Source organism: Odontesthes bonariensis, chromosome 4, assembly GCF_027942865.1.
Source record: "Odontesthes bonariensis isolate fOdoBon6 chromosome 4, fOdoBon6.hap1, whole genome shotgun sequence".
In the NCBI taxonomy this organism is placed as follows: domain Eukaryota; kingdom Metazoa; phylum Chordata; class Actinopteri; order Atheriniformes; family Atherinopsidae; genus Odontesthes; species Odontesthes bonariensis.
The window spans coordinates 41,745,368-41,883,263 of record NC_134509.1 but is presented as its reverse complement, the minus strand read 5'-3'; the positions used below and the strand labels follow the sequence as shown (position 1 = coordinate 41,883,263).

Here is a 137,896-nt window from a genome sequence, read left to right as displayed (position 1 = left end):
GTATTATAGAATCTGTGGTTGGGCTCTTCTCTTCTTCTTTGTTTTTTTACGACGATATGCAAAGTAAAAGTTAAACTAGTTGCCCCTTCTGGAGTTTCTGCAGTCTGCAGTCAATCAAGTCTGGGTATTGTCGATGAAATCATAAATCATTCGTAAATCCAAAATCTGTTCTTTTATTTTTTTTAAAAAAGAAATTTGATTCAGTAATACTGACAGCAAAATCTGTTTTTCCGTTTTTGGTTTAAAACTCCTGCAGCCTTAGAGCCGGGCTGTGACACAGCCTAGTCCTGGTATAAACTGAACAAATGTAATATTCTCTGGGGATGATAGACTTTAACATGCTACAATGTTAACAAACACCTGAAGAGATATACGTGGGCTACACTGAACTACAGACTTATGCAAAGTCAATAGGCAGTTCACCCATGTTCTGAAGACGAAGTGCTACCACTAGATAGGACAGATTTTTATGACTGGCACAGCACTGTGATTTCTTTGTCAGGTAGAAAACAGGAACACAAAACTATCCTGATACTTGATAACTTCCATCGCCCTCAAACATACTTCCACTAATCAGAGTATTATCTTCACTGCCTGTGTGTATGTGTGTTTTCATTGAGTAACAAATATACTAAGTTTAAAATTTGATGAGTGGCTTTCAGCCCTCAGCTCCAAAACTGGACCATGTCCATGTCATCGCTGCTCTCTTCCCCAGATCTTCCAGCTCCTGCCGTCTCTCTTCATTCAGCCGAACCAGTCCCAGCACCCCAGATGGCCATACTTCTTGCCCGGGAACCCCTTATCACCACACCCACCAGGTTTGAGGGAAATTTAGGGGCATAGAATAGAATAGAATAGAATAGAATTACTACTAATAGAAATAATAGAACTACTTTATTCATCCCAGCTGGGAAATTGTTTTGCAGTAGCAGCGTACAGACAGTAAAAATAAAATAATAAGAAGAATAGAAATAAAATAAATAAAACAAAATAAAAATATATGTACATCAAAGTGCAACAATGCAGTTGTGCGGTTATGCAGTTATGGTATTGAGATACCATAATGACACTTAACTATTATTGTACAGGGTGATGGCATGTGGCAGGAAAGATTTCCTGTATCTGTCCCTTCGACAGCGGAACTGAAGCAGTCTGTGTGAGAAGGTGCTCCGCTGTCTGTCCACTGTGTGGTGGAGAGGGTGCTGTTTGTTATCCATGATAGCTAACAGCTTCTTCCGTGTCCTCCTCTCCACCACGGTTTCCAGTGACTCTAATTTTTGTCCCAGTACAGAGCCAGCTTTCCTGATGATTTTGTCCAGCCTGTTAGAGTCGCTGGCTCTGATGCTGCTTCCCCAACACACAGCAGCAAAGAAAATGGCACCGGCAACAACACTGTGATAGAAGGTCTCCAACATCTTGCTGCACACATTGAAGGATCTCAGCTTCCTTAGGAAATAAAGTCTGCTCATCCCCTTCTTGCACACAGCGTCAGTGTTGGATGCCCAGTCCAGTCTGTTGCCGATCACCACTCCCAGGTATTTGTAGTCCTCCACCTCCTCCACCACCTCCCCCTTGATCTTCAGTGGCTGTGAAGGCGTCTTCTTCTTCCTCCTTTAGACTATCACCATCTCTCTGGTCTTGCTGACGTTCAGCCTCAGGTGATTCTGTTCAGACCACTCCACAAAGTTGTCCACCAGTGTCCTGTACTCCCCTCCTCTCCATCTCTTATACACCCGGCATGCGCTCAGTTCCTTCATCAGTGTTCCCTAGCATTCAACCAGCAGACAGCTACGTTTAATTCAGACCGAGTTAAAGTAGCCTATGTTATGAGTTTATTGTCAGGGCAGGCTGACGCTTGGGCCACGGCGATAGCAAGCCAACGATCAGTGATAAATACTTATTATGGTCTTTTTACTCATGAAATACGACAGGTTTTTGACCATCTGGTAAAAGCCAGGGAAGCAGAGGGACAACTTCTCCGTCAGGGTAACGAGTCAGTGGCGCAGTACGCCATCACCTTATGCATACTAGCCGCAGAATGTGTTAAAAGATGAGCTTGCCACGAGAGATGACCCTCAGACGCTAGAGGAGCTCATTAAAGTAGCTAATAGGATAGACAACAGGCTTAGGGAAAGACGAAGGGAGAGAGCTGAGGGGTCACGGCCACAACGTTCACTTCCTCCAGCCACCCATGGGGAAGAGGAAGCTGGTTGCCTAATTTCTCCTCCAGTTCGGCGTGTCTTTCAAGCACCATTAGTCTCCCACCAGCCGGAAGACTCGGACTAGGACACCAACTCGGACACACTAGCCTGACGGCAGCAGAAACGGAGAAGACAATGGGAACTCGGACTGTGCATATACTGCGGCCAAGATGGACACATCCGAATTCGTTGCCCACTTCTGCGGCACCGCCAACCCCACTCACCACCTTTTAAGGATGCTGGTTGGCCGCACAACTACGAGTTCAGATGGCTCTTCTCGGGTTCTTTTCCAAGGTACTCTCTTTTGGCCTCACAACAATATTGACAATATCAACAATATCGACAATATCCAAGTGTCAGTTTTGGTGGACAGTGGGGCAGATGATCATTTTATTGATGCTACTTTAGTGAAAAGAAATAACTTACAGCTGCAGAAACTAAAATAACCAAGGGAAGTGTTGGCCATAGATGGAAGAAGGATAGACTTGATTACACACTAAACAGAACCTATTAAGCTAATCGTTTCAGGCAACCACCAAGAGTCCATTGAACTATATGTAATCCTTTCTCCTGTGACCCAGGTGGTGGTGGGCCTGCCCTGGCTGAGGATCCATAATCCACATATGGACTGGGTAATGTTGTGGAGAAATTAGAGTCGAATCCCGCGTTGGTCAGCCGTCCATTGGGGAGTTTATTGAACAAACCGTCACAGCAAATATGCATACAGAATGTACAAAATGTCCACCGTCTTCATACTGTGAACCAACTTTATACTGGTTTAATCATAACATGCATGCGTCATCCGGACTCAATCTCTTTCTGCGACGCCGAGCGTCTGCCCTAAATGTAAACAGCCCATACTACCTTTTACCCATATTCGTATGAGCCGAACAACAAAGCACAGGATGTAACTAGGCCAGATGTCATGAGCATGTCATGACATCCTTCTCCCACATACTATGTATGTGGGAGAAGGATTATTACCTAAAGAAAACTTTACCTAAAGAAAACTAATTATTAGTTTTCTTTAGGTAATGTGCTAATTGCAGAGTTGTTATCAGTCGAGTAAATGTTGGTTTCGCAATTCCTAAGGGAGAGTTTCTGTCCTTAGGCCATTGATTCATCACGTCGTTCGACGTGAATGTGACATTCCTGATAAAGAAAGTTTTTCGCTTATGCATTGTTTCTGTATCTTTTGATTTGTAGTTTCCCTGTCCACAGCGTGTTAAATGATACATTGGAGGCAGGCTTAGAGGTGTGTTTATATTTTATTGGTTAGAAGTTACGTGTCTCAGACGTGTTTCATTGGAGATAGATTTAGAGGTGTGTTCAGATTTCATTGGTCAAAAAAAAAAAAAAAAAAAAAAAAAAAATTTTATTTCATTGGTCAGAATTGACGTAGCTGTGACGTACATTGGATCATCTGGATTGGTGGAGGACATTGTGTGTGGATTGGATCGGCAACATCCGGATGTGAGCAAAAGTTGGGGCAACGCCTTTAGCCTGAGTCACTTCAAACAGAGTAAGCATTAACTGAGCTTTCGATTAGCAATAAATTAACATTGGGTAGCATTAGTAATACAGATTAGCAATAATTAGTATTGATTAGCAATAACTAGCATTGATTAGCAATCACTAGCGTTGAATAGCATGATTAGCATTCAATTAGCATTGGTCAACAAGGAAGCTAGTATTGATCAGAAATACAATTAGCATTGATTAGCAATAGTTAGCATTGGTTAGCATTAGTAGCATTTGTTAGCATTTCGTTAGCCATAATTAGCATTGATCAGAAAGACAATTAGCATTGATTAGCAATAGCAATAAGGCAAATATTGGTTTAAATCTTAATTAGCAATAGGTTAGCATTTATTAGCAACAGCTAGGAAGCTAACAGCAATTGGCATTGGTTAGAAGTCAAAAAGCTAAATTAGCCTAACATTAAATTAACATTGGTTCAATTTAAAAAAAAAAAAAAAAAAAAAAACAAACAACCTAGAGCATAAGCTTTCAAAGCTAACATAGGCTAACCTTAACATTAGCATTGACAATATCCAATCCAATAATTAGCTGCATCTAAGCTAAATTTAGCCGAGCATTAAATTAGCATTGATTAGAGTTAAATAATTAGTTAATTTAAATTGACTTTCAAAAAAAAAAAAAGGGGGGAATACGACTAATAAATAAGGAAAATTTAGAAAATAGATAAGTAAATAAAAAGGAAAAGTCAAAAGTCAATAGAAGGGAACTAACTAGGTGAAACAATGGATGTAACACTAACAATAACCATTAGCGCCAAACATCCTGAACATTCCAAAGATATTAAAAAGATATCTCTAAAATGGGAAAAACAAACAAAAAATAACGTCTCACCCTGGCCAAAAGGTGGCACTTTCAATGTAACTACCTGTAAGATTATGGAACAAAGGATTAAAGCTTACAAACCAAAGGACAAAAGCAAAAAGAGACAGGAAAAGAGAGAGCTTGAATTAAAAGTTTTACATTTCTTTGAAAATGCAGAGCTATATCCAACACTGCCAGGAGCAGTAAACATACAAGGAGATTCTGAAATAAAAGATCACAAAATATCTCATGAACGTCCAGAACCACAAATAGCTACATCAAGCAGTCATGGAGCTCCTGAGCCAGACGCCGTATGTAATTCAGATCAGGCAAGGGGACAGCTCCCACAATACCAAAAATCACCAGAACTGGCATCTCCAGTTCAAAAGGCATCTTCTGAAGAACATAAGAGTCCAACAGCGTCAGCACTGAGTTTGATAGAAATGACGCAGGGACAGTATGTGCCGTGGCAGACGCTCGTCCTAGGGGGGCTGGTTGCTCGACTGCCGGACATTCACACAGGTGCAAGCAAATGGATAAGAGCTTTTGAACAAGAGACTGTGCATAAACTGTTGTCTGTGGGACACATTAAGGCAGTGTGGGCACTGTGTTTTGGAACTTCTACCATGGAGGGCATTTTGAGACACAGTGAGAATGACTGGATGTTGAGCCACCGAGCTGATGGAACTGACTTTAATACATATCGAGCTGCACTCTGGAGAGCGTTACGAGCTGAGTTTCCTGTGGGAGTGGACCTCGAAGCATTAAAGGGGGAGCCACTGTCAGGAACAGAGAGTCCAGCTGTGTACATTGCACAACAATTGAAGAAATGGAGACAAGAGTCTGAGGGAGAAATCGAGAAGAGCCCAGCTTGGGTGACATTGTTCAGAGTTTCCATCAAAGAGGCTCTGCCTGCCCCAGTTCAGGGGAGGCTGGAGGATGTGGTGGGGTTGAATTCAATGTCACATGGACAATTCCGAGACCACGTGGTGCATGCAGTAAACAAATACAGAAAAGAACTGAAACGGAAGGAGCAGGAGAAGGATATGCAAAGGGAACTTGCACGGTTGCAGTTAGAAGAACTGCAAGCGAAGCAAGAAGTACGAAATGAGGCCATGACAGCAGGGGCCGCTGAACAGCCATTACAGGGGCAAGTCCATCGTCGACCCTGTCAAAGGTCAAGAAGAGGTGCACCTGGAGGACGAAGGTCCTCGGGGGCATGTTGGGCCTGTGGCGAGAGGGGACACTTTGTTTACAGCTGTCCGAGGGCACCGAGAAACCCGAGTGTTCGGCAGGACCGTGGCCAGTCCCTGCGGGGCGGAGCAAGTGGCCCGGCAGGTCCAAAGCGTTCCTCTGGCAGAGGAATCCCAGTATTGGTTTACATTGACATATAGAGGTAAGAAGTACACTTACATCGGACGTACTCAAAAGGGTTTAAAAACCGCCCTCAGGTGTGTCATCATTACAAAACAAAACAAAGTTTTTAAGTTAAATGTGTCACGACTACTAAGTTTCTAAAACTTGAATTTAAATAGGTCACTGTTACTAGGACACAACAAAACAAAGTTTCTGAATTTAAAATTTAAATGTGCCACTATTACGAAGTTCTAAAATTTGAACGGAACAAAGTTTCTAATTTAAATTTTAGCATTGATAGTCTGAATTAGAGTATCTATTTAGCCCATAGGGAATTACTGATATCTCTCCATCCCACTTGGAGGGAGTAAGAAAAGCGCCATGTCCAAAATAAATAAATAAATATCTAATGAATAAATAAGTAAAATTAAAATACAACAAGTATGATCTTCTTTTGGGAGGATTATGCAATAAAATGCGCTTCCTCTGGAAGGAATCATGAAGAATCCAAAGATCAAAGGTTGAAAGCACAACTGGAGAGGACAACCGAGGCTAAGTTAGCCTTTGAAAATTTGAAACGAAATTAGCAAAAGTCATCCAAAACGGCCAACACTAGTCTATGAGAAGCCATTTTTCTTATATGTCTCCAATAAAAACCATAAGATTTCAGAACTAATAAATCAGAGTAGGTATGTTGTGACTCAGGCAGGATGTTTGCAGGTTGTGCATCTTTTGACACATCCAGATGTGAATACAGAAGTGTGCTACATCGGATCCTGCAGATGTCATTCCACGTGAGTTTGAAGGAGAACCACATGAGTGTGTGGCAGAAGCTGTGAGATACATTAAACTGAGACCTGACTTAGGAGCAACTCCACTTGTTCAGGCTGACGTCACTTATGTTGTGTATGGATCATGTTGTGAGATCATTTGGGTGATCATGAGGTTTTGCAGTTATGAAACAGGAAGGTGGAGAACTTTGTGACGGTGAAAGCTGAGAAGTGTGAACGGCCATGTTTGGCAGAGTTGGCTGAACTGAAGGCACTAACGGAAGCATGTTGACTGGTGAAAGGTAAGGTTACGAATGTGTACACAGATTCTGCATATGCTCATGATATTTGCTATTTGTTTGAAGCAGTTTTGAAGCAGAGAGGGTTCAGGAGGTCAGACGGAAGTCCAGTGCGACATGAGGTCCAAATGAAGGAGCGGATTGCAGTCATGAAAATTGAAAATTGGCAGTGATACAGTGTCAAATAATCGTAAAGGTAACAAAATGGTCAGTAAAGGTAATATCGCGGCTGATGAAGCAGCGAAAGTAGCATCAAAGTGCCAGCTTGCTGTTTTGGCACCAATGGTGTTACTGGAGCCAGAGGTCGCGCCATCACAAGGATATTGGTCATACATATTGGATAAATAGTCGTAAATTTTTTTGGTAAGAGAATTGATTCATCTGTTTGTCATTCCATCAGAGATTAGCTCAAATAATGGTTAAGTGTTTGTTTATAAAAGTGCAAGAGGCATTCTGCAGCAGCTGCGAATCAAGCAGCGCTGTGGGGCCGTTTATCATCCACAGAGTCAAGGGATGGTTGAGAGGATCAATGGAACCTGGAAAGTGAAATTGAATTGAATCTGTGCTTCAACTAAACTAACTAGATGCTTTGCCGCTTGCACTAATGAGATGTCCTATGCAGACTCATAGAGTCACGCACTAACACCGCATAAAATGCTAACGGGTCGACCCATGCCGGCACCTCAGTTCCCACTTGAGCAGGTGCAAACAGAGTGGACAGCTTACATGAAGCAACTAACTGCAATCCACAGAACAATCTATCTACAGGAGGAGTCCAGAGACTTGAGTCTCAAACAGCTGGTTGAGAGACCAGTGGTGCCAGGCGACCAGGTGCACATCAAAGTGTTCCGGAGGAAGTGGCACGAGCCAAGACGGAAAAGACCGCACACAATGGTGCGAGCAACGCCGACGGCAGTTCAAGTGGAAGGTAGCAACACATGGTACCATTTGAATCACTGCACCAAGGTTCGAACTAAAGACACAGTCGGAGTCGAGTCCGAGGGAAAGGATTAACAAAAGGAAGAGGTTAAGATTTCTGACACTGTGAGCATCCAGGTGGGGGTGTTGGCCGACAGCATGGGCTCAGGAGAACGAAGCCTGGAGATGTTGGACGGGATCCCGCAGACAGGAGAGGCTGGAAGGTTCCCGTGATGAAGCCACCCCGCAGGGAAGTAGCCAGCCTGGGTCAGATGAGTATGATGCAACAATACACACCCACTCAGACCATGCCACGCCACGAACTTTGCCAGCAATACACACTAGAGCTAGTCGTGAAGAGGTATCTGCTAAGCTTGAATTTAAGTTCATGGAATAAACGATTTGAGGAAGTGTGGATCATGGGTCCGGAGGAGGAGACGACCAAATCACCGCCTCTGGACGCCACGACAAAGGGGCAATCTGGTAAGATCATGTCAGATTGGGTCAGAAGGAGTTGTTCACAATGGTTGTAAGAATAGAAAGATTTTTCGGGAAAGGCTAGGGGGATTTGCTACCATTAGCACTACAGGACAGAATAATCATGTTAATCCAAGAACAGACGGAGTGTACATGCACAGGTGGAGTCGGGAAAACAGTGTAACTGTGGAAAATGGTTTAAGGCAGCACAGGATATGTGGTATAGTTGGGCATGGTACATTACGAGAGGACTGACAGCGACAGAGTGTCTCATATGCGCAGACGCTCCAGGAGCATTGCCTGTTATTGTTCCAGAGCCACACACCTTCAGGGACTGTGCAGTGGTCCAGCAACGGGAATGCAGAGAAGGTAGGTTCACATCGGCAGAGGATAAATGGTTATTGTTTCCTATGTGTGGTATTAAATGCAGATTGATGTTTGGGCCAAATAAATTACGGAATTGTTTTCAAAATAAGGGAGGGCCACAAATTGGAGTCTTCTTGTGCTGAATTTAATCTGAGTACATCACAGGATGGGCCTCCAACTGATGATAGAGTAGATTACGATGGTGAGTTTGAATGCTTTTGGAACTCGCGTAGGTAATACTACTGTTAAATGGAACCAATATTTATTGGGATTTATTTATTTGGATCAAATTGTGAAAATATAGAAATGATCATTTCAACTCTATATCTTTTTGGGGATCAGACACACCCGATAGCTGAGAGTTACTGGATGTGTGGAGATGATGTTTTGTTAAATGTGCTACCCAACAGGGAGACAGGTCTTTGGGCACTGGTGAGGAGGAACACATCGGTTGTGTTAGTGTATGACAAGGTAAACGAGATGCGAGGTTTGGATGTGGAAAAAGGGAGAGTTAAAAGATCTAGTGATGGCTACATCAGGGATAAGCACGTTTACTTGGATGCAATATGACAGCCGAGAGGGGTTCCTTTGAGCTCAAAGCACGCAGGGAGGTTGCAGCTGGATTTGAGTCTATTTTGCCGTGGATCATATTTAACAAAATGGGGAATGGACTAATTACATATAATACAACCAACAGGGAATTCTTAGCTACACGAGTGAAGGGTTTGCAGGCTTTGGAGAACAACTACATGAGACGAGTATGATGGCTTGGTAGAACAGACAAGTTTTAGAATGGATATTAGAAGGGAAAATTGGTGTGTGCCAGATGGTTGGGGAAAATGTTGTACATTTATACCCGGGAACACTGCAGCTGATAGAACGTTTACAACGGCCATGAAGGAGTTCAGAGAACGGAGAGAGGAGCTGACGTGTGATGCTGGTGGAGGTGAACGGTGGTGGACTGGTCTGTTTGGGATTTTGGGAGAAGGGGGAGCGATGACAGTTAAGGCGGGAATAGCAATATTGTTGATAGTGAGGATGGTTTCCCTATTGGGGTGTTGCATTATACCCATTCTGAGAAGGTGTTTGCTGCAAGGGATGTTCAAACGAACAGTGGAAGGAATCAGGGGGCAGATGACCATGCGAGACCAGGTCTGAGGACCAACGCATGGGAAGAGCGGGTCAACGAATGAAGGTTATCAACGAACGGTTCACAAGTTTCTTTCCTCGAGTGTGGAACCAAGTATAGTCTAATAGGGAGAAGAGATGCTGAAGATCTCTTTGATTGGGAGTGACGTACTGGCGACCTCTCCTCCCAGAGTTAGCTTAGCAGTTCCAGACCCAGCCGGACGGATGGTCGGCCAGGAGCAGACGACACCAGAGTACAGGAGATGGGACGGGACTGGAGGAGCTGCATTACATTGCATTTTATTACTATTGTTGTGTGATAATCCATAATTTTATGTATTGTACTTGATACAAAACGGTGATTAACTGATTTGAAGGTGATGTATTCAGTCTATGTGTATTATCAATCAAAACTGATCACTGATATGTCCATTGCCAATTGTGTCGGTCAACTGTTCGGAGTGCGACCTTTGGTAAAGTGGTCGGTCGCCAAGTGGGGGGGGCCGTAGGTGAATTTTCCCAAGATAAGAACATGAGTTACGAAAGTAGCAGCCGGTGGGTTTTTCGCACCTATGCACTGCGAACAGTGGACAAGTGTGATGGCAATGTAAAACTTGTAGTGTTGTTGAATTCAATATCGTTTAATTTAATTTAATCATTTAATGTGATTCGAGTACACGCATATATATATTCCTTTTCATTTATTCAAAATGGTCCCGTTGATTGATATCGTAGAATTATTAGAATAATTTAGTGTTGATTATGTTAATTAATTCTTAATTAACCATGTGGGATGATTTTCTTTCATTTTAGATTATTTCTTTATTAAATCACTGATAAGTGATTTCAGGGGGGACTATGTGGGAGAAGGATGTCATGACATGCTCATGACATCTGGCCTAGTTACATCCTGTGCTTTGTTGTTCGGCTCATACGAATATGGGTAAAAGGTAGTATGGGCTGTTTACATTTAGGGCAGACGCTCGGCGTCGCAGAAAGAGATTGAGTCCGGATGACGCATGCATGTTATGATTAAACCAGTATAAAGTTGGTTCACAGTATGAAGACGGTGGACATTTTGTACATTCTGTATGCATATTTGCTGTGACGGTTTGTTCAATAAACTCCCCAATGGACGGCTGACCAACGCGGGATTCGACTCTAATTTCTCCACAACAGTAACCACTACCTTTAGAGGCTGGAGTCCTTATTGCCATGCTCACTGCCTTCAGTCTGCTGATCCCGGCCTGCTTGCCAGATGTCCCACTTCCAGGGAGGAAATGGACTTAAACAATGTTCCACAGGACTACCACGATCTCCGAGAGGTCTTCAGCAAGGGCCGGGCACTCTTCCACCTCATTGCCCATACGACTGTGCCATCGACCTACTTCCAGTTTTTTCCAGTTGCGTTTTTTTTTTCGTGGAATAGGAAGGACAAGTCTCTCCGTCCCTGTATAGACTACACAGGACTCAATGACATAACGGTAAAAAATAAATACCCTCTTCCACTCATGGACTCTGCCTTTAGCTCACTTCACGAGGTAGTAATTTTTTCCAAACTGGACCTTCGTAATGCTTACTATCTGGTTAGAGTACGGGAAGGCGACGAATGGAAGACCGCCTTTAACTCCCCATTGGGACATTTTGAGTATTTGGTCATGTTAGATTCGGTTCTTTTAATTGGAAGCTCAAGAACGGACCGGAGTAATTCAAGTGAAAATGAAGTCTTTATTGATGGCAACAAGTGAAGTATCTCAGCGCTGGTCTCGGTATGACAGAACTCTCGCAGGAATCCGTCAGACAGAGCCCCGATTTCCGGTTGTAATTTGCATTTATAGCCTCATAGGTTGGACTCACACTCGACCGAGTATGATTGGACATGAGTAGGTTCAACATGCTTCGTCATATTCGCTGGATCAGCCCAAAACAATGTGTGTGTGTGAATCTGCACCTGCTTTCCCAGGCTTTCCTAATTGTTTTGTCTCCCTACTCCTGGATCACTTTAGGTCATCATGGAAAAGTACTGAGACTTATTTCATTCATAATGTCTAAGAACAAAGCCAATTTTTACAGTCATGACATTTGGACTTACAAATGCTCCAGCTTTCTTTCAAGCATCAATCAATGTGTTATGTGACGTCATGTATTTCTAGGAATGTTTGTTTGATTTTTGTTTGTTTGATTTGTTGAACAGGTGCTGTAGGCCTCTGGCGGTGGTCCCGTCCTGGTGGTGGTTTTCTCACCGTGTGAGGCCCCATCCACACGTAGCCGGGTATCTGCTAAAACGAATATATTTTTCTACGTTTGGACCTGTCATCCACATGAAAACGCATAAAAACGTATCGTAAACGAATGTTTTTAAAAACTCCGGGCAAAGTGAAGATTTTTGAAAACTCCGTTTATGCAGCTGCGTGTAGACAGAGATAACCGGAGTTTTGCGTTTTCGAACGTCACAATATGCGCCAAAACAACAACAAATCTGCTTTAAAGTCTAAAGTGCGACCTTTGCTAACTGAAGAAGCATGGATGCCTTGAGAACTGTGGTGGTTATTATTGTGCAGGCGCTGTTTACTGCCTTGATTTTACTCCCAGTCGTACTCCCAGAGGAATGGCGTGACAATTTCCGCATGTCCCGGTCCTCACTCCTGTCGCTGTCGGAATTATTACGTCCTCATATCGAGGGGCATCCACTGTCATGCGATCACCTGTCAGTGTGCTCAAAAAAGTTGCGTGCACACTTTATTATTTAGCTGACAAGGGCAGATTGCGCAAAACAGCAAATGCATTTGGGTTGTCAAGACAGGTGAAAACGCAGATGTTCGGTTATGTGTGGAAGGTGTTTTTTTTCGAAAACGAGGTAATGTGGATACAAATTATTTCATAAACGGAGGGGGGGAAATATTCGGTTTTAAAAATACCCGGCTACGTGTGTACATAGCCTGAGTGTGGAAGTGTGAGTGCAGTGGCATAGGTGTTTTCTTTGTGGACTTTTTCGTTTGGTTTTCCCCTGCCGCAGCTCCAGCTCTGTTTGCATTTATTTTGTTTTGCTGCCTAGTACTACTTTTAACTGAGTATTTTATAGGTTTTGGTACATCATTAGGTTATTTTCCCTTTTCTTTGTTTTCCTTTAATAAATTGTAATTTTTATATACCTACTGTCTCTTGCCCTGCGGGATTTATTTGGAACCTGTGTGTCTGTTATTGTGTTACTTTCCACATTAATTTCCTGGAGGGTGAAACTCCCCCAGGTGGCGTTGTCGGTTGATCTCCCTCCTCGTAACCGCATGGTGATTCCGCCACACTAGCAGAGCTCTTAGATCCAAGGACTCAGGTCAGCTGGTCCAGTCCAGAGTCCACACTAAACATGGAGAAGCAGCATTTAGCTGTTATGCTGCTAACAAGTGGAACAAACTGCCAGTGGAGATTAAACTTTCACCAAATGGAGACATTTTTAAATCCAGGTTAAAAACATTTCTGTTCTCATGTGTCTATGCATGAAATCTGCACGCTATCTTTGAACTTATCTGGACTGTTGCTTGTTTTTAATCATTTTAATTCATTTTAATTATTTTATTTGTTTCTCTTTATATTCTTTTATATGTTTTTAATGCTTCTTAAACTCCCTGCTGCAATGCTTTTATTTTATGTAAAGCACTTTGAATTGTTTTGTACATGAAATGTGCTATACAAATAAATTTGACTTGACTTGACTTACATTTAGATTTATAAATTGGAATCTCCGCATCAGATAAACATTTCTGTGTGACTTTTACTAGAGGAGATTGAAGACATTGATTGATAAGAATGATTTAGTTTTATTGATGATAAAACCTTGAAAGAACCCTGACCTTGTCTTTTAATGGTAAAACTTAAAACTTGCAGTGGATGGATATGTTTAGCATTTGGCTATGAAGAATAGATGTGACATGATTTTAGAGTCTGATGCTACATGTTGAGTGAACACTATCCTTAAGTTAGAATTCATCAGTGTTGGTCAAGTTACTTTTAAAAAGTAATTAGTTACAGTTACTAGTTACTGCTCCCAAAAATTAATTGAGTTAGTAACTCAGTTACCACATTGTAAAAGTAATTAGTTACTCAGCAAAGTAACTCTGGCGTTATTTTTTATGTTCTATAACGCTGTTACGTTCTATAACATCTTTAACATCAAATATGTTTATATTAAAGGGATAGTTCGCCTCTTTTGACATGAAGCTGTATGACATCCCATATCAGCAACATCATTTATGAACATCTTCTTACCCCCTGCTGCGTCCTGTGAGCAGAGTTCCAGCTGAGTTTTGGCGTCCACGAAGGTAGTCCGGCTAGTTGGCTGGGGCTAGAAAAATAAAGCGTTTTGCTTCTCAAAACAATATGCGTTCAAAAGAGTAATACATTTGCATCACAAAATCGTTCTCGATAAAAAAGTCAGACCTCACATCGCTTGGCGGTATTTTTGCCTCCCTTGATATCAATGCGTCCAATGTAAACTGTGCAGACCGAAGTGCAGACCCAGCAGTCCCCTGCTTCCGAGCAGTAAACACCGTAACAGGCGCGGCTATCGGCAGGTGGCTGAACGTTTTGATATCAAGGGAGGCAAAAATAGCGCCAAGCGATGTGAGGTCTGACTTTTTCCTGGAGAACGATTTTGTGATGCAAATGTATTACTCTTTTGAACGCATATTGTTTTGAGAAGCAATACGCTTTATTTTTCTAGCCCCAGCCAACTAGCCGGACTACCTTCGTGGACGCCAAAACTCGGCTCACAGGACGCAGCGGGGGGGTGCGTGCAGCGCGTGCAGTGAGACAGCGTGAGCAGGGCATCCGCCCACACAGCCAATCATCATCGCATTTGCAACGGTGTCATCATCCCCACCCCTGCTCTCTCCAGGCAGCATGCAGCTGATGTGTAGCTGAAAGCCTACAACCAAATTGTAGTAACGCGCCACTTTATATTCTCAGTAACGATAACGGCGTTGTAACGATGGGAAAAGTAATTAATTAGATTACTCCGTTACTGGAAAAATAACGCCGTTAGCAGAGGTGTCAAGTAACGAAGTACAAATACTTTGTTACTGTACTTAAGTACACTTTTTAGGTATCTGTACTTTACTCAATTACTTATTTTTCTGCCTACTTCTGACTTCTACTCATTACATTTCCACACAAGTATCTGTACTTTCTATTCCTTACATTTTCAAAACAAACAGCCTCATTACTCTTGGCTTCAGTTTTTTTTTTTAAATTGATGCATATCAATAACACACACACCCTCTCAAAGGTGTTGCTAAAAGGTGAGGGTAAAGGATGTGTAATTAATTTATAAATCCCGAGGGCTCAATAGCAGACTCTAGGATGCAATTAAGAGGAATACGTTAAATCCAACTCACTAGCTGGGGACTTTGGCTTCCATTGGCCCTCATTTATCAAGCCGTCGTAGAAAGCATCGTAGATATGAGCGGAGAACTCGTCGTACGCAGAAGCTCAAGTGAGATTTACAAAACATGCGTACCACACCAATCCCATCGTAAAACAGAGCGGCTGTTGATAAATCTGGCGGGTGAAATCCATCGTAATGATCCTAACCACGCCTTCTATAAAAGGGCCGCACCTCTAGATTTGCGACATGGATAGACAAAAGACGGCAAAGAAACGCTGTCAACGCTGTTGACAGCTGGGACGGCTGTCAACAGCGTTGGCGATGTAAATCGCAGACCGGACGAGTTATGTATTTTCCCCTACTGTGATGGTCAATAAAATGTGATAAACTCCAGATTAAATGAAATCTAAAATTGAACGATGTTTTACTTTTTCTCCAATAAGATCAGGAAGAAGTGGTCCGATATGAAATTGGCCACAAAAAAGGTCGCAGCTCTCCGACGCAGCATGTCACAAACAGGGGGGGGGGGGGGGGGGCTCTGATCCAGGTTTGGATTTGAGTGCCTTGGAGGAGAGGGTGGCTGGCCTGATCGGAGCTACGTCTTTTTTCCTTGAATAACAGAATGTGCAGGCTGGTGGGATCTCTGGGTACGGGGTCCTCTGGATGTACATCTGGAAATGGCACTCCATTTTTTTTGGGCAATGTATGGAGAACCCCGCATGCAATAATAATATTGCATACCTTTTCGGGCGTATATAGAAGGGTTCCCCCGCAGCCGAGAGACAGATCCACCTGCCCTTTAGGTGCCCTAACCTCTCCACAGTGCGCAGTGTTAAAGCGCCTCTCCTGTTCGGTGTGAGGGTGCGCGGTTGAATAATGAGCCATCACTCTTCCAATTACGGAGTTGTACTTGTTTAATTTATTTAATTTGCGTTTATGTTTATATTTATGTTGAAGTCAAATAAAACATGGGCCTTCTTTGAAGTGATAAGTCTGTAATTTTAACCTAGGGATTTGTTGCGACTCATAAGGCACGCACTAGTGACGCTGCTGTTTATGTATGCTATTGCAGTCACCGCAAGTCAAAATGGAAAAGTGCGTACACGGCCTCAGACCTGTCGTGGCGATTTCATCTTTCCTGCGCTCACGATGGATTTGATAAATGCCAACCTTTGCGCAGAAAAGAACGTACACACGACCTACGCACGTTTTTCGTCTTACGCAAGTTTGATAAATGAGGGCCATTGTGTTTTTTTTTTCTCAGAAGTTACCAGACACTGACCTGACATACCCTGGGAACAAAAGTCTTATGAAGCAGTCAAGAACAATTCATTACGGAGGGTACATGTGATGCCATTTAGGATTTTGTATGTAGTCTTTTTAAAGGAGAACTGCGGTATTTTCAACATTAAGCCTCTTTTCTGAGTCGTCTGCAATGTTTTAGAACCCCCCTCACCGCTTTTTTGATGTTTACTGCTGTCTCCGGTATTTGCCTAATTTTGATTCTTCTCAACCTGCTTCAGAATGGCAAGCATGGTGCATGTCCAAAAAGGTCCGTAAAAGCACCATAAACGTCCGTTTTCAAAATAATAAACTCACCGGAGTGGTTACTGGTGTGCCCTGGTAATCCATATCAAATTTCGTTGCGAAAAGTTGCTTCTGTCGTGTTTTATTTGACATTTTGTACTGGATGTTCGTTGATATTACTCCGCCACCGCGAAGAAAATAGTGCGAGCATGAACGAGCTGCCAAATTTTTTTTGATGGGACGAACATGAATACCTCACGACCTACCTCTTGAATATTACCTCGCGTGTAATTGAATTCCAATAAAGTTTGAGAAAGAACATGCTCCTTGAGTGACTTTGTCTTTGACAGTAATGGTTTTATGATTGTTGTCTTGGGCCACATGTAGAACGAATCAGTTTTCAAATTAAGCTTGCAATTCATATAGTGGCATCTACCTTTTTGTGTGTGGGTTTTTTTTAATTTTATTTTTTTATTTTTTTATTTAAAGGTTACTTTATACTTTTATACTTTAAGTAGGTTTTGGAGCGCATACTTTTTCACTTTTACTTGAGTAAAGAGGTCAAGTTGATACTTCAACTTTTACCAGAGTGTTTTTAAACTGCAGTATCTATACTTCTACTTAAGTAACAAATGTGTGTACTTTTGACACCACTGGCCGTTAGTAACGCCGTTATACTTAAACGCCGTCATGGCCTGTACCTATGAAAGATTAAAGACACCTTCTTGGCCAGCAGTATGGTATCTAATTAAACTGACGTGTGACATCAACTTCAAATTCTCTATATTCAGTCCAGCGAGTATTTGATCAGCAGGTTAGTAATGAGAGCACAGGTGTTCTAATGCTCAGCGAAGACAGCAGCTGATCCAGTAGTTTGCTATGTTGTGTCATTTTCTTACCACCAGTCTCCCAGTAACCAGCACCAACTTCATATTGGTCACATCAGTTGTTGGCAGGTTGTTGGTCTGAATTTTGTCCCTTTTGCCATGCTATTAAAATTTGAATAAAGGCAAAAAGACTATGATTGTTTTACCACGCCTTGCTATGTAGACAACTTAAGGTTTATATGGTTTATATTAAACCAGTTTTATAGGTCTTAATAATTCTCCCACCTTATTCTCATGCTCTCTTTAGTCAGAGTTTGATTTGTTGTTACTTTAATTTTTCAAACATTGCTTTGCAAGTGTACTGCTAAATTGATTATTTTCTAACCTACCTAATGAGAGTACCAGTGGTCAGAATAGATGCTGTGCATCAGAGCCTTCTTAGATGAGTTCATTGGAGCATGTGAACTTTAATTGAAAATGTTTTTGATGACAGCGATGTTTCATCTGAGTGCTGTACCACAAAGCATATGGTTACCGAGGAGGACTGGAGGCTCACCATACAAGTAAGCATACCTCTTTTCTTTCAAATACCTCATTTTGTTGATATACATATATTATATTTAATATATTTAAATACATTTGAAGAGACATTGCACAGACAGGATTTTACTCATTTATTTATAGATTGCTGTTCCACCTATTATTTTCTGACATAGTACTCTTCAAACTTTTCATTCATTTGCTTTGTCAGTTATATTGTGTCTATTAGCACGTCATTCATTATTTAAACAAACATATTAGTGTAAGCCTCAGTCAGCAGTACTGTTCTTATTGACACTGGTGGAAAACTGGACTGTAAGTTGATATATTGTATTCCCTTTCTGGTAGTGAGAATGTTAAATGGGACGACGTACACTGAACGTCAGTGGCCTGAGGCAGAACGGTGGCTTCTGGTGGTTGTGTTGGGTGTGGAGATGGTTGCAGGAGTTGTGGGAAACATCTTTGTTCTGACTGTCAAAGTCATGGTGAGGTGGCTAGATTGTTTCTTTTACTGATGTAAAGTATTATTAATTCCATTTATGTTAGGTACAGAAGGCCATATTATGCCAATGTTCATATTAATTTAGCGCTTTGCTTTTTTAAGACCACACGTACTGTTGTGATAAATAAGAACATACCATGGACCATTGTTAATACAATAAATGTCATATACTCAAAGAAGTTGATATTTAGTTTTAATTTTCATAATCAAGACAAGAAAAGGTTTTTTTCCGTCTGGACTCAGAGGCACAGGTGTCAGCAAAGCCAAAACCTACAATGCCAGCATTCTCATCATAGTTTGCAGCACTATTTTGAATGTATATATATATATATATATATATATATATATATATATATATATATATATATATATGTGTGTGTTATAGAGCTGTCAAAATGAACGCGTTAACGCAAGATGATTAATATCAGGAATTAACAGCAATACTTTTTTTAACGCATTAACTCATTCCGCCCTATTTTACCCACAATTCAACGACACGGGCATCGCAGAAGTTTTGAAAATGGTAACTTTCGACACATTCTACAAGCCACCGTCGACAGGCACAGTGATTACTAAAATCAACAAACTCTGATGCTAAAATGAAGGATGGATTCAGCAGAATATGTTGCTTTGACAGGAGACCACTGGACCTCCGTGAGTAACAACAATTATCTGGGTGTGACGGCGCACCACATCAACTGGGAACTTAAGTCATTTGCTTCAACCGTAATGAAAACAGAAGAGCGTCATTTTGCAGAGTAGTGTGCTCAAAAAAGTTCCATTCACCTATCCTGTATTTACAAAGAAAAAGAGCAATTAATAAGTTGCCAAAATTATTCAGAATTAAATTTATCTTTTGGATTTCTCATTCATACATTTTTTTTTGAATGACAAATCCATTTGTGATAAAAAAAAAAAATATATTATATCCACTTCTTGTCATTTATCTGTCTGTTCTAACAACAATACACAGAAAATGTGAATTTCTCAGTAATATTTAGGAATGGGATTAATCAAAATTAATTCACAGCAACCCTGTGATTAATTAGATAAAAAATTTTAATCATTTGACAGCCCTATTATAAAAATCAAAGAAGAGGGGGAGTGGAAAGAAGAAAGCTTGAAAAGATAAACACCAATAGCCAAAATCCAGGTAACCAGCTGCTGCATCTGTGGAGAAAAAAGAAAGTAAACTGTGGCCATACACAGGATCGTCAGGAGCAGCTGCAGAAACATAAATGGGAAGAAACACACAAACAAACAAACAGCAACAACATCACCAGCAGCAAGTATATGAGAAGTATGTAGTTAATGATTATTATTAAAGCCAAAAGTCGCATTGTAATAGTGAGGTGAGAATGTGAGTGAATGAATGTTTATGCATATGTGTGTGTGTCAATTATATGCCAAAGGCTCCACTTGAATTGTGTATAGTGATGGGGGGAGGGGCCCGCAACCACACCCACTGCAGAGATCAGGAGCAGACAGGAAAGGCCCCCAAGCCCTAGCCCCGCCAGGTAGACAGCGAGCCCAAGGTCCACACCTCCACCTGGCAGAGGTCCCCCCTGCACCAGCCAGTGCCTGTCCCCCAGGGAACTCCACCTACCCGAGGACTACACCTCCACCTGGCAGAGGTCCCCCCTGCACCAGCCAGTGCCTGTCCCCCAGGGAACTCCACCTACCCGAGGACTACACCTCCACCTGGCAGAGGTCCCCCCTGCACCAGCCAGTGCCTGTCCCCCAGGGAACTCCACCTACCCGAGGACTACACCTCCACCTGGCAGAGGTCCCCCCTGCACCAGCCAGTGCCTGTCCCCCAGGGAACTCCACCTACCCGAGGCAGAGCGGACCATCTTAAAGGAAGTAACAAATTTGACTAAATTCAGTGCAGCAAACCGAATCTTGCTTCACAAAGCTGAACAACTCAACAAGTCTTCCTCAGATATATTGCTGGATGTTTCAGCTGAATTCAGTCAGAATTACTTCATGATGACTGGAGTTACAATCAGTTTTCTTTTAAGCCAGGGTGTCTCACTTGCCTTGCTTAAGCTTTATGTTGGAAAAGTGTGTTGGTGTGTTCTTATTTTGCCAAAACAATATATTTACTTCTTCTCTTGTCTTTCATTTTTAGTGCAGGGGTCAGTTCTGCTGTCATTACTGGCTTCCTTTCTTCAGTCTCACCTTATCAGATTTAGGTACAACTTTCACAAACAATGAATTGCAGAAATATGTATTTCGGTTTACATTCTCGTTGTCTTTCAATTTGTATCATTATTTGATTGTAGCATTGTAACATAATACCCAGATGTTTGACATGTAATCTGAAAGAATGAAATAATTCACTGTATTATGCAGGGTGTTCTCTCCTCATCACTTCCGGCTCCATGCTTGCCACACTCACGGAGGGACAGAGGTCACCGTGGTGTGAGGTCGTCAGCCTGCTGAAGTTTGCCTTCATCACGTCATCTATTGGGAGCATAGGTACTGTACACCTCCTTATTCAGAGACAACTTGTTCTCTATACAAACCATGGACACCCTGGTGACAGCATACCTTAGTCCCCCCAACCTCAGAGTTTGTTCAACAGTTTTCCAGTTAAAAACAAAAACTAAGGTGGCAGTTTTTCCTCTTTGAAAAATTCTGGATGTGCATGAGGCCTGCCCAGCTGCTTGGGCTAAGCTGACTGGTCAAAGAGTCATTCAGAGTCCACACACGTTCATGGAAATTCTCAGAAATTTGGCCTGACATGTTGTGGCCCCAGTTAGACCAAAATTCAGATCTGGAATCTGTTGTGCACCAAAACTACAAAATAGCAGACATAATACGACAATAAGAATATTATTAATATAGTTTATGTATCCTTGGTTTTGTGTCAGCGTTAACAGAATTTTAAGCTTGTTGGGTTACAAGCTGCAGTGGCTGACGCTGTATAAATGGTTTCCTTTAAAAAACTTTCGATGTTCAAAAGAAAATTTTTGCTTTTTGTTGTCATTCTCTTTTTTCCTGAATTAAATAGTGATTTGGCCTTCAAATTTGTGATGTAACACTTCCAGCAGGCCTGCAACTGTTACAGACTTACGTGTCACATCTTCCTGCCTTTCCTTGGACACAAGCTGAAAGTCAGTCAGGGAGAACAGTAGCAATGAGCATTAGAAAGTAATTACAGGCTAACTGCTAATTGTTAATACGGCAAGACTTGTGTTGTTGTCGCATATCTCTAAATAGTAAATTAATTTTGCTCCACTGTTATATGCTAATTTTCTGTAATAAGCTCTGTAATGTGCTATTAACTATAAAACTGAACTGTGCAATAACTAAAACTAAATCCAGTCTAATCCTCCCCACCCTTCTATATACAGCCATGGAAGAAAAGTAGCCAAAAGCATGAACAAATACTTTCCCTGATACAATCTACTATCCCATGGTGCACTTGCATGAAATTGTACACAGGGAGAGCAGCAGCAAATTCCTCACTACCTGAGCTCCAAGGGGAGCAAATGAGTTGTCATACAGTTTGAGTATAAGTAGACCAGAGTAATGAGTAGTGGTAAACACTTCAAATTAAATCAGAGAGCATACAGAAGGCAAATCAGAGAAAGATCAGGTAAGATACCATGTGTGACATTTCTCTTTGGCCCATGTATTCACATGATAGTTTGGCCAGGGAGAGCAGCAGAAAGCCGTGAAAATAACCAACTAAGGAATCCTCCATGCGTTTCCATATCCTGGAAGAGGATAGGATAAAAAGGATAAACCTGGGAACACTTTGCAACAGATTAAATGGAGCTCTTTGTCACGCCCATGGACTCTTGTTTTTAGTTTCATGTTTTAGGTCACGTTTTTGGTTCTTAGTCCATGTTTAGTTTTTAGTTTTACCATGTTTTAGTTTCCCTTCACTTACCAGTTCATTAGTTTCACTCACTTCACCTGTGTTTTTTCCCTCAGCTGCACTCACTCTCCAATCACTCTCACTCCCTATTTAGTCTCCTGTCTCCCCTGTCTTGTCGCCGGATCTTTGTTTGTCACCCATGCCATGATACCCGTTTAACAACCCGATTTGGTTGCTATGCGCTGACCTTATCGGCACCAAGTCTGTGTAGCTCTCAATTTTTCTCATCGTTTATATGATTATTTGTCATTTTTCATTTTTTGTTTCTATCTAAACATTTTTAGTTAGTTTTTATTGATCTGGTTTTTTGTTTTAATTAATTTTTTTGACAATGTGCACTACTACTAAAGCAGTGTACACAAGAGAAGAACTGTTGGCACTGTCAAGGATTGGACGCGGAATTAAACATCCAATTCCGACCAAGCTTAAAAAGCTGTACCGTCTTTGGAGTACAGTAATTAGTCGATTAATTTTCTTGACCTTACCATCACCAAAGATGAGGAAGGTGCATTACACACCTCAGTGTACCGGAAGCCAACCGACAGAAACACCATTCTACATGGCAGAAGTTTTCATCCTAAGTGGCTGAAAGACAATGTACCTTATGGACAGTTCCAACGGATTAGAAGGATCTGTGATCAAGACCAGGATTTTGAAAACAAATCTGATGAAATGCGGACAAGATTTGTAGAACGAGGTTACAATGACTCTACCCTCCAAAAGGCATACAGTAGAGCAAGACACACAGACAGAACCTCACTGCTTAAAAGAAATACTGATAAAGAGACCAAAGAGACCAGTTTTTGTCACGAGGTACAGCACAGAGGCTGAGCAAATTGAAAAAATCATTCAGAAGAACTGGGGCATTATAGAAAGTGATGATCAATTAAGCCAGATTTTCCCTGAGCCCCCCCTGGTGAGTTTCAGAAGATGCCCAACGCTGCAAGACAAATTGGTGCATAGCTATCTCGAACCAGACACCAAGCAAACATGGTTGAACAACAGGCCCAAAGGTTGCTATAAGTGTCATCACTGTAACCACTGTACCAATGTAGTGCAAACTAAGACTTTCCAAGATGTGATCCAACAAAGACATTTCACAATTAACCACTTCATCAATTGTAAAAGCACCTTCATCATCAACAGATTGGAGTGTCCTGTGTGCAAAGTGTTCTATGTGGGCAGAACCAAACGACGCCTGCAAGACAGACTTGCCGAACACAAATATGCCATCCGCACAGGTAACATCAATTACCCAATGGCGAGACACTACACAGAGTGCCATAATAATGACCCATCCACGCTACAGGCCTGTGGAATAGATCACATCCCACTCTCATTAAGAAAAGGTGATCGACAGAGAAACGTTTTGGATATACAAATTGCAAGCTACAAAATATCCAGGTCTGAATGAGGACCTGGATTTCAGAGTATTCCTTTGATTGACCCTTGTTTTTTCTTTCTTTTTTCTTTTTTTTTTTTTTCTTTTTTTCTGTTTGTTTTTTTCTGTCTGTTACTCTACTATTGGCAGAAGATTCAAGCTCTCTTTGACCCACCTTGTTTACCTTATTGCTTTTTTAGGATTTATAATCTAGAAAGAATACTATAATGTTGACACTTTATGCAAGTGCTGGTATGTTCTGACATTCCATTGTTTTCTCTGAGAAATTGACTCATCATGTCTTGTTGTCTTAGTATGGGATAAGAACACCTGCTGGACACTTAATGTAATGACAGCTTGTCACCGGATCTTTGCGATGTGTAAGCTTCTGATTGGTTGTTTATTATTTTAAAAGCATCTGTTTCAGAATGACCACTGTTTGACTCCCTGAAGAAGGCATGACTGCCGAAACGCGTTGGGGTCTTTTAAATGTCTAGTATGACCAAGCCATCACAATAAAGGCTTTTTAACTTTCTCTATAGGAGAGTGCCTTGGATTTCCTTCAGTTTCTGCTTTCAGTTGGTTTCCGTGCATTCTATGCGCCCAGAGAGTTCCCATACACAGTCGTCATCGTTGTTTATATTCCACCGAGGGCCGCACCTACAACGGCGTGTGACGTCATCCATGACGCCGTTGCTAGGATACAGACCCAGCATCCTGAGGCATTCATTGCAATCACAGGAGATTTCAACCACGTCTCTCTATCCTCCTGCCTGACTGGCTTTGTACAGTATGTGGAGAAAGGACATTAGATCTGTTCTATGCTAACGTGAAGGAGGCTTACAGGGCAGTGTCTCTTCCACCACTGGGTAGATCTGATCACAGCATGGTCTATCTACAACCCACATACAGACCATGTGTACAAAGACTTCCTGTTACTACCAGATCTTTCAGGAAGTGGTCACCAGAGGCGAGTGATGCATTGAGAGACTGCTTTGATTTCACAGACTGGGCTGTACTGCTGGAGGAAGATGAAATGGACATTGACATGGACAGGAGGGTCAGCACCATCACAGACTACATTAACTTCTGTAGGGACACTGTGATTCCAGTCAGGACTGTAAGGTGCTATCCAAATAACAAACCATGGATCACTAGTGACATCAAAGACCTCCTGAACCAGAAAAAGAGGGCGTTCCAGAATGGGGATAGAGAAAGGCGGAGGAGTGTACAACAGGAGCTTAAAAAGACATTACGTCGAGCTAAGGTGGAGTACAAGAAAAAGGTGGAGAGACAGCTGGAGAACAATAACACCAAGGAGGTGTGGAGGGGCATGAGGACCATCACTGGATACAGACTGAAGAACTCTCAGTGTGTAGAAGGTGATGTGGACAGAGCCAATACTTTCAACCATTATTACAACAGGTTTGACAGTGTGGCTTTTCCCTCCTCTGCTGCTGCTCCCTCCACCCCCACCACTACAGCTGCTTCCTCTATACTGCTTCCACTGCCCTGCTGTACTTCCACCTCAATGGCAACCTGCATCGCCAAGCCTCCTCCTCCGCCTGAATGCACCTCTACCTCTGCTGTCACCAACAAGGTTCTTCTGTCCAGCTGTACCTCCACCTCTGCAGCAACTTCCACCACCAGGCATCCAGAGCCCAGCTGCACCTCCACCTCTGCGGCAGCTTTCATTGCCAGGCCTTCTGAACCCAGCCACACCTCCACCTCTGCAGCAACTCCCACCACTAGCCCTCCTCTGTCCAGCTGCACCCCCACCCCCATCTCTATGGTTGATAGCAACATCACTCCTGTCGCCATCCCTCCGCTACAACCTCTGTGTCTAACTATAGAGGAGGTTGGAGCTGAGCTCAGGAGACTTAAGTCAGGGAGGGCTTCAGGCCCAGATGGAGTCTGTCCAAGGCTTCTGAGGGACTGTGCTGGTCAACTAGCAGTCCCTCTTCAGAGGCTCTTCAATATGAGCCTTCAGATGGAAAAAGTCCCGGTGCTGTGGAAACCTTCTTGTCTCATACCGGTGCCCAAATTAGGGCAACCGGTGGAGCTGAATGACTACAGACCGGTGGCTTTGACATCTCATATCATGAAGACCTTGGAGAGACTCCTTGTTCGTCGCATGAGATTGCAGGTTGCTGAGGCTCTTGATCCCCTCCAGTTTGCCTACCAGAAACACATAGGAGTGGAAGACGCGATTCTGTACATGTTGCATCGGGCATATGCTTATCTGGATGTGCCTGGTTCATATGTGAGAATCATGTTCTTTGACTTCTCCAGTGCCTTCAACACCATACGGCCTCCCATACTGAAAGACAAGCTGCTCGGTATGGGTGTGGCCCCCTCCCTGACATCATGGATTATAGACTATTTGTCTGCCAGACCACAGTATGTCAGTTTGGGGAAATGTGTTTCTGGAACACTGGAATGCAGTACTGGGGCTCCGCAGGGTACTGTTTTGGCTCCTTTTCTTTTCAACCTGTACACATCAGACTTCAGGTACAACTCAGAGTCCTGCCACATACAGAAGTATTCTGATGATACGGCTGTTGTGGCATGTGTGCGCGGTGGACAGGAGAAGGAGTACAGGGACCTTGTGGAGGCCTTTACTGACTGGAGCAAAAAGAACTGTTTGCTCCTGAACACCACCAAGACCAAAGAGCTGGTGGTGGACTTCAGGAGATCTAAAACCCCATACCAGTCAGTCTGCATTGATGGAGGGGAGATAGAGACTGTTCAGTCTTGCAAATACCTGGGGGTGGTGCTGGATAATAAACTGGAGTGGTCTGCCAACAAAGACGCAGTGTACAGGAGGGGCCAGAGCCGTCTCTTTTTCCTGAGACGGCTCAGGTCCTTCAGTGTCTGCAGTGATATGATGTGCATGTTTTATCACACTATCATTGAGAGTGCACTGTTCTATGCTGCTGTCTGCTGGGGGAGTTGCTCTACAGACACAAACTGTAGGTGCCTGGACAAACTGGTGAAAAAGGCTGGTTCTGTTGTAGGCAGGGAGCTGGACCCTCTCGGTGCTGTGGTGGAGAAACAGATGAGGAGGAAGTTAGATTCTGTGATGGAGAATAATAAACATCCTCTCCACAGCATCCTGACAGGACAGAGGAGCAGCTGCAGTGAGAGGCTGCAGGACTGAGAGCTTCAGGAGGGCCTTTGTTCCCACAGGCTTTATAACAGTGACTGCTGAGTTCTTCTCAAATTGATTGATTGATTTTTATTTATTTGTTTATTTTGCCATTTAGTAATTTATTATTATTTAGTTAGTAGTAGTATTATTATTGTTGTTTTATTGTTGTTAATTCAATCATTGTAAATATTTTAAAAAAATGTTGAGCTACTTGACGAATTTGAATTTCCCTCATTGAGGGATAAATAAAGTATTTTTCTATTCTATTCTACACCATGTTCCTCAATTGTTCCATGTTCATCGTTTTCCAAAGTTAAGTATTTATTTATTTATTCCATGCCATGTCCTTTTGTTAGTTTAAGCTACGTTTTTGATTCCGGCTCAGCCGCGCTTTATGTTGATACTTTGTTTTTTGCTTTAATAAACCAAGCCTTTATTTTTTAAGTCCGCATCCGTGTCCTCCCTTCACCCTCAATTCACCATCCCTGACAGAAAGATCCGGCCAAAAAATGGACGCGTCGGATTTCTGGGATCTCTACGAAGAGTTATTTAGAAGTATTGAGCGGGGCTCCGCATCTGAGAGACTTTGGGTGGCTGGTAAGCTACTGGGGTTCCTGTCGGTGAGGCGGGGGCTCCAGGGGTGGCATGATAACCTGTAGGGCGCTTGGGATCATGCCAAGACTGTGCAACGCACTGCCTCACTGGCCGTTTTTGGCTTGGAGCCAGAACAGATAACTTTTTCAAACCCCTCCCTCCCACCCCCAGACATTGGGGATGTCTGGGATCCATCCCTTAAAGGGGGGGCTCCCTCCCCGCCGGATGTCCAGCCGCCTGCTGGACGGTCTCCGGCTCCGCCTCTTCCTGCCACGCCGTCAGAGGTCTGGGCGTCCGCCAGACCACCGCCTCCTTCTGCCTTAAGCCGGTACTACAGCCGCATGCCTGTTCTGCCACGTTTCTGGTCCCCCGCCTGACCGGCTTCGAGCCCCTCCCTCCCACCCTCAGACTTTTTAGGGGCGTCTGGGATCCACCCCTTGAGGGAGGGGCTCTGTCACGCCCATGGACTCTTGTTTTTAGTTTCATGTTTTAGGTCACGTTTTTGGTTCTTAGTCCATGTTTAGTTTTTAGTTTTGCCATGTTTTAGTTTCCCTTCACTTACCAGTTCATTAGTTTCACTCACTTCACCTGTGTTTTTTCCCTCTGCTGCACTCACTCTCCAATCACTCTCACTCCCTATTTAGTCTCCTGTCTCCCCTGTCTTGTCGCCGGATCTTTGTTTATCACCATGCCATGATACCCGTTTACACCATGTTCCTCGATTGTTCCATGTTCATCGTTTTCCAAAGTTAAGTATTTATTTATTTATTTATTCCATGCCATGTCCTTTTGTTAGTTTAAGCTACGTTTTTGATTCCGGCTCAGCCGCACTTTATGTTGATACTTTGTTTTTTGCTTTAATAAACCAAGCCTTTATTTTTTAAGTCCGCATCCGTGTCCTCCCTTCACCCTCAATTCACCATCCCTGACACTCTTCAAAAGATTGTTAACTTCTGCACAAACCAGCTAATGAGCCATCGTCCTAAATCAGGCGTGTTGAAGCAGGGAAACATCTAAAACCTGCAGGACAGCGGCGCTCGAGGACTGGGGTTTGACATCATTGCCTTAAATGATATTTCGGTACGATGGTGGCCTGACCACTCAGTGGTTTGGGCCCTAAGAGTTCATCTATTGCTCTTATGGAGCTGTAAGGTAAGTGCTCTGCTCGCCATTTGTCATTGATCACTGTTGCTTGCGCACCTGTGTCCCACAGTACAGTCACTGACCATTTGCACCAAAAGTGCATCTGACCATTTCATGCTTCCATATTAACTTAACCAGTCGTCCATCTTGTTTTGTTGAGAGATAACCGACCGTGCACATCTGTGGCAGCTTGTGTTTTATGGATTCTCGCTCAGCTAACTAACCCGACAGACTTGCACACTGTCTGTGTTTCTGCCAGTGTCTCTTCTGGTAGGAAACAGTACCCTGTAGATGAAAAAGCTGTGTATGCTTGGAGCTTTCCTTTGGCGCCCTCTTCCCTAAGAAAGTGGTGTCAGGGACAGGACTGCTGGTCCCGTGACAGCAGCCCCCCCGAGTTTTCCTGCACCTGACGTGGAGCTCTGCATCCCCTGGAGTCGTGGCCCTGCTGTCCACACTTGAAGCAATGTCTGCAGCTGGACCCCCCGCCGTTGTCCTGGCAGGCCCTGCAACCTCTCCTCTGTGTCCCTGGCCCCCGTCATTGGTCTGCAGTGCGGTGGTTTCTTAGTGCTCATGGAAGCGAGCACCATCCGTTTAATATCAGCTACCTCTTTCAGGTCTGCGTATGCCCCTCTGGCTCAGGTGGCCTGGCTTTAACTGGGATTTAGCGGGCTCTTTTGGGATCCTCTCAGGCTGTCTGTGGCAGGTGGAAGAGTCCTGTGAACCATCTCCAGCATCTCATTCACTCTTGGTGGCCGGTGCTATTTCTCTTTAGTTTACTTGGTCTCTCAGAGTCAAGGTTTGCGGCCTCAGGCACTTTTTCAATCAGGATTTCATCTGTGACATTCAGGTTATCAAAGAAAGGCTTGATCTGAAACTTAATGTTGTCACTGAGCAGCCCAGTCCCAACTGACCTCAGGAACTTCTTTTTGAGCAGATCAGTACTGTAGTGTCCCTCAGTCTCTCCTCCCTTGGCTGCAAACAGGAGTCTGTCTTTCAGTTCAATCGCTCTGAATAAGAAATCTTGTGCTGACACTTTGGGCTCCTGGCAGATATTCATCAGTTTTTGATACAGGTCTGATGTGTCGTATTCTTTGTAATGTCCCTTTAATATAGTTTTCAGCCGTGGCAGGGTCCAGTCAGTCTTTATTTCTAACATGTCACATAGCTTTACGCCTGGGCTGATAGCTCTCATCACTGGCTCGATGACTTCTGACTCACTGTGTCCTTCGTGGATCTGGTGCATGAGGTTGGTGAAAGAAAGACAACTTGTTGCGCTGTCCTCCCTCCCTGATTTGGCCACAGATGCGAAACTCTCTCGGAATAGTCACCTTTGCTGCAGACAGCTGGTGGATTGGGCTGACGGGAGTTGTGCACCAATACTTTTCATTTCTTCATCGAGCACAGGGCAGGCTTTCTGCAGCTGCACATACTTTTCTTTCATCTCCGCCACCTGGTCAAACTCCCGCCCTGCCGCCTCATGGCCGCTGCCCTCTATGAACATCAGTTCTTTAATAGTGCTTATTGCAGCACTATTATAGCCTCCATATTTTGTTTGATATTGTCCAGCTTTTCTTCCACCGTTTAATTAGTGTTCACCGGCTCTTGTTAGCAACAGACTCATGTGTTTCATCGAAACATTTCAGGTATTTGCAGACCTCCATGATCCGGTCCCAGCCAAGGTGGCAAAGCGTGGTGGAGGCGTGGTCGAGAAGTACCTCCGGCTCCATCCAGTTCCTTTTTTTGGCCGTTTCAATCCTTATCAATCCGGTTCGACTTGGAGAAAAGTCTCTTGATCCCAAGCCGTGGCAGTACAGTGAACCCTTGTTTTTCGCGGGGGTTACGATCCAAAAAGAACCCGTGATAGGCGAAATCCGTGAAGTAGAAAACTTTATTTTTTTTTACAATTATTATACAGTGAAATACCCCATAACACATTGAAACCAAAGAACAAAACATTTCTACAGGCCCAAGCATTTGTTTAACACATAAAAGTATTGTATAAACGTTTTTTTTTTTTGTTTTTTTTTACAAACTGTAGGCCTACTGTAAAATAATAATTTTAATCATCAATACGAACTGAAGGCTTCAAATTGCGGAGATCAGCACCGCCCCACCGCGACCCGAGTCATTGGATTAGAACGGGAGACAATGATTATAAAAAAAATACAAAGTAAAGTACAGTAGGACAAATAGTGACTCACGTGTATTTCACTGCTCTTCTGACTGAGCCGCTGCATCCTGACGCTCTGTAGCGTTTTTTTCTTCTAAAGCCCGCGGTGCAGGTGTGTTTTTACGAGAGAAGAACATCGTTATCGGTAGTTGTTGTCTCTCTTTTTTCTTCTGGGCAAAAAGATTCTTATATACCGACATGCCACCATCGATTAAGTTTGAGAACTGTAATGAACGGCTCATCAAAGGGTCCCATTCTTGAGCTGCTCGCTGAAGTTCAGTGGCCATTCTCAGCATTGTTGCTAAGCGACCAAGTGTTAGTCCATCCTCCTCATCTTTATCCACACTTGTGTCCTCTTCTTCCTCTTCTCTTTCATCTTCATTTAACTCGGTAGGTTTTCTCAGAGGGATGACTTCTGGCTCGAAAAAAGGTACTTGAGTATTTATGGACGGAACTTCCTGTGGGAACATTAACAAGTTTACTAGGACAACAAAAATAATCAAAAGGCACAGGAGGGCTGAGAGTTACCGTGTATGAGTAACACTCCGGCGGAGTGTGACTGGCGTCCGGCTCCTTATAGACACCTCCAGTAATGAGGCTGACCATCTGCAGGTGCAGGAGGGAGCAGAGCACCTGCCGCTGATGACCAGCCTCAGCTGCCCGTCCCAAGACGCCCTCTGGAGGAAGGAACCTAAGAGAACCCAGCCACAAACCTACTGTCACAGCTCCTGACGAGCTGCAACCACTCTCACCTGTCCCTCATTCCATCATCACCAGCTGCTGCTACATAAGGGCGGAGTTCCATCTACTCATCGTCAGATTGTTGTGAAACCCGATGTGGTAACACCTTCAGGCCTCCGTAAACATTTGATATTGCAACCTTGTCGCTAACCAGTCTGTTTCCCCATCTTGACCAGTTCGACCCTCTCCTCCAGCCAGTTCCACTCTGCTTGACGCCTACCCCTCCTTGGACTCGGATTCCCGGATCTTGGACCTGTCTGCTGCCTAACCATCATAACTGGGCCACGGCTTCTGGATCTCTTCACCCAGCTCTGTTCCCCTGTCTGTCAGACCCCGTGCACCTCAGGCCCGTTGGCCCCGGACCTTGCAGTCTAAAATAAAAGACTCTTTGATTCTGAATCTGTCGCTCAGTCCCAGTGTCCTTCTGTGCCTGAACCGTGACACCTACTCCCTGACAATAAATGTAATCAGATTAAAATGCAACCCCTGTTAAAAAAAACAACAACATACATTATCAGTAACCAACATTTCAAAATATCTAAAACTAAACTTAAAATGACTGAACTGAGTATGTGACTGCTTCTGTAGATGCACTGACCTGATAGTGATGGGCTGGGTTCTGCCTGGGTTCTATTCACTCTGCTAACTAGTCCCAGGATGGGAGCTGCCAGGACTGCTGATGCCAGAACTGAGTTCTGTCTGTCTGCCTGATCTTTTCCAGATTTGCTTCTTTTGACAAAGAAGTCCTATATCCTGTCACCCTGTCTTTTCATTCTTAACTGACCCTATGAAAAAAATAATAAATTGTTACTCCTAGCATCACTTACAATCACAAAATGTTATTAAATCTCCACTTCCAGTCTAAAAAATGTCAGGGCAAATAGACCACTGTAGATGTAAGTTTAATGTTCAAACTTTTCAGCTGGTAGCTAGCATCTTCATGTTATATTTAATTTAAGCCAACAAAGCATGAAAAAGCTAGCTGGCTGATTGTCTGCTAGTTTAATTCCTCTAAAATCATTGAAGAAACACATAAATATAAGCGGCAACCCGAATTGAATGTAGATTGTAAATGTTGACGTTGATGTGGAGCAGCCGTTGGAATCTGACGCTGGTCATCTGTAGACGTCATGAGATGTAATGTTAACGTTAGCTTAATACCCGTAGTCTAGCTATCTGAAGACAAAAGTGATTTTAAACAGTCACTCATTAGGAAACCACCATGAAACTTAATTTAGAATGAGTATTTCACTGACCATAAAGGCGTTTTATCCTTCTCCTCTTCCTCCTCCTCCTTTGTTGATCTTGTGTTCAGGTTCAAACCCGGCTCCACGATCCAGCAAAAACAACCGTGTTTGACTCTAGTTTTAATCCATAGACATAATCAGGGCTCTAAATTAACTTTTTTGATCACCAGCCAATGTGGCTAGTAAGTTTCTGAAGTTACCAGCCAATCAGAATTTCCACTAGCCACATATTTTTCCGTGCAAAAAAGACAGATGAGACCCACTGAATTAATTTGATCAATTTATTAACTAAAGCTTTAAATTCATTTTACAGTGAAATTGGGAATGTATATCCAATTAAAAATAATTACAATAATTAAACTTATGTACATACAAAACTTATTCTAACATTCATTACTCCTCAACCCTCACATACTATTCAGGGTCACATTTTTTGTACATAAAAAAATAAAAAAATAACTTTAAAACTGATTTATATTCATGTGAACCCTGAATCTACAAAAATGGAAATATTTAACAACTTCCTAACCATGTTTTAGTGCAGATAATGCACAAAATTAAACACAAAACTATGTGCAGAGACTAATTATGGAATTATGGATACTGTGAAATGCTTAAACATCGTCCGAGCTCTCTGAACTTTCTTCGGATCCATCTAAATCAGTTTTCTCACAAAGTGTGGCTGGCGTGTGCGCAAACTGTCACCAAGCCAGATTCAATATATTCAAAATATCATCCTCCTCCCCTCCCTTGGCAGGCATATCTTTTCTCTTCACGGCCGGCTGTCCCAACCATCGCTACATTTTGTTAGTGTTGGCGTCTGTATTTGTACCAATAACACGCTGTCAAATAATGCTCCCCCTTCTCAATGCATTCATGACAATGATGGAGCAGAGTCACCTAAATAAAGACAGAAGTGTCCCAAATACAAAAATCAAAAGGTGAATGACACCCCATTTGTGCATGTTAAGCTAACTGCTTGTTAATACGATAAGTGTTTTATTACTTTGCATGTCTTCCAAAAGAGAAAATAATCAGACGCAGGGTAGCAAAACATTATGGGCGTGGAAACGAAACTTAGAAAATCGGCTCGGCGCATGCGCAAAGTAGTAATTCTCGACAAGTAGGAGAAATCGACTGAACACCGGCGTCTATCGTATTTCCAAACCAAGAGTGACCCACTCCCCTAGAACGGCAGCCTCGGCAGATGCGTTCCCATAGAAACTGCGCTTGCGCGTCCCGCGCATAGACTGTATATAATAATTTATGGTAATAGATGGTAAAGTTCCTCATTTATCATCGGCCAAGCCGGCTAGTGAGTTTTTTTTAATACACGCCAAAAATAACTTTCACCCGCATTTGGCGGGTTGGCAGGTGTTAATTTAGAGCCCTATACATAATATACGCAGACGCCTCGTGGCGTGCTGGAACGTAACAGCGTCGCCGCCATATTGGCTGGGTCTCCTCACTCTAGGCTCGCACCAGAATCAATTGGAGTCAACGGAGAGTGACCAACTATGTTCGTATTTTGCAAGAGAGTCTGGCTGCAGACCTGCACTGTCAGGACCCTGTTGCAGACCGTCACCTGCACTGTGAGGACCGGAAGTGCACTGTGAGGACCGGAAGTTGATTCGAAGCCTTTCAAAATAAAAGCGTGTGTATCGGAAGCACGTATTTTTAAACGATTTTAAACGCTATGTTTTTCAAGAGGTCCTCACAAATGAATTAATTAGTTAACAGTACGACATAAAATCTATCAATTCCCGGTCTATTGTTTTTATTTGTATTGTAAACTTTTGTTTGGTCACTGCACACATTTTCTCTTAGGCTCATATTCATAAGCCAACATCTCACAAGATGCCATAGGCCTATACTGTACATTTTATTGTGTACTATAGAGTAAGTCACTGCTATTTCATTATCATTTCATTTTGACTTTATCGCACTGCTCTTTATATAAATATATATATATATATATATATATATAAATTTGTTTCAATTAGTTTTTCTGTTGTATTATTCTGTATTTTTATCCTTAACCACCATAAATTTCATGTTTGGTTCTATGTCTATGCCAATTATGTTCTTGTGCTGCTGGAACACCTTAGTACCACTAAATAGTACCCTAACTCTTGATATCTACAGTATAATCTTAGTCAAATTATTAAGGGATCAATGAGAAAACATAAAAAACACACCAAGTCACAACATGATCAAATGTTCTGTAGTGTTTATTCAGTCAAACATTCACAATATGACAAAAAATCTTTGTTTTTGTCGACTACCTGTTCACAAAATATCAACATGTCGTTAATATTGTGAAATATCATTTTGAAAGGCTCCAGGATCGCTTCTCTTTCATCCTCGTCCAGTTCTTCGTTCCACAACCTCCCATACTGTAGAGCAGCCTCTGCCTGTTCCTCTTCCCCCATGCCCAGAACGTCAGGCAGGTCCACTCTGGCAGACAACAGTGGTTTGTTGGCCTCAGCCCACTCTGCTGCATGTCTGCAATTTTGAAGAATGCGATCTTCAACCGAGTCCTATGGAAAAGACAGAAAGAAAGATGTCTGTACTATAGCTGCCACACCAACAGTATCTGACCAATAGATACTGTGCAAAAGCTTACGCCTTCCACTGGTGTGTCCACATCAGCAAGTCTGGCTCTCTTGGAGACCTCTGCCTGCTGCTCTTCTTCCTGAGTACTCAACTATTAATATGAATACATGCATTATACATACTTTATACTCTTACCTGAATTTGTAGTCCAGTTTTCTCTGTCCAGTTGCCAGGATTTAGTGACTGGGATAGGTTTCTAAAAGACAGAAAGTGAGGTGTCAGATGTTCTCCACTGCAACCTACATTCCCTTCATTTTCCTTTTACCCTTTTACAAACCAAACCACAACCTGCCAGAAGTTAGTAGCGTTGGCTAATACTTATGAGTACAAACAAACAGACAAATACATTATGCTTACCTTTAAATAAAATGCCACCTTTTGTATGTGCCTCTAAGTGGCTCTGCAGCTTGGACAATTTTGCTGGTTTAAATTGTAGGCACAGAGGGCAGTGAAACAGTTTGCAACATGACGTGCAGCGTTCGATTTTGGGCGTAGTGCCGGCGGTTGTTATTGAAATATGCATCTGTAAGAGACAAATAATGTCGTAATAAGTAAAACTAAATTATATATATATATAAATGGCGCATTTAAGTGAGCACTATCGATACGATAACAACGCTAAAGACTAGCCAAAAGTAAAAAACCCTGATTCTTTAAAATTAATATAACTTTACAGTATATAGTTATTGAAATATGCATCTGTAAGAGACAAATAATGTCGTAATAAGTCAAACAAAATTATACAAGTCAGCACTATCGATACGAAAAATGGCGCATTTAAGTGAGCACTATCGATAGGATAACAACGCTGAAGACTAGCCAAAAGTTTAAAAAAAACCCTGATTCTTTAAAATTAATATAACTTTAGAGTATATAGTGTGCAACGTAACGTTCCAGTGAATAAAGACTGTTTCTGTTTCTTTGTATGAAAGAAAGTTGTTTTCACTCGACTTTTACTCACCTCGTCGTCTCCACAGTTCAAATGGGGAACGAAAAATACGTGCTCCTCGCTTGTCGCTTCGGGTCCTCACAGTGCAGGTGACGTCACAGTGCATGTCTGCAACTAAGGGTCCTGACAGTGCAGGTCTGCAGCCAGACGCCTCTCGTATTTTGTGCAGTTTATGGTTGCAATAACCGGCGCAGTATTGACACCAGATGGCATGTGATTACCTTTCACAAGTAAGATTGAACCATAAGTTTGGTTATTTTACCATATATAATATTATGTCATCGTAACTAACGTTACTTACGTGTAACGTTATTACAGCGGGGACTGGTACTCTCTCATTGTCTCTTGCTGGTTTTTGTTTTTTCTTCATATTTTGAAGGTTTCCCAGTGATACAGGCTTCAGGAGGCAAAGAGAAGTTGCTATAAGACGGGAGGGTTTTGTTGGGACTGAGCCGTCAAAGCTCTGCAGTGAGCACTTCAAGCCTGATGATTTTGATAGGACGGGTGAGATTGTCAGGCTTGGATATAATGCTTGTGTCATTTGTGGTGTCTGTATTTCACAAAGTAAGGCTTGCAAAATTGCAACATTGCAAAATTAACTACCCTGAAGTTACAGAGTGCCAGCGTACGCGAGAAGCTGTGCAAAACAGTTTTAGCTCCCCAGCCCCAGTTGCAAGCCTAACAGGGTAGTATAACGCTGGAATGACCTGGAATTATAACGCTTATTTTTTAGGCCTTTGAAAAAAAATTTACTGAGCTGGTACAGTATATATGTGCAATATTATATTACATATACTGCGTCAATAAATGAGTAATAAGTCATGTAGATGAATAATGAATAAAGTATTTTTCTGTTCTATTCTATTTTATTCAATGTTTACTTCCACCATATTTATAATTCCACCATTTTTACAACTGTATATATCTTTTTTCTAATATATTTACAACTATTTTTATTACTCAACACTTTTTTTATTAAATTCACGACACTTTATTTTATTCATTATTGTTGTTTTGTCTGTTGTTCTTGAGTAAGCAAAGAACAACAAAGCAAACCGTGTGAAAATCTGGTAAATATTCGGGGAGTTATGATCATAGTAGTTGGGGATATACACCGTCGTCAGCCGAAATAAATGCAATGTGGACGCATTGGAGACCCAGCCAAGATGGCGGCCGCACTGATACGTCAGCTCCAATAGCAACCCAGTCTCACAGAAAAACGTGTAATAGCTACGTTGGTCCACAAGGGAAAACGTGGTATTGTCACAATTTGGCCCCCAAAATTGTGACAATATTACATTTTATTTGGCCTATTCATTTACATTACTTGGCAACCAGGTCACGTGACTATCAAGTTTCCCTGAGCTAAAAACAGAAAATGGCTGACTGTCAAACTTTTTTCTGTGAAAAACACAACGTTTTAAGAAAGCATCTGCATTTGTATAGCCTGGCTGACGCGACCACATCTGGATGAGATGGTGGTCTGGGAACTAGGTGTGCATTTTCTCGTATTATTTCTCAGGCAAAAATAAGGGCGGTGGTTTCCAGGCTGCCTTTACAGTGTGAATGAAATCGCGCGCAAAGCAGCATGGGAATTCCCAGGCTAGCATTTGTATGCATTTCGATGGCATTTCTAGCGAGAACTATGCATAATATTTTCATAATCTTCGTTCAGAGAATGTAGACGATCTTTCGTTTATTAGTTTCGCCGAAGATTTTGGTATCTCCTTGAAAAAACGTAACAATAAAACGTTTTGTACCGTTGTTAAGGTGGTTGCTATGGACGCTGCTATCTCTACGTCACTGACCAACGTAGCTATTACACGTTTTTCTGTGAGACTGGGTTGCCAATAGGCAGCGTCAGTCTATGAGACGTCTACGTATATTATGTCTATGTTTAAATCTGTCTCTTCTACTGTGACGATTCTTCTTCTCTGAGTAAAGTGGATTACAACTCTTTGTAGTACATAGCGCCAACTACTGTACAGGAGGGACTTAGCAGTCAATATGCGTCACCGATTTTAAAATACAACTGGCTCCTATCGACAAGACGTGCGGTCCTGTCGTGTCAAGTCAATCATCTGGGGTGGCACCTGGGTGGTCCAATCAGATTTCAGGGGGGTCCAGTGCTACCCCGACCTCCCCTCTAGCTCCGCCTCTGGACGCTTGTTTTCATTCAACTTTTTTCCTGGCTGGCTCGCCAAACTTTGTTGCAGCGGTGACTCACACAAACTGCAGAGCTTGGTCTCATGTTCTGTCTTTTATTTTACTCACTTTACGTCTCAAACCAACATAAACCTTACTGGAAAATGGAAAATCACTGTGTGCGAAAATAATCGTCTCTCCATCACTCTCGATCATTTTCTCTTTTTAACAAAATGATCAAGAAAAAAACACTTCTACTATAACTTTAACCTTAACTATGACTGATGCCATCTGCTGGCAAAATAAATGCAACACATCTTTGCTTAACTATTTTAACTTAGTCCATTGAACACCTTAAACACATCTTAAAAACTTATGTATAACAGAAGTAATCATGAAATAGTATGGTCTATTTATATGAAAATAACATAAAATAAACAAATTTGGGTCCCCTTATGTTTCTGACACGGCGGATGTCTCACACATGGTCACAAAATAACTGATCCACAACTGCTCACAGCCAAACATTAAACAATTTGAGGATGGCAGTTGGCTGTAATTTTCTCTCTGTTTCTTAATTACTAAAAAATTAACATAAAATGAAATGGAGGAGCATCAAGGTGACAGAGGGCAAGTTTATATTTGGTGAAAAGCAAGTACAAAACTTCTCTCTCCTGGAAAAATAAGATATTTTTACAAGATGTTTCAAAAGGTGAGCTTTATAGGATCAATGTGATAAACATGAACCATTTTCACACTGGATTCTTGAAATGCTCTAGTTCCAGAAGGGTGACATGTGAGAATGTAAATGTCTACATCATTTTCTGCAGATTTCTTGTACAGATTTTCCACCCAGCCCTCCAGGGAAAGCTCTGGAAGATGAAAATGTGTGAACATGTCATCAAATCTTCCGGAGCATTCATCGCCTGTGAGCATATGTGGTGGTGAAAGTTACCCCTTCATTCTCCTGTCTGCTGACCTGTTTGGTGCTTTCTCCTCACTCCTCACTTCTGTGGATATGTACAGATTCAATTCAATTCAGTTTTAATTATAAAGCGCCAAATTACAACAAATGTCATCTCAAGGCACTTAAATAATAGAGTCCAATTCAAGCCAATTGGAGTTCAATTCATTGTAATCATAATCCAATGAAATCCAATTAATTCATTTCAAAATAATCCAATTCATTCATATCGAGCCAATTCAAAAACAATTTCCTAGCTAAGGAAACCAACAGATTGCACTGAAACTTGTCTTCAGTCCAATCTCCCGTCCTGAGCGTGCCTGAGGCGACTGTGGAGAGGAACGACTCCCTTTGAACAGGAAGAAACCTCTGGCAGAACCAGACTCAGGAAGGGTGGCCATCCGCCTCCACCAGCTGGGGTTTGAGAAGACAGAAAGGGGGGGGGGTTGGCGGCACTGTAACACCATTCAAAGGATATCTGTTGGAACAGGGAAACACCAATTAATGACCACAATAATGTCACATATACATAATATCATTTGAGAAATTAAACGGGGGGGGGGGTAAAGTAAGGAAAGGTGTGACTTTCTGGGAGAATGGTTGATTGATCACTTGGACCAGGCGGAAATGGTCCACATCCCACAAATTCGGCTGAATTCGGGACTTCGCCATGAGACAACCAGCAGAGACACAAAGACAGGCGGCACAATCAGTTACCTGTCTGACCTAAATAAATTGTTATTCCAATCCGGCGCCCCGCGCTGGCCTTGTAGCCAGCTGCAAAATCGTTCTCCACGTTTGTTATGAAAACATGATGCTCTTTCCCATGTGCTCCCCCCTCCCCTTCCTGTGACTCCTGTGGGAACTGTTGAACTGGCTGACATATTCCAACATTGTCAAGGACAATCGCCTGATAATACACTCTGCGCAGACTTATTGAACACACACACATGCACACACAGACATGCTCATTGATAACACATGCAATTCTTCACCTCTTCACTGGTCCCATTGCTTGATGATGTTGTGTTTATGTTTTGCTTTTTGTGCTGAGGTTTTTTTGCGATCTCAAACTGTATCCTAGTAGAGGGTAAAGTGTGAATTATGATTTTTTCCTCCTCTCACCTAATATTGTACCTATTTTTCTTCTATTTGGCTGCGCGCTCTTCATTGGGCTGCACGGCCTCTCCTCCTGGCAGCGCTCTTCACGGGGCGCATGGCCATGGTCGCCTGTCTCCCCTATTTTTCATGTTGTCTGTCTGGATGGGTGTACCGGAACTAAATTTCGTTATGCTGTAAGGTGTAATGACAATAAAGTTGTGATTGATTGATTGATTGATTGATTGAGATGAGGCCCCCCAGCAGTCTAGGCCTATAGCAGCTTAACTATGGGATGTTTCAGGATCACCTGAGCCATCCCTGACTATAAGCTTTATCAGAAAGGAAAGTTTTAAGCCTGGTCTTAAAGTTTGAGAGGGTGTCTGCTTCCTGAAGCCAAACTGGCAGCTGGTTCCACAGAGAGGGGCCTGATAACTGAAGGCTCTGCCTCCCAAACTGGCAGCTGGTTCCACAGAGAGGGGCCTGATAACCGAAGGCTCTGCCTCCCAAACTGGCAGCTGGTTCCACAGAGAGGGGCCTGATAACTGAAGGCTCTGCCTCCCATTCTACTTTTAGAAACTCTGGGAACCTCAAGTAAACCTGCAGTTTGGGAACGAAGTGCTCTGTTAGGAAAATATCTTACAATGAGATCTTTAAGATATGATGGAGCTCGGTCATTAAGAGCTTTATATGTAAGGAGAAGAATCTTAAATTCTATTCTGAATTTAACAGGGAGCCAATGAAGAGAAGCTAAAACTGGAGAAATATGATCTCTGCTGTTAGTTCTCATCAGAACTCTGGCTGCAGCATTTTGGATCAGCTGGAGGCTTTTCAGAGAATATGTGGGACAGCCCAATAATAAAGAATTACAGTAGTCCAATCCTGAAGTAACAGATGCATGGAGCAGTTTTTCTGCATCACTCTGAAACGAGATGTTCCTGATTTTAACAATATTACGAAGATGAAAGAAGGCAGTCCTAGAAACCTGTTTTATATGCGAGTCAAATGATAAATTCTGGTCAAAAATAACTCCAAGGTTCCTCACTGTAGAACTAGAAGCCTGTAGAAACTAGAAGGCACAGTTCATCTGTGGAGCTGCCTCCCCCCATTGCAGGACACCTACAACACCCGGGTCACTAAAAGGGCACAAAACATTGGCAGGGACCACACCCACCCACAACACAAACTGTTCACAATCCTACCATCTGGCAGACGCAACAGGAGTGTGAAAGCAAGGACCACCAGACTGACTGACTGACAGTTTTTATCCCCAGGTCATCAGGCTTCTGAATCATGGACTATAACCCCACTTTTGGACAATAACCATATCTAACTGCAATATTTGCAATTTTTGCACATGACATTTGACTGGTCTTTTGTTGCATATTTGGCAACTTTATATTTTATATTCTATATATTTTTTTTCTTTTTTTGTATATTCTCTTTTAGCATAGTTCTTTTGGTTGGGAAGTCACAAAGTAAGCTTTTCATTACCCAATAATAACCACTGTGTCTGTTATTGTGTATATGACAAATAAACATCTTGACATCTCGACAGCCATGCCTGTAACAGTGTTTGCTGCTCAGAAGCAGGGGACTGCTCGGTCTGCACTTTGGTCTGCATTTCAGTGTGCACGGTCTACACAGCACTGTTGACTGGATATGGAGTCCTGCCACATCCAGAAGTATTCTGATGATACGGCTGTTGTGGCATGTGTGCACGGTGGACAGGAGAAGGAGTACAGGGACCTTGTGGAGTCCTTCTATGGCTGGACCAAAAAGAACTGTCTGCTCCTGAACACCACCAAGACCAAAGAGCTGGTGGTGGACTTCAGAAGATCTAAAACCCCATACCAGTCAGTCTGCATTGATGGAGGGGAGATAGAGACTGTTCAGACCTGCAGATACCTGGGGGTGGTGCTGGATAATAAACTGGAGTGGTCTGCCAACATAGAAGCAGTGTACAGGAGGGGCCAGAGCCGTCTCTTTTTCCTGAGACGCTGAGTGCACTGTTCTATGCTGCTGTCTGCAGGGGGAGTTGCTCTACAGACACAAACTGTAGGCGCCTGGACAAACTGGTGAAAAAGGCTGGTTCTGTTGTAGGCAGAAGGCTGGACCCTCTCAGTGCTGTGGTGGAGAAACGGATGAGGAGGAAGTTAGATTCTGTGATGGAGAATAATAAACATCCTCTCCACAGCATCCTGCAGGACAGAGGAGCAGCTGCAGTGAGAGGCTCATCCCACTGCGCTGGAATTGACTGGAAGACAGAGGTTTGATTAGAGAAACATGAAAAGTGGGATGGATGCGCATGGGAGCTTGAGACTGACAGCGGAAGGGTTAATCTTGCAGGGGCCGATGTACTTGGGTGCCAGTTTCTTAGAGGTGGATTTCAGAGGAATGTGTTTGGTAGCCAACTACACTCGTTGACCAGGGGTGTACTGAGGAGCAGGAACACCGTGCCGGTCTGCTAGACGGCGGTTGCATTCAACTGTGTGTAGTAGAGCTTTCTGGGTCTGGGTTCACACACACTGAAGGTGGTATTGAACGGAAGGAAACCTCCAAGTCCCTCTCCTCCTCGGGGAACAATGGAGGCCAATGGAGGCCTCAAATGGAGACAATCCTGTAGCGGAGGATGTGAGGGAATTGTGGGCATACTCAATCCAGGGCAAATGTCAACTCCAAGATTATCAGAGGAGACAGAGCAGAAGGCAGCCTCAAGCTCATGGTTAAACCGCTCTGTTTGACCATTACCCTGGGGATGGTAGCCAGAACTTAAGGAAACCTTTGCTCCAATGCCGTACAAAAGGATCACCAAATCTGTGAGATGAACTGGGGCCCCCGGTCGGACACCACCTTGGAAGGAATACCATGGAGACGGAAAACATGATTTATCAAAAGGTCAGTGGTTTCAGAGGATGAGGGAAGCTTGTCCAGGGGAAAATGAGGAGAAGGAAAGATAGAGCGACGGCCACCAAGTGGGTGTTTGTTGGGAGCGAGAGTTCCTTTCTCTCCTCTGCTCAGCTAGCCGGTTATCAATACAAATGATGAGAGAAACCAAATCTTCGAAAAAAGACAGCTCATCCCTGGAGGCTAACTGATCCTTCATCAGTCAACGCATTGAGTGCGTTCAGAAGAACTCCCCTGAGAGCGTTAGCCAGCCATCCTGTTTCAGATGCCAATATTTGGAACTCAATTATTAATTCAGCCACTGACTTGCTGCCTTGTCTTAAGTTTGAGAGCTTCTTAGCTGCACTGACCTTAAGAAGAGGGTGATCAAAGGTCCTTCAAAGGAATATGAATCAATTGATTGTAGTCGGAAAAAAAGCTAGTGCCCAGTCTAGTGCTCTCTCCTTTAAAAGGGCTACGATGAAAGAAATCTTAGCTGAGTCTGTGGAAAAGGAGCATGGGAATCGGCCAAAATGAAGCGAGTACTGGAGCAGGAAGCCTCCGCATCTCCAGAGAAATGATCAGGAGTGGGAAAAGAGGCATTTCAAAAAACAGGCTTGGGTGCGGCTCCATGACTGGTTGCAGGCGTAGTTGGTGGACTGGCTTGAGACATGCCTAGAGAGGAATCAGATAAAAGGTCACAAATATCTTTTAATTCAAAGAGTCGGTTGAGTTGTTTGTTATTTGAACGTTGCTGTTCGTTCAATAACTGCAGAGCCTTCCGGTGCTCCCCAAGCATCACTCTCTGGTTGGCCTGCTTTTAAGAAGAGGTGGTGCGGAGAGTCGAGAGTAGAATCGGAGAGTAGAGGATGTGGAACTCTGTGGGAGGAGGGAGACGGTTACAGGGATTTCTAAGTTGATGTTTTAGTCCAAAAGGGGTTGGTCAGAGAATGTCCAAGGTGGAGGGGAGGGTGCTGGCAGTGGTGTAAGGTTCCTGAGTCTGTAGCAGGACGAGCAGGCAGGTAAATGAAACAGGCTGAAGAGAGGAATCCAACCTTGGACGTGGATGCAGGCATGAGTAACCCAGAGTGCAGAGGGTGGATGAGGGAAACAAGCACTAGGACACAAGGCACTAAATACTTTGGCCTAATTACCACAATGATAGGTGAGACAATCTGGCGAAGACTGGTTGCTCCTGCAGCTCCTATAAAGGTGCCCTGATGAGGGCAGATGAGAAGCAAGTGTGAGGCAGGAGCAATCCAGACTCCACCCCAGGCTCCCAGGAAACCTGCCCACCCCCACCTAAGACCCAGAAATCAAAACATAGTCAAGCATGATCGGGATAAAAATAAGCCTACAATAAGCCTGCACACTGGTTTCAATGTTTTTTTCTGTTTGTCCTCTATTCAATGCAAATAGCATTTAAAACAGCCAGTGATGCATTTGGCAGAATATGACTGAAACGTTTTCATGACTCAACGTGCAGCACATTCAAATAATACACAATCTTAAGCCCTCAAGTGGTAATGATATTGATCAGCTTTCTAATTTATGCATTCACAAAGTTGGCATTCTTTTTCTTTTTGTCATCTTTGCTTTAGCTGCAGGAGCCGTGTTACCTTGAGCCTCCTAGAAATAAATGATTGTTGTCAATCATGTGATGGAGGATGCACATATCCAGAGTGAGAACATCTGCTTGACTTATCAAGTTAATAACCCCCGTCATGCTACCACCGAGTGTGATCTCCATGGTTTGGATTAGTTAACCCATATAACCAGAAGATACCCTGGACATGTTAATTTGGTTATAGGTCAGTTTCCCTTTTGACTGCTCCTGAAGTGAGCCATTGTTTGTCTGCTAGAATCAGAAGCATTGTGTAGATTGGCGGACGTTAACACTGTTGACCATGTTTTTTTTTTAACAGTGTTTTTATTGATTTTCAATAAGAACATACAAAACATCGACACATACCACACTAGTTGCACAATGAGATACAAGCAGACCTCACTGCATACATACACATACAAAACATATATTTATATAAAATAATAATAACAATAATAATAAATAAATCCAAAGTAAATAAATAAAATAAAATTGTCACACTCAGTAGCCTTACAGATAAGTATAACCTATTGTTGCTTAAGAAAGTCCATTAAGGGTGCCCACACCTCTTCAAATTCTTGCACTTTACCCCTAATTACATAGGTTAACTTTTCTAATGTAACACACCTTGCCATCTCTCTAATCCAAGATTGTGTAGAGGATACTTCAATCTCTCTCCAAGATAGAGCAATCATCCTCCTGGCCTGCAGGAGGCCAAAGTTGATCAGAGTCTTATACTTAGGTAGCCTGGGTGCCAGCCGAACTTAGCCCTGCCCATAAAAGTTTTGGTCGGGAAGTTCGGTCTGGCTCTGCTCAGTTGGGAAATCATTATGCCCGACCAAGAATCGGTCGACCCAATCAGATTGCTAGGACGGGCTTTATACGATGATGGACAGATGATCAACAGTGACATTATCGAGTACGTCACTAAAGAGCGCTTGGTTTGACTTCGTTTGAAACAAACATGGCTGCCGCTGGAGAGCTAGGGTGTGTGGATTCTGCCATCGAGTCTGTTCTACAGGATCTCCACATTGCATTCATTTTGAAAGACGAACAGAGGAACGCGATAAAGGCTTTTATCGATAGAAAAGATGTTTTTGCCGTCCTTCCTACAACAAGTGTGTGTTGCTTAATCTACGTCACATACTACATTGCTCTGATTGGTTGTAGGTCTATCCAATTGAGCGAAGAGGCATTTTTTCTCCTGGTTCGGTTGAAACACGCCCCATACTCAAACCTCTATCGAGCGGTATCAGACTCACATTCTGACTAGAATCGTGAGTATGACGTAGTCAGGCTAATACTTAGGGTTCACAGAAAAGCAATCTGGATATATTCCTAGAATACAAAGTTTTGCTACGCAGGGTACCTGGATACCTGTGACTTTACTTAGAGTGTGGACAACAATTTTCCAAAAAGATACCAGCTAAGGACATTCCCATACACAATGAATCAAAGTACCTTTCTCCGTCAAACATTTCACACATGTATCTGGAATGTCAGGGGACCATTTATTGAGTTTCTCAGGGGTTATGTATGTCCTCATTAACCACTTGTGTTGTAGCAGCTTCATTCGAGTATTAATGGTTTGTGATTGAGCTTTTAAACAAGCTGTCGCCCACTCAGCTTCTTCAATATCTTCCTTAATATCTAAACTCCATGCCTTCCTTCTGTCATGAATAGATTCCTCATCATGCAAAACAAGTGCTGTATATATTGTAGAAATTTGTCGTTTCCCATTCATGTGTCTTTACACAATGCCCTCAAGGCAGGACAGCGGCGGCTCATGTGTAGTCTGGTGATGCTTTGATAAGATGAAGTGTCTCAGTTGTAAGTATTTAAAAAAGTGTTTTCTTGGAATTGAATATTTCAAACAAAGGTCGTTAAATGATAGTAAAGTGCCCTGAACATATAAGTCTCCAATTTTTTGCACCCCTCTGTCGGCCCAAACCTTAAAACCACCATCTGCCCTGCCAGGAGTGAACTGCGCATTATCCCAAATAGGTGAAAATTGAGAGATGGGGGGTGTATCACCAATATGTCTATGAGCTTTAAACCATATATCAATAGAGTTTTTAAGGAAGGGGTTTGTTGTTTTTTTCTTTAAAGTTTTAAAATCTGCTGAATATAAGTATAGGCTTAATGGCAGCTTAGATATTGATGCTTGTTCAATAAAAACCCATGCTGGAGGAGAGTGTGTGACTAAATAAAACATAGCACTGCGCAGCTTGGCGGCCCAGTAATACCACTGTAAACTGGGCATCTGTAATCCACCCCTATCATATGGCAAATACAATAATCTGAGTCTTAATCTAGGTTTTTTGTTATTCCAGATAAACCTACAAAATACACTATTAATTTCTTTAAAAAAGGATTTTGGCAGTGGTATTGGGAGTGACTGAAACAAATATAAGAATTTCGGCAAGATAGTCATCTTAATTATGTTGATCCGGCCAATCATTGATATTGGCATTGTTGTCCATTTTTCAAATGAGTCTTGTACCTCTCTCATCAACGGGTCATAGTTTGCTTTAACAACTGTATTAATTTGGGGGGTAATCTTAATTCCAAGATAGCTAAAGCCCTCCCTCGCATTAAAAAAGGGTGTGCTTATAACTGGATTAGTTCTTTCGTCTCTGTTCAAGAAAAGTATAGAAGATTTTTCATTATTAATACTGTATCCAGAAAACTGACCAAATTTATTAATTAAATGTAATAATGTCTGGACACTGTTTGATAAGTCTGACAAAAAAAGAATCACATCGTCTGCATACAAAGATAACCTATGTTCATGATCACCGATTGTTATACCTGACAGATTGACTTCAGCTCTAATGGACATGGCTAAAGGCTCAATGGCCAAAATGAACAATAGTGGGGAGAGAGGACAGCCCTGACGGGTTGACCTCTCTAATGTTAACGGGCTTGATAAATTGTTATTCGTCATTACACGTGCTGTAGGGTTGGTGTACAATAATTCAATCCATTTCAGAAATTTCCCCCCAAGTCCGTATCTTGGTAACAAATTGAACAAATAAGGCCACTCGATTCTATCAAACGCTTGTCTAGCATCTAGGGATAACAGCGCCGTATCCCTGGTATTATTCTTGGAGTGAATTATGTTGAGGACCCTTCTAATGTTATGAAATCCCTGACGACTCTGTACGAACCCATTCTGATCACTATGTACCAAAGAAGGGATATATGGATCTAGCCTTTTAGCAAGAACTTTACACAATATTTTGGTGTCTACTCCCATAAGACTAATAGGCCTGTATGAGGAGCAGTTAGTCGGTATTTTCCCAGGTTTCAAAATAAGGATTATTGTAGCGAGTCTTAAAGTCGGTGGTAATATACCATTACTAAATGATTCGTTAAACATATTTAAAAGTGGGGTCAACAACTGCTTCTGGAAAGTTTTATAAAACTCTATTGGAAGGCCATCAGGCCCTGGAGCTTTGCCTGAGTTGATACTTTTAATGGTCTGCAATAGCTCTTCCATTGTTATATCCTTATCCAGGTCCTCTTTAACCTCCTCTGTGAGTGTTTCAAACTGGAGCTGATTAAGAAAGGTTTCTCTATAAGCGGGTGTGGAGGGGCATTCTGACCTGTACAGTGATTGATAGAATTCCTTAAATGTATTATTAATATCTTGAGGATCGTTTGATATCTCCGCTGATTGAGTAGTTATGCCATTAATGGCTCTTTCAGATTGTATTTTTTAAATTCTCCAAGCTAACAATTTACCAGCCTTTTCTCCCTGATCATAAAAGGCCTGGTTCAACCAGAGTAAACTTTTTGCTGCTTTATCAGATGTTAATTTATTGTATTCCGTTCTTAAAATTAGTAACCGTTTTTGTTTTTCAGGGTCATCTTTATTATTTATATCTATTTCCAGAGATTTTATTTGCTTCTCTAATTTATTAGTTTCTGCTTTTTGTTTCTTGTTTTTAGTGCTTGTGAAACTAATAATTTGCCCTCTAATATACGCCTTGAAGGCTTCCCATCTAATGCATGCGTTAGTTTGGTTAGTGTTGATCTGAAAATAGACGTCAATCTTGTCTTCTACATATTTAACAAATTCCGGATTTTTAAGCCACCTCCCTTGCAGACGCCAATTAGGAGGAGACGGTTGAAGCTTCTCCATTCGTACAGACATAGAAATGGGGGAGTGATCACTAATGACGATACAGTCATACCAACAATTCTTCATTTTGGATACCAGTTCTTGTGATACTAAAAAATAATCAATGCGAGACCTGGACTTATGTATTCCTGCGTAGCATGAATATTCCAGTTTATCTGGGTTAAGTTTTCTCCAGATTTCAGATAAGTTTAAATCTGTGACATATTGTAAAATTGTTTTTCTAGATTGTTTCTTATGGGGATCACATTTTGTAGAGCGTTCTACCGACGGGTTCAAAGTCCAATTGAAATCCCCACCGATAATATTTAGGCCATTCAATGCAGACAAGGTTAAGAAGAAATCTTCAAAAAATTTTGGGTTGTCCTCATTAGGACCATATATGCTGACCAAATTCAATACGAGAGACAGGATCCCACCCTGAGCGATTACAAACCTTCCTCGGGGGTCCCGTATAGTATTAGTAAGTTGAAAAGGAATTGTTTTGTGGATAAGAATTAGTACCCCCCCGAGCATAATTGTTATATGTGGCATGTATAACTTGACCAGGCCACCTACGTTGTACTTGTTTAATTTCAGTGACTGTAAGATGAATTTCCTGAAGAAAAATTATTTTAGAATGCAGGTTTTTAAGTCTGTTCATTTCAGTTTAGTGTAGTTATTGAGTCCCCTAACATTCCAGCTTGTAAATCCTAAATCAGACAGTTTTGGACCTTCCGTATTGTTTCAAGTGCAGTGAGATAGATGACCATGTTGGGTGTGACAGAAAAAAAAAAAAAAAGAAAAAAAAAAAGTAAGATCTGAACAAGACATAAAAAACACTTAACCTTTGAAATCCCGCCCCCCCCTTCCCTTATTTAAACAAAACTATGTGAGGGCAAATACCAATCCACACTAATGAGGAGTGGTTTAACTGTAGGCACTTCTCTCAGACAGCCCACGTGGTCCCCCCCAGCCCTGCACCCCAACTTGAACATATAAACACTTATTGTCCTAGAATGATAGATATGAAGCATATTAACGCTTCTTGATTTAACTGCCTCAGTAGCCTGTTTCAAATAAGCAAGTGTAACGGCCTATAATGGGTGCACAAAATAAAGATTGTTGTCCTATGGACATACTCTCCCACCTCAGCTGTAGATCTCTGCAGTTCATCCACAGTGATCATGGGCCTCTGGGCTGCATCTCTGATCAGTCTTCTCCTTGTTCCAGATGAAAGTTTAGAGGGACGGCCAGTTCTTGGTAGATTTGCAGTGGTCTGATACTCCTTCCATTTCAATATGATTGCTTGCACAGTGCTCCTTGGGATGTTTAAAGCTTGGGAAATTTTTTTGTATCCAAATTCGGCTTTAAACTTCTCCACCACAGTATCTGGGACCTGCCTGGTGTGTTCCTTGGTCTTCATGATGCTCTCTGCGCTTTGAACAGAACCCTGAGACTATCACAGAGCAGCTGCATTTATACGGAGACTTGATTACACACAGGTGGATTCTGTTTATCATCATCAGTCATTTGGGACAACATTGGATCAGTCAGAGATCCTCACTGAACTTCTGGAGTGAGTTTGCTGCACTGAAAGCAAGGGGGCCGAATAATATTGCATGCCCCACTTGAACATGTTATTGGGATTAAAGGAACTGCATTAGGCTGGTTTAAGTCATATTTATCTGATAGATTTCAGTTTGTTCTTGTAAATGAAGAATCTTCCTCACACACCAGAGTAAGTCATGGAGTTCCTCAGGGTTCTGTGCTTGGACTGATTCTTTTCAATTTATACATGCTTCCATTAGGTAACATTATTAGACAGCATGGCATAAATTTCCATTGCTATGCTGATGATACTCAGCTGTACTTATCTATAAAACCAGATGAACCCAATAGGTTGGTCAGACTACAAGCATGTCTTAAAGACATAAAGACCTGGATGACTCAGAACTGTCTGCTGCTAAATTCAGACAAAACTGAAGTCGTTATCTTTGGACCCGAGCGCTTCAGGGAGAAATTGTCTAGCTATATAGTTAATCTAGATGGTATTTCCTTGGCTTCTAGTTCTACAGTGAGGAACCTTGGAGTTATTTTTGACCAGAACTTATCATTTGACTCACATATAAAACAGGTTTCTAGGACTGCCTTCTTTCATCTTCGTAATATTGTTAAAATCAGGAACATCTTGTCTCAGAGTGATGCAGAAAAGCTGCTCCATGCATTTGTTACTTCAGGATTGGACTGCTGTAATTCTTTATTATTGGGCTGTCCCACATATTCTCTGAAAAGCCGTCAGTTGATCCAAAATGCTGCAGCCAGAGTTCTGATGAGAACTAACAGGAGAGATCATATTTCTCCAGTTTTAGCTTCTCTTCATTGGCTCCCTGTTAAATTCAGAATAGAATTCAAGATTTTTCTCCTAACATATAAAGCTCTTAATGACCGAGCTCCATCATATCTTAAAGATCTCATTGTAAGATATTTTCCTAACAGAGCACTTCGTTCCCAAACTGCAGGTTTACTTGAGGTTCCCAGAGTTTCTAAAAGTAGAATGGGAGGCAGAGCCTTCAGTTATCAGGCCCCTCTCTGTGGAACCAGCTGCCAGTTTGGGAGGCAGAGCCTTCGGTTATCAGGCCCCTCTCTTGTGGAATAAGCTGCCAGTAAATGTCCGGGAAGCAGACACCCTTTCCACTTTTAAGACCAGGCTTAAAACTTTCCTTTTTGATAAAGCTTATAGTTAGGGATGGCTCAGGTGATCCTGAAACATCCCATAGTTAAGCTGCTATAGGCCTAGACTGCTGGGGGGCCTCATCTGTCACACCTTTCCTCACTTTACTCTCTTTATGTATATGTGACATTATTGTGGTCATTAACTTGTGTTTCCCTGTTCCAACAGATATCCTTTGAATGGTGTTACAGTGCCACTCCCCTCCTGAGTCTGGTGCTGCCAGAGGTTTCTTCCTGTTAAAAGGGAGTCGTTTCTCTCCACAGTCGCCTCAGGCACGCTCAGGACGGGAGATTGGACCGAAAAAGAAAAAGTTTCAGTGCAATCTGTTGGTTTCCTTAGCTAGGAAATTGTTTTTGAATTAGCTCTATATGAATGAATTGGATTATTTTATGAATAATTATGATTACAATCAATTGAATTCCAATTGGCTTGAATTGGACTTTATTATCTAAGTGCCTTGAGATGACATGTGTTGTATTTGGCGCTATATAAATAAAAATGTGTTGAATTGAATTGAACTTTTCAGTTTTTTATTTGTTAAAAAAGTTTTGACACATCCAATAAATTTAATTCCACTTCACAATTGTGTCCCACTTGTTGTTGATTCTTCACAAAAAAAAAAAAAAATTATATCTTTATGTTGAAGCCTAAAATGTGGCAAAAGGTTGAAAAGTTCAAGGGGGCCGAATACTTTCGCAAGGCATTGTAGTTGCATCTGTTGGTGTCATAGTAATGTAACATAAAATTTTACTTTCTGTTAGTAGAATGAAAAGATTACAGCTTATTATCAATCATAAACCCTGAAGTTAAATAATAGGAGCATTCCTTTTACCTTCATAGCAATCCTATGTCTGCAGCGGCTGATTGGAATGACCTCCACAAAATGTGCTCTTTTTGGTGTCATGGTAACAGCATGTTTGACTTCTTGGGTGACAGGGGTTGTGTTCGGGAGCGTCCCTGTTGTCTTTGCCTGGATCAGGTATGTAGCTTGCTTTGTAACTTTAGCTTGCACGCCATGGTCTACTATGTAAATCTGAATTACATGTTCTTCAGGTATGACCCTGCAGAGATGCTGTGTGCTGTGTTCTGGGAGAGCAGCTACTCAGACATGTTGGTCTACATTCTCTGTGCTTTCTCCATCTGCATCTTCCTTCCCTTCCTCTTCATCTTTATCTGCTCTGTGCTGAATGCCAACAGCTGCTGCTCCAGCAACAGGTACACCAGCTGACAGAACATTATCTCACATGATGCAACATGCAAGAATTGTTAGATACTGTAATGTGATAGTCTTTATAAATTTGATGAAAAATGAAAAGGAATTGTAAAAGGAAGATTTAGACCTTAGGAGTGTTAGATTCGGTTCTTTTAGTAGGAGGCTTAAGAACGGACCGCAGTAATTCAAGTGAAAATGAAGTGTTTATTGGTAGTCACACATCAAAGCATATCAGCGCTGGGCTCAGTGGAACAGAGCTCCCGTAGGAAGTCTGTCAGACTGGCCATGATTTCCGGTTATCATGTTTATTTATAGTGTCATAGGTTGGACTCACATTCGACCGAGTATGATTGGACATGAGTAGGTTCAACATGCTTCGTCATATTCTCTGGATCAGCCCAAAACAATGTGTGTGTGTGAATCTGCCCTTGGTTTCCCAGGCTTTCTTGATTGTTTTGTCTTTCTACTCCTGGATCACTTTAGGTCATAATGGAAAAGTACTGAGACTTATTTCATTTATAATGTCTAAGAACAAAGCCAATTTTAACAATCCCCCTTTTGAAGTGATTTTATCATTTCAACTAATTCAGTCAAATAACTGCGGTAGGACTGTCATTTTCTGTATTGTGTCACATCTGTATTAGCAGTAGCAAGACTTTAGCAGCCACCCCCCAAACTGCAAGAGCCACTTACCTTTTGAGATGTAGCACAACCAGCTAGGAGATTTCTGTCATCCCCCTTTTGATGTGACTTCATGTGTTATTATGTAAGCTCATGTGTAAGCTGGTCTTCTTTGCAATTAAAAGCAGCAAGCAAATCTTCATTGCACAGGCCTGGAAATAGTAAACATAATTCTAATGCTTAAGCTACACCTTCAAATCCGGACTATTCCATCATTTCACTCGGAACAGAAACTCTTTCCGAGATGGTTAAGACCTTCATAAGTCACTGATTATAACTCTGCAAATGAGCACATTTAGAAAATAATTGTGATGCGTTAGCAAAACTTTCTATATCAGGAGTGTTAATCAAGATTCTAGAAATAGAGACTCTTTTCTAGTAAGTTTAAAACCTTCCCCACTCAACTGATAATAACTCCGCAAATGAGCACATTTCTTAGAAAATAATAATTTGCTATATGTATTGTGTGTATGTGGCCCCGAACCCATCCTCCGTGTGGAATCTTTGTTCATAATGGCCTAAAACCTTATGTGGTTAGCAAGGCCTTGCTTCCCCATAGGTACCATAACAACACAATACTGATTAATCCAAAAAATTCACATCATTTCCATACTACTGACACTCAAACATTGCATACGGCCATTAACATTACCAGCAGGTTCGTCCACCGTTTGCAGCGAATAGGAGCGAAAACCCGATGTATCCGGGAAAAATTCACCTATGGCCCCTAGTTGCACTTGGCGACCGACCAACTTATTACCGTTCTAAGTCTAAGGTCCCGCTCCAAACAGCCGAGTCACCCCACTGGCAATTGACATTCTAAAAATGATTCATTATCAGCCTTTAAGAGGAATCAGCTAAACACTTTACAAATGAAATACAACACATTTAATTTTAACCAAGGCTCGACTATATGAGTATATTAGCCTCTTGAACAATTATGATTAACTTTTCTTTTAGATTATATATCTTTCTTAGATGACCACATGACGAGTCGCGTGGTCTCTTGTGGTCCAATCCTGTCGGTGCTCTGTTTTCCTCTTGGCTGAACGTCTGTTCAGTACTCTGATCCGGAACTAATCTTGGAAGGAGAGGTCACCAGTACATCGCTTCCTTGAGGGATATTCAGCATCCCCTCCCTAACTAATTTTCTTTTGGGACAATTTCGTTGTGTAGTTCTCCACCATCATCTTGGCATGATGGGAAAGGCCTCCCAGAACTCAAGCTTATGAGTCGTCCGGCCGTACGTCCTGTAGTGGTTCTGAATCTGTGGAATAATATTAGCAAATCTCGCAGCGCAGTAGTGCAAAATGTCATTTGCACTGTATTTCTATACTAGGGTATCTCTCTTTGATAGGTTCAATTTCAATGCCCAATTCATTCTTTATTTGGATAACCTGCTTGAGCCCTATCCGGAACTGACTGAGAAATACAAATACCATGTGCTACTCGAACACCTCAAGCTCCCAGAGGCACAGATGATTGGCCAGTCCTGCAGACATGATCCATTCCCGTACACAGCCGCCATGCATGCACTACAACTTCAGTATGGTCAGCCACACCAGCTAGCGCAGAGCGAAATAGCAGCTATCCTCACTGCGTCTGATGTGAAGTCCGGGGATGCACGCACCTTCCAAAGCTTCGCTCTCAGAGTCCATCTCTTAGTGAGTATGCTGCTTTCCTTGGAAGGACCACGGGGGATGGAACTCAACTGCTGCTCCCACGTCGACCGCCTACTCAGTAAACTGCCTAAATATCACAGGGATGGGTTCATTGAGTATCTCCAGCTGCAGGGAAAGCTCAACACTACAAGCCTCAACCCCTACAACCTACAAGATTTGAACGGTTGGCTTCAAGGTAAAGCTCAGCAACAACGCCTGTCAAACAGACTAGTACAACGCTATCAAAATGAGAGACCTGCTAGTAATGAGAAAGAGAGAATTCCATTTAAGGGCAAAGGTCAGAGCATAGCAGTGTACCATGGCGCAGAGCCCATCCAACCGAGCACGACAAGCAAGCACATGTCAGCTAGTGGCAAGAAGCCATTTAAAGTGTACTGCCTGTTCTGCGACAGCCAAGAACATTACATCAGCCGCTGCCCTAGCATTAAAGTGCAATCAACAGCAGAGCTGGACAGGTGGATAAAGGATGGAAAACGCTGCTGGAAGTGTGCACGTGCTCACGCACCTGAGTCTTGCAACCTCAAGAAACCTTGCAGTGACTGTGGCAACATCCATCTCCAAGTTCTCCACAGCGTTGCTCAGTGTCGTTCCACTGACCTACAGTCTAGAACCTCGGAGAGCCGAGTATATTTGACACCCAGCATAACCTCCAGCAAAGTGCTCCTGAAGGTGGTTCCTGTCCTGCTGCACAACAGTTCTACTTCAGTAGAAACCTTCGCCGTATTAGATGATGGAGCACAACGAACTATTATCTTACCAACAGCTGTCCAGCAGCTCCAGCTGAATGGTGAGTCCGAGACCCTCGCCCTACGCACCGTACGGACGGATGTCACACACCTCCAAGGGTCAAAGGTTAACTTCGAGATCTCCTCCAAAAGCAACCCATGGAAGCGGTTCAAAGTGCACGGAGCATTTACAGCAGCAGGTCTAGATCTAGTGGAGCAAACCTACCCTGTACAAATGCTTCAAAAGAGACATTCCCACTTGCGAGGAATACCACTGGAGTCATTCAACAAAGCACAGCCACTAGTGTTGCTCGGCTCAGATCATGTGCACCTCATTACAGCCACCAAACCAACTCGCAGAGGATCCAACGGTGGACCCATAGCCATCCACACAGCCCTAGGATGGGCCCTGCAAGGGACAGAGAGGTGTGTGCCAGAGCAAACATCAGTGCAACAGTGTCTTTTCACCTCATTCGCCAGCCCTGATGATCTCCTGTTTCGGAATGTCGAGAGGTTATGGCAACTCGATGTCTTACCTTTCCGGAATGAGAAAATAGTCGTCCGCTCTCGTGAGGACCAGGATGCCATGAACCTCCTGGAAACAAAAACACAGCGACTTGAAGTTGAAGGTGTTCACCGCTACGCAACCCCCCTCCTGCGGAAACTAGGAGCACCCAAGCTCAACGGTTCCACACATTCAGTCATGGCTCAGCTGAGGGCCACAGAGAAACGACTCAAGAGGGAACCAGAGAAAGCGGCAATCTACTCAGCTGAAATCAACAAGCTTATCAACGCTGGGTACGTCAAGAAGCTTCAACCGAAGGAGGTGGAACATTCTGCAGAAGCATGGTATCTCCCCCATCATCTTGTGTGCCACAACAATAAACCACGCTTGGTCTTCAATTGTTCATTCATGCGCCACAACGTCTCCCTGAATGAGCAACTCTTACCTGGGCCTACACTGGGTCCATCGCTGGTAGGTGTTCTCATCCGATTCAGGCAGCACCAGATTGCAGTGAGCGGGGACATCCGTGCAATGTTTCATCAAATCCGCCTGCTGCCTGAAGACAGACCACTTCTTAGGTTCATCTGGAGGGAGATGTGCTGCGAAGACCCACCGGATGTGTACGAATGGCAGGTGCTGCCATTTGGCACAACCAGCAGTCCATGCTGTGCTATCTTCGCTCTGCAGCATCATGCTCGTAACCACCTAGACAGACATCCTGAAGTGCTACAGTCAGTGCAGCAGAGCTTCTACGTTGACAACTGCCTCGAAAGCTTTCCCACCATATCTACAGCCAAACAAAGAGTCGACCAGCTGCGTACCTTACTGGCAGAAGGAGGATTCGACCTCAGGCAGTGGGCCAGTAATCAACCAACGGTGGTCGCACATCTTCCCACCGACGCCAGATCTTCAGCTACAGAGCAGTGGCTGAGCCAGAGCCGTACAGACCCACTTAAACCCACCTTAGGCCTGAGATGGAACTGTGCTGCTGACACCCTTGGCTATCAGTATCGGATCATTGAACACTCTACGCTGACGATGAGGACAGCTTATCAAGTGTTAGCCAGTCAATATGACCCTCTAGGGTTCATGGTGCCATTCACAACCCGCGCCAAAGTGTTGATCCAGCAGCTTTGGTCCAAACAGAGAGGCTGGGACGATCCTGACTTACCTCCTGCCCTCCGGGAAGCCTGGGAAACCTGGGAGAGTGAGCTGAAAAATCTTAACAGTGTGTCCATTCCCCGCTGTTATTCGCCACTCCCTGCCAAAGGTACAGATGCAAAGTATGATCTCCATATCTTTTGTGACGCTTCGGAGCGAGCATACGGAGCAGTAGCTTATCTTACGGTCGATACAGGAGACACTATCCACACCTCCTTCGTGATGGCTAGGTCCAGGGTTGCTCCCAAACGGCAACAGTCCATACCCCGCCTAGAGCTCTGCGCGGCACTAGCCGGAGCTCAACTGTCCAAGCTCATAGAGACTGAGATGACGCTTCCCATTCAACAAACAGTGCTGTGGTCCGATTCCACCACAGTATTGGAGTGGCTTCAATCAGATTCCTGTCGTTATAAGGTGTTTGTCGGAACCCGTGTGTCGGAGATCCAAGAACTAACCGACCGACAGGCTTGGCGATACATTGACAGTCCAAACAATCCGGCAGACGATATAACAAGGGGAGAGGCGCTGCTTGTGCTAGCAGGACCTGGTCGCTGGAGTCAAGGGCCCCCACTCCTTAAACAGAGGGCAGAACACTGGCCGAAGAAACCTGAGAAAACTACAACAGTAGGCTCATCTGAATTGAAAGGTATCACTTTCTGCTGCTTCACAGCCGTGGAGCCCAACGAAAACATCCCTGATGCTACCCAGTACAGCTCATGGAAGGAACTGGTGGAGGCAACGCAACAAGCTCATGGGGCGGCAGCAACAGATCCAGTGCGCAACCAGCTCATTAGTCACCGAGATGCAGAGGTATTGCTGCTGAGGGAATGTCAAGCACATAGCTTCTCAGGGGAAGTCGCCGCCCTTAAGGCAGGGAAACCTGTGCCAAATCACAGTCACCTGCTCAGCCTTGCTCCAGAGTGGGACGCTGCAACATGTCTCATCCGCGTGGGGGGAAGGCTGCGTAGATTGCGGAACCCAAGCGTTGGGGAGATCCACCCAATTGTGCTTGACCCAAGGCACACAGCTGTGAAACTTCTCATCAAAGAAATGGATGAACGTCTACTACACCCAGGTACAGAACGGGTCTATGCTGAATTACGGAGACAGTATTGGATCTTGCGGGGCCGACAGGCCATTCGACACCACCAACTCAACTGCTCCACCTGTCAGCGATGGAGAGCTCAGCCAAAGGTGCCGCAGATGGCAGATCTTCCCCTGCAACGCCTCAGACTTCTCTGTCCACCCTTCTATTCAACTGGCGTTGACTGTTTCGGGCCTTACCTGGTTAAGATCGGTAGGAGGACGGAGAAGCGCTGGGGTGTGATCTTCAAGTGCCTCACGACTCGAGCGGTGCACATAGAGCTTCTGAACTCTATGGATGTTGATGCCTTCCTCCTTGCTCTTCGTCGTTTCATTGCCAGGCGAGGTCGACCAAAGGAAGTGCTATCAGACTGTGGTACCAACTTCCGTGGTGCTGAGAGAGAACTCAGGGAGGCTTTCGCAGCCATGGAACCTCAACTGAAAGATCAACTGGCAGAATACCAGATTGACTTCAAGTTCAACCCACCGAACGCTCCCCACTTCGGTGGAGCATGGGAGAGAGAGGTACGTTCTATCAAATCTGGCCTTCAAGTCGCAGTGGGCAGCCAATCCGTTTCAGAAGATGTTCTGTACACAGTTTTGGTGGAAGTAGAGGGGATCTTAAATTCGAAACCACTGGGATATGTGTCAGCTGATGTAGCCGACCTGGACCCCATCACTCCAAACATCCTTCTGATGGGGCGGCGGGATGCGGCTCTGCCTCAAGTGGTGTACACTCCCACAGGTATGGGGCGGCGTAGATGGCGACATTGTCAGACCCTAGTGGATCAGTTTTGGCTTCAGTTCACAAGGAACTACCTGCCGAATCTTCAGACACGGCAAAAGTGGCAAAGGTCATCAAAGAACATCACTGTGGACTCTGTCGTACTAATCATAGACCCATCACTTCCGAGAGCTCAATGGCCCATCGGGAGAGTCGTCAAGGCCGTCCCTAGCCCGGATGGATGTATCAGAACGGCAGAGGTCAAAGTTAAAGACAAGATCTACACGAGACCAGTTGCTCGACTTATCAAACTTCCTGTACTTCAGGATGACACCAAAGACACTTGAAGAATTCCTGGTCTTACACATTTACAAGTAAATGTGGGGGCGGCTGTTCTGAATTCCTCAAGTCAGAAATGTTTATATATATAGTCATGCTTTTATTTGAAGGGGGCCTTTTATTTTGAAGACTGTTTTGTGCAGTTCCTCTTCCTTTCCTCACGTTCACCACCGACCTGTTTACACCGGTGCGGCAGTCACTGACGATGTAAGTTATATTACATGTTACTTACCTTTCTGACAGTGTTTCTTGCTCCTGGTGTGTATTTGCACTCGCTAAAATGTCCGTTTCTGCTCGTTAGCATGATCGCAATTTAGCATCGTTAAGCTAACCGAGTTTGTGTTACTGTTAGCCTGCAGATTACTTTTGGTTTACATGTGTATGCTACAGGATTAATGGTTAAAGCAGCACTAATGAATATCAGATGTTGATATTAATATAAATGTATTTTTAGTTACTGTTTGGTGTTTATTTGCTGTATTTAACTGTTAGCAATACACAAGGATAAAACAGTTCTTTATTTCTCATTGTATATTTTCAGAAACTGCTCTGTAAACAGAACGCATCGCTGTATCGATACAGTTCGACAGTAAACGTTGTGAACGTAACAGATGTCTAGCGTGCTTCCTGACCGAAGCCCTGCGGTGGTCAATAAGGCAACAAAATAATCAGCAACAGAGGTCACAATCCTCAACAGTTTAGTTTGAATCTAAATATTGGTGATAACTATTGACTATTGAATTGGTGAAAAGAGGCAGAGGAAATTCCGAGCAGCTAAAATTTTAAAGTCAAGTTAATATCTCCTAATAAGACTAAAGGCTACGCCTCAATAAATTTAATATGATATCAAATTGTTTGACATCTGACTGTCTGGCCGTGATATTAAATCCTAAATCCTGGTTGTTTAATCTGTGTCATATGGTCTGACTGCCTGCTCTCAGTCCTGTTTCAGGTGGAAACATAAAATTTCACTTTGTAGAACATTTTTTCAGATTATATTTTAACTAAAGGAGCAAATCTCCTAAACACTCTGCTTGTGTTTATGACTTTCGCTTTATAAGAGAGCTGTTAAATCCTATTTCAGTAACACTTTGTATGAATGTCTCAAACACTGTTCTTCCTGGATTTATTGTTTCTTATCTCATCTTGATCTATGATTTTTTCATTGTAAAGCTGTTTTCAGTTTATCTACATACTTTGGTGTCTTTCCCAATCATATGCATTTTAAACTAGATGGATGAATCAATACTATTTGCTCTAGTACAAAATTAAACCTATGTTATAAGCAGTATATCATTATAAACTCAGGCCAATGATCACCCAGAGTCTGTTTGGATTGTTCTCACTCTCAGGGCTGAATGAGAGAAAGAAAAGACAATCTTAGGGTGTGCGCATTTATGATAAAGAGAACAAATATAAAATTAACTTGGGAATATTATGGCTCAAAAAATGTTTGAGGCTTTTCATTATTCATGTAATGCTGCTGCACAGCTGATCTTTAGTTAGTAACTTCAGGCCTCAGGTCAAGCCTCCAAATCTGTTAATTCTTTCTTATAGGTCTCTTATTAGTGCGTTGATGCTGAAAAAAAATTATTAAGTTTTGTCAATAAACTTTGGGATCAAATATATCATATATCAAGTTTTTCCTTCTGTACCCTGCATGTGTTTGATTCTTACTCTCTCGTTTGTTTTGAAAACATTTTGAACACACACACTCAGCCTCAGTGGAGAAAACTGGCACACTCTTTTTTCTGCTTTTCTCCAGTCCAATTTATCTGTCCCTCGTTTTTCTTCTCACCCCGGGACCATTTCTTCCATCTTTCTAACGTGTCAACCAGCACCGACCCCAGCGAGCCGGATTTGCGTTTTTTCCAGTCGTCAATCAATTTTTGTGACATATTCAAAAGTTATACACGTGTTATTCAAAGTATATGTAAGGCCTTAGTTGCCCAAATGCTGAAAGTAGTGAAGAAACTTCTACGCAGAACGCTGTGTTCTGTGCGCTCCACTTATCAAAGCATTTGTTTATTCCAAAACTTTGGGTCACACCATAAAAATACTGATTTCCCCAAACAAAGTGACCCGTATAAGCACGCGCAGCCACTCGTTTTTCCCACTTTTTATCTATACCAACCCCAATATTGAACAGAAACCACTCGAGATCTGCTGGCGCAGTCAAATATCTTCGAGCGGCGAATCCCCCCACAGTTGTATGAAAATTAAAAAATCTGTCCCTCAGTGTCCTTCAAGGCGCTATTAATGAAACAAGTTAACCCGACTATATTTCGGGATTATACTTCTTCGTACCCCGGAATTCTCAATCCTATATCCCAACTTCCGTCAGAGGAGAAATATTCCGCGTCGGAATGCCAAATAGTTGACCCCTCAATTTGGGATTTTATAAACTACATCGTCTCACTTCTCAACAGTGCACGGAAGAATTTTGAAGACGAGTTCCACAACTGGTATTCATTTATAAAATGAATTTGCCTTGTCTTATTTTCCGAATCCACTTGACAGGACACTTATGTACTTTCCCTGTGTGTATGTGTTTTTATACTCGACGTGTCACCATTCAATTCAAATACACAGACAGTACATTAACACTCGAATTATCATGACCAGAGGACAACTCAATTCAGACAACTTCATTTAGGTTATTCAATATGCAGAAATTTTACATTTAGACATTAATTGGTGTTCTGCTCACCTTTTTTCTGGCGCCTGATTGTCTGAAAAAAGCTGTCCCTCCTATCACCTCGAGGCGTCCTCCCTCGGACGGGGTCGGTCGCACGGAACGGTGGTCCTTTAGCCTTCGAACCTCGTGTCACGGCACCATTTTGTTAGATTCGGTTCTTTTAGTAGGAGGCTTAAGAACGGACCGCAGTAATTCAAGTGAAAATGAAGTGTTTATTGGTAGTCACACATCAAAGCATATCAGCGCTGGGCTCAGTGGAACAGAGCTCCCGTAGAAAGTCTGTCAGACTGGCCATGATTTCCGGTTATCATGTTTATTTATAGTCTCATAGGTTGGACTCACATTCGACCGAGTATGATTGGATATGAGTAGGTTCAACATGCTTCGTCATATTCTCTGGATCAGCCCAAAACAATGTGTGTGTGTGAATCTGCCCTTGCTTTCCCAGGCTTTCTTGATTGTTTTGTCTTTCTACTCCTGGATCACTTTAGGTCATATGGAAAAGTACTGAGACTTATTTCATTTATAATGTCTAAGAACAAAGCCAATTTTAACAGGAGGTTGAAAGATGCTTTAATGAAATGCATTTTTTTTTATTTAAAATGATAGCGGCTGCCATTACTATCAGTGCACTGTATATTCTAAGTCAGTGTTGCTAAGATGTTGCCCTGGAGCAGCATTTCCAATATCAAATCAAATCGAATCAAATCAAATCAAATCAAATTTATTTATATAGCACATTTCATATACAAACAATTCAAAGTGCTTTACATAAAATAAAAGCATTGCAGCAGGGAGTGTAAGAAGCATTAAAAATACATAAAAGAATATAAAGAGAAACAAAAAAAATCATTTAAATGAATTTAAAAACAAGCAACAGTCCAGATAAGTTAAAAGATATTTCATGCATAGACACATGAGAACAGAAATGTCTTTAACCTGGATTTAAAAATGTCTCCATTTGGTGAAAGTTTAATCTCCACTGGCAATATGACAAATTTACAAGAATTATTTATACATTTCCTATGCTGGGCTGTGTATGGATGTAGTCTCCATTCAAGGGAAAGTTTTCACAATTTTCTCATGATAAGAAGAGGAGAAAGGCCCCACTCATTTATGCAGTCCTTTTCAATAATATGACCAATTTAGCTTGTCAGCTTCATGTCTGCTTCTTTTCCTTTTCCATAAAAATGGTGATTGCAATCAGAACAGTCTGGATCCTGGTAAAATTAACAATGCTCTCCAAACAAGTCAGGGTGGGGTTAGAAAAAAAATATCCAAATCTTTGATGATCCCCCAGAGCACCATCAAATCCATCATTTTCAAATTGAAAGAACATGGTACCACAACAAACCTGCCAAGAGAGGGCCGCCCACCAAAAGTCAGACTGGGCAAGGGGGGCATTAATCAGAGAGCCAGCACAGAGACCAAAGGTAACCCTGAAGGAGTTTCTGTCCATAAGACCACAATAAGCCATACACTCCACAGAGCTGGGCTTTATGGAAGAGTGGCCAGAAAAAAAGCCATTACTTGTTTAAAATAAGAAGGCATGTTTTGAGTTTGCCAAAAGGCATGTGGGCGACTCCGGAAATGTAACCCAACACATCCCATCACCCCAAGAACACCACCATGTTTTCAGCAGCAGGGACTGGGAAACTGGTCCGAGTCAAAGGAAAGATGGACGGTGCTAAAAAAAACTGACATTAAAATGACTTTGAAAAGAGGTCAGATTGACCAGCACTTGGCAGAGCAAAGAGTTTCAAATTTAGTGGAAAGAAAACATACACATATACAACACAACAAGTTTAAAAGTATTGATGAGTAATGAATATATCAAATATAAAAAATGAAATTAGATTGGTCTTGATGATGTCCGAGGTATCCTTTGCAAGGAGACCTGGCAGACCAAGTAGGGCAGCTGTTCTCTTGTTTTGGTTAATGTCCTACATATAAAGACAAGAATGAGTGAATACAATACTTTTTACTATTTAGTAAAGTATTTAGTCAATTTCTATATTTACCTGCTTGTGAAGGTGTAGAACACTGTTAAGGGTCTGCTTTCTTCCTGAAGTTGCAGCTGCATTGTACAGATCCAGGAGTCTTGGCACCATAGCATCAAGTCCATTGAAGAATGTCCACTGCAGATCTGTAGTGACAATTCTGCTGAACTCTTCATTTATCTGAAACAGACACATGAATAATACATACAAGTAATGACTGGGTGGGAAAAAGCAGAAGAAGAATGCTTCAAGAGGCTGTATAAATACTTCTAAAATTAATAAAGCTGAAAAAAATTACAGTGGGAAGTCATGGTACAGTAACAGTGTGCTCAACAGAGAATGATGCCACCCTGGCCAGAAACAAAAAGTTCTTGTTTTGAGTTTAGTTAGCGGTCCCAAAGATGTATTTAAATCAAACCAGAGTTAGTGATAGCTAGACCTTTGAAAAGACTAACAAAGACCATTTAAATTGAATTAAATTTGAATTAATTAATCATTTTCAATTATGTTTTATATCGTGTTGTGAATGTGTTCCAAGTCTGAATCCCTCTAATGCTTAAAAACATAAAGCTTAAACACATACCAGCACAAGATTAAACAGCAGGCAACAACTAGAGCCCTGCGCAGGACTATTTTTTCAATCCCGCTATTGCTGCACGTCTCAGTCGCTACCGCAATATTTGCCTACAAAACCTGCACGTTCCTGCAGACCCATATATAGGCTAACTAGAATACGTTTATATATACTGTTTCATTAGAACAACAGAAGAATAAATATAAACATATTCAACAAAAATCTCAGTTTTGAATCACAATCTTCATGTAAACTGAGGCCAAAAATATATAATAAAAATAGCAAATCCATCAAAAAAATTTGGGAATATCACATTGAATTTGACCAAGAGCTTATAAACAACTAAAAACCCTGAGACACGTTAAAAAAAACCCAATCTAACTTGTTGTACATTAAAACAATGACTCATAACACACCAAACTTACTCAAAATAAGACACAATACAATGAAACAGACATCTGTTCTAAAATGCGCCCATAGATACTAAATGCCCTCTCCGATGGCGCACTGGATGCAGGTATACTCAAAATGAATCTCGCGAGCTTTGACAGTGCAGGAAACTGGGTTGTGTGAGAGTCGGGCGCTGAGGTATTCAGAAATTCTTTAATCAACGGGCTTTTCTTCCCACTCTGCGAACCAATCTGGGTTTGGGCTTTGCCACACTTGTCACAGCGCACAAAATCCAGCGCTTTACCTTCTTTGTTTTTGAAAATATTTAATGTTTTCCATATATATAATTCTCCTTTCTTTTCTTTAGTTTCATATTCTCCAGCCTTATTTTTTTTTCACCAACCTCAGTTGCACTCACCATGACTAGAAAATTCGGGACCTGCTGTTTATTCTTAGCCGACCACTCCAGCAAAATGTGCATTTCAATGTAGGGATCTGGAAACAACTTTGTGTGGTCACTTAAAGGGATAGTTTGCCTCTTTTGACATGAAGCTGTATGACATCCCATATCAGCAACATCATTTCTGAACATCTTCTTACCCCCTGCTGCGTCCTGTGAGCAGAGTTCCAGCCTCGTTTTGGTGTTGATGAAGGTAGTCCGGCTAGTTGACTGGGGTCCCGAAAATAAAGCGTTTTGCTTCTAAAAACAATATGCGTTCAAAAGAGTAATACATTCGCATCACAAAATCGTCCATCCAGAAAAAGTCAGACCTCACAATGGCTTGGCGCTATTTTTGCCTCCCTTCATATCAATACGTTCAGCCACCTGCCGATAGCCGCACCTGTTACGGTGTTTACTGCTCGGAAGCAGGGGACTGCTCAGTCTGCACTTCGGTCTGCAATTCGGTCTGCACAGTTTACACAGCCCGTAGTGATACGAAGGGAGAGATAAATAGCGCCAAGCATGCGTGTGCATATATGCTTGCAAGTGACTGATTGTGCTTCTGCTCTGAGTGCTTGTGCGCTGTCAGTGCTGTGTAAGCGTGGTGTTTGATTGCGTGTGCTGCTCAAATCTCTATCTGTGCCGTGCATGTTAACATTAATATGACATATTGAGGTGGAAACGCAGCAAGTTGGGAAAGAGAGACAGAAGATAAAAACAGTGCAAAAGGGTAGAAGTGTGAGATGGAAAACAGCCCAAAACAAACCCAAATAAACAAATGTGACCTGCATAACCTTCTATGCTAGTCAGGTTGGCAGTTAGCCATCTACCAGACAGATGATTGTAAATTATGTAGAATATTTCAGGGTTACATTATGTACCATCTACAGTGATATGGTTTATAAAAGTTAACGAATTCAGATCACCTGGAGTTAAAAGAGCCAAGGAGTGGTGGTCGCGGTACAGCTGCCCATTGATGAATAGTTTATCCACCGCGATGACAGCTTGGGAGCCTCGCTCCATGAACTTCCTTCGGATGGGGAACAGGACCCTGCGTCTTTCTAGGATTTCTTTGGGAAACTGGTCGTTGACGCTGAAGTCCGTTCCTCTCAGCTCCCTGATGCGGCCCCTCACCTGAACTTTCTGTTTGAAATGTTCGAACTTGGCCACAATAGGTCTCGGTCTGCAGGCATCAGGTCTCTTCCCTCCCAGGCGGTGGACTCGGTGAAAGGCGATGTTCTTCACTGCATCTCCCAGAAGTTTAAGTTGTGTTTGGATGAAGCTTTTCATTGTTTGTTCAGGATCCTTGTCTGCTTGCTCCGGGATTCCAGAAAACACCAGGTTGTCCCTCATACTGCGGGACTGGAGATCAATAATAGACTCTTTCATTTTTTTGTTTTCTTCAGAGATTCGGCTCATTCCCTCGGAGACAGATTTCACCGATCCTCTGAGGGTTGTGTTTTCTGCAGCCAGCGTCTGCACCGGTTGCTGGCTGAACTCCAACGACTCCCGTAAACTCTCTGTGGAGAATCTCTAACAGAGACAAACGGGCGTCGAGACTGGATAATTTCTTGTGGATTGATGTTAAAATGTCCGACGAATCATTACCAGCTGGAGAGGTCGCACCGGGTGACTCTTCATTGCGGCTTCTTTTGGAGCTTGAAGCCATTTTGCTGGCAGACAGGGTTTGGTTGGTTTTCCCCATGACGATCCTGTCAAAACACTCGATGTTATCCGTTAGGCTGTCCAGACTTCACTGTACTCCAGTGTTTTGTTTTTGTTTTACCCGAAAAAATATATATATTCAAACTAGCTATAGTTATTGGCGGAGTTATAATCTTACTGTATTGTTTGCTCGATTAGAGGCGCGCCATGTTGAATCTGCCGATAGTCTCACAGAATCTCGCGACACTACAGCATCACACTCCTCTGGCAATGGCAGAGGAGCCGGGCTATCCCTGATGCTGCTGTGCAGCTAACCGCACGTTGCACTGTCTGGACCATGACAGAGCTTCCAGTAAGTGTTGAGATGGGGGAGCCACAATGACTGGTGCTCACAGAGCCATATGTTTGAGAGCCACTGCCCATTGAATGTAGAGACTGTGACGATCCTGCTATGTCCATTCTACCGACTGAGAGAATTTTAGAGCGGTTGGAATAACTAATAACGATAAACGCTGTTTGTATCCCACCCAATGCTAACATTAGCTCAGCCCTCACTCTTTTATTTGACATTATAAACAACAGAGATCATATCCCGAAGGGGTTCATAGAATTGCTGGTGAGCAACACTCCGGATCATGTTTGCTCTAACATCAAACATGCATATAGGGCTGTACCCCTTCCACACCTTGGCTTGTCTGACCATGTCAAACATGTGATTGAACCTTTCCCAACAGGAAACCCTGGATGACAGAAGATGTCAGGGCTCTCCTCAAAGCACGTGACACAGCCTTCAGGTCTGGAAACAGCTCCCTTTAGATAGAATCTCAAAAGGGGTATCAAAGCAGCCAAACTGGACTACAATTCAATTCAATTAAATTCAATTCATTTTTATTTATATAGCGCCAAATACAACAAATGTCATCTCAAGGCACTTAGATAGTAAGTCCAATTCAAGCCAATTGGAATTCAATTAATTAATAATAATCATAATTCATAAAATAATCCAATTCGTTCATATAGAGCCAATTCAAAAACAATTTCCTAGCTAAGAAAACCAACAGATTGCACTGAAAACTTTTTGTTTTTCGGTCCAATCTCCCGGCCTGAGCGGCGTGCCTGAGGCGACTGTGGAGAGAAACGACTCCCTTTGAACAGGAAGAAACCTCTGGCAGCACCAGAACCAGGAAGGGTGGCCATCCGCCTCGACCAGCTGGGGTTTGAGAAGACAGAAAGGGGGGGAGGGCCGCAGCGGCAGCGGCACTGTAACACCATTCAAAGGATATCTGTTGGAACAGGGAAACACGAGTTAATGACCACAATAATGTCACATATACATAAAGAGAGTAAAGTGAGGAAAGGTGTGACAGATGAGGCCCCCCAGCAGTCTGGGCCTATAGCAGCTTAACTATGGGATGTTTCAGGATTACCTGAGCCATCCCTATTCAAGGTAAACACAAGAAACTTGTGCTAACGAAAAAATAAATAATAAAATAAAGGACCAGACTCAGTGAGTAATTCCCTATACTCCCTATATAGATCTGCTCCTCACACCACAACAACCATCTTTTTACAGCCACAAGCTACCTCAGCCTCTCACCAACTACACACCAGTCACAGCGGGGTGGGGATGCAAACCCTGGTTCGGGTAGGGGGTAATGAAAGTATAGAGGGTGCCAGAGGTGGAGGCAGAACAAGACACACTAGCAGATACACTATCAGATTCAACAGACCTAACTATAAGCTTTATAAAAAAGGAAAGTTTTAAGCCTGGTCTTAAAAGTGGAAAGGGTGTCTGCTTCCCGGACATTTACTGGCAGCTTATTCCACAATAGAGGGGCCTGATAACTGAAGGCTCTGCCTCCCATTCTACTTTTAGAAACTCTGGGAACCTCAAGTAAACCTGCAGTTTGGGAACAAAGTGCTCTGTTAGGAAAATATCTTACAATGAGATCTTTAAGATATGATGGAGCTCGGTCATTAAGAGCTTTATATGTAAGGAGAAGAATCTTAAATTCTATTCTGAATTTAACAGGGAGCCAATGAAGAGAAGCTAAAACTGGAGAAATATGATCTCTGCTGTTAGTTCTCATCAGAACTCTGGCTGCAGCATTTTGGATCAACTGAAGGCTTTTCAGAGAATATGTGGGACAGCCCAATAATAAAGAATTACAGCAGTCCAATCCTGAAGTAACAAATGCATGGAGCAGTTTTTCTGCATCACTCTGAGACAAGATGTTCCTGATTTTAACAATATTACGAAGGTGAAAGAAGGCAGTCCTAGAAACCTGTTTTATATGCGAGTCAAATGATAAGTTCTGGTCAAAAATAACTCCAAGGTTCCTCACTGTAGAACTAGAAGCCAAGGAAATACCATCTAGAGTAACTACATAGCTAGACAATTTCTCCCTGAAGCGCTCAGGTCCAAAGATAACGACTTCAGTTTTGTCTGAATTTAGAAGCAGACAGTTCTGAGTCATCCAGGTCTTTATGTCTTTAAGACATGCTTGTAGTCTGACCAACCTATTGGGTTCATCTGGTTTTATAGATAAGTACAGCTGAGTATCATCAGCATAGCAATGGAAATTTATGCCATGCTGTCTAATAATGTTACCTAATGGAAGCATGTATAAAGTGAAAAGAATCGGTCCAAGCACAGAACCCTGGGGAACTCCATGACTTACTCTGGTGTGTGAGGAAGATTCTTCATTTACAAGAACAAACTGAAATGTATCAGATAAATATGACTTAAACCAGCCTAATGCAGTTCCTTTAATCCCAATAACATGTTCAAGTCTGTGTAATAAGATACTGTGATCGACCGTATCAAATGCAGCACTGAGATCCAACAGGACAAGCACAGACACAAGTCCGCTATCAGAGGCTAAGAGGAGATCATTGGTAACTTTCAGCAGTGCAGTTTCTGTGCTATGATGCACTCTGAATCCTGACTGAAACTCTTCAAACAGATTATTTCTGTGTAAGTGATCACAAAGCTGAGCTGCAGCTATTTTTTCAAGAACTTTAGACATAAAAGGGAGATTGGATATAGGTCTATAATGAGCCAACACTTCTGGATCAAGAGTAGGTTTTTTAAGTAAAGGTTTAATTACAGCAACCTTAAAAGTCTGAGGTACATATCCTGTCAACAAAGACAGATTGATCAAATCCAACATGGAAGAGTCAATTAATGGGAAAACCTCCTTGAACAGTCTGGTTGGGATTGGGTCTAAAACACAAGTTGATGGTTTAGAAGAGACTATTGCTGTTGTTAGTTCAGAGAGATCAACTGGGCAGAAGCCGTCTAAATATAAATCAGGTTCTAAAGATACTTCTAAAGCTGCTGTACTTGATGATACATCACTGATAATAGTGGGAAGGACTCCATCAATATTCTCTCTGATAGAAACAATTTTATTAATAAAGAAGCTCATGAAATCATCACTGCTGAGAGTTAAAGGAATACCTGGCTCAGCAGAGCTCAGACTCTTTGTCAGACTGGCTACAGTGCTGAAAAGAAACCTGGGATTATTCTTATTCTCTTCTATCAATGATGAATAATAAGCAGTTCTAGCTTTACGAAGGGCTTTCTTATACATTGTTAAACTATCTTTCCAGACTAACTGAGACTCTTCTAAATTAGAGGAACGCCACTGTCTCTCCAGCTTTCTTGCAGTCTGCTTTAAAGCACGCAGCTGTGAATTATACCAAGGAGCCAGCCTCTTCTGACTGATTACCTTCCTTTTCAGAGGGGCAACATTGTCCAGTGCTGTACGCATTGAAACTATAGTGCTGTCAACAAGAGAGTCAAGTGTTGCTGGAGTAAAGTTTAGGTAGTCGTCCTCTGTCATATCTGCACATGGCAGTGAAGAAAAGGATGATGGAATTAATTCTTTAAATCTGGTTACAGCATCCTCTGATAGACACCTTCTATACGTAAATTTCTTCTCAGAAACTGTATAGTCAAGTAATGTAAACTCAAAGGTTATCAGAAAATGGTCAGATAAGACAGGGTTATGAGGGAACACTGTTAACTGTTCACTCTCAATGCCATAAGTCAGCACAAGATCAAGGGTGTGATTAAGGCAGTGAGTCGGTCTGTGAACACTCTGAGAAAATCCAATAGAGTCCAATATAGAATTAAAGTTCATATTCAGGCTGTCATTTTCAACATCTACATGAATTCAGAATTCAGACAGAAACTCAGAATAAGGGCCAGGTGGACGATACACAACAACAAACACAAGAGGTTTCTGTGATTTCCACTTTGCGTGGGAAAAACTGAGAATCAGAGATTCAAAAGAGCTCAAACTAATCTTGGGTCTGGGACTGATGAGTAACCCTGATCTGGAAATAGCTGCCACTCCTCCTCCTCTGCCTGTGGTTCCAGGAACGTGAACATTTAAACAGTCAGAGGGAGTTGCTTCATTAATGCTAACATGATGCTAACATGATGCTAACATGATCCTCCTGCTGCAGCCAGGTTTCTGTAAGACAAAATATATCAATATGATGATCACAAATCAACTCATTCACTAACAGAGACTTCGAAAGGAGAGATCTGATATTCAGCAAACCACATTTAATAGTTTGATGTTTTTGTTCAGTTAAAGTTTTTATTTTAATAATTTCTTTTTGCACAAGAGGATTTGCTCCTTTTGTGTTAATCGATTGGGGGGGTAGCAGCAGGTGGGAAGCTGCAGAGAAGTGTGTAAGACTACAACTCTGCATCCTGGTCTGAGCCCTGGGTTGTCATGTTTTAGGGTGGCAAATAAATTCATCCATATTTCTAGAAATGAGAGCTGCTCCTTCCAAAGTGGGATGGATGCCGTCTCTCCTCATCAGACCAGGTTTTCTCCAGAAAGATTGCCAATTATCTATGTAGCCCACGTTGTTTGCTGGACAGCATCTAGACAACCAGCGATTGTAGGACGACATGCGGCTAAACATGTCATCACTGGTCAGATTTGTTAAATCTGTTACATTAAAGCATCTTTTCTGACATTACTACCATTTTCTAGCCCTTTTGTTATACAAGGAGAGAATAGAAGGACATTTCACAGATAGCAACACAAAGCAGATGTGTCAAGGACTCCAGCACCTGACCAACTATACACGCTGCACCACCTCTGTATCGGATTGCTCCGCTGCACTGGCCAAGTAACTTAACTGCTTTTTTGCACGCTTTGAGGGTGCGTGTATGTGTGGGTCTCCATCCACCCATACGTACCCCTCTGTCACATTCTCATTGAGAAAGTCCACCACCTTAGCCTCCCACCTCACCTCTGTAACTGGATCATGGACTTTTTCACAAAGTAAAGCTGGGCACCTTTCTCTCCACAATTACCATCAATACTGGCTCTCCACAGGGCTGCGTGCTGAGCCCACTACTGTATTCACTGTACACTTATGACTGCAAACCTACGCACATCTCCAACTACATAATTAAGTTTGCGGATGACAACACAGTGGCCTTATTGGAGATCCAAAGACTGTCTCAGTGGTGCCCTGTTAACACTAAAAAATATATATATATATATATTGGACTTACATCTCTGACAACCTCTCTGGGTCAACAAACACCATGGTTGCTGTGAGGAATAGAAATAGAAATAGAATAGAATAGAAAAATACTGTATTCATCCCCCAATGGGGGAAATTCAAATTAGTCAAGTAGCTAAAAAAAAAAAAGATAAATATTTACAATGATTGTATATTAGCAACAACAATAATAATACCAATTATAATAAAAAATACTACTACTACTACTACTACTAACAATAATAATAATAAATTACTAAATAAATCAATAAAAAAAAAATCAATTTGAGAAGAACTCAGCAGTCCCTGTTAAAAAGCCTTCTGGCTGTGGGGACAAAGGACCTCCTGAAGCTCTCAGTCCTGCAGCCTCTCACTGCAGCTGCTCCTCTGTCCTGCAGGATGCTGTGGAGAGGATGTTTAGGCCACATTTACACATAGCTGGGTATTTAGAGAAACGAATATTTCCCCCCCTCCGTTTTCAATAATAACATCGTGCACACAACATCATTTTCAAAAAACTTGTCATTTACATCAACCCGCATAAATACGCCGTCAAGCGCCATAATAACTATGCCAAACCTATTGGCGGCAATGTAGGGAAAGTAAAAAAGCCATGCAAGCCAATCAAAATCCTCAGAATCGAGGACTTTCCTCATGTGAAGGAGGAGATAATGCGAGCAAATATCACAACAAAACTGAAGGCAATAAGAGGGAAATATAGACAGTCAGTGGATACTGGACGCAGGAGCGGCCACGGAAGAGTGGTGCTCCTCTATTGTGAACTGTGCGAGCAGGTTTGGGGTGGCAATTGCAATAAGGCCAGAATCGTTTGCACAAACGTAAAAATTAGTAGAACTTTAACATCATCCATGATAATCCTGATCAGTAGCCAAACAAACTTTAAACATAAGGCGCTCGCATGACGTTAAGCTTTTTCTGGCGCATAATATGACGTTTAAGAACCTAAAACGATGTTTCTCCCAGTTGACACGGCAACACATAACCGGCGTTATCAGAAATCTCCACTTTGGCCGGAGGTTTTAGAAATAATCGTTTTCTGTGATAAAAACGGGGTTTTGGTGTAAATGAGAGGCCAAACCGCAGGAAAATATCTGCGTCTTCCTATCGTGTAAACGGGGCCTTATTGTTCTCCATCACAGAATCTAACTTCCTCCTCATCCGCTGCTCCACCACAGCACCGAGAGGGTCCAGCCTTCTGCCTACAACAGAACCAGCCTTTTTCACCAGTTTGTCCAGGCGCCTACAGTTTGTGTCTGTAGTGCAACTCCCCCAGCAGACAGCAGCATAGAACAGTGCACTCTCAGTGATAGTGTGATAAAACATGCACATCATGTCACTGCAGACACTGAAGGACCTGAGCCATCTCAGGAAGAAGAGACGGCTCTGGCCCCTCCTGTACACTGCGTCTTTGTTGGCAGACCACTCCAGTTTATTATCCAGCACCACCCCCAGGTATCTGCAGGTCTGAACAGTCTCTATCTCCCCTCCATCAATGCAGACTGACTGGTATGGGGTTTTAGATCTCCTGAAGTCCACCACCAGCTCTTTGGTTTTGGTGGTATTCAGGAGCAAACACTTCCTGTCCAAACCAGTCAGTAAAGGCCTCCACAAGGTCCCTGTACTCCTTCTCCTGTCCACCGCGCACACATGCCACAACAGCCGTATCATCAGAATACTTCTGTATGTGGCAGGACTCTGAGTTGTACCTGAAGTCTGATGTGTACAGGGTGAAAAGAAAAGGAGCCAAAACAGTGCCCTGCGGAGCCCCAGAACTGCATTCCAGTGTTCCAGAAACACATTTCCCCATCCTGACATACTGTGGTCTGGCAGACAAATAGTCTATAATCCATGATGTCAGGGAGGGGGCCACACCCATACCGAGCAGCTTGTCTTTCAGTATGGGAGGCCGTATGGTGTTGAAGGCACTGGAGAAGTAAAAGAACATGATTCTCACATATGAACCAGGCACATCCAGATAAGCATATGCCCGATGCAACATGTACAGAATCGCGTCTTCCACTCCTATGTGTTTCTGGTAGGCAAACTGGAGGGGGTCAAGAGCCTCAGCAACCTGCAATCTCATGCGACGAACAAGGAGTCTCTCCAAGGTCTTCATGATATGAGATGTCAAAGCCACCGGTCTGTAGTCATTCAGCTCCACCGGTTGCCCTAATTTGGGACAAGAAGTTTTCCATAGTACCGGGACTTTTTCCATCTGAATGCTCATATTGAAGAGCCTCTGAAGAGGGACTGCTAGTTGACCAGCACAGTCCCTCAGAAGCCTTGGACAGACTCCATCTGGGCCTGAAGCCCTCCCTGACTGAAGTCTCCTGAGCTCAGCTCCAACCTCCTCTATAGTTAGACACAGAGGTTGTAGCGGAGGGATGGCGACAGGAGTGATGTTGGTATCAATCAGAGATGGGGGTGCAGCTGGAGAGAGGAGGGCTAGTGGTGCGAGTTGCTGCAGAGGTGGAGGTGTGGCTGTGTTCAGGATGCCTGGTGGTGGAAGCTGCCACACAGGTGGAGGTGTAGCTTGGCTTAGGAGATCTGGCGGTGGAAGTTGCTGTAGAGATGGAGGTACAGCTGGATAGAGGAGGCCTGGACGTGACAGTTGCTGCAGAGGTAGAGGTGCAGTCAGGCGGAGGAGGAGACTTGGCGATGCAGGTTGCCATTGAGGTGGAAGTACAGCAGGGCAGTGGAAGCAGTATAGAGGAAGCAGCTGTAGTGGTGGGGGTGGAGGGAGCAGCAGAGGTCGAAAAAGCCCTAACCTGTTGTAATATTGGTTGAAAGTATTGGCTCTGTCCACATCACCTTCTACAGACTGAGAGTTCTTCAGTCTGTATCCAGTGATGGTCCTCATGCCCCTCCACACTTCCTTGGTGTTATTGTTCTCCAGCTGTCTCTCCACCTTTTTCTTGTACTCCACCTTAGCTCGACATAATGTCTTTTTAAGCTCCTGTTGTACACTCCTCCGCCTTTCTCTATCCCCATTCTGGAACGCCCTCTTTTTCTGGTTCAGGAGGTCTTTGATGTCACTGGTGATCCATGGTTTGTTATTTGGATAGCACCTTACAGTCCTGACTGGAATCACAGTGTCCCTACAGAAGTTAATGTAGTCTGTCAGGCACAGGAGGGTCAGCAGGGTCACAGGAGACCCTCCTGGAAGGCACTTTCTGTGAAGACACTCAGTGTTAAGTGTCGTGTGTTGGTTGGGTTGGCAGGACACGGATGCGGACTCCAGAGATTAGAAAGCAAACTTGGTTTATTTATAACTTAAGACAAAACAAAAAGTGCGGATGAGCCGGATAACAAGACTAAACTGTGGGATAAATACATGAATATTATTGTGACAAAACAAAACAAAAGACTTGACATAAAAAACACTTATCTTTAAAGGCGTAGCTTGACGTGGCAAGGGAATGGTGATATCGGGGAATCGTGAAAAGAAATCACAAACTGAAAGGGGAGCCTGGAAACTAAATAGGGAAATAGGGAGTGATTGGTGAGTGAGTGCAGCTGGGGACAATGACAAAGAGGTTACGTGAGTGACAACTAATAACCTGGCATGGGAAGTGAGGGGGAAAAACAATGGCAAGACTTGACTAAAACATTAACTCAAAAACCAAAACATAAACAACCTAAAACATGATAAAACATAAAACTAAAAACATGGGGAAAACCCCATGGACGTGACATTAAGCTGCTGACCACCTTCTACCGCTCTGCCATAGAGAGCATTGTGATATACTGCCTCATAGCATAGTATGCTGGTTGCTCAGCTGCAGACTGGAAAGCCCCTCAGAGGGTTATAAAGTCATTGCAAAAGATCATCGGCTGCCCTCTCCCCTCACTAGAAGACATTGCTTACTCCTGCTACCTATCCAGAGCAAACAACATCATCAAAGACTAATCCCGCCCTGGCCTTTCCCTTTTTGACCTTCTGCCCTCAGGCAGGTGCTTTAGGTCACTAAAATCCCAATCCAACAGACTCTTAAAGAGCTTCTACCCCCATGTCATACATGTCATACAAACTCGAAACAAAAACCTCAAGTGACTTTGCACACTGTAGTTAACTACCTGCCATGCCACTTTTATAGATTTTTTTCTACTTTGTGTACAAACTTAAAAATAAAGTGTTGTCTTGCATATTTTATTTGCACATAGGACTGTTTTTATGTGCATTCATGTTGAATGGTTTACTGTGAAGGGCACCTGCAATTTCACTGTATCTTGTATATAGTGACAATAAAGGCATCTTATCTTAACAAGCGAACTTCAGGATGCTGGGATCGTGGCAGAATGGACAAGAAAAAGCCATATGTCAGACTGGCCAATAAAAAGAAATGACCGAGATGGGCAAAAGAGCTCAGACATTGGACACTGGAAGACTGGAAAAAGGTGTTGAGGGCAAATGAGTCCCAGTCCAAGATGCAGAACAAGTGAAAAGATGCAAGAACAATGCTCAAGATTTTTCAACACTATACCACACCCTGTGGACAGAACTTGTTTGAGGCCAATTTCATCCTACAACATGATAAAACACACCTCCAAAATGTGTCAGCAATATTTAAAGACTAAGCAGTCAGCCAGAATTTAGACTGTAATGGAGTGGCCAGCACGGTCTCCGGTTCGGAACCCTATTGAGCTGTTGTGGGAGCAGCTAGACCTTGTGCTTCGAGGAAGACTCCATCAAGCCAATCCATCTTTTGGGAGATGCTCCAGGAAGCATGGGGTGAAATTTAGATTACCGTGAAAAAATTGACAGCTAGAATGCCTAAGGTCTGCTAGGCTGTAATTGCTAGAGAAGGTGTTTTTTTGTAATAAAATCAGAGTTTTTTAAAGTTGTCACTGTAGTGCAATGGTAAGCACAAATAAGCAGGTTGGGGTGCACCAGCGTTAACTCTTCTCTCCATTTTCTTTCTCGTTTGTCACAGTGATGACGAAGCAGATCTGTCTGACGTGGCTCCTCTGTTGGTGGCTTCTTACATGGTCTGCTACACCCCATTTTTTATATCTGAGGTACATAAAAAACGACACAGCTGCTCCAAGTGCAACCCCCAGTCATTAAAAACAGGAGAAAAAGCATATATGTCTCAACTTGAATCAACTCTTTCACAGCTCCTTCTCTGAAGATTTGTCTAGTTTCCGTATGACATTAGAGACAGGTTTCTTGCTTATGATCATTAGTGGGTGCTCCCATGTCCAGGATGCAATACCATGGTTGGCAGTCACAAGACTGTGAGAAACATTTTTGTCATATGTAAATTCCTGCTGAAGAATAACACGATAACTCAATCATCAAATGCTAATTCTAATTTCTAAAATAGACTTGTGGAAAATGTAAGCAGATAACATGTCTGAATTATCCTACCTGTTTTGTTTTTTTTACGTAGATTGAGAGTTTCTTCTCTCCTTGTTTAATTATATCAGCAGTTTAATGGTAGCATTAGTTTCACCATGTAAAGATGCCCATAACCCATGACACTTTACAACCTGCTATATGTAACTTTAAGCATACATTTCAAGACACAAGAGATGGACGGGGACTGATTAGTGCTGACCAGGACCATACTGAATACTGCACTAAATACTTTATCGACTATGTTAAGAAATCCTGACATTATTTTTGACGATAAACGGTTGAATACAAATAAAGTTTTGGCTGACAACATTAAAAGAGCTTAACTGACAGACTGTCTCTTCTGCACCATTTATCAATCAGCTGATCCTGCTGGGTAGGATGGACCTGGCACCAGCACCTGATTGGTTAAGGACATTGTCCTCAGTGATGTCATATCTGGACTGTGGTCTGAATCCTCTCATCTACTTCTCAAATCAGAACTTCCGGGATGTGGGCCTGGCACTGCTGTGGACCAAAAAGAAACCAGTGTCCGAGCCGGTCCTCACAGCTGTCACTATAAATGAGCTGTAGTCATGTGATAAGTTTACTCAAACTCCTGCTCAGCCCGTTTTTGCATCCCTGCTCCATTTGTACGGCTTCATCTGTGTGTGTGCGGGCCGTCTTATTGTTTCTGTTGGTTTTATTTTGTGAAGCATTGTGTTGCCTTTGTTGATTGACATATACATGTGAAAATTACAATGAGCAGTGAGATTTACAATCTTTTACAGTTTGTGTCAGAACTTTAATTTTGGGATTATAATCATTTGTTTCCTCCCTGTGTTTATAGGTTATCTCCATTTATGGAAAATACAATTGCAAGTGCTTTCCACAATATTTTAATGTCTTAAAAACGCTCGGTAACAACAGCTTTGTCTCATTTCGAAGTGAACATGCCCCTTGATCACTGCCAAACTGTTCAAACACTATAAAGCTCCTGCATTATTCTAGCAACTCAACTAATTTCCTAAAAAAGGCTATATCTGAAGAATACAGAGATGGGAAAGAACTGATTACAGAGTCACCTACATATGGATTGATCTGAATAATATTCTGTATTTTGTCACTTTCAGTGGCACAGCAACATTCTTTCTTTTGACCTCAGTCTGAATAAAACAATATTCACATTCCCATTTACATGTTACAAAATGGCTCACATTCAACTCTATACACTACTATAATATCTGCAATCACTCTCATTCCATCCATGTTCCTCTAAACAGAACCTTTACTCGGGTTTCTGTCTCACCCCCAAAAGTGTGTCTTTGTTTTTTCCACCACATTCCACCTGTCCTGCACAGACTCTGAGGAAGCACATAACATGCACCGTAAAGCAGGAAATTGTGTCTGTGAAAACTCTGATAGACTGTAAATACGGTGACACAATGCAGATGGCTGCTGACATTGTAGGAGTTAATATTAGCCTTGCTGTGGCTGTGGAAAACAACAGCTTGTGGCAGTCAATACCTGTGGGGAATGACTATGTAGAGCGCTCTGAGGTGCTGCAGAATCTACGGCACCTATCCTGACATCAGACTGGTATAATACACGATGAGTAAGACTAACAGACCGATGAACCGATAAACACACCGATGCTATCTTGATTTACAAAATCTTCCATGGCAAAGCACCTCCTCCATTACAAGAATTTGTGAAAAAAAACTCAAACAGATCAACAAGAGCTGGCTCTAGAGGTGACTGTGTAGTTCCTTTCAGAAAGAGTGCCTTTAGTCAAACCACCATGTTCTTGCTTTTCTTTTGTCTTTTCTGTCCTATTGTGTTTTCTCTCTCTGTAATTAATTCCCTCTTTTCACACTGGCCATGAAGGCTAACTATTCTAATTGTTGTTACTGTTGTTTTATTTATTTTACTATCCTATGTTGTTGACATCAATCTGCCGAAGGGACTAAAGATGGAAATTAGCCATTGGCCAAATCTTGCATATTTACATGTATATGTTCATTAATATGTATTGTCCCTGCTTTAAATAAATAACTCAAACTCAAACTCAAACTCAAACTCAAACATTATATACTCGAGATACTCAAGAATACTATCTGAATTTCACAAGTATGGGAAATTTGGGAACAGTTTACACACAGAGGTTATGATGCAAATGTCGAGATGACAGAGGCCTGCATATTTACAGAGGGGGTCCAAACAGGTGGGATGAAGCTTATAGTGGAAAAGTACCGGACACAGGGAGATAAGGAGGAGTTTTCCCACAGAGGGAGAAGACGTCTGAATGGAGCAGAGATGGGTAGCGAGGCTGATATCGGACCATGGACCAATCGGGGGGAAGCCAAGTTTGGTGACCCCGACGTGATCTGAGTCAGGAATGAGAGACTAGTGGCGACCGGACCAGATGGCGAAGTGAGCCTCGGCTGGCCTCTTGGACTTGTCACTCACTGTGGGGTGCCCTGACAAACACCTTTTTATTGAGACCTAACTCTGCAAATAGACGAAGGAAAATGATTCTGTGCGTGACTGATCTGTAAGGCAACCGAGTGAAAAGGATCTAAACAACAGTGTATTTTGAAAGTGTATGATTTTTGTGATTATTTGGGTTGAAGTTTCAAGTTTAATATAGTGGGTTTCGAGTTCCCTGCCTTAAGCAGTAAGGCAACAACAAGTCGCGCGGCGGTATCGTAGCCCTTGGAACACAGAAATTTACATTAAAATAGCATTTCAAGCTGCGTGCGGGGAAAAATGAAAAAACACGTCAAAAACAACAAAGTGGTGTAGATGATTGTATGTGAAACTTTGTTTTGTCCAAAAAAAAAGGTGCAACTTTGTTTTTGTCTAAAAGAAAAAAAGGAAGGAAACAGAAGACAGTAATAAATTAAACTGAACATAGCTCTTTTAACTATTCAACACCATAACAAAACAAATAATACTTGATTAGGTGAAATATATAAGTAGTTAAAATAAAATAGTCAAGAACAAAACCACATAATATGATAACACCATGCAAAAGAAAAGCAGTGTTCTATTTGTCTTAAACTAAAAGAGATAAGATTAGCTTAGATAGAACTTTATTGATCCCTTTGGGAGGTTCTCTCAGGGAAATTAAAATTCCTGCAGCACCATTACAGATTTTTTTTAATTGTTGTGGTGCTAGTGCTCCTTCCCATCCTCTACCTCTTCATACACCCCCACCCCCTCACCCCCCCCACCTCCCTAGAGAGGAGCTGTAAAGTCTGATGGCGTGAGGGACAACGGAGTTTTTGAGTCTATTGGTCCTGCACTTGGGAAGGAGCAGGGTGACTGGCACTGTCTATGATGTCCATAGTCCTCTTCTCTGCCACTGTCACCAGAGGGTCCAGCAGAGTAGTTAAAAGAAAATTCTTATGATCTTAAAATAAAAATAAATAAATAAATGACAAAGTAAAACGGATAAGAGATGAGGACAAGGAGCCAGATGTTGAAGACTTACAGCAGCCAGGATGTCAGCCAATACCCCCATACCACCAGAAGAAGAGAAGCCAGGACCTCCCAGTACTATGGGCCAGCTCAAAGAATTTGTTAATCACAAGGTGTTGGATGAAGTGCACGACAAAAAGAAATGAGAGATGGGAATAGGCCTACAGAAGGAGTGGAAAGCGTGAAAAAAGAAAGGCTTCCTTACACCGTATTATGGGGGACCACGCCCCACAATTGAAGCTATAAAGTTTTTACACCAAAAGGCCAAAGAAGATCCTGACAAGGCCCATTTGACATGGGAAAAAGGAAGAAAGAAAAATTGGGGCTTTAAAAAAAAAAAAAGAGGCAGAAATGGAAAACAAGACGGACTTTCTGGTGACTGCAACAGCAATGTGTCAAGCAATGATTCAAGGGAAAAAAAACAAAAACGTGGATAAGAACTGTATCAACTAAACCAAAGCAACAAAGCCACAGAAGTAGAAGCTATCGCAGTGCAGCTCTCATCAACAACCCCGTCTCTGTATCCGCCTCTGCCAATAAGCAGAATTTTGTAATCAAATTACAGTAATGAGATTATAGTAACTTTATTGTAATCAGATTTCAATAATCAGATAACAGTAATTGGATCAGTAACTGTATTGTAATCTGATTACAGTAATCTGCTTACAGTAACTGTTGTAACAGTAATCAGATTACAGATGGATTTCAGATTCAATTTAATTCCTTTTTATTTATATAGCGCCAAATACAACAAATGTCATCTCAAGGCACTTAGATAATAAAGTCCAATTCAAGCCAATTGGAATTCAATTCATTGTAATCATAATTATTCATAAAATAATCCAATTCGTTCATATAGAGCCAATTCAAAAACAATTTCCTAGCTAAGGAAACCAACAGATTGCACTGAAACTTTTTTCTTTTTCGGTCCAATCTCCCGGCCTGAGCGTGCCTGAGGCGACTGTGGACAGACTCCCTTTTAACAGGAAGAAACCTCTGGCAGCACCAGAACCAGGAAGAGTGGCCATCCGCCTCGACCAGCTGGGGTTTGAGAAGACAGAAAGGGGGGGAGGGGGCGGCACTGTAACACCATTCAAAGGATATCTGTTGGAACAGGGAAACACGAGTTAATGACCACAATAATGTCACATATACATAAAGAGAGTAAAGTGAGGAAAGGTGTGACAGATGAGGCCCCCCAGCAGTCTAAGCCTATAGCAGCTTAACTATGGGATGTTTCAGGACCACCTGAGCCATCCCTAACTATAAGCTTTATCAAGGTGCCCTGCGAGGTGCCCTGCATGCACACCAGACATGCTGGCCATATCTGCAGATGGTAGCAGAAAGCACTACCGCTTCAAGAAGTCCAAAGGCTCAGCAGACTCATTTTCAAATTGTAGTAATTGATATATTAACTATAATGATCCTCACTGCTAAAAACAATCTTTTAATTTAACAGGACAGATGAACCATCTCTCTTTGATGGACTGTTCATCGCACAGGATGCCAAAGTGTCTGCCTTTGTTGACCAGATAAGAAGCCAAATGACGATTGTAAGGTTTTATCCAACCATTTAGACCTTCTTTATTTTTTACTTGTCTCTGGGCTACATGTAACAGATTGTATCTCCTTTCAGAGGACTGGTCATGATATCTGAGGGCCAACGATGTTTAAAGCAGGCCGAGAAACCTCCCAGAAGTCCAGGGCCAAGGTGGATAAGGAGGGCCTGGAAATGGCTGCAGACATGGAATCTTGCTGCAAGGCTTAAATCACTATCGTGGTGAAATATATGCTGACCCATTGTTCCTACAGAAGGAGCTGGGTGAAGCTGCAGGTAATCTTAACCATTCCCAAGTCACACCTGAAGTGTTCACTGGTATTTTACACTGTATTTATTTGTTGTGGTTTGGCACAACAGGCCTAAAATCATAGCTTTGAGACATTATAGCCCCTTTCACACTGCCGAATAACCCGCGTTTAATCCGCGAATTTAGCGTGTCCGCTGTTGCGTTCACACTGCCGACCCGGGCTGCCGCGTCAACTCGACTCGCCTTTCGACCCGCGTCGGACCCTAGTCTTTTTGCCGAGCCGAGTTTGATGTGAACGCAATTGACGCGGGTCGGACGTGGGCGTGACGTGAGGAGTTTAAAAGACAGAATGGACAGCTGATTCAGAACAACAGCGACAGGTGAGGACAAGTTTTACTTGCCTACATCAAGTTCGAGACATTTTTTAATATGGCCAACTGGTGAGACAAGGAGGTCCGCGAGCTCCTCAGCCTCCGAGCAGAGGACGTTATTTACCGCCACATTTCGGGGACTATAGTGCTCTTGTATTCTCCGCATATGTTCTTCGGCGGCATCCCACGTTGTAACCATCCACACCCCGTAAAATAACATCTCCATGAACTGCATATACAATGGCAAAAACGAGTCCTCAAGGTGTATTTAACCCTACCTCCGACGCATGGCTTGTGCCTACGTCATTGTACACACCCAGCATTTTATGTGTTGGGTTAGTTCAGGGGGCGTTGCCTAGTGTGACGCTCTGCCACTAGGCAACGCCCCCTGAACTCGGCTTCAGGCGACACGGGTCACCTAACACGCCAAGCGTTCACATTGCTCGACGCGGGTCGAAGGTGCAATTTGGACCCGCTAAGGTAGCGGGTCGCAGTGTGAAAGGGGCTAATGGCTGCAGAAAGTTAATATGGTGTATGTGGTATCACCTCCATGTCCAGCAGACATACATCAGCATTCATTTTGCTACATGTTCTTTGGTTGGCAACTGAGATTTTACCGTTGACTCCCCCTGTTTTGTCTCCTGATCATTATGTCAGCATGCACCCGAACACTAAATGATTTTCTCATCACAGGTATTGGCCATATGTGGAGTAGATGGCAGAGAAGTTGCCCGAGTTCCAGCCGCTGGCAGTGATGAGGCCTTTTCTGCCTGTGATGCAGACACGAGGCTCACACAGTGATGAGGCCTTTTCTGCCTGTGATGCAGACACGAGGCTCACACAGTGATGAGGCCTTTTCTGCCTGTGATGCAGACACGAGGCTCACACAGTAATGAGGCCTTTTCTGCCTGTGATGCAGACACGAGGCTCACACAGTGATGAGGCCTTTTCTGTCTGTGATGCAGACATGAGGCTCACACAGTAATGAGGCCTTTTCTGCCTGTGATGCAGACACGAGGCTCACACAGTAATGAGGCCTTTTCTGCCTGTGATGCAGACACGAGGCTCACACAGTAATGAGGCCTTTTCTGCCTGTGATGCAGACACGAGGCTCACACAGTAATGAGGCCTTTTCTGCCTGTGATGCAGACACGAGGCTCACACAGTAATGAGGCCTTTTCTGCCTGTGATGCAGACACGAGGCTCACACAGTAATGAGGCCTTTTCTGCCTGTGATGCAGACACGAGGCTCACACAGTGATGAGGCCTTTTCTGTCTGTGATGCAGACATGAGGCTCACACAGTGATGAGGCCTTTTCTGCCTGTGATGCACATTGTTTGTCTGCGTTTTGTTTGTGTTGACATTGTCTGCCTGCGTTTTGTTTGTGTTGACATTGTCTGCCTGCGTTTTGTTTGTGTTGACATTGCCTGTGTTTTGTTCGTGTTGACATTGTCTGCCTGCGTTTTGTTCGTGTTGACATTGTCTGCCTGCGTTTGGTTTGTGTTGACATTGTGTGCCTGCGTTTTGTTTGTGTTGACATTGCCTGTGTTTTGTTCGTGTTGACATTGTCTGCCTGCGTTTTGTTTGTGTTGACATTGTCTGCCTGCGTTTTGTTCGTGTTGACATTGTCTGCCTGCGTTTTGTTTGTGTTGACATTGTTTACCTGCGTTTTGTTTGTGTTGACATTGCCTGTGTTTTGTTTGTGTTGACATTGTTTGCCTGTGTTTTGTTTGTGTTGACATTGCCTGTGTTTTGTTTGTGTTGACATTGTTTGCCTGCGTTTTGTTCGTGTTGACATTGTCTGCCTGCGTTTTATTTGTGTTGACATTGTCTGCCTGCGTTTTGTTTGTGTTGACATTGTCTGCCTGCGTTTTGTTTGTGTTGACATTGTCTGCCTGCGTTTTGTTCGTGTTGACATTGCCTACGTTTTGTTCTTGTTGACATTGCCTGCGTTTTGTTTGCGTTGACATTGCCTGTGTTTTGTTTGTGTTGACATTGCCTGTGTTTTGTTTGTGTTGACATTGTTTGCCTGCGTTTTGTTCGTGTTGACATTGTCTGCCTGCGTTTTGTTTGTGTTGACATTGTCTGCCTACGTTTTGTTTGTGTTGACATTGTCTGCCTGCGTTTTGTTTGTGTTGACATTGTCTGCCTGCGTTTTGTTCGTGTTGACATTGCCTACGTTTTGTTCGTGTTGACATTGCCTGCGTTTTGTTTGTGTTGACATTGTCTGCCTGCGTTTTGTTTGTGTTGATATTGTCTGCCTGTGTTTTGTTTGTGTTGACATTGCCTGTGTTTTGTTCGTGTTGACATTGTCTGCCTGCGTTTGGTTTGTGTTGACATTGTCTGTCTGCGTTTTGTTTGTGTTGACATTGTCTGCCTGCGTTTGGTTTGTGTTGACATTGTCTGTCTGTGTTTTGTTTGTGTTGACATTGTCTGCCTGCGTTTTGTTTGTGTTGACATTGCCTGCGTTTTGTTTGTGTTGACATTGTGTGCCTGCGTTTTGTTTGTGTTGACATTGCCTGCGTTTTGTTTGTGTTGACATTGTCTGTCTGCGTTTTGTTTGTGTTGACATTGTTTGCCTGTGTTTTGTTTGTGTTGACATTGCCTGTGTTTTGTTCGTGTTGACATTGCCTGTGTTTTGTTCGTGTTGACATTGTCTGCCTGCGTTTTGTTCGTGTTGACATTGTCTGCCTGCGTTTTGTTTGTGTTGACATTGATTACCTGCGTTTTGTTTGCGTTGACATTGTTAGCCTCTGTTTTGTTTGTGTTGACATTGTCTGCCTGCGTTTTGTTTGTGTTGACATTGTCTGCCTGCGTTTTGTTTGTGTTGACATTGTTTACCTGCGTTTTGTTTGCGTTGACATTGTTAGCCTCTGTTTTGTTTGTGTTGACAATGTCTGTCTGCGTTTGGTTTGTGTTGACATTGTCTGTCTGCGTTTTGTTTGTGTTAACAATGTCTGCCTGCGTTTGGTTTGTGTTGACATTGTCTGCCTGCGTTTGGTTTGTGTTGACATTGTCTGCCTGCGTTTTGTTTGTGTTGACACTGTTTGCCTGTGTTTTGTTTGTGTTGACATTGTGTGCCTGCGTTTTTTTTGTGTTGACATTGTTTGCCTGCGTTTTGTTTGTGTTGACATTGCCTGCGTTTTGTTTGTGTTGACACTGTGTGTCTGCGTTTTGTTTGTGTTGACATTGTCTGCCTGCGTTTTGTTTGTGTTGACATTGTTTGCCTGCGTTTTTTTTGTGTTGACATTGTCTGCCTGCGTTTTGTTTGTGTTGACATTGCCTGCGTTTTGTTTGTGTTGACACTGTTTGCCTGCGTTTTGTTTGTGTTGACATTGTTTGCCTGCGTTTGGTTTGTGTTGACATTGTCTGCCTGCGTTTTGTTTGTGTTGACATTGTTTGCCTGCGTTTTTTTGTGTTGACATTGTCTGCCTGCGTTTTGTTTGTGTTGACATTGCCTGCGTTTTGTTTGTGTTGACATTGTTTGCCTGCGTTTTGTTCGTGTTGACATTGTCTGCCTGCGTTTTTTTTGTGTTGACATTGTCTGCCTGCGTTTTGTTCATGTTGACATTGTCTGCCTGCGTTTTGTTTGTGTTGACATTGTCTGCCTGCGTTTTGTTCGTGTTGACATTGCCTACGTTTTGTTCATGTTGACATTGCCTGCGTTTTGTTTGTGTTGACATTGCCTGCGTTTTGTTTGTGTTGATATTGTCTGCCTGTGTTTTGTTTGTGTTGACATTGCCTGTGTTTTGTTCGTGTTGACATTGTCTGCCTGCGTTTTGTTCGTGTTGACATTGTCTGTCTGCGTTTTGTTTGTGTTGACATTGCCTGTGTTTTGTTTGTGTTGACATTGTCTGTCTGCGTTTTGTTTGTGTTGACATTGTCTGCCTGCGTTTTGTTTGTGTTGACATTGCCTGCGTTTTGTTTGTGTTGACATTGCCTGCATTTTGTTTGTGTTGATATTGTCTGCCTGTGTTTTGTTTGTGTTGACATTGCCTGTGTTTTGTTCGTGTTGACATTGTCTGCCTGCGTTTTGTTCGTGTTGACATTGTCTGTCTGCGTTTTGTTTGTGTTGACATTGCCTGTGTTTTGTTTGTGTTGACATTGTCTGTCTGCGTTTTGTTTGTGTTGACATTGTTTGCCTGTGTTTTGTTTGTGTTGACATTGCCTGTGTTTTGTTCGTGTTGACATTGTCTGCCTGCGTTTTGTTCGTGTTGACATTGTCTGTCTGCGTTTTGTTTGTGTTGACATTGTCTGCCTGCGTTTTGTTTGTGTTGACATTGCCTGTGTTTTGTTTGTGTTGACATTGTCTGTCTGCGTTTTGTTTGTGTTGACATTGTCTGCCTGCGTTTTGTTTGTGTTGACATTGCCTGCGTTTTGTTTGTGTTGACATTGCCTGCATTTTGTTTGTGTTGACATTGCCTGCGTTTTGTTTGTGTTGACATTGTTTGCCTGCGTTTTGTTTGTGTTGACATTGCCTGTGTTTTGTTTGTGTTGACATTGTCTGCCTGCGTTTTGTTTGTGTTGACATTGTTTACCTGCGTTTTGTTTGCGTTGACATTGTTAGCCTCTGTTTTGTTTGTGTTGACAATGTCTGCCTGCGTTTGGTTTGTGTTGACATTGTCTGCCTGCGTTTTGTTTGTGTTGACATTGTTTGCCTGCGTTTTGTTTGTGTTGACATTGCCTGCGTTTTGTTTGTGTTGACATTGTCTGTCTGCGTTTTGTTTGTGTTGACATTGTCTGTCTGCGTTTTGTTTGTGTTGACATTGTCTGTCTGCGTTTTTTTTGTGTTGACATTTTTTGCCTGCGTTTTGTTTGTGTTGACATTGTCTGCCTCTGTTTTGTTTGTGTTGACATTGTTTGCCTGCGTTTTGTTTGTGTTGACATTGCCTGCGTTTTGTTTGTGTTGACATTGTCTGTCTGCGTTTTGTTTGTGTTGACATTGTCTGCCTGCGTTTTGTTTGTGTTGACATTTTTTGCCTGCGTTTTGTTTGTGTTGACATTGTCTGCCTGCGTTTGGTTTGTGTTGACATTGTTAGCCTCTGTTTTGTTTGTGTTGACATTGTTTGCCTGCGTTTTGTTTGTGTTGACATTGCCTGCGTTTTGTTTGTGTTGACATTGTCTGCCTGCGTTTTGTTTGTGTTGACATTGTCTGCCTGCGTTTTGTTTGTGTTGACATTGTCTGCCTGCGTTTTTTTTGTGTTGACATTGTCTGCCTGCGTTTTGTTTGTGTTGACATTGTCTGCCTGCGTTTTGTTTGTGTTGACATTGTTCGCCAATTTGTATGCCCGTGTTCTGTCTTTGTAATTGTCCATTGTTTGATTTGTAGCTGTGAAGTTTTAGAGTCTTCCTGTGTCTGCCTTGGGACTATGATGGAATTTAGCATTTGCTAAGTCCGGCACATTTACATTGATTACATTTCCCGACATAACACCGGCCTAATTTTCAATTATTAGCCTATGTCTCCTTTATAGGAGAGACAAATATGTGTGCCTTCCACCGTGAAGGCAGGAGGCTGGTGACCGCTCAGATAGTGACAGTGACGCTGACGCCACGCGCGTGACAGCTTGCCTGCGCGCACAGGATAGCTGCATCTCTCCATTTTCCCAGGGACGGACACCGGACAGCGTTTATAGTATTACAGAATGCTGCCACTGGTAATGTGGACGTAAAAGGCACAGCGGCACGCGAAGCACATTTAAATGGCGTGGTATGTATTTTTTCTATGATTCACTTCACTGGGAAAAATTCACCTTTTACGTAGAGATTGAGTGCAGGGTGGAAGTGGATGGGCGTGGGCAGCTCCACTGTGAACACGGAGCAGCTGCTCAGAGCCCCGCTTCAGTGTGAGGCTGCTGGATGATCTGCTCAGTGCTGCAGGGTGTTGGCCTCCTTCAGCCCGAAGAGTTTCAACACCGGACGAAAAAAAAGGAGCCATGTGCATGTGCACGTGCACGTGTTTGAAGATCAGTGAATCCGAAAAATCTGAGCAATTTTTCCTCTCCTCTCAGCTCAGTGGGAACTGGACCGGGACAGATGTTGGGTTGGACTCAGGGTGGGACTCAGGGTGGGACGCAGGCTGATGCTGTACCGGGACAGGTGTTGGTTTGGTCTCAGGGTGGGACTCAGGGTGGGACGCAGGCTGATGCTGTACCGGGACAGGTGTTGGGTTGGTCTCAGGGTGGGACTCAGGGTGGGACGCAGGCTGATGCTGTACCGGGGCAGGTGTTGGGTTGGTCTCAGGGTGGGACGCAGGCTGATACCTGGTTCTTGTAAAAGATGGCATCTGTTCATATATTTGAAGACTGTAGAAGTGATATTTTCATAAAGCCTGTCTCTGATATGACACCGTGTGAATCACCCATTTTTAGCATCATAACAAAAAACACAGTCAGACTCAGGAAGTACCTCAGTTTGTTCTCATGGCTGATCTGATCCATTAGCCCCACTGGATCAGGTGCTGAGGGCCATCATAAGGCTGGTTATGAAGGAGACCCAAAGGCCACATTCATTTTCCTTACTCGGATTTATCTGGAATGTCTGGGAATTGAACTGGTGATGCTTCTTCACATAACATCAGCTTTTGCTTTGTGGATGTAGATGAAACAGTGAAATGCTGCACAAAGAAAGACATGACCCTGTGATATGTGCTGTGTCAGCAGCATAAAGCCTGGGACAGCAGAAAGGAGTGACCATGTGTCCTTTTTGGTCAAACAGCAGAAACACCACTGTTTTCTGAGTCTCACCATGCTGGCTGGGAGACCTGCGAGAAGATTAAGATCAGATTTATTGTCATGTGGAGACAGGGAAATGCACAAAGTGACTCCTCCGCTTTTAACCCATCCAGGTTGGCACCTGTTGAACACACACATGCACGTGCACAGGGTCACACACTCATGGAGACAGATGCCATACACACTGGAGCGGTGGGCAGCCATTCACAGAGCATGGGGGTAAGGAGGTGAACTGCGAGATATTATCCTGATGTTCACTGAGTGCTGGGTGGCCTGTAACAACGTGTAGTCTCTCTGTGTTTTTCTCTCCATCCTCAGGTCAGTGATGACATCAAAAAGGTATTGTCTGAAACTACCTAAATCTTAACCACATTACCATGGCAACAGGAAGAAAAGGTAAATGTGATGCTGCATGTGTTGCTGTGTGTGTCCTACTTTTGACTTGTAGTTTCAGTTCCCATTTGACTAGAATCACCAGGAAACAGTGTGGCGTCTGCTTAAACTCTGTCCAGGACTAATTATTTAACTCTGTCCAGGACTAATTATTAAACTCTGTCCAGGACTAATTATTTAACTCTGTCCAGGACTAATTATTAAACTCTGTCCAGGACTAATTATTTAACTCTGTCCAGGACTAATTATTAAACTCTGTCCAGGACTAATTATTAAACTCTGTCCAGGACTAATTATTAAACTCTGTCCAGGACTAATTATTAAACTCTGTCCAGGACTAATTATTTAACTCTGTCCAGGACTAATTATTAAACTCTGTCCAGGACTAATTATTAAACTCTGTCCAGGACTAATTATTAAACTCTGTCCAGGACTAATTATTTAACTCTGTCCAGGACTAATTATTAAACTCTGTCCAGGACTAATTATTAAACTCTGTCCAGGACTAATTATTTAACTCTGTCCAGGACTAATTATTAAACTCTGTCCAGGACTAATTATTAAACTCCGTCCAGGACTAATTATTAAACTCCGTCCAGGACTAATTATTAAAATAGTCATGATTTTTTTTTTAAATTTTTTTTTTTTAAATTTTTTTTTTTGTTCCACTATTTATTGACAAGTAATGGCTTACAATCTGTACAGCAAACATCCTCTATCCTTAGATGGCTGACTTGATAATGAAAAACTCATATTAATGAGCAAAATGGAAGTAAAGTGCATTTTGACTGGTTGGTAGAGGGACATAACCATTACAGTTGCTTTATAGCAACTTTAGTCATCTGGAAATGGTTTTGTTTTAGACATTTTGTTTCTTTATACTTTTCCTGCCTTCCATGGCTGTGTGAGGATTTAAAGCAATACTCTCTGTCCCCAGGCTCCACCTCCAAAGGCTGTGGAGTGCGTTTCCCTGACGATGATGAGCCTCCCGGCTCTCCGAAACGGCGAGATGACCAGTCAAACCTCTCTACGCTCATTGCTATCCTGGAGAAGGATGGCAGCTACTTGGTCAAGGTGTGTCTGTGTGTGTGGGTATATAGGTACACATACAAACATACACTGGTTTGCACATGATTTTATTGGGTTTTTAAAGCAAAACAGGAGAAGCATCGGTATTGTAATGAACTTTTCTAATGTCGCCCAGGGGTATAAAAATACTGTGAAAGATGGTCAATGTTCCAGTGAGATAAGCATCACACTGATGGAATCTTCTGAGCTGAAGTAATGGTAGTTAAGTAGTAAGTAATAAGTTGTACTTCTGTTTTATGGGTTTCCATCAGGCTTAGAGGGATGTACAGTGGAGTCCAAATTTCTTCTTCACTGAAGAAGTCAAAGTTTGTCAAAGCAATGAGTTTGATGCTGCTGTCCCCCGGTTTCAAGCAGTACAAGTCACTGTGATGTAGAAAAATGCCTGAGATGAGGAGGAGGAATACATAGCAGATTTATTCATGTGCATGCACAATTAATTTGCATGTAATAATGCCCTGCCCCACAAAAAACTAAAAAGTAATTCACCTCATATGAAAATGTGACAGGCTTTGACAGGGCTTTAATCTTTATCTCGCCTCGCTGGAGACATGTCATGTGCCAGCCTGACAACACCTCCACCGTCATTCCTGTTCCCAAGAAGCCAAGGTCCACAGGACTTAATGACCTCTGTGGTGATGAGGTCCTTTGAGTGCCTTGTGCTTTCACACCTGAAAGAGATCACAGACCCCCTCCTGGACCCCTTACAGTTTTCCTACAGAGCCAACAGGTCTGTAGACGATGCAGTCAACATGGCCCTCCACTGCATCCTCCAGCACCTGGACTCCGCAGTTACCTACGCCAGGATCCTGTTTGTGGATTTCATTTAAGCCTTTAACACAATCATCCCGGCTCTGCTTCAGGAGAAGCTCTCCCAGCCGAGTGTGCCTGACTCCACCTGCAGGTGGATCACAGACTTCCTGTCTGACAGGAGGCAGCACATGAAGATGGGAAAACACGTCTCTGACTTACAGCTCATCAGCACTGGTTCCCCCCAGGGCTGTGTTCTTTCTCCTCTGCTCTTCTCCCTGAACACCAACAGCTGCACCTCCACTCACCAGTCCGTCAACCTCCTGAAGTTTGCGGACGACACCACTCTCATCGGATTCATCTCTGATGGCGGCGAAGTCCGCCTACAGGTGGGAGCCCAGCAGAGGCTGTACTTCCTGCGGCAGCTGAAGAAATTCAACCTGCCAAGGAAAGTAATGGTGCACTTCTACTCCTCCATCATTGAGTCCATCCTCACCTCTTCCATCACCATCTGGTACGCTGCTGCCACCACCCAGGGCAGACTGCAGCGTGTCATTCGGTCTGCAGAGAGGAGACTGGCTGCAATCTTCCATCCCTCCAGGACTCTGAGGCGGACAGGGAAGATTGTGGCCGACCCCTCCCACCACGGACACAAACTGTTCGAAGCACTCCCCTCTGGCAGGAGGCTGCGGTCCATCAGGACCAAAACCTCACGCCACAAGAACAGTTCCTTCCCATCCGCTACCAGCCTCATCAACAAGGCCCGGAGCCCCCCCTGACACTGCCTCTCTCCCTATCCCCTTCCAGACCTACAAGCTACATTAGCTTAGCATCTTCAGACCTTCTGCGTTACATTAACGCACACTCTCTATTGTATATATGTATAGATTCTGTATATATAGCTATATTGTCTGCACCAACTACACCAAGTCAAATTGCTTGTTAGTGCAAACCTACTTGGCAATAAACCTGATTCTGATTCTGATTGTGATCTCTTCTGTCCTAACTCCATACATCTTTCTGTCAACCCCTCATCCTCCCAAAAAACACTTTCTCCATCCCCTTTGCTCTTTCTCTTTGCCTGTCCTCTGTCACTTTTCTCTCAAGGCTGGTTTCCTGAAGAGCCACCACTGTTATGAGGTTGTCTTTACTGTCCCAGATGTCCCCACTTTGGGTAAAGACCTCTCCTGCCTTCCTTCCTCCTCTCCATCCCGGAGATCCCAGAGCCTCCGTGTCCACCGAATAAACTCCACACTGGAGGGTATGTCCAGGCATCAGCAAAGGAAAAATACTTCATTTCTAGATCAGCCCTTGAAATGTAATGGAACAGACTAGAGCCCTGCATTGGGACTGGGACCCTCCCTTGGGACCCAACGCTAATCTCGTGGGAGCGGGTGATTTGAAGATTTCCAAGATTGTTGGTAGGATGGAGAGTGCAACTGAGGTTGATGAAATTAAGTCTGGAGAGTATGAAACTAAAGAAAAGAAGGGAAAATCAGATATATGGAAGAGCTTTAAAATGGTTGCTCATTGTTTTTTATAGCTGTGCAGATATTTTGGACCTTATATTTTTGGCCTCATTCAAAGCTGAGAGATTTTTGTTGAGTATGTTTTGGCTCATGTTCTACTGATATAAACATTCAGTGCATTTAAACTTATTTCATCGTACAGCATATCAATCTGCGGGTGCAGGCAGGGTTGAGCGCAGAAATTGTGGGAGTGGACGGTAATGGTCAGAAATTCAGTGGATAAAAAATAGTCCCATGCAGGGCTCCAGAACAGACAGCTCAGTCCAACCCTAACCCTAACCCTAACCCTATGTCTGAAGGCACACATGCTGGCAGAGGAAAGTCTGGTTTTAGACGGTAGGAATAGTGACATCACTGCATGGGTTGAAGCTCTTTAATAACTTACACATACCAACAAACAGAGAGCAAAATATGAGCTGAGCTCTGGGCCTTCACACTTGCCTTCATCTGTCATTTTTGAGCTCACCCATTCTGAGGTTGTGGTCAGATGAGTGGACGGATCTGTTTAGATCAGGACTGAGACAAAATTTGTAAAACCAAGCAAAGACATCAGATCTGTGAAGTATAATTGGAGCAAGTCACGTCCAACAGCTATTAATCAGGCAAATGTTTCCATGCATCCCTTTTTTCCCCTTTATGACATCGAACTAAACAGCTGAATGCTCTCCCCACTTCTTAGGAGGAGCAAAGGTAACGTGTGAGTACAGGACTCACCAGGAGGGGGTGATACAAGAGGAGATCACTCTGGTGACCAGAGGGAGGAGAGACAACAGTCTGAAGATCAGATTTCAGGCAAGAGTCATTGGTAGGTGTGCACGTTAATATAACACATCCATGGTGTGCACAGACACTGAAGCTGTGTTTAGAATCTATATGAGAATTCACATTTAGTTTAATTTAATCATCCATCCATTTTCTATACCCGCTGAATCTGTCGGTCGGGTCGCAGGGGGCTGGAGCCTATCCCAGCGGTCATTGGGCGAGAGGCGGGGTACACCCTGGACAGGCCGCCAGTTCAATTTAATCATGAGACAGGAAATTGTATGAGTATGGTTTTCGAGTATGGTTTGTATTTTGAAAACAAACCGGCTTGATATTGATGAGCCTTGTCAGAGTTTAAGGGCGCTTTCACTCCAGGATAGTCCGGGGGACTCGGTTTGATTGGGCGGTGGCTTACTTTCACACTACTACAAATCACTTTCTGCTGGAAGTGCCCAGGTCAGAATACAAACCCTGGGGTGACCGAGCCTTCTCCGTCGCTGCCCCCAGGCTCTGGAATAAGCCCCCCGTCCAGCTGCGTCTTATTTCTGACCTGGGCCTCTTCAAATCTAAAAACCTACTTATTTAGGATTGCTTTTAATACCCAGTAGTATAATGACACTTTTATCTTATTTTATCTTATCCGATTTTGTTGTATTTTATTGCTTTCACTGTTCTTTTATTGTTTTTATTTGTTTTTACTTATTCTTCTCTTTATTTATTACCTGCTGTAAAGCACTTTGGTACACCGTAAGGATTGTCTGTAAAGGGCTGTAGAAATAAAGTACATTTACATTTATTTTCAATGTCTGAAAGCAGACCAAACCGCCAGGGCAATGTGCCACAGTTACAACAGCTGTTCCTATGGGGCGGTGTTGCCTGAAAGGAGCACTGATCAGGAAGGAAAAAAGAAAACCTAGCTTATTGATTGGCCAGGACCAAAAATGGACATCCTTCTCCGTCTTGTTTACAACAAAAACAAATAATGGAGCAACACCAAATTTACGCAGTCTTGGGGTTTCTGTTATTATTGCCCAGTATGAGGCAGCGAGTGAGCCAGCATGTTGCTCTGTGCATGAGACCAATGCAGCAGTACCCAAAAAGACTCCGAGAGAGACGATGGAGTGCTGCTGTGGTTAGTTACACAGACGCCGAGCGAGGTACGTCAGTTCCTCTCTTTGGTTTGTCCGTTTGCATTTCCCACTGGAAGTGAACCACACCAGGGCAAGCAAACCGAGACCCACGTTTTCAGGGGGACCAGAGTTGGGATGAGGAAAGCGCCCTCAGTTAAATGTGACTGCAATTGCACTGTTTTATTTAAAATTCAACTTACAATATTTAACTAAGCCAGAAGTAGTATGGAGCTACTACTCTTTTCTTGCAGGCCTTTTCCATTGTTGGAAACATTAAGCTGCTTCCGTTTCAGAGCACTTTACATGGTGGTACTAAATCAATTTCTCTTGTAGTCTCTGGCTATCATGTCGGCACCACTGCTTTGTTCTGAACCCTTAGTACCGTATTTTCCGGACTATAAGTCATGCTTTTGTTCATAGTTTGGCTGGTCCTGCGACTTGTGTATCAAAATACATCTAATTTAACACGTTTTGTTAAATGTTAATTAAAAACGACTGACACGACCCAAGGAGTAAACATTATCTGCTGCTCCTGTACCACTGAAACATTAACTTAAAGACAACTGAGAAAGAAAATCCTATTCTGCAGATTACAAACTGCAGGCAATAAAATATGCAGCCGAAAACGGTAATGGAGCAGAAGAAAGAAAGTTTTGGAGTGAGTGAGAAACTTGTGAGGGACTGGAGAAAAGCAGAGGTTACTCTGCCTGCAGTGAAGAAAAGAAAGGAAGCTAATCCAAGGCTGAAAGCAAGATGGCTGAAAGCAAGATGGCTGAAATCAACCGTGCAGTTCCGTCTCCACGCCTCTCCCTGATACTTGCCAAGGAGATGAATAGAAATGACTTTGCAGGCGGCCTTGTTGGTGTTAGCGCTTCATGCAACGCAGCCTCTCTATCAGAGCACAGACAGCGGTGTGCCAGAAGCTGCCGCAGACTTCCAGGCCGAGGTCGACAGTTTCTGTGAGTTCATTGAAAAGAAGGTACCTGAACATGGACGAGGTCCCCCTCTCGTTTGACGTCCCTGTGGGCCGAAGTGGCGCGGAGAAAATTTGTGAAGTAAATTTCTAAATAAATGCGACTTATTTTCCGGAAAATACGGTAACTAGCTAATATGATATTTATTATTTTAGCCCTTCAAGCCAGCCATGGCTCTGGTTTAGATGATTTTACCCCCACCCCTCCATGTATTGAAGTGAACAGACTGAACTCCACAGTGTGCTCATCAGTGTGTGAATGTGTTTATGTTTGAGACAAATTCAATCAAGTAAAACAAAACTGCATATATTAAATAAGTGCTTTATCAATGAAAAAAGAACATTTTATTGCATTGGCTAACATTAGTTTCACTGTTGTGAAAATTATACTGTGAGTGTATTGCACCAAGAACAAAGTGCTGAAAGCATTGTATTATTGAGCAGTATTAACATTTAAGTGGTGCCTCTCTGTTTCGCTGCCAGACCCACATCACGGGACGCCCATGCTGCTGGAGGGGGTGAGGTGCCTGGGTGCTCAGAAAGACGCTCACACAAAGCACAGCACTGCCCGGAAGAGGATATGATGAAAAGATAGACACATCCAGCATCCATATACACTGCTCCAAAAAATAAAGGAACACCTAAACAACACAATGGAACTCCAGGTCAATCCCACTTCTGTGAAACCAGCCTGCACAGTCAGGAGGCAGCACTGACTGTGGATCAGTTCCACCTGCTGCTGTGCAAAGGGAACAGACAACAGGTGGAACTGAGAGGCAGTTATACAAAGGAGTGGTTCTGCAGGTGGGGATCACAGAGCATTTCTCTGGTCTCATCCTTTCTGCCTGATGTTTTTGGTCACTTTTGCATTCTGTCAGTGCTCTCACCCCCAGAGGCAGCATGAGGCGGTGTCTCCAACCCACAGAAGCTGCTCAGGTAGAGCAGCTCATCCAGGATGGCACATCAATGTGAGCTGTGGCAGGAAGGTTTGCTGTGTCTCTGAGCACAGTGTGCAGAGCATGGAGGAGATACCAGGAGACGGGCCGGTACACCAGGAGACGGGCCGGTACACCAGGAGACGGGCCGGTACACCAGGAGACGGGCCGGTACACCAGGAGACGGGCCGGTACCCCAGGAGACAGGCCGGTACCCCAGGACACAGGCCGGTACACCAGGAGACGGGCCGGTACACCAGGAGACAGGCCGGCACACCAGGAGACAGGCCGGCACACCAGGAGACAGGCCGGCACACCAGGAGACAGGCCGGTACCCCAGGGCACAGGCCGGTATCCCAGGACACAGGCCGGTACCCCAGGAGACAGGCCGGTACACCAGGAGACAGGTCGGTACCGCAGGAGACAGGCCGGTACCCCAGGAGACAGGCCGGTACCCCAGGAGACAGGCCGGTACACCAGGAGACAGGCCGGTACACCAGGAGACAGGCCGGCACCCCAGGAGACAGGCCGGCACACCAGGAGACAGGCCGGTACCCCAGGACACAGGCCGGTACCCCAGGAGACAGGCCGGTACCCCAGGAGACAGGCCGGTACCCCAGGAGACAGGCCGGTACCCCAGGACACAGGCCGGTACACCAGGAGACAGGCCGGTACACCAGGAGACAGGCCGGCACCCCAGGAGACAGGCCGGCACACCAGGAGACAGGCCGGTACCCCAGGAGACAGGCCGGTACCCCAGGACACAGGCCGGTACCCCAGGAGACAGGCCGGTACCCCAGGAGACAGGCCGGTACACCAGGACACAGACCGGTACCCCAGGAGACAGGCCGGTACACCAGGAGACAGGCCGGTACACCAGGAGACAGGCCGGCACACCAGGACACAGGCCGGTACCCCAGGACACAGGCCGGTACCCCAGGAGACAGGCCGGTACCCCAGGAGACAGGCCGGTACCCCAGGAGACAGGCCGGTACCCCAGGAGACAGGCCGGTACCCCAGGAGACGTGGAGGGGGCCGTAGGAGGGCAACAACCCAGCAGCAGGACTGCTACCTCCTCCTTTGTGGAAGGAGGAACAGGAGGAGCGCTGCCTGCAGAATGACCTCCAGCTGCCATTAACATGCATGTTTCTGCTCAAACTGTCAGAAACAGACTCCTTGAGGGGGGTATGAGGGCCCGATGTCCACAGGTGGGGCTTCTGCTCACAGCCCAACACCATGCAGGGTGATTGGCATTTTCCAGAGAACACCATGACTGGCAGATTCTCCATCAGCGCCCTGTGCTCTTCAGGGATGAGAGCAGGTTCACACTGAGCACATGTGACAGAGTCTGGAGACCCCGTGGAGAAGGTCCTGCTGCCTGCAGCATCCTCCAGCAGGACCGGTGTGGCGGTGGGTCAGTAATGGTGTGGGGGGGCCGCACAGCCCTCCATGTGCCAGCCAGAGGTACCCTGACTGCCATTAGGTACCGGGGTGAGACCCTCAGACCCAGTGTGAGACCACATGCTGGTGCAGTGGGTCCTGGGGTCCTTCTGATGCATGACAACACTCGGCCTCATGTGGCTGAAGTGTGTCAGCAGCTCCTGCATGATGAAGGCATTGATGCTGTGGACCAGCCCACCCGCTCCCCAGACCTGAATCCTGCCCGTTCCCCAGACCTGAATCCTGCCCGTTCCCCAGACCTGAATCCAGCCTGTTCCCCAGACCTGAATCCTGCCCGTTCCCCAGACCTGAATCCAGCCTGTTCCCCAGACCTGAATCCTGCCCGTTCCCCAGACCTGAATCCAGTCCAGCACATCTGGGACATCGTGTCTGGTTCTATCCACCAACGCTACGTTGCACCAGGAGCTGACTGATGCTTTCAGCCAGGTGGAGGAGATCACTCAGGAGAAGATCCACCGCCTCATCAGGAGCCCAGGCAGGTGGAGGGAGGTCATACAGGCAGGTGGAGGCCAGACAAGCAGGTGGAGGCCATACAGGCAGGTGGAGGCCAGACAAGCAGGTGGAGGCCATACAGGCAGGTGGAGGCCACACAAGCAGGTTGAGGCCATACAGGCAGGTGGAGGCCACACAGACAGGTGGAGGCCATACAGGCAAGTGGAGGTCATAGAGGGCAGGTGGAGGCCATACAGGCAGGTGGAGGGAGGTCATACAGGCAGGTGGAGGCCACACAAGTAGGTGGAGGCCACACAAGCAGGTGGAGGCCATACAGGCAGGTGGAGGCCACACAGGCAGGTGGAGGCCACACAGGCAGGTGGAGGCCATACAGGACAGGTGGAGGTCATACAGGCAGGTGGAGGCCATACAGGCAGGTGGAGGTCATAGAGGGAAGGTGGAGGTCATACAGGCAAGTAGAGGCCACACAAGCAGGTGGAGGCCACACAGGCAGGTGGAGGTCATACAGGCAGGTGGAGGGAGGTCATACAGGCAGGTGGAGGTCATACAGGCAGGTGGAGGCCACACAAGCAGGTGGAGGCCATACGGGCAGGTGGAGGTCATACAGGCGGGTGGAGGTCATACAGGCAGGTGGAGGTCACACAAGCAGGTGGAGGCCACACAGGCAGGTGGAGGCCACACAGGCAGGTGGAGCTCATACAGCCAGGTGGAGGCCACACAGGCAGGTGGAGGTCATACAGGCAGGTGGAGGCCACACAAGCAGGTGGAGGCCACACAGGCAGGTGGAGGCCACACAGGCAGGTGGAGGTCATAGAGGGCAGGTGGAGGCCACACATGCAGGTGGAGGTCATACAGGCAGGTGGAGGCCATGCAAGCAGGTGGAGGTCATACAAGCAGTTGGAGGTCATACAGGCAGGTGGAGGCCACACAAGCAGGTGGAGGCCACACAGGCAGGTGGAGGCCACACAGGCAGGTGGAGGCCACACAGGCAGGTGGAGGTCATACAAGCAGGTGGAGGTCGTACAGGCAGGTGGAGGTCATACAGGCAGGTCGTACAGGCAGGTGGAGGTCATACAGGCAGGTGGAGGCCACACAGGCAGGTGGAGGTCACACAGGCAGGTGGAGGTCATACAGGCAGGTGGAGGCCACAAAGGCAGGTGGAGGCCACACAGGCAGGTGGAGCCCACACAGGCAGGTGGAGGTCATAGAGGCAGGTGGAGGTCATACAAGCAGGTGGAGGCCACACAGGCAGGTGGAGGTCATACAAGCAGGTGGAGGCCACACAGGCAGGTGGAGGTCGTACAGGCAGGTGGAGGTCATACAGGCAGGTGGAGGTCACACAGGCAGGTGGAGCTCATACAGGCAGGTGGAGGTCACACAGGCAGGTGGAGGTCATACAAGCAGGTGGAGGCCACACAGGCAGGTGGTCATAGAGGGCAGGTGGAGGCCACACAGGCAGGTGGAGGTCATACAGGCAGGTGGAGGCCATGCAAGCAGGTGGAGGTCATACAGGCAGGTGGAGGTCATACAGGCAGGTGGAGGCCACACAAGCAGTTGGAGGCCACACAGGCAGGTGGAGGTCATACAGGCAGGTGGAGGCCACACAGGCAGGTGGAGGCCACACAAGCAGGTGGAGGTCATACAGGCAGGTGGAGGCCACACAGACAGGTGGAGGCCACACAAGCAGGTGGAGGTCATACAGGCAGGTGGAGGTCACACAGGCAGGTGGAGGTCATACAAGCAGGTGGAGGTCACACAAGCAGGTGGAGGCCACACAGGCAGGTGGAGGCCACACAGGCAGGTGGAGGTCATACAGGCAGGTGGATGTCACACAGGCAGGTGGAGCTCATACAGGCAGGTGGAGGCTACACAGGCAGGTGGAGGTCATACAAGCAGGTGGAGGCCACACAGGCAGGTGGAGCTCATACAGGCAGGTGGAGGCTACACAGGCAGGTGGAGGTCATACAGGCAGGTGGAGGTCACACAGGCAGGTGGAGCTCATACAGGCAGGTGGAGGCCACACAAGCAGGTGGAGGTCACACAGGCAGGTGGAGGTCATACAAGCAGGTGGAGGTCACACAGGCAGGTGGAGGTCATAGAGGGCAGGTGGAGGCCACACAGGCAGGTGGAGGTCATACAGGCAGGTGGAGGCCATGCAAGCAGGTGGAGGTCATACAGGCAGGTGGAGGTCATACAGGCAGGTGGAGGCCACACAAGCAGGTGGAGGCCACACAGGCAAGTGGATGTCATACAGGCAGGTGGAGGTCATACAGGCAGGTGGAGGTCATAGAGGGCAGGTGGAGGTCACACAGGCAGGTGGAGGCCACACAAGCAGGTGGAGGTCATACAGGCAGGTGGAGGTCACACAGACAGGTGGAGGCCACACAAGCAGGTGGAGGTCATACAGGCAGGTGGAGGTCACACAGACAGGTGGAGGCCACACAAGCAGGTGGAGGTCATACAGGCAGGTGGAGGTCACACAGGCAGGTGGAGGCCACACAAGCAGGTGGAGGCCACACAGGCAGGTGGAGGTCATACAGGCAGGTGGAGGCCACACAAGCAGGTGGAGGCCACACAGGCAGGTGGAGGTCATACAGGCAGGTGGAGGCCACACAAGCAGGAGGAGGCCATACAGGCAGGTGGAGGTCACACAGGCAGGTGGATGTCACACAGGCAGGTGGAGGTCATAGTGGGCAGGTGGAGGCCACACAGGCAGGTGGAGGTCATAGAGGGCAGGTGGCCACACAGGCAGGTGGAGGCCACACAAGCAGGTGGAGGTCATACAGGCAGGTGGAGGCCATACAGACAGGTGGAGGTCATAGAGGGCAGGTGGAGGCCACACAGGCAGGTGGAGGCCACACAAGCAGGTGGAGGTCATACAAGCAGGTGGAGGCCACACAGGCAGGTGGAGGTCACACAGGCAGGTGGAGGTTATAGAGGGCAGTTGGAGGCCACACAGGCAGGTGGAGGTCATACAGACAGGTGGAGGCCATACAGACAGGTGGAGGCCACACAGGCAGGTGGAGGCCACACAAGCAGGTGGAGGTCATACAGGCAGGTGGAGGCCATACAGACAGGTGGAGGTCATAGAGGGCAGGTGGAGGCCACACAGGCAGGTGGAGGCCACACAAGCAGGTGGAGGTCATACAAGCAGGTGGAGGCCACACAGGCAGGTGGAGGTCATACAGGCAGGTGGAGGTCATACAGGCAGGTGGAGGCCACACAAGCAGGTGGAGGTCATACAAGCAGGTGGAGGCCACACAGGCAGGTGGAGGCCACACAAGCAGGTGGAGGTCATACAAGCAGGTGGAGGCCACACAGGCAGGTGGAGGTCATACAGGCAGGTGGAGGTCATACAGACAGGTGGAGGCCATACAGACAGGTGGTCATAGAGGGCAGGTGGAGGCCACACAAGCAGGTGGAGGTCATACAGGCAGGTGGAGGCCATACAGACAGGTGGAGGCCATACAGACAGGTGGAGGTCATAGAGGGCAGGTGGAGGCCACACAAGCAGGTGGAGGTCATACAGGCAGTTGGAGGCCACACAAGCAGGTGGAGGTCATACAGGCAGGTGGAGGTCATACAGGCAGGTGGAGGCCACACAGGCAGGTGGAGGCCACACAGGCAGGTGGAGGCCACACAGGCAGGTGGAGGCCACACACACTACTGAGCCTCATTTTGACTTTATTTTGAGTAGGAGTCAGAGCTCTATGGGATATAAGTTTGATTCACATGGATCATTTTTACGTTATTTTGTTCTCAACGCCTTCCACTATGTGATGAGTAACAATTTTCATCTGGAATATTTTATTCATTGAGGCCTAGGAAGTGTTATTTTAGTGTTCCCTTTATTTTTTGGAGCAGTGTGTATACATCTGCAGGAGTATAATTCAGCGCCTGGCTCTGGGTTCACAGCGCTCTGCAGAAACACCTCCATGTGTCCACCAGATTCTAAACTTCTTCACGTGGAAATATTGGATCTGGGATGTTGTGTTCTGCATGTGAGGTGCTGTATTGTAAAGGTATGAGTTTCCATAAGTGATGCTGAGACATGGGTCTAAAAAGATATTTGCTTGTTGAAAGGCTCCTCAGCACATAAGTTAAAATACCACCAGCTTATAGTTTGGCTCTTCTCCAATTTAGAAAGCTATGAAGGTTCTGCTGTTGGAGGGGCCAAGTAAACCAGCATGGACACCAGCCAGCTTACACACCAACACACACACACACACACACACACACACACACACACACACACACACACACACCAAGCCACTGCCAAGAAAAATCCAAGTCATCCGCAGCATCACACCCATGGTAGTCCACACAACAATCTTAGTTATCCCTGAGAGCTGTAGAACATTCCTGTGAATATAGTTCAGGGATGTGTTTACAACCCAGAGAGCAGCAGGTCTGTATGAATGCTAATGCTGCGGTCATTTTAGGGATCAATGTCAGTTTCCTGTATATCTTTAGGGGCTTTAAGAACAGAGCCAGCTGGCCTGAAACAGAATAATGGGAAATAATATTTGAATGAGAGAGTGGAGTCGAGGAGGAACAATGAGCTGATCTGACAGAGAAATCGAAGGAGCTATGCACCCCAGTTCACCCTGTTCGTCCTCATCTTTTCTACTATTAATCAGATCATTATTTACTAAATGAACAACTTGTTGTTTTGAAGACTGAGAACATTTTACTTGGGAATAAAAGCAACAGTGTTTTTGATTGTAAAAAGTACTTTTTAAGGCACCAGAAGGCTTTAAAAGTAAGGGGGTGAATACAATGCGCAAAGTACTGGAGATTTTTTATTAGAAAAAAATATATTGTTTTAATTTCACTGGGGTGTATGGGTCCATCATAGAAAATCCTATTTTATCCGTTCACATTACAGATTACAATGCAACAAATATATGAACAATGTCCAGGGGGTGAATACTTTTTCAAGATATTATAGATTATAGATATTATAGATATTATCCACCTCTTAGAGCAGTGCATGACCAACAAAAACACATCCCAGCATTGCATTTATTATGAAGTGGAGGTGCTCAGGTGGATGTGGAATGACACACCTTCACTGCTTTCGTTTCTTACAAATGGCGCTAAATGTTTTGACGGTTGCACCTTACTCGTGCACTACTGTATCCCCTAATGATGATTCTACTTCAGCATTGACTTTTAAGATGGGCCTGCGTGCACAACTAACCCACCTTTCTGTCGTCAAACTTCACCGGAACATCTCAGCAAATCTATAGAAAGAAGAGGGGATTATGAGCTTTTTCATGTTTTAGATTGTTTTTATTTATTATTTTTCTATTTTTAACGTTGACTTGCAAAGAAAACTACATAATGTGGGACAAACATTTTAGTATTAAAGTGCATGTTGCTTTTGAATTTAACTTAAAAAGCAGAGTGTTGTCCAGAGCTGTCTTAAAAAAAAAAGCAACACGTCCTTTTTCTTGTCACTGCTCTCAAAAAATTTGATGTATTTGTTTTGTTTTCAAACCTCATAGGACATGTACACAAGCTGCGTTGTGCGATTTGGAAAATGTGAATTCTGCCTGAAGCATCACTTCACCAAATCCATCTTTACGTGCACGTTCTCCAGTTGTTGGTTTTAATAACATATTCAGACAACCAATCCTTTTGATCCCGGTTTAAATAGTACCTGCAGATCAGTGTTATTTATTTGACATGTTTGAGAAAGTCATCAATAACATGAGCATTTTTTAAACATTTACTGAAATTGTCAACTAACTGAATGTTACTTGGTTGATAAAGTAAACTCAGAGGCTCGATTTGCTCATTTTTCAGAATCACAGAACATTCTTGAGCATTTTGTATAACTGTCCACCAGTCTCTGACATGGGCTTGGTGAAATTTCTGAGCACTCGGCCATCAATCTGAGATTTTGAAAATGCTACCACAACATTTCAAAGATATTGAAATCTGTTTGACCAAACCATTCTGTCAGCCCCTGTTTCTTTCTTTTGAGCGATGCCTTGGTGGACGTGTTAGTCTGCGTCAGACCAGTATAGAGTGGAAATATCCACTTCCAGTTCAACATTTGGACAAATGGCCTCCCATCATCTTCAACAACTCTCATGGTGTAGAATTTATGGTTGAATCAGTGAATATTGGCTGCCTAGACCCTGACACATTGAAACAACCTTAAACCACAACAATTTTCCATAAAAGTAGCCAAATGGTCGATAACAAATGTAGGCTGGAAGTGTTGGAGTAAGGCTCTGACGCCTGCTGTCCACCAAAGTCATGTTTTTGACTACTGACGTAGAATCTGAATTTCTACCCAAACTATTTGTTTAAATATGTTGATTGTTGATTTTTGAAGCCTGAGCTATATCGTAGTGTTGTGTTGTTTGGCTGTGACTGCATGTCTCAAGTATCAAACTAGTAATAAATAAAGCATCATTTGAATGCTACTATTTGCTTTTGGTGATTTACTTTAATTTGCTATGTTTTGACAAAATAAAACTTATTTAAAGGACAATAAAGTACAGCTTACTGAAAAATAGATTACCAATACATCTGCTGTCATCGACATTAAACTATAATGACTTAATAATTTCCTCATAAACTTTAAGAATCAAAGGCTAAAACTTAATATCGTTTCTGTTTTCATTACTTACAACTTCAACTAGAGCTACCTAAACCTAAGCAAAGGAGCAGCACTTACACGCCTGCTGCACACACACGCCTGCTGCACACACACGCCTGCTGCACACACACACCTGCTGCACACACACACCTGCTGCACAAACACACCTGCTGCACACACACACCTGCTGCACACACACACCTGCTGCACACACACACCTGCTGCACACACACCTGCTGCTGCACACACACACCTGCTGCACACACACACCTGCTGCTGCACACACACACCTGCTGCACACACACACCTGCTGCACACACACCTGCTGCTGCACACACACACCTGCTGCACACACACGCCTGCTGCACACACACACCTGTTGCACACACACACCTGCTGCACAAACACACCTGCTGCACACACACACCTGCTGCTGCACAAACACGCCTGCTGCACACACACGCCTGCTGCACACACACACCTGCTGCACAAACACACCTGCTGCACAAACACACCTGCTGCACACACACACCTGCTGCACAGACACACCTGCTGCTGCACACACACACCTGTTGCACACACACACCTGCTGCACACACACACCTGCTGCACACACACACCTGCTGCACAAACACACCTGCTGCACAAACACACCTGCTGCACATACACACCTGCTGCACAAACACACCTGCTGCACACACACACCTGCTGCACACACACACCTGCTGCACAGACACACCTGCTGCACAGACACACCTGCTGCTGCACACACACACCTGCTGCACAAACACACCTGCTGCACACACACACCTGCTGCACACACACACACCTGCTGCACAGACACACCTGCTGCACACACACACCTGCTGCACACACACCTGCTGCTGCACACACACACCTGCTGCTGCACAAACACACCTGCTGCTGCACACACACACCTGTTGCACACACACTCCTGCTGCACACACACACCTGCTGCACACACACACCTGCTGCACACACACACCTGCTGCACAAACACACCTGCTGCACATACACACCTGCTGCACACACACACCTGCTGCACACACACACCTGCTGCACAAACACACCTGCTGCACACACACACCTGCTGCACACACACACCTGCTGCTGCACACACACACCTGCTGCACACACACCTGCTGCTGCACACACACACCTGCTGCTGCACAAACACACCTGCTGCTGCACACACACACCTGTTGCACACACACACCTGCTGCACACACACACCTGCTGCACATACACACCTGCTGCACATACACACCTGCTGCACACACACACCTGCTGCACAAACACACCTGCTGCACACACACACCTGCTGCACACACACACCTGCTGCACACACACACCTGCTGCACATACATACACACCTGCTGCACATACATACACACCTGCTGCACACACACCTGCTGCTGCACACACACCTGCTGCTGCACACACACACCTGCTGCACACACACACCTGCTGCACACACACACCTGCTGCACAAACACACCTGCTGCACACACACCTGCTGCTGCACACACACACCTGCTGCACACACACACCTGCTGCACACACACACCTGCTGCACATACACACCTGCTGCACACACACACCTGCTGCACACACACACCTGCTGCTGCACACACACACCTGTTGCACACACACACCTGCTGCACACACACACCTGCTGCACAAACACACCTGCTGCACATACACACCTGCTGCACAAACACACCTGCTGCACACACACACCTGCTGCACATACACACCTGCTGCACATACACACCTGCTACACACACACACCTGCTGCACATACATACACACCTGCTGCACATACATACACACCTGCTGCACACACACCTGCTGCTGCACACACACCTGCTGCTGCACACACACACCTGCTGCACACACACACACCTGCTGCACACACACACCTGCTGCACAAACACACCTGCTGCACACACACCTGCTGCACACACACCTGCTGCACATACACACCTGCTGCACAAACACACCTGCTGCACAAACACACCTGCTGCACACACACACCTGCTGCACAAACACACCTGCTGCACACACACACCTGCTGCACAAACACACCTGCTGCACAGACACACCTGCTGCACAGACACACAACAATATTGGTCAGTTTTATGAGATAGGATCCATTCATACTGTGCACACAAACATTGGAGGCTTAAAGGTGAACGTACAGGCTTGACGCTTTCATTTCCTCAAATACCCACTTAAATTCAATTTTGTCTTTATGTCTAAGGATATCTTCAACTTCAACCCCCCCCCCCCCGCCCCGCCCCCTTTCTTTCCTCTCAAACCCCAGCTGGTCGAGGCGGATGGCCAGAGGTTTCGTCCTGTTCAAAGGGAGTCGTTTCTCTCCACAGTCGCCTCAGGCACGCTCAGGCCGGGAGATTGGACTGAAGACAAGTTTCAGTGCAATCTGTTGGTTTCCTTAGCTAGGAAATTGTTTTTGAATTGGCTCTATATGAACGAATTGGATTATTTTATGAATAATTATGATTACAATTAATTGAATTCCAATTGACTTGAATTGGACTTTATTATCTAAGTGCCTTGAGATGACATTTGTTGTATTTGGCGCTATATAAATAAAAATGAATTGAATTGAATATAGAGCCAATTCAAAAACAATTTCCTAGCTAAGGAAACCAACAGATTGCACTGAAACTTTTTTCTTTTTCGGTCCAATCTCCCGTCCTGAGCGTGCCTGAGGCGACTGTGGAGAGAAACGACTCCCTTTGAACAGGAAGAAACCTCTGGCAGAACCAGAACCAGGAAGGGTGGCCATCCGCCTCGACCAGCTGGGGTTTGAGAGGACAGAAATGGGGGGGGGCACTGTAACACCATTCAAAGGATACCTGTTGGAACAGGGAAACACGAGTTAATGACCACAATAATGTCACATATACATAAAGAGAGTAAAGTGAGGAAAGGTGTGACAGATGAGGCCCCCCAGCAGTCTGGGCCTATAGCAGCTTAACTATGGGATGTTTCAGGATCACCTGAGCCATCCCTAACTATAAGCTTTATCAAAAAGGAAAGTTTTAAGCCTGGTCTTAAAAGTGGAAAGGGTGTCTGCTTCCCGGACATTTACTGGCAGCTTATTCCACAAGAGAGGGGCCTGATAACTGAAGGCTCTGCCTCCCATTCTACTTTTAGAAACTCTGGGAACCTCAAGTAAACCTGCAGTTTGGGAACGAAGTGCTCTGTTAGGAAAATATCTTACAATGAGATCTTTAAGATATGATGGAGCTCGGTCATTAAGAGCTTTTTATGTGAGGAGAAGAATCTTAAATTCTATTCTGAATTTAACAGGGAGCCCATGAAGAGAAGCTAAAACTGGAGAAATATGATCTCTGCTGTTAGTTCTCATCAGAACTCTGGCTGCAGCATTTTGGATCAGCTGGAGGCTTTTCAGAGAATATGTGGGACAGCCCATAAATAAAGAATTACAGCAGTCCAATCCTGAAGTAACAAATGCATGGAGCAGTTTTTCTGCAACACTCTGAGACAAGATGTTCCTGATTTTAACAATATTACGAAGGTGAAAGAAGGCAGTCCTAGAAACCTGTTTTATATGCGAGTCAAATGATAAATTCTGGTCAAAAATAACTCCAAGGTTCCTCACTGTAGAACTAGAAGCCAATGAAATACCATCTAGAGTAACTATATAGCTAGACAATTTCTCCCTGAAACGCTCAGGTCCAAAGATAACAACTTCAGTTTGTCTGAATTTAGAAGCAGACAGTTCTGAGTCATCCAGGTCTTTATGTCTTTAAGACATGCTTGTAGTCTGACCAACCTATTGGGTTCATCTGGTTTCATAGATAAGTACAGCTGAGTATCATCAGCATAGCAATGGAAATTTATTCCATGCTGTCTAATAATGTTACCTAATGGAAGCATGTATAAAGTGAAAAGAATCGGTCCAAGCACAGAACCCTGGGGAACTCCATGACTTACTCTGGTGTGTGAGGAAGATTCTTCATTTACAAGAACAAACTGAAATCTATCAGATAAATATGACTTAAACCAGCCTAATGCAGTTCCTTTAATCCCAATAACATGTTCAAGTCTCTGTAATAAGATACTGTGATCGACCGTATCAAATGCAGCACTGAGATCCAACAGGACAAGCACAGACACAAGTCCGCTATCAGAGGCTAAGAGGAGATCATTGGTAACTTTCAGCAGTGCAGTTTCTGTGCTATGATGCACTCTGAATCCTGACTGAAACTCTTCAAACAGATTATTTCTGTGGAAATGATCACAAAGCTGAGCTGCAACTATTTTTTCAAGAACTTTAGACATAAAAGGGAGATTGGATATAGGTCTATAATGAGCCAACACTTCTGAATCAAGAGTAGGTTTTTTAAGTAAAGGTTTAATTACAGCAACCTTAAAGTCTGAGGTACATATCCTGTCAACAAAGATAGATTGATCAAACCCAATATGGAAGTGTCAATTAATGGGAAAACCTCCTTGAACAGTCTGGTTGGGATTGGGTCTAAAACACAAGTTGATGGTTTAGAAGAGACTATTGCTGTCGTTAGTTCAGAGAGATCAACTGGACAGAAGCCGTCTGAATACAAATCAGGTTCTAAAGATACTTCTAAAGCTGCTGTACCTGATGATACATCACTGATAATAGTGGGAAGGACTCCATGAAAGGTGTAAAATTCACTGTGCAACTGTAACCCAGGTTATTAGGCCCTTGAATAAATTAATACTTATGTGACAGATAAATAAATAGGTGGTTTAATTTAAAAAAAAAAAATGTCTTTGGTGGTTTCCTTATGGTTTCCTTAGCTAGGTAATTGTTTTTGAATTGGCTCTATATGAATGAATTGGACTGATTTTGAATTTAATTAATTGAATTTGATTGGATTATGATTACTGGAACTGGATTCTAATTGGCTTGACTACTGTATCATGGATAATGTATGTATATATTTAAAGCATTGATGTTGAACAAAATGGCCTCTTTTGTATAACAAGATGTTACATGTGGTTGCTTTCAACCAATATTTCAAAAGTGTCACACAAATATTTGTAGCCACTTACTGTATTTGATTGGAAGCAGCAAAAAGAGATCCAGAGTGTACAAAAGTATAGCTTCCTCCTCAGACAAAATGACACCCACATTGCTACTTGTGACAAACAATTTTATTTTTGTTTAAGAAACATTCTTCCACTAAGGAACTCTGATTCAATCATCAACAAATTATCCAAAAGTTTCACCCAAAACTTTTGTGAAAATCGAAAAACTTTTAGCTTACAGATATTGTACGCATGATATTGGGGCTCTTGATTTGTGAGCTTGTTATGTTCTTCCAAATAAAAGTGCTAAATTCTTTTTTTTCCCATACAGCTTATGTTCATGTTTATATTGGTAACAGGCAAACATATCCTCTTGCTGACGTCCAGTGTTGCACTATGCACAAGAGCAGGCAAGCTAGACAAGACATCATTGTGGACAAAATGCAACAAAACATTTGTTTCAACCAAAGATTTTTTTCTCTCCATGGACTATACTCGTAAAAAAAACATTTTGTCATGTATGTCAATCATCTCAGTGAGGGAGACACCATTGAGCATCTCAAATATTTTTTAAGATAAACTGAGAACCATTACATTAAATTTAGACACTTTAATACAAGTGCCATTTGCTTTGTATCCAAAGCAACTTAGAGGCATTAGGGGCATTATGGGGCTAAATATTTTTCCCAAGAACAATTTGACACGTTAAGTACAAAAGTTGGGGATTGAATCAGCAACCCTCCAACTGATGGTCACTACCCATACTAAAAAGACCAGGTAATCCATGTAGCTTCATTTAAAGTCCTGTGCAGGTTTCATGTAAGATAATAATTTTCCACTTTATTGCACTTTTAATCTAAGTACAGACACCAAACTAATTCTAACTCACTTCTAATATTTCTATCTGTAGCTGGATCCATATGACTTGTTGCCTCGGAAAAGGTTTTCATCCATCAAATTATTTGGAACCTTAATTTGTAAATAAATTGCAGTTTTAGACTGCACTCATTTCATCACACTAGATCTCAGGTGGTGTCTTTCTATTTCAGTGAGGTTATAATTCTCCTTTTATACTTAGCAGTCTGCATGTTGCAATGGAAATGTTGCCTATGGCTGACTTCTAAACACTGACAGAGCTGCATAAAATAAAAAACATCACAGACACCATAGAATAATAAATAATTTACCTGTTCATTTTAATTCATTCTTACCCTAACTGTGATCACATTGTGTCCAGAGGTATGTTTTTGCATGTCAGTCACCTCCCAACATACATGAAACATGGAAGGTGTCTCATGTATGTCGGAAGGCTGACTCATTTCATTCTGCCACTGCAACAGGGCAGATAATTAATGGAGCCTCATTCTGTCCGGATTTGTTTGTACAGGGACTGAAGAATGGATGGATTGTGTCAGGAAAGCTACCTGTGAATGTATAGATAAGCACTTTGGCCTCCACATTGTAGAAAGACACCAGTCCCTTATCACAGTCCACATAGATCCCAATCCGGAAGGGTCTGACGTTGACTGTCAGGTTGGTTGAGGGTTCTGTTCGGAAGACGTAGTTGTTCCGATCCCGCAGACTGAGGAACCAGTAGCCATGAGCGGGGCTTACAGTGAATTTGCCTTTTCGACTGACAGACTGGCTGGCAACTCCCAGATCCCAATCGGTCTTTCCTCCAACCTCAACCTGGAAGATGATGAAGTGGAACACATTAATGTAATAGGTGCATTTTCCAACACTTGAAGATGAAGTTACTAAGGAATGGGAGGGAATCAAACCATTACACTGAGTTTGTTTGCCCATAAATCTAGATACACTTGGGGAAAAAAAGCTCTTTAAATGAGCCGTCATTGGATAATGACACATTTTCAGTGTATTAACCTATTTTATTGTTTGGATATGTCACCATTGAGGTAATGCAAGTTTATTTCTAATAACCTTAACTGTGGATGAACCATGTTGCACTCAGTTAGACAGCAGCAGTATGGAAAATGCAAAGATTCAGATTAATCCAAAAGGAGAGGCTGTCTTATGGATTTTCAATACCTTTGGCATTAAAAATTGACTTGTATTATCTCATCCATGTTGTAAGTATTTTGGGTTAATGGGTTAATACCATTTTGAGGATGATTTGTGAAATACAAAATAAAAAAAACACACACTCCTAAACTTCCCTTTCATAGTGTTTGATCCTGTTTTTGTGCCCATCCATCCATCCATTGTCATCCGCTTATTCAAGGTTGGGTCGTGCAGGCAACAGGTTCAGGAGAGAAACCCAGACATCCCTCTCCCCAGCGACACTCTCCAGCTCCTTTTGGGGGATCCCGAGGCGTTCCCAGACCAGAAGGGATATATAATCCCTCCAACAAGTCCAGGGTCTACCCCGGGGCCTCGAAGCAGGATGTGCCCGGAAAACCTCCAAAGGGAAGGTGACCTGGAGGCATCCTAACCAGTTCCTTTTGGCAAACACCAGGCAGGCTGTTATGTACCTTTTACTGAGGAGTGGCTTCCGTCTGACTAGTCCATCATACAGGCCTGATTGGTGGAGTGCTGCAGAAATGATTGACTAAGGCCTTTCTACCCCGATCACTCAGAGTGGACTTGCGGCCAGCTCTAGGAAGAGTCCTGATGGTTCCAAACTTCCTCCATTTACGGATGATGGAGGCCACTGTGCTCATTGGGATCTTCATTGCTTCAGCAATTTTTCTGCAGCCTTCCCCAGATCTGTGCCTTGATACAATCTTGTCTCAGAGGTCTACAGACAATTCCTTGGAGTTCATGTCTTGGTGTGTGCTCTGACATGCTCTTTCAACTCTGGAACCTTTTATAGAAAAGTGTGTGCTTTTCCGACCAATCAACTGAATTTACCACAGCTGGACTGCAATCAGGTTGTAGAAACAGATCAGTGGAAACAGATTGCGCCTGAGCTCACTTTTGAGGGTCATGGCTAACGCTTATTTAAATGTTTTGTTTTTGTTTTTTATTTGTAATAATTCTGCAAAAGTTTCAAACAAACCTTTTTTTAACGTTGTCATATTGTGTGTAGAATTTTGAGGTAAAATATTAATTCAATCTATTTTGGAAAAAGTCTGTAACAGGATATTGTGGAAAAAGTGGAGCCCTGTGAATACTACTGGACACACTGTATCTCTAAGGCTGAGCCCAGCTACCCTCCATTTCAGACACTTGCATCCACGATCTCTTTCTTTTAGTCACTACCCAGATATTGTGACCATAGGGGAGGGTTGGAACAAAGACGGACCAGTAAATTGATAGCTTTGCCTTCCAGCTCAGCTATCTCTTTACCACAAGAGACCGGAGCAGGGTCTTCATAGAATAGAATAGAAAAGAATAGAACAGAAAAATACTTTATTCATCCCCCAATGGGGGAAATTCAAATTAGTCAAGTAGCTCAAAAAAATTATTCATTACTGCTGACGAAGCCCCAATCCGTCGATCCATCACTCACTCCAACATGCCATCACTCGTGAACAAGATACCCAGATACTTAAACTCCTCCACCTGAGGTAGAGACTCATTCCCAACCCGGAGAGAATATTCCACCTTTTTCTGGTTGAGAACCATGGCCTTGGATTTGGAAGAGCTGACTATCATCCTGGCTGCTTCACACTCAGCGTGCCGAAGGCCTTGGTTTGAATAAGCCAATAGAACTACATCATTCATAGAAAGCAGAGATTTGACCCTGAGGTTCCCAATCGACATTAAAGAGGTGTGTCAGCCAAGACAGCCCAACCGCATTCCAGAGCCTTTTCCATCTCAGGGCAAATCTTGTCCACCCCCGGCGCTTTCCTTCTGGGAACTTCAGACTCTGCCTGTTCAATGGAGGACATGCTAGCCGGATTGAGGAGATCCTCAAAGTGCTCCTTCTACCGCCTGACAATATCCTCAGTTTGGGTCAGCAGTTTTCCACCCAGGTCAAGCCCAACCTGGGAAGGCCTCTGCTTTCCCTTTCTGAGTCATTTAATGGTTTGCCACAAAATCCTTGAGGCCAAACGAAAGTCTTTCTCCATAGTCTCCCACACGCGAGTTTTAGCTTCAGCAACCACCAATACTGCAGCCCTTTTAGCCACTCGGTACCTGTCAGCTACTTCAGGTGACCCCTAGAACAACCAAGCCCGAAAGGATTCAGCTTGACGGCTTTCCTCCTGGCGTCCACCAGCGGGTCCTCCGGTTACCGCCATGACAGGCAAAGACAACCTTCAGGCCACAATTCTTGGAAGCTGCATCCGCAATGGAGGTCCTGAACATGGTCTGTTCAGGTTTCCTGTCCCCAAATTCCCCAGTATGTGAGAAAAATTCTCCCGGATGTATGAGTTTAAGACCTCACTAAAGGCTTCCACCAGACGTTCTCAGTTCACCCTCTATGCTTGTTTGGGCTTACCAGGTCTGTCCGACAGTCTTTGGCGACCCTCTTGCTCACAGGGGAGAGGGACACCTGGCTTGCCCTGGCTTGTAAGTATTCCCACACCCGCCCAAAGCCCTTCTCCAGGAGTTTGGTTCCAGAGCCAATGCTGTGTGTGGAGGTAAGCCTTATAAACTGAATCTAGTTGGTACTGCTCCAGCTCACACTCCAGCTCGGGCTCTTTCCATGCCAGCAAAGTGATGTTACACGTCCCAAGTGCCAGTTTGCTAGGGATTGTCACGCCACCGCCTTTGCCTGCTGCCCAACTTACAGTATGCCCAATCTAAAATTTCCTCCCTGCAAGCGGTGGGTACCCACGGAGGTGGCTTTCTGACTCTTGTCCAACCGAGCCCCAGGAGCCTAGGCCCGGCCACCAGGCACTCACAGGCCAGCCTGTAATCTGATTACTTTTTTCAAGTAACGAGTAAAGTAAGGAATTACAATTGCAAAAACAGTAATTATATTATTGTTACTTTCCCACAAGCAGGCTGCGTTACTGCGTTACTAAACTGAGATTTTGTTTGTGAGAGTGTCTCATGACAATCACGTAAGAGCGGTGCAACATCAGTGCATGTGTAGATCAACGAGAGATAACATGGAGCGTGGGAGAGAGCAGGACCATGCAGCGTTTAATGCTTGGAAGTACCGACATTACTTTGACTCGGTAAAAAGTGACAAAAACATCAGCGTCCGCTGCACACTCTGTGTGGGAAGAAAATTTTTATCTACAGTGAAAAATTCCACCTCAGATCTGGGCAAGCACCTAGAAAGCCGGCACAGGACTGTGAATCTCATTGAGAAACCCCAGGACCCCCCCACTGACAGGACCGCTGCGGCTACCACATCCAATTCGACCGGGCACACCTCCAACGGCCCCTAAACAGGTGAAAATAGACTGAGGAGCGACAGGTGTTTTGAAAGAGAGATTTGATTCAATTCTATATGATGGAATATGCAGAAAGAATAGAATTAGGCTGAAAGGTCTATTGCTTTATAGCGTACTCAGGTTGTGCATCATAATTTTTTTGAAAAGTAACTAAGTAAAGTAATTATTAAAGTTACTAATTAGTTTTGAAAATAAGTAATCAGTAAAGTAACTAGATTACTTTCTTGGAGAAATAATGAGTAACTAATGACTATTTCCAAGTAACTTAACCAACACGGCTTATGACTACTGTGCATGGTTCTCCAGCTGCACTGCAGCAGACAGAAGAGGGTCATCACCACAGCTGCCCCCTCCCCTCTTTACAGGAACTATAGAACTCCCGCTGCCTGAGGAAGGCCCAGGCAATACTTAAAGACACTACCCACCCTGGACACCGCTACCCTCTGGCAGACGGTTCAGAACACTGAAGGCCAGCACTAACAGACTGAGGAATGGCTGTACTTATTGAGGTATTCACTGAGATCACACACCATATGTGTTTGTAAAAAATCATTTTAAATCACCTTCAACAAATACTAATGAGAACTGATTCATTTTTATGCAAACTGTATTTTGATCATTTGCTCATAGGATTTCTTAAGGGTTATAAGATTAAATCATATGGGATCTGTATAGATTGATGTTCGGGTTTAGGAAACATAAACCCTCTCTACCTTTAAGACCAGGCTTAAAACTTTCCTTTTTGATAAAGCTTATAGTTAGGGATGGCTCAGGTGATCCTGAAACATCCCATAGTTAAGCTGCTATAGGCCCAGCCTGCTGGGGGAGCTCCCATGATGCACCTCTCCATGTACATGTGACATCATTGTTGTCATTAACTTGTGTTTCTCTCTCTCAGCAGGTGTCCCTGGCCTGGTGTTACAGTGTTTGTTGTCCCCTCTTTCCTGTCCTCTCAGCCCCCAGCTGGTCCAGGCAGATGGCCGCCCTTCCTGGTTCTGGTTCTGATGGAGGTTTCTTCCTCTTAAAAGAGAGATTTTTTCTTTCCACCATCACCTCGAGCATGCTCAGCGCCGGAGATTTAATTGAAGAAAAGTTTTGGTGCAATCTTTTGTGGTCCTTAGCTAGGCCATTATTTAAAATTGGCTTTGTATGAATAGGATTATTATGGATTTTAATGTATTTAGAATAGAATAGAATAGAAAAATACTTTATTCATCCCCCAGTGGGGGAAATTCAATAATTCTTTCATTTGAATAGATTATGATTGTATTACAAAAAAAATTGCCTTCAATTGGACTGTTTCTTTGAAGTGCCTCGAGATGACAACTGTTGTGATTTGGCGCTTTATTAGTAAATCTAAATGAAATTGATGCTGAACCTGCAGATGAAATAACACCATTGCAATTCTTTAACATAATGATAAATTAATCTTTTCAGCAAGTAATTCTTACAAAGCCATCTATGTAAACACAGAAACCCACCTACCTCCCAGTAATGGCGTCCTGAGCTGAAGCCTTGGTGGGCCAGCACACACACCACCCGGTCAAAGCGCTTTGGGTTGTCAGGCAACAGCTGATGGCGCTCACCACAGTGTACCTGCCTCCCATCCACTGAGATGATGAGACGGGGGTGAGCTGTCCTCGGGTCAAGAGTCACGTCGGCTGACAGATCGGAGAGAGTCAAGGTTGGTTGTTCGTCAAACAAAAAAAATGAAAGAAGAACAAACTATGAAAGCATGGGTGCAGATCCCGGGGGGCACGATTTCTGAAAAACATGAATCGTCACCCCCAATAAAAATACCCTTCATAATTCAAAATTGAACAAATGTATTGTCAGACTTCACATTCTTCACATTTTAGATTCACATCTAAGAAGAAATGATTGGAACAAATAATGTTTGACAAATATATTTCTGACTCCACATTCCACCTTTGAACTCCTCCACTTCAATGCAAATGAACGGGTGTTTCCTGCACACTGATGACATCAGCAGGCTTTAACCCCCCCCCCCTCCCCCTCAATCTTTCTCTCAGCTCTGGAAAGTGGGGGCTGGGGGCTAGGGTTATATTTTGGTTGATTTTCATGATTTTGTTGAGTCTACTGGTCAGATTGATGATAAAAAAGAACAAGATAGGTACATTTTGTCATAAGGAATTTTTTTTACTAAAAAACATGACTATATAAATGAATGGATATGAATTCATTGTCAAATTGTAAAATTATTCATCCTTTATTATATCCAGGAGTTGTCCAGATACAGATAATAAGAGTCATACAGATGAGAAGAGTTATACAGATACAGGATCTCTTCTTCCAGGGAGTCCTGGAAAATGACGGATGAAAAAAAAAGGAATGATTTTATATCAATTCATGTAAATAAATCCGATTTTGTTGGGTCAACTTGTGTTGTGTTTATTGTGCCCTTAGAACTGTCTTTTTTTTTTAGAACTGTTTATCAGCATAACTGCCATTGTGAAAACATGATCAGTTAGTTTACACAACTTGGTTAGGGCTTCATATTTTGATATTCATCCATTTCAATTAATCTTGCATAAAGTAGTCCCATACACTGGGAGAAAAGGAAGATGGTGAGAAGAATTGGGGATCTGGGAGGGTCGGAGGCGAAAGATAAGAACGTGAGTAGACATTTTATGCCTGAGACCCTTAAAATGATGATTTACTAACAGTTAAGTAAGCAGTGATACTGGCTGTTTAGGACAAATATACAAGAAAGGTAAGCACAATAAATGATTCCCAGTGCAGTACTTTTTGAATGATATGGCGAGCCTCTACGAAGTTGGGATTTATGATGGCATGGTATAAGTGGCTTATGGGCAAAAAAAAGAAGTCCCTTTTGTGTCCCCCCAATCCTGACGTGGGATCTGCACCCCTGTATGAAGGTCAACAAGTGTTTCGTGAGGCTTACCTGCATATTCTTGAACCCTCCTTACCTCTGCAAAGAAAGAAGAACATACATTTTCATTTATCTATTCGTTTTGTTAATGCAGTTAATGAACTGATTTTAACAGGAACAGAAATTCTAAATATGCTTTTGTGCTGTTAGTTAACCAAATCTAACTTGGGTTTCCTCTTGGAACAGACTTGGCTGATGAGGATCGTTGACCTGTCCAAAAAAAAAGGAAAAGATCATTGAAATTCAGAAAAGCAAGAAAGATATAAAAGTTTTTGGAATAAAATGGAAAAAAATAGAGAATTATGTCACAGTGCAGTTGGTCCATTTGGTTGTAAAGGCCTTGAAGAACATTTTCAAAGTAATTCACATCTCAAGTCTACATAAGAACTTACAGACTTCATTCATTTTCCGTATCTCCACCTGAAGGTTCTCCATAATATCATTGACAGTTCTGAGCACCACCTCTGATGTCCGCCGAGGTGACACAGAGACACGGGACCAGTCCTTAACCTGTGGACATGTGGTCAGGGCAGGGAATGTCTGCAGGGAGAGAATATGTCAAACAAGTTGGGACTGCCCTGTTAGCAGTTAGCAGTTACTCAGTAACCAAATACTATGAGTGCCTGCTTAATTTGCTCATGGTCCATCATGCACCACGAACATGGCCTGGCCTTTGGAATCTTTTGATGAGTTTTGACGTTTAAAATCTAAATCTCCATCCCTCCGCTTCCTCGTTATGAGGATTTTGGCTTCTTAAATGAAAGACTTTCAATAGATTCTACAGCCCCTCTTAAGATGCTCTGTAGTATTTGGCATCTTTGCAACATTCTCTCCAAAAGATCCAATTTGAAGTAATCTCAGTAGGATATGCTTCAGTATCCTGATGCCTCTAGTTTCTCTCCCCTCAGAACGCTGTCAGCTGGTGCTCAACACAGCTCCACAAACCTCACTATCTAAGATATCATCTTAGATACTATCTAATATCCAATAAGATATTCTGAAATTCCCAGACCATTGTCAGAGATTGAGTTTGTCATTTCAATTCTTAAGATAACACTGTTGTCTGAAGGGCATATTGTACATTGTGTTAACAAACTCAAATAAATGCTAAGTATTTTCCCTCAGGATTTCAGATTTTAAATGCTCCCTTCACTGCTGTTAATAAGTCCCATGAGCGAAATGTTCTGTTATGCTTCTGGAGAATTTGTTATCATGGTGAGATATATAGGAATGCCACATATCTCTAAACTCTGTGTTTTGTATCATCTTATTTCATTCTTTTTCCCCATCCTTTTCATTTACCTGCAGAAAGAGTACGTAGTCTTCAGACAAAGCCAGCTGGCTCAGCTCCGTACTCCTGTGCTGAAGTGCAGCTATCTCCTCCTTGAGCTCTGTCAGCAAACTCTGAGCTCTGCGCTCTGCCGCCCGCAGAGTCCCATCGATGACCTGGTGGCGACAGCGGTAACAGCAACACTGCATGTCAGGCAGGCTGGTGAATTAAGCTGAAGTGGTCAGCAGATGGTTCTATTTGGGTTTCATTGAAAACAGTTTGGGTCTTCCATACTAATGGTGTTGGTTATTTACCTCCAGGACTTCAGCTTGGCACTGCTCCACACTGGAGATCAGCCTGGAAAAAGCACTCACAGCTTCGTGTCTCTCCCTCTCAGCAGCAGCCTGATTGAAAGAAAGTAAAAAGGTCGTACTTTGGAAGTTTATGAAACGTGAGGCAAACCTAGTTCAAACGTGCTCTCTATGCTTTTATATGATCAGTCTGGGAAACAGTAAAATGGCAAATTCTGAAAAATTTCTTTAGCTTGGACTTAATAAAACCTATTCTGTGATATCATTTAAGGTCAACATTGCATGTAAATCTAGTAACGTACACACTATGTAGCGATTCAGTTCCAAAATATGTTTAAAAATGACTCAGGAGTGGCAGGGCTGCTTTGGACATGATTTTATAAAGAAAGGTGTGGGTTTCCATTTGCAGTTGAACTAGTGTTTGGCAGCAGTCTGTTCTTGTCATTCACAAAACGTTGAACAATAACTCTGAAACTCACTTTTATCTCTCTAATTGAGTCATGGATCTCCTCCACTTTGCCCTCTCTCTCACAGATGAGATCTTTCAGGTCCACCTCTGCGACCCCTAACTGGGACTGGAGAATACGAAAAGCACATGTCCAGAACTGGTCACAGGACGGCTTATACCAGGTGAACAGATAGCGCACGCACGCACGCACGCACGCACGCACGCACGCACGCACGCACACACACCTTCTGGATGTGCCACTCTCTCTCCGCGGGGACCACTCTGTGTCCTCGGTGCCCGGCGGTCTCCACACAGACGCTGCACACACAGGTGTTGTCAGAGTGACAGAAGAACTCCAGCCCTCTCAGGTGGGTGGGACACTGAGGCAGACTGGGGCAGAATTCACTGGGACTGCAACAATGAAATGACATGCTAGCATGGTTTTCAATTTCATTGCCCAATATCCAAAAATCACAATTAATTCCAACATATCAGTGCTTCAGCCATGAAGATATTGTAGGTGAAAGTTTAATGTGTGCTTTTCTAAAAAACATGTTACTGTCAGCAGTTTGTGCTGAAGTCAAGGAGAAAAAAAAAAAAGATTTGAATGAAAAACATCACAGATAGTCCCACCTGATAAGTTACAAGTTTGGAGTTATGTTTTGTTATCTGACAACAGTAGACTACCAATATCTGGCCCTGTACCTCTGACCTGGTTTCTAGCAACCTGTCAGAAAGATATCTGGCTCTAAGTGCGTCTGTTAGCTGCCTGGCGTGGAGCAGCTTCAGGTTGATGGTGAGACTGAACCAAACAGTGAAGCTGGATGCTGTAAAATCCAAACAGTGAGCAGAACAGCTCCTTCAAGTATCATCTGTTACAGCATACTTAAACTGGTTTGTCACCATAACCGACTCATTCCACATCAAATGCATTTATTTGATCTGTTATTCATGTAAAAGTGCTGATAAGAGCAGCATGGAAGTTTTTTCTCACTCATAAGCGTAAGACAGAATATTTCATTTATCTTTATCTGCTTTACTTTCAATTTATTTCTGGAATAGACTATAGTTCAAAAGTGCAGTTGCGTGTACATTCATTATTGTAAGGATGCAGGATGTTCCCAATAGCTGCAGATCTCTGTCAACCTACTGCAAAGAGCTTAGAGCTGCAGCGATGAACTGTTTGATCCAGGAGGAGTTGGGAGGAAATTTCAATCATTTTTGGCTCAACAATGAACTGACATATGGTATAACTGTTTTCAATTTGGACATTTCATAGATCCTCCCCCAGAATAAAAATCAATCAAAGTATTTACAGTTGTCAGACACACGAGGAGTTGTAAAAGATGGTGGTCTCAAGGTATGTCTTTCACAGAGCCCTGTCACAAAGGGACATCGCTTTGGGACGTGTTGTGGACAGAATGTTCTTTAGCCGGAACCATCACCGTCTTGTAAGGAGAACTGTTCATTTTAACCTGTTGAGTTTCCACGTAATCAAGGCAACCAGCAAAAGGGTGTCCATGATGTTGGTTGTGTTGGAAAAAGGTTTTATTTTAGACTTAACCGTGATCATTTCTGAGAGCAAATAATGTTGGTCATTGTGTTGTGTCGTGTTGTTGTATTATTGACTGAACACATGTTGGTCTCAATCTCATATCACACAAAGGCCGCTGGGTAAAAGTGCATCCCTCTCCTTCCTTCTTATGAGGACATAAACAAAAGACTTGGGAATTACTTCTCTGATATAGAAACATTTTTATGAATTTCTTTCCTTCAGCTGTTGTAGGAACGCTACTTTACAGGACATAAGCGATACTGAAAAGTATGAATAAAATCACTTCTATGAGCTGGGTGACTTTTTGTTATTGGGTACACACAGTATTATAACCATAAAGGATAATATTATACCACATTTATGGACTCATTTCTTAATTTCTGATGTAAAAAGTGTAGAACTGTACCTGTGAGGTGGGGAGTAAGGTGGTGGTGGGTGAGCCTGGAAGGCAAGGGGAGCGTTGGGGCTTTGAGGGGGAGAGCTAACACTGTCGGAGAGGTGGGCATGTGGCTTTCCAGGAGCTGTCTGCTGCTGAAAACGTGTTTTCATTTCAGCTAAGACACTATTCGGCAGCTCCGCTGGTCTCATGGGCGCAGACACTGCAGGCTGATGATGATGCTCCACTTCTCTGACTCTTCCATCTATTGGCAAGCTGGAGTTTGCCATCTGCTGGAAGTGTTCAGTGATTTCCTTTAGGGTTCGATTGATATGGAGCTCTGGCCGCTTGCGAAAAGACTCCTTGCAGAGGGGACACTGGTAAGACTTTGCACCCCGTCCTCCTCCACCTCCGTCCCAGTAGGAACAGATGCAAGGCTGGCAGAAACTGTGGCCACATGGTGTTGAGACTGGGTCGCGGAACACTTCCAGACAGATAGAGCAGGTGAACTGGTCTTCAGACAGATAGGCAGCAGGCAAGGCCATAACCACTTAGTGTTCAGCTGTACAAGAGAGAGTTCCAACAAAGAAAATGACTCATTAGGAATACATAAAACTCTACAAAGTGATACCACGTTGCTGATGCCTCGTTCTTTTAGTTTTAGGGCTATCAGAAGTTAATGTTTTCCCTTCGAATAGTGAAATTCTTAAGTAGTAAAGCAGCCAACCAGCACTGCTTGGGCAGTCTGTGTTGCTGCTGCTGGAATGTGACTTGAGCTCAAAGAGTATGCGCTCACACCCATGCCAGCATACACACTGAAACAACACACTGGGGAGTTTTGAAAGATCTGGAAATTCAGGCTTGGTTGGAACATGGTATGACGAACATGATGTCATCATTCCCATGATAAATATAGCAACAAAGGCAAGTCATTTTCTCCTCTCCCGTACACAAATCAGGATGCATCATTAAAGTGGAAGTATTCTGTTCTCCCTGTCACCTTATTTCTCTTTGCCACAGAGCGCTGAGGAATAGAAATTGGAAATATCTAAAGATCCCAAAAGGTGGATCCCAAAATATGCAGTGCTTTTCCTGTTTAAGTTACATTTGTTCAAAACTGCAGTGAAAAACTGAAACTTCTAAAGCCTAATTATAAGCATTTTGCAACAAATTACAAAATTAGGCCCATTTTCAGTTTGGAGATAACTGTGAGGTGTTGCTTTAAGCGGTATCATAGGTAACTGTAAGTAGCTTTCCTTTAGAAGGTTTTTTTTGGACCCTGCTGACCTTTATTTGACTGTTGGTGGAGAGGAAAGGGGGCAGAGAGAGTGGGGGAAGACGTACAGCAAGGGCCTCTGGCTGGGACTCGAACCCAGGACCATCGCGGACCTTTGGCCCCTGTTCTTGGGAAACCTGCTCAACCAGTTCAGCTACACAGTGCCCAAAAACTAGCTAAGTTGTTGTCAGCAGAAGATGAAAGTGGAACACACACACATACATATGATTGTGTTCTTATTCACAAAGTCCTACATTTGTGCTCGAACATAATCCTCACCGTTCTAAAAATGTAAGTTTGATAGTAACGTAAGCAAATGAGTGAGATTATGTGGCTATCAGAAGCGTTTCCTGTACGTTCTGCTACCAAGGATCTTATCACACAAACAAATAGGCAAAAAAGTTGCACAACAAGTAGTGCAGTTTCTCATTGGTGAGCCACACACAATAGTTTAGGTATGAAGCAAACAGCCTGAGCATTGTGACATTAGCTAGTTCAGAGGGAACATGACACAGGACCGACTGGGTCTTTTTCCTGGGAAATGACTCAATGCTTAAGTTACTGCAGGTCCTGATATAGATCAGTGAATTGTTTTCATTCTCCACCCACCGACATGTTGAGGTATTCTATGTCTGGTATGTGGTTCTAGCTGGAAGACAGGGAACAGTTCTTCCAGACAGAACTAAATTCTTGTAACTATCATAGAAATGTAGCGAGTTAGCTGGAAATAAGTGTCAATTGTATGAATGAGACTGACCGTTGTAGTCAACAAAAGATGTAACAGCCTATATTCTGTGAATAATGGGCTGAATAATACGACTCCTACCAATTGCTAACAAAGCTAAATTGTAGACTTAAAATAACACTGAGGTTGCAAACATCACTCTTAAGATAAAAAGATAAAAGTTATTTGGTCTCAAAATTCTGACTACATTATTGCAGATTTTGAGACAATAAGTCAGGATTTCAAAATACGTAATCAAACCTTTCATACTAAGTATGAATAATCAGATAGAATTGCTGAGGTTTAAAAAACTGTCAGAATACGAAGAGAGAATTCTTATGTCAGAATTCTGATATAAAGTCAGAATTTTAGATACTCAGTCAAAACATCAGAACTCTGTCAGAAGTTGAAGCTTAATAAAAAAGTATTTACTCAGAGATTTTTAATCAGAACTCTGACAATATTAGTGTAAAATACTGAGAAATAATTGGAGATTCTAGATTAGAGATACGAGGATTTCTAAGATGAAGAAGTCCAAAAGTGGGAAGTTTTTACACAAAGTCCGAATTTTGAGATCCTTAGTTAGAATTTTAGGAAGAACTTTGGGTTACTAAGAAAGGACTGTGAAATCCAAGTGAGAGCTTTGAGACATTCAGTCAGAGATGATCATCACAGAGAAGTTTCTTTTTCTTCAAAATAGTTTAATGAGAAAAAAAGAGAATCTTTCTCACCGGGAGATTCATAGATGTAGATATACCATCATTTTACAAAAGAAACCGAGATAATGCATTGAACGGTGATCGTAGCACACAGTAACAGCAACAGTTCATTGTTGTAAATATTCCTCACTCAAACTTTAAGAGGTAATTACCTCTTTCTTTCGATTGATTTCACAGTCAGTGATCGTTTCCAAACTTTCAAATTAATGCACTAAACAAAACACACGGCATGCTTTTTACCCTCATAGAGATGATCTTTATCCACACATTTACCCAAATTAGTTTGTCTGTGTTGGATGGAGTTTAGATGACTCAGCCAAACCTAAATGCCTCGTCGCATTCTTTCACAAACTGCTCACAATCATGTGCACCTCTGCTGTCAGCCGGAAACCTTGGTCGCATGTGTACCTACATTGCTTATGGACTTTTTACAAGATAATCATGAATCAGTCACAGTCTGAAATAACAGGCAATGACGTAGAAAATATTTAGAAAAATGATCATAATAGGGTAATTCCAACATCTGTGACTGAGTTAGCGTGGCTTACCTGTGTATGAGGACCAAACGTGTTGAATAGATAATATTTCTTGCTCAATAGTAGTAAAGGGATGAAGCATAAGTCCAAAATGTTCTCAACCCTAACCCTCTCTGTGTTTCATAGTGTTTTTCTCTTAATCTGTCTGCTTGTGAGTTGTAGCATTACTGGTCGTGTTCCTTCCGTGAACAGGCTCATGATCCCTCCCCTCTCACCCCTCACCCGGCAGACATATAACCAGCCCAACCGGCTCAACCGGTGGAGCTCCGCAGGGCTGCTTTTTTCTTCCTCTCCTCTCAACTTTACTGCTTGCTTCTCCTCCATCACTACTTGAAAAATTCCCACACAACAATAGCATGTTACTTACACTATTTAAAGAATCAAATATTGCATATTTTAATATTTTCTCACTTCCCAATTTATTGACTTCGACTCCTGCTGAAGCTACCACAGGTCAATGCTGAATTTTGAATGGGAATTCAATTTCCCATCAAAGTTTTCCGTACAAATTAGAAATCAACTCGATGAGTCAATTCTTTGACATAATCATAGTACTCTTTTCTTCTATAGAATCATTTCTATTAACAAAACACTTTTCTAAACATAGATAATAAAGTGTTTTTCATTTCACAGTTTGCAAATATGATCAAATGAATATGAAAACTTGAACAAAGCAACACAAGTATAATAATCAAGTAGAACATCATAAAGTTGTAGGGCATTGTGTTGGAAAAGGAAGAACGATCAACAGAGTAAAATCAGAAAAGGCTGTCTGATAAAAATGTATTTGAATAAAAAGTTCTTTTATAAAAAAGTTTTAAACGCAGGCAGCTCGCTCTACATTTAAGAACCTCTGATTCAAATGCTCAGTCACCTAACCCTAACCCTTTCAGTTGTGCCTCTGAAACAGATTAAAGTCAGCTGAGTAGGAATCTCAATCTAAGTTTGGACAAATATCAAACAAAAATATCAGAACAAATTCTAATAGGATTTGTCAGGCCATCTGTTTAGGACCATGATTGCACTGTTCACTCTTTCATGAGAATTCAGATGTCAAATTGTTTTTGTTTTGGCTGGACTCGGAGGCACAGGTGTCAGCAAAGCCAAAGCCCACAGTGCCGGTGTTCTCATCTTAGTTCGCAGCACCATTGTATGTATATTTTTAATACTTGAAAGGAGAATTTAAAGAAAGAGGGGTCGTGAGGAGTGAGGAAAGGAGAAAGTTTGAAAAGATAAATACCAACAGCCAAAGACCGGGTAATCAGCTGTTGCATATATGTAGAGGAAACAAAGCAACCTGCGACCATATACAGGATCGTCAGGAGCAGCTGCAGAAACATAAATGGGAAGAAACACACAACAAACAAACAGCAACAAACAAACAGCAACAACATCATCAGCAGCAAGTATATGAGAAGGAAAGTCTCTGTAGTTACTGCTTATTATTAAGATTAAGATCAGATTGTTCTAGAATGCGCCGCTGAGGGTGGCAGCACGTTGGAGTAGCTCTGGACCTCACATTGAGATTTTCTTTTTTTTTTAAATTTCATTCCTGTTTTTTCTTGGAAGAAATTGCATTTTTTGCACTGTTCCTTCCTGCCTTGGATGCTGTGCAGCTGGATTGATTTTTCCCAATACTTTTGTATATTTTGCTCTTTTGTTATGATGCATAACCATAGCAACAGGGTGGTTTACAACAGGGAGCAGCTGATTAACATTGGAAAAGCAGAAATAATTCGACAACTGAAGCCAGAAATCCCACTGGAATTGAAAAGGAGGCGTCGTGGATGCAGAGCAGGAGCAAAGAGGAGAGAAAGAAAGAAGAAGTTCAAACCATCTCTGCCATCCTGCATCATGGGAAATGTAAGATCGTTAGCTAACAAGTTGGATGAACTTTTAGCCTTGACAAGGACTCAACAAGAATATCGGGAATGTAGCATTATGTGTTTTACTGAGACATGGCTGCAGGATCATATCCCCGACTCCAGCATCTCTCCTCCGGGCTTCCTGACTGTACGAGCAGATCGAGATTTAAAGAGTAGCAGGAAAAGGAAAGGGGGTGGATTGGCAGTGCTTGTCAACAACAGATGGTGTCACCCAGGACATGTTACTGTGAAGAGTCGTCTCTGCAGTCCTGACATTGAACTATTGGCAGTAAGTTTTCGTCCATATTATTTGCCAAGAGAGTTCACCAGTGTTGTTTTGGTGGCTGTTTACATTCCACCCTCAGCTGTTGCCGACACTGCATGTGATGTCATCAGTTCCGTTGTTGCTAAGATACAGACACAACACCCCAATTCTTTTGTGGCAATATCTGGTGATTTTAATCATGCCTCACTCTCTGCTACACTGCCAACTTTTCAACAGTTTGTCAGCTGCTCTACCAGAGAAAACAAGACATTGGATTTGTTTTACACAAATGTCAAGGATTCATACATTTCCAAATCAAGACCTCCCCTGGGTAAATCAGATCACAACCTTGTTTTTCTCTGTTCAGCATATAAACCCCTTGTCCAGAGACTACCTGTCACAAAAAGGACTGTTAGAAAGTGGTCACAGGAAGCTGAAGAAGCCTTACAGGGTTGTTTTGATGCAACCGATTGGATTTCTCTTTGTAAGCCACATGGAGAGGACATTAATGCCATGACTGAGTGTGTGACTGACTATATAAACTTCTGTGTGGACAACACCATCCCCACCAGAACAGTGAGATGCTTCCCTAATAACAAACCCTGGATCACCAGTGAGCTAAAGGAACTATTGAACAAAATAAAAAGAGCCTTTAGGGAGCGAGACAGGGAGTTACTGAGGAGTATACAGAAGCAGCTCAAAGTCAAGATCAGAGAGAGCAAGGAGGTGTATAGAAAGAAGCTTGAGAGTAAACTGCAAAGGAACAATATCAGAGATGTGTGGTCAGGAATGAAGAAGATCACAGGCCTCAAACAGAGGGAGGATCGGATGGATGGAAGTCTGGACAGAGCAAATGAGCTGAACACATTCTTCAACAGGTTCAGTTCAGGAACAAGCTCACCATCCTCCCCTCCTGTTCCCAGCCAAAGAGACATCCCACCCTCCTCTGACCCACAGCTTTCCTGTAACACCTCCACCTCAGTCATGGATTCTTCTGCTTCCACTAGTTTGTCTTCAACCCAATCAGGAGATGCTGCTGTCCCCTTTGCCTCCCCCTCCCACTTTTCTGTTTCTAGAAGTCAGGTGAAGAGGCAGTTGGAGAGACTGAACCGGAACAAGGCTGCAGGTCCAGATGGTGTCAGCCCCCGAATTCTGAAGGCCTGTGCAGAGCAGCTCTGTGGGATTCTGCAACACCTTTTCAACCTTAGCTTGACCCAAGAGAAGGTAACACTGTTGTGGAAGACATCCTGTCTGGTTCCGGTACCAAGGAAAACTCAACCTTCAGACATCAATGACTACAGACCCTGACATCCCACATCATGAAGGTCCTGGAGAGACTCCTGTTGACCCACCTGTGTAAGCAAACCAGCACATATCAGGACCCCCTGCAGTTTGCTTATCGCCATGGAGTTGGAGTTGAAGACGCTATCATACACCTGCTTCAACAAACCCACTGTCATCTGGACAAAGCAGGCAGCACTGTGAGGATCATGTTCTTTGATTTCTCCAGTGCATTTAACACAATCCAGCCTGATCTGCTTCGTCTGAAACTCCAGAAGACTCAGGTGGAGGCCTCAACAATCACCTGGATTAATGACTACCTGACAAACAGACCACAGTTTGTCAGACTGAAGAATTGTGTGTCTAACCAGGTGATCAGCACCACAGGAGCACCACAGGGGACTGTACTCTCACCATTCCTTTTCACTCTGTACACTTCAGACTTCCAGTACAAGTCAGACTCCTATCATCTACAGAAATATTCAGATGACTCTGCAGTTGTCGGGTGTATCAGAGATGGACAAGAAGCTGAGTACAGAGAGCTGGTGGACCGCTTTGTGGCATGGTGTGGGAACAATCATCTCATCTTGAATGTTAACAAAACAAAGGAGATGATTGTAGATTTCAGGAGAAACAGGGTCAGATCAAACCCTGTTTCCATCATGGGAGAAGAAGTGGAGGTGGTTGAGGAATATAAATACCTTGGTGTTCATGTGGACAACAGACTGGACTGGAGACACAACAGTGAAACCATCTACAAGAAAGGACAGAGCAGACTGTACTTCTTGAGGGAGCTAAGGTCCTTCAAGGTTTGCAGCAAGATGTTGCAGATCTTCTACAAGTCTGTTGTTGAGAGCGTCATTTCCTCTTGCGTCATCTGTTGGGGCAGCAGCATCAGAACCAGGGACCTAAAAAGACTCAACAACCTGATAAAGAAGGCTGGTTCTGTTCTGGGGACGACTGTGGAACCTCTGGAGACAATAATGCAAAGAAGGATTTTGCATAAAATCAAGAGAATTATGGACAACCCTGAACATCCTCTCCATGAGACTGTTATCAGAAAACAGAGTCTCTTCAGTCAAAGGCTTCTTCAGTTTGGATGCAAAACGGACCGCTACAGGAAATCATTCCTGCCCACAGCCATCAGCATCTATAATAACTCCTTGATTTAATTGAGCTACATCAACATTTAATTTCCCTCTGGGATAAATAAAGTATTTTTGAATTGAATTTATTGTCATGCATACACACGAAATTTGTCCTCCGCTTTTAACCCATCCAGGTTGGCACCTGTTGCACATGCACAGGGTCACACACTCAGAGACAGATGCCAACCTGGAGCGGTGGGCAGCCATGAAGCGCCCGGGGAGCATGGGGGTACAGTGCCTTGCTCAAGGGCACCTCGGCCGTGACAAGGAGGTGGACTCACACCTCCAGCTATCAGTTCCACCAATCTTTCTTTTTGAGTGGCGAGAGTGGGAATTGAACCCCCAACCTTCCGGTTATTGGACGACCAACTCTAACCACTGAGCCACGGCCTCCTTAAAGGCACATTGTAACAATGGAGTGAGCATGTGGTGAGTGAATGAATGCTTGTGTATGTGTGTCAATTAAATGCCAACGTGACATTTAGCTTTTAACATCACAAAGTAATGCTGCAGAGCATTCATTGTTCCAGAAGCAGAGAATCAAACTGACCAGTGCAGTCATCAGGAAAAGAGTGGCAGGAAACACTTTGTGACAGAATAATATATCTCACAGGAAAACAGGTTCCAAAACTGATCTCTGATGGAGCCATTCTTTACAGGAGAGAGGGATGACTTGTTGTTATTGATGAAGGAACAAAATTCTATTTAAAAGGTAAGAAAAAAGAAGCATGACGATGAAAACCAGATGGATTAGACTTTTCACAAACGTTTTTGTGCTGCCTAGAGCAGTTTTAAGGAGCAACATTTTTTAAACTTTGGAAATAAAAGGGAGCATGGAGTTCACAAGATAAATACTTCTAAGAGTAGACAGCAAACGGGGTTCAATGGATTCAGAGATTTTCATTTTTACAATACCTTAGCTTGGACTTTACCTCAGGGATGTTAGCTTTGGGTAAGCCAAGAAGAGAGAAAAATTAAAACAGTACAAGGAAATCTGCAAAATGTTGTTAGAGCTAATTCTATAATCCAAAATTTGGAAGAGCAAGCATCATGAGGAAGACACAGATACAATTTAACAAGCCACAATCAATGTAAGTGGTGCATCATGAAGCAAACCCCTCTTATGAAGAGATGTTACTGAGTTCATCCATAATTTGGGGATACAGACATTTTACCAACATTCATTGTTGTTCATGTGTTTTTCAACCATCCTCCTCACACAGACTGAGTCCTGATAGATAGATAGAGTTCTATAGCTGTTTTAACACTTAATAATAGTCAGCAAGATAGCTGTAATCCTCTTTAAAGACATTATCTTTTGCCTTCGCATGGAATAGATTTGTTAGTCCACAACCTAAAAAAACAGAAAGAAAACAGAATGCATTTGGATTTGTCAGAGTGGATGCTTTGCAGAAAATGTGCAATATGTTGATCATTTCTTTAAGCTTACATATAACAACCAGCCAAATAGCAGCACGACAAGCTATCCTTTACCTTATTTGTTTGTATCTGTAGACAAAATGAGAAAAAAAATCCTCTTAACGCCACATATGTTTTTGCCACAAGACTAACATGGGTACTTTCTGTCTGTGAATGTGATCGTTGGTCCATCCAGTAGTGAAGGATGTCAAGAAGGGATGTAACCTAATCTTGACAAACTGGAATAGATAAAGGAAAGGGTTTTATGAGAGGCTAACCCATCTTTAAAACCCTGACAAATGCTTCTCTCAACAAAGTTATCTGCTGTTACTGTCTATGTGAATTGCGTAACAGTGAATTGAGTATGTTGTCTTAAATATGAATTGCTAACAAATCACACAGCTTATGCAGAGATGCCCAACCCCTCCTGCCAAGGACAAACCATGCTGAGTTGTTAGCAAGTTACAATGTGTACGATTATTTTCTTTATATATGTATATATGATCAATATTTGAGAGAAAAACTCCACACTCGGGTACACCAAGAAGATGGCCCCAAGTGATTAACTGTTCATTGTGTGCCTCAGGCAAACCTATCATGGAAGGATAAGCCTCTACATACCACTGAAAGATTGAAGTGGCTGATATCGAGAAGTCCTATCAGTGTGTAGAAAAGGCTGGTCTGAAAGACAGTAGAGAGGCACTAATCAAGGCAGCTCAACAACAGGCCCCGAGCACAAAAGCAATAAATGCAGGGGACGACTACACCAGACAGGACCTCAGGTGCAGGCTGTGCAAAGAGGCCTTCGAGATAGTCCAGCACATAGTAGTAGGGTGTAAGATCCAGGCAGGGACACCATATGGAACTCCAGAACCAAGTGATGGGAGTGCTGGACAAGAACATCTGTGCCGAGTATGGATTGGAAGTCTGAAAAGCAAAGTGGGAGATACCTCCAAAGATAGTGGAGAATGACAGAGCTAAGATCCTGTGGGACTGATAGATAGGTGATGCCTAATCAACTGGACATTGTGATGATCAGCAAACTACAGAAGAAGACAGTAGTGACAGATGTAGCAATTCCAAGTGACAGCAACATCAAGAAGTAGGAACACGAGAAGCTCAAAAAACACCAAGGACTGAAGGAGGAGGTTGAAAAGATGTTCTTCAGTTTATTTATATAGATCCGAGTTACAACAAATGTCATCTCAAGGCACTTAAATTATATAGTCCAATTCAAACCAATTGGAGTTCAAGTCATTGTAATCATAATCTAATCAAATCTAATTCATTTCAAAATGATCCAATTCATTCATATAGAGCCAATTCAAAAACAATTTCCTAGCTAAGGAAACCAACAGATTGCACTGAAACTTGTCTTCAGTCCAATCTCCCGTCCTGAGCGTGCCTGAGGCGACTGTGGAGAGAAACGACTCCCTTTGAACAGGAAGAAACCTCTGGCAGAACCAGACTCAGGAAGGGTGGTCATCAGAACCAGAACCAGGAAGGGTGGCCATCCGCCTCGACCAGCTGGACAGCTCAGGATCACCCTTCTGATGCTGAAAAGACCAACTTAGTTCAAAATAGCAATAAATAAATCTTGTTCTGAAAGTCAGTGTTATTGTGTTAAATAATCACGATTATGATTTAAACTGTAATTGAACAGGTCCAAAATCGGTTGAAAGATCAATGAAACGTTTGGTTCTTATTTACTGAAGGTTTGAAAAAGTCCTATGTGGGCAGGTTCAGTGTTGTTGTACATATTATAGATGGTTGACAGTCAGGGCTGGATAAGCCTGAACATTTTTCCTCCAAAAATTTAGAGTAGTATGTGGATGCTGGAATGATGCTCGTTGTTTTTACTGACCACAAGCCACAAAAATGTTTTAGCTTTGAAAATCTGTAATCAAATATTAATCAGGTGATCTTTGACGTTGCAGTCATATTGTGCTATCTTTTGTCCCGGTGATGTTTTAGGTTGTGCCAACTTCTCCTTTTCATTGTAGTGTACAAGGGAGAGGGTGTTCAGGTTGAGAAGTAGCTTTACATTTAAGTCAGCTGTTGTTTTGGGTCCCATTGGAACTCACATCTTCAGGATGGGTGACAACCCTGCCTCTTTTGGTAACTGGGCTAACTCTGTGTGTTTGAAGTTCAAAGTTCCCAGTAGGCAGTCCCTGGTTAGCTCAACTGGTGGAGCAGGTGTCCCTGGTTTGAGTCCCAGCCCTGGGCCCTTTGCTTGATGTCTGCAGATTTATTTCATTACTATGCATCAGGCTAGTCATAATCTAATTCTGATAAAGCAATAAAACAAACTGTTAGTACAAAGCCTACTTTACTTGATCGAGTTTAATGGAGTGCATTTGAGATCTGAGAGTTATTTGAGCAGGTAAAAACACTTTTCCATCAGGAGTCATTCATAAAATCGTCCTTGACCATAAGGAAAGTTCTGAACCATACATGAAAAGCAGATATCTATCTGTGCTTTTTTCAGACAGTCCTCTGGAGCAGCGAGGTCTGGTGGTTTCCACCTGGAGCGTGTGCGGTCCCGTGGGGTGAATGCAGATCCCGGCACCCTGGCACATCTTGGCATTATGGGTAGAACATAGCTGACCATATGCTCTCAGTTGGTGCTACGCAAGCGCACATCTAGATGTTATCATGATTTACTGCCACAGCTGCCAGTTTGGGAGGCAGAGCCTTCAGTTATCAGGCCCCTCTCTGTGGAACCAGCTGCCAGTTTGGGAGGCAGAGCCTTCAGTTATCAGGCCCCTCTCTGTGGAACCAGCTGCCAGTTTGGGAGGCAGAGCCTTCAGTTATCAGGCCCCTCTCTGTGGAACCAGCTGCCAGTTTGGGAGGCAGAGCCTTCAGTTATCAGGCCCCTCTCTGTGGAACCAGCTGCCAGTTTGGCTTCAGGAAGCAGACACCCTTTCCACTTTTAAGACTCGGCTTAAAACTTTCCTTTTTGATAAAGCTTATAGTTAGGGATGGCTCAGGTGATCCTGAAACATCCCATAGTTAAGCTGCTATAGGCCCAGCCTGCTGGGGGAGCTCCCATGATGCACCTCTCCATGTACATGTAACATCATTGTTGTCATTAACTTGTGTTTTTCTCTCTCAGCAGGTATCCCTGGCCTGGTGTTACGATGTTTGTTGTCCCCTCTTTCCTGTCCTCTCAGCCCCCAGCTGGTCCAGCCAGATGGCCGCCCTTCCTGGTTCTGGTTCTGATGGAGGTTTCTTCCTGTTAAAAAAGGGAGTTTTTGCTTTCCAAGTCGCCTCGTGCACGTTCAGGATCAAGTTTCAGTACATTCTGTTGGTTTCCTAATCTAGGAAATTTCTTTCTTAAATAGGCTTTGTATGTATGAATTGGACCAATTTGGAATTTAATGAATTTAACTGGATTATGATTGCTTTACAATGAATTGGACTCTAATTGGCTTGAATTGGACAGTATCTTTGAAATGCCTTGGATGATAAATGTTGTGATTTGGCGTTATATAAATAGAACTGAGCTGAACATGGAGGGAGTCTCTTATTTGTGGGCTGCTCTTGGTTGTGTTAGCACTGTTGCTGTTACTTTAAAGACAGGTCAGTGGACAAACAGCTTTGCAATGAAGGAAAAAAGTGTTAAATTATGAAGATGCTTCAGTGCAGCTGTGGTCATTGTTCTTCTTTTCTTTGTATGGTTCTTAGCATTTCGTCCTTTGTCATGAAATCAGTAGTGGTCTGCCTGGCTATAGCCGGCTCCAGCTAGCTTTTTAACCAATTATCAGGGTTTTTAGTTTTTTTGTAGGACTCTACATCTGTCTGAAAATATGTCCATCTTTATAGACTGAGTAGGATTGTAATAAAATTATGCTTTTTAAAAATGCTAAATGTGTCAAATATAACTGTTTGTTAGGGTCTTCAGGGCAATAAGTCGACTCAACACTGACACAATTCAGAAATGGTGCTTTTTATGCTGCAAAAATGTGTAAAACAGGAGCCAGAGTGAGAGGCTGCTCTACTGTGCCGAATTCACTATTATTTCGTGCTCACAATTAAAACATGTTCAGTCTAATCA

General features: G+C 43.5%; 2 protein-coding genes and 1 long non-coding RNA gene across 15 annotated transcripts; 1 reads left to right on the top strand and 2 right to left on the bottom strand.

Annotated features, from left to right (window-relative positions):
* Nucleotides 1-35,089: 35,089 nt before the first annotated feature.
* Nucleotides 35,090-36,639, bottom strand: LOC142379466 (uncharacterized). Its single transcript, XR_012769695.1, has 4 exons — nucleotides 36,528-36,639; nucleotides 35,924-36,089; nucleotides 35,577-35,762; nucleotides 35,090-35,490 (listed from the first exon to the last, which is right to left on the bottom strand). It is a non-coding gene; the product is annotated as an uncharacterized LOC142379466 (long non-coding RNA).
* A 23,687-nt stretch (nucleotides 36,640-60,326) lies between these two features.
* Nucleotides 60,327-107,423, top strand: adisspa (adipose secreted signaling protein a). 13 transcript variants are annotated; one of them, XM_075464227.1, is made up of 11 exons: nucleotides 60,327-60,391; nucleotides 78,447-78,531; nucleotides 83,793-83,886; nucleotides 83,970-84,167; nucleotides 91,361-91,466; nucleotides 91,566-91,643; nucleotides 92,578-92,714; nucleotides 94,584-94,737; nucleotides 95,685-95,810; nucleotides 98,354-101,540; nucleotides 102,312-102,394. In XM_075464227.1, exons 6-10 carry the CDS (start codon nucleotides 91,625-91,627, stop codon nucleotides 98,452-98,454), a joined length of 537 nt encoding a protein of 178 aa, XP_075320342.1. In that variant the 5' UTR covers nucleotides 60,327-60,391; nucleotides 78,447-78,531; nucleotides 83,793-83,886; nucleotides 83,970-84,167; nucleotides 91,361-91,466; nucleotides 91,566-91,624; the 3' UTR covers nucleotides 98,455-101,540; nucleotides 102,312-102,394. The 13 variants fall into 13 exon arrangements, with proteins under 13 accessions (XP_075320342.1, XP_075320343.1, XP_075320345.1 ...); XM_075464228.1 differs by lacking the exon at nucleotides 91,361-91,466; XM_075464230.1 differs by lacking the exons at nucleotides 60,327-60,391; nucleotides 78,447-78,531; nucleotides 83,793-83,886; nucleotides 83,970-84,167 and adding an exon at nucleotides 90,005-90,223.
* A 5,105-nt stretch (nucleotides 107,424-112,528) lies between these two features.
* On the bottom strand, nucleotides 112,529-128,064 carry btr01 (bloodthirsty-related gene family, member 1). Its single transcript, XM_075464216.1, has 11 exons — nucleotides 127,874-128,064; nucleotides 124,637-125,168; nucleotides 122,921-123,086; nucleotides 122,707-122,802; nucleotides 122,231-122,320; nucleotides 121,949-122,092; nucleotides 121,039-121,186; nucleotides 120,812-120,856; nucleotides 120,659-120,685; nucleotides 119,218-119,393; nucleotides 112,529-114,109 (listed from the first exon to the last, which is right to left on the bottom strand). The coding sequence occupies exons 2-11, from the start codon at nucleotides 125,149-125,151 to the stop codon at nucleotides 113,741-113,743; spliced, it is 1,776 nt and encodes a 591-aa protein (XP_075320331.1). The 5' UTR covers nucleotides 125,152-125,168; nucleotides 127,874-128,064; the 3' UTR covers nucleotides 112,529-113,740.
* Nucleotides 128,065-137,896: the final 9,832 nt, after the last annotated feature.

Excerpts from the sequence above, each read along its gene's own strand:
- btr01 (XM_075464216.1), bottom strand. The coding sequence starts at position 125,151 with ATGGCCTTGCCTGCTGCCTATCTGTCTGAAGACCAGTTCACCTGCTCT. Across the intron at positions 120,857-121,038 it reads ACGGAAAATGAATGAAGTCT|GTCAACGATCCTCATCAGCC; the intron begins GTAAGTTCTTAT and ends TTTTTTGGACAG. Across the intron at positions 114,110-119,217 it reads CAGGACGCCATTACTGGGAG|GTTGAGGTTGGAGGAAAGAC; the intron begins GTAGGTGGGTTT and ends ATCATCTTCCAG.
- adisspa (XM_075464218.1), top strand. The coding sequence starts at position 101,588 with ATGCAAGCAGGTGGAGGTCATACAAGCAGTTGGAGGTCATACAGGCAG. Across the intron at positions 102,851-103,477 it reads GGCCACACAGGCAGGTGGAG|GCCACACAAGCAGGTGGAGG; the intron begins GTCATACAGGCA and ends AGGCAGGTGGAG.